Here is a 101,549-nt window from a genome sequence, read left to right as displayed (position 1 = left end):
GAAAACCACTGAACTTATGTCTCTCTCCTTCCAGTAGAATGTGAACTCTACTGGTTGTCCTCCAATGTCTACAAAAGAGCTTGGCACATACTAGGTCCTCCTTATATTTCTAAGGAATGAGTGAATTAATCCTATGAGTGCAGCGCAATGGAGCTGGATGTATTTTGCATGTGGGGTGGAAGTGAATCTTTGAGGGCCAGAGAGTAGGCTATGGTAGGCTGAATAATGGTTCCCACAGTCGTTCACATTCTAATCGCTAGAACCTGTGAATATGTTACTATGATGTGTGGGGTTTTTTCCCCCGACGTTGCCAAGTGATTTCTCCTACACCAGCTGGGTGTCCTACAATTCAACTCAGTGCTGACACCATCTACCTGATACTCTCGACCAGGAGACAGATCCCACAGGTTAAGGGTTCAGTCCTGCCAGACTGCTCCCCCCCGGCCCCGCCCACATCAGAAGCCACATTGCAAGTCCGTGTTGTCTGTCACCTGTGCTTCTGCCAGTCTGGCTACAGCTCGGAGTTCCCCATGACGCCCCTCCTTGTGTTTGATTAATTTGCTAGAGTGGCTCACAGAACTCAGAGAAACGTTTTGCTTACTAGCTTAACCAGTTTACTATAAAAGGTATAACTCAGGAACAGCCGGATGGAAGAGATGCACAGGGCAAGGTATGGGGAAAGGGTGTGGAGCTTCTGTGTTCCCTGAGTCCATCACTCTCCCTAAATATCCACATCTTCACCAACCTGAAAGCTCTCCAAATCCCGTCCTTTTGGGTTTTTACGGAGGCCTCATTCCATAGGAATGATTGATGAAGTCACTGGGCATTGGCGATCGATTCAACCTCCAGCCCCTCTCCCCTCCGAGGAGGTCAGGGGCATAGGACTGAAAGTTCCAACCCTCTAATCACCTGGTTGGTTCCGTTGGTAACCAGCCCCTTCCTCAGGTGCTTTCTAAAAGTCACTGCAGTAACATAAACTCAGGCGTGGCTGAAAGGGGTTTGTCAGTAACAAGACACCTTTGTCACTCTTATCACAGGAGATTCCAAGAATTTTAGGAGTTCTGTGCCAGAAATAGGACCAAGACCAAATATATCTTTCTTATTATAAACCACAATATCACAGGTATCTTACATGGCAAAAGGGACTTTGCAGATGTAATGACGTTAGAAATCTTGAGATGCAGAGATTATCCTCTACAATCTTGTGGGCTCAATGTAATCACAAGGGTCCTTATAAGAGGGAAACAGGAGAGTCAAAGTCAGAGAGAGGGGATGTGACGATGGATACAGAGGTTGGAGTGATGCTGGGCCATAAGCCAAGAAATGTGGGCAGCGTCTAAAAGCTGGAAAACATAAGGAAATGGATTCTTCCCTAGAGCAGTAGCAATAAGAAATCAATACAGACTAAATACAGATTTTACTTTTCTATTGCTGCCATAACAAATTACCACAACTTAGGGGCTTAAAACAACATAAATGTATGATCTTATGGCTCTGGATGTCAGAAGTCTCAAATGGGTCTTACGAGACTAAGATCAAGACATCAGGAGAGCTGTGTTCCTTCTGGAGGCCCTGGGTGAAAATCAGTTCTTGGCCTTTCCAAGCTTGTACAGGATATTTGAATTCCTTGGCTCATAGCAGCATGACTCCAACCTCTGCAGCAATAAAGCAGTAGGCCAGGGAGATTTTGTAACTGTTTGTTACTCAGCATTATTGTAGCAATAGGTTAACAGTTACAAAGAAGCAGGTAAAATGCACACACACACACACACACACACACACACAATTGCAAAGCAGTACCTCCATGATGCCAAGCGATTGGTACAGGCAGGAAGTATAGTTGGTGGGTAGACGAGGGCTTCCCTGAAAAGGCAGTGCTTGAGTCCAGCTCTAAGCAATAGAGGTGGGATCCGCAGAGGTGAGAGGGCAAAGGGGGCTTTCTAGGTAGGGGGTGTGCCAGAAGCAAAGGCCAGCCAGAAGGAAAATAAAAGCTGTGTTTAGACACCTTGGGGCGAATCAGTGAAGCTTTGCGTGGAGCAGTGGCCGAAACAGAAACCCAAAGGCTGCTTGTGGCCAGAGCGGGCACTGAGTGTTGGCCGGAGGGGTTGGTCTTCCCCCTCTGGTTCCTGGTGGCCCCGAATGCCTTTTTTTTTTTTTTTTTGCGGTATGCGGGCCTCTCACTGTTGTGGCCTCCCCCGTTGCGGAGCACAGGCTCCGGACGCGCAGGCTCAGCGGCCATGGCTCACGGGCCCAGCCGCTCCGCGGCATATGGGATCCTCCCAGACCGGGGCACGAACCCGTATCCCCTGCATCGGCAGGCGGACTCTCAACCACTTGCGCCACCAGGGAGGCCCCCCGAATGCCTTTGAGCGAAGGTGAGACGGGCTGAAAGAGTTGTTTCTGGAGAGGCAATCTGGGGGCAGTGTGTGCTTTTCAAGGAAGGCGATGCTATTAGCACCAGCTTGGAGGAACACGAAACAGGTGTCTCTCTTCCTGCAGATTTCGCTGGCGGCTTTTCTGCTAATAACTGCATTTCCATTAGAGACTCTTTTTAAAGCCTTCAAAATGAAAGTGATTCAATTACTCACTGCGTAATGTTTAATTAATGCCACAGATACTACACCTTGAGTTGATAGTATGTCTCAGAGGCTTTCTTGCATTTAATAGTTTCTTTTCCCCAACACATCCTTATGAGATGTGGGGTTCATCACCCTCGAAGATCTCAAAACTCTTGGAAACAGTAAATTAGTGAGGAGAGAGTGGGGCTCCCAATATCAACTTCCAACCTCGACTCTGAGTTCCAGCTGAGAAAACCAAGATGCCGAGAAGCCAGGAGACCACCCACCCCTGTCCTCCCACCCTGTTCCCAGGTCTAGTAATACAAAAGATTTGAGACTTAAAAAAAAATCACTTTACTAATTACTTTGGTTTTAATCTTCTGCTATTTGATTAACTTAATCTTATTTTCCTCAAGAGGCTATTGCTAAAGTGATTTCCTTTTCCTGATGTGGGTTAAGCTCTATTGATTGTAAATACTTTCCCTGTTTTTGCTTCCTTGGCGATTTTGCCAAGGGTACAATGAAAAAAATAAGAAGTACATTTTTACGATTTAACTGACTGCAAAGCCCATATTCTGTAATGATCTGCAGTGATTCAAAAATCCTTTTTCCCTCCTCCCCTACTTGTTTTCCATCCCCTTCTCCTTTTGATTTGTGGTTGGGAAGGTTCTGTTTTTGTGTAAACTTGGATTTTTCACCTGGTTGCCAGGCAACAGAAGCCACCCCATTCGGGATGCATATAAATGTTAAATTGTCCCCAGCCACCTTTGAGGCTGGGCCTCTCAAAACTCCAGTGTGTGTATGAATCACGTCGGGGAGCTAGTTAAAAACGTGGGCGGTGTCAGACCTTATCCCCAGCGAGCGCTAATGAGCAGGTGTGGGGAGAGGCCAGGACCTGGCTTTTATAACCAGTGGCCCCTGTGATGGCAGGTGGTCTGGGAAACGCAGTGCCTAAGTATCAAATGGCAAATGGCATCAAGATGGGGCTGTTTGAGCTTCAGGAAGAGAAAAGGGCTGAGAAAGTTGGAAGGAACCAGAGCTAGAACCTTAGTTTACTTGTGTATAGGACTCTTCGATTCTATCCTATTCTATTCCATTCCATTCCGTCATGTTATATGTGTGTTGCCTATATTAACCCATTTAATCCTATCGCAATGCAATGAAGTCAAAATGATCACAGCCTATTTTACAGTGAAGAAGTGAAGGTACAAAGAGGTTAGGCAACTTATCCGAAGTTGCACAGCTAGGACGTAGAGGAGCCAGGATTCGAATTGTGACGGTGTCTTAGCAGCAGCACTGTGTCGACTGGAGAAAAACGCACAACCTAAAAGTTGAGAATTATGTTTTATGTGGGACCTTACTGAGAACTCTAGCCCGGGAAGGCAGCCTCTCGGATAGCTCTGAGGAACTGTTCCAAGGAAGTAAGGGAGGAGCCAGGATATGTAGGCGTTTTTGCTGGAAAAAACCCAAACAAACATGTAGTCAAATATCAAAAGATTACTGCTAGTCACACACACACACAAACCCCCAGCTATCTCAAGTTAATGGTTTTAGTGCTTTTCTATGTATGGGAAGATGTAACAGTCTGGGCTTATTGAAATTATTCCTTGGATTTACATCTTAACTATCTAGGGCCAGCATCTTGTTTTTCTCCATCCGGACTCCCCTTCCAGGTACGCCGTGGGGGAGGGGTGGGCTGCAGAGGCCGATGGCTTGATGGCAGGCAACATTAGTTGTTTACCGGAATGGCAGGGAACGTTCTTTGTTTTCTGAAATGGCAGACGACTTTTTTTTTTTTTTTTTTGTCCACAACAAGGTGGTGTTTAAAAATTCAGATTCTAGAGCCAGACGGTCTGGACTCAAACTCCATATCTAACATTTCCTGGCTATGTTGACTGGCTGACCTGCTTTCGTCTTAGTTTCCCAGGTTTTAAATTGAGGAGAGCAATGGTAACGTGTCAAAGTATTTTTGTAAAGACTGGCATTTGATGACTGTTAGCCATTATTTTAATTCATTTTTGTAGGAGAGCGTGGATCCGGGTACTGAAGCATCCCCTGACTCCTGCTTCCTCTCTGATCTGCATCTCATGTTTGAACTTGGGCCTGAGGCTCAGGGGTGGGGCAGAAGTGTCCAGGAACCATGTGAAGCGAGTGTTTGCTGTTGGACAAATAACTCTGTAATTTAAAAGGTTGAATATCGAATGTTTTGTGCTTTATGACCAGGAAATAGATGTGAAGGTCAAAATGCCCCAGCGTCTAAATGGCCATGCCCAGAAGGGCATGATAAAGCCCACCGCCCCACTTGATCCTTTTACAGTAGCCACTCTGTCAGGGTATTTGGGGTCGGCTCCTCTTCATCTGTCCTTTTAGGGCTTTTGAGGTCTCTGCCTTTTGGAACTGGGTCTATAGCCAGTCAGGAACTAGGTTCAGGGTCTCAGGGTTGTCGTACAAGGAAGAAGCGCTGAGGGAGAAGGTGGTTCCGTCTCTTTGGGGGTCCTTTCTAGGGATGCAGCTGTGATGGGGGCAGAGGTGTCAGGGAGGAGGGTGGACAGGATGCTAAGAAGTGCCCTCCAGATCCATGTCAGGAGTCAACAGCTCTTCCTCTGGATGCTGGGAATGCCCTCATGCCCTTGGGGCTTGGCTTCTGCTGCAGAGAGCGAGGGCTTCTTGTCCCAAATCGGGACAGCTCTGGAAGGCCATTTTCAGAATTCCCTGCAGTGTTGGCTGAAGTTTCTGTTGAGACAACATTGCAGCTCAGGCTTCTCCTCCCGCCTTCCCAAGAGCGCCCCCCGCCCCCCATTCAGCCTCCTGCTGCCTTCTGTCTCAGACTGGGCTTCCTGGTACCCGGCCCGCTGCAGTGGGCAAAGACATGAGAAATTCCAAGCAAATCAAACAAAAGACCACGGTCAGTCAAGTCCACTTTTTAATATTTTGACCATGATGCAAACAGGCATAAATAGACTTTTGTTGAATTCCATCAAATGAGAAGATAAGAATTATACAGAGGAAGAGCATGCGGCGAGCACAGCCTGGACAACCTCGCAGAGAGCATGGGGCGGGCGTCAGTCCTTCGAAAAGGTGCTGGAGCGCACGGGACACTTGGCGGAGATTAGCAGCATTGAGAGCTCAGAGGTAGGGGGAGGTCCGAGCTTCTGGCAGCGCGTTCAGTGACAAGTGACACCGGCTTGGCCCACCTCCCCGGCTCCCCAGTCCCGGAAGGAACAGAAACCCACCACCACGGGCGCAGCAACGCAGGGCGACCCCCTCCCCGCACCCTGTGCCCCCCAGCTAACCACTGCTGAGCCCGGAGTGGGTCTTACGATCACAACGATGACACGACAACACGGAAAAACAGGGTGGAGACGGGGTGGGGGGCACGGGAGGGTGCTGGGCCTCCGTGGGTCTTCATCGGAACTGGATGCCAAGGGCACAGCAGCTTATGGAATCGGCGCTATCATCCTTCTGTCTTGGCAGGAGTTGGCGGAACCACACTTTTTAATTCCCTCTTGAAATCCTTCAAGTTCTTGGTGGCAGACAATGGAGTGAAAACCATCGGGCTGAGAAATGCTCTGCCTGTTCCAGAAGGTGGATGGTGAGAAGGCCTGGGCAACCGGTAGAGATTCTGTTGCCCCCAGGGGACATCTGGCAATGTCCGAAGACATAGTTGGTTGTCGCGACTTGGGAGGGTGGGGTGGGACTGCTACTGACATCTAGTAGCTGGAGGCCAGGGGTGCCACTCAACACCCTACAATGCCCAGGACAGCCCTCACCACAAAGAATTCCCCAGCCCCAAATGCCAACAGTGCTGGGGTTGACGGACCCTGGACCAGAGTCTCCTAGGAGCCGAGTCTGGGCACTTTGATGTCCTGGTGTCACTTTCTAGAAAACTATGGAAAGCTGCATCTTCAGGCAGATCTGTTCCTGCCTGTCAGGGCCACCTGCTTTAAGAACGGGCTCTGCTCTGGACCAGACACGCATGCCCCGCTTGCTCAGACCGTTCAGACGTTCTAGGACACCACAAACTCAGAAACGTACCAAGGCGTATTTACTCCTGATCACCTCCCTTGCATGCGGCTCTGACAAGTATTAATAGAGAACAGACCCCACCCACACCCCCAAACAGCCCCTGCTTTCCTGGCGTGAAAGTTTACAGGGGTCTTTGCATCTGAGACACATCACTGTGTCTGTGCCACCAGGTGGGGACCGGCAGGTGGACCAAAGTTGGGGTGGGTGTGGAAGAAAGAGGAGAGGCCAGGCTGGCGTTAGTCCCCAAAGGCCAAATTCAGGTGTGCGGGGACCATCTGTGTTGAGCCCCTGGGGGACACGGTCACTCCCTCAGCCTCTCAGATCCTTTATCCTCCACCCCAACTCTTGGCCTGTAATTCTTGAGCCGGATGGCACATTTGGACGCAGGAGAGGGCTGGCAGAAGACAGGGAGTGTGGGCAGGTCCCAAGGGAAGCCCAGATTAATATTTCTTTTTCCTTGTCACTGGCAGGGAGTCTCAGATTAATGTGCCGATTCAGACAGAAGACTTCGAGGGTAAGGCGGGCACAGTGCCATGCTGGAGATCGGGGGGCAGGAGCAATGGAAATATACAAGGAAACATGGCCGGCTTAAAATCTTAAGTCCATGCTTTTCCTAATGGCATGAATTAAAAGGGCTAGTGCTGTAGTGGTAAGGGGGTCCAGACATCAGCTTGCCCACTCTGGCAGGAACCGTTTGCACCATGATCTGGGTCAGAGAATCTCACCTGTGGCAAACCTGACTTAGGGCAAAACCTGACCTCCTTTTGGAAGCCCAAAGCAGGGGGCTGCTGAGAATGTGTTTGGCAAGAAAATCCCATGTTCTAAGGCCGATGTCTATTGGCCTGGGGTCAGTTCTCTTTCTGCCCACCTAGGCGTGGCTGGACCTTGGAAGGATCCACCCTGTTGACTCGGGGAGAAGCTGGCTATCATGTCAGTTCTGAAAACTCAGCTTTACTTGGAGCCTGTTTTTTCTCCTGAGACCCATTTCTCAGCCTGGAGGCAACACTCTTGACTCTCCCTTTGTTCTCATCCTTCACAACAGGTCGGAGTCCAGGTCCTGGTAATTCAACCCCCGGAATGTCTTTATCACTACATCTGCCGTTTCCCTCATTCAAGCCTTGGGTTTCTGCAATAACCAACCAACAGTTCAACAGGTCAGCCATCCGGGCTCTGTGCTGTAGCCAGAACATTCTTTTCCAAGCATAACCCAAATCACCTTATTTTCCCCTTTTAAAAGCACTCCTGAGGACGCTGTGCTGCCTACCAAATAAAGCCAAGATCCCTAGACAAAATTCTGTCTGTTCCCTGCCTACCTCCGCAGTGTACCCCTCCCTTCCGCAGCCTTTCAAAGTTGGGCCATGTCTGAAGCCAGCCCCAATTTACCCTACATGCTCCCTGTCTGTGTCTTTCCCCTCTCTTCCTACATCCTGGCAATCTCCTTTCCCCAAACCTGCTGGTGGAATTCCACCGATTGCTCAAACCCCGGACCTGCATGTAGATTCTAAGAACTGTGTCTCTGCAACCCAGATCCTAACCTGCTATAAGAGAGGAAATGTGTTCTGCTCTGTACACTCCACGGTGCCTTCTGCATACTGGAGAGGCAAGAAATGGTATAGATTAAGTGAAACAAAATTGATAGTTTATAATGGGCCAGGTACTGTAACTGGACATTTTATGGGCATTATCTCATTTAATCCACCTTGTGATACAGGTAGATGTGTAGGCTCAGAAAGGTTAGCTCACCAGCTCACAGCTGTCTACAGAAACAGGGGCAGAGTTAGCATTTGGACTCAGGTCTGCTTCTAAAACTCCATTTTGGTGGGTCTGAAACATTCCCCCAAAGCAAAGATACCTGGCTGTCTCAGTCCATAGAAACCAAGGGAAACCCTGTATCCTCTCAGGGAGTTTAACGACTTCTGCTTCTTTTGCAACACAAGGTACAGGAACAGAATTCACAGTGACAATAGGAGAACATGAGTGTTCCAGCTTTCCTGTGGCAGGGAAGGTCTCACCCCTCCTGGCCAAACTCACTTTTGTTAAGTGGAGTTGGAGCTACTGCTGACCAGTTCAAGAGAGTGCAAGAGAAATAAGAGGCCTGCAACTAAGGCGACCCCCAAATGCCCAGGCAACCCTATTTTTGTTCACCTACTCTTACACCAAAATTGGCAGGCTACTGGGACTGAACTACAAACCACCAGAAGAGAGCAGCATTTAGCCACCCTGGATCAGAGCCGAACCTGAAATCAGGGCTCCACTCCCTCTGCCTCTTGGTAGGTTCATTACAGCGAGGCTTTTGGTATCGGAGATTCTGGCAAATGAGAGAAACACATCAGACCAATCTCCTGTCCTCCAGCCAGGAGTTATGAAGCAGCTTCTGTTGAGGGTTGAAAGGTGTTTACTTAAAAAAGCACAAAATAATCATTCTCGGGAAGAAAGATGAATCCTGGTGATATAATCATTTCTTTAGACTCCCTGATAAAGCAAGATGATATTTTTCTCTGTCTGCCTGCTACTAGAAGGGCAGGGCTATAGGAAGAAGGTGCCTGGCATGGAATAAGTGCTCGTAAGTATTTATTTGGCGATGCAAAAGCATTCATGCATAAAGCTTGATTTGGAAAGGGGAGCACTGATTAATTCCTCTACGATGGAGGTTGGACACAGTGGTTCAGTCCCTGGGGAGCTAGTGACATCTTAGGAGTTATCTCCAAAAGGCTCAAAGGGTTGGAAAGGAAGCCTCTGGGAGGACAGCTACTGGCCAGAATCACGTTTGCAGGAAAGAAAGGGTTTAGAATGGGTTTCCCTCCTGGTCAGAGAGGGTCGGCCAAGCATGCCAAGGGCTTGGTCTCTGTGCCATGGAAGCCTGAGCAGGAGGAAACAGGATGAAAGGCAGGCAGGGAAATCATAACTGGCATGAAGGCAAACTCCGAGTGCCAGGGATGTGATACCAGCGGGGGCTGCTGGGAAGGGTGGAAAAAGGCGACCTAGAGTTTGCCCTTTGTCTTTAAGAGTCTCTAAGGTTGTCCCCTCCTGGGGACACCTCTTTGGCACCCCCTATCTAAGGCCCTTCCAGAGAGAGCCAGGGCTCTCTCCCTTTGGCAGGCCTCCAAACTGAGCATCAAGAAAGAAATGCCCGTGTGCTGTACAGAAAGAAAAAGCTGTCTTTCCATCAGACAAGACAAAAAGAAACAAGACGGAAGATCAGAACTGGCTGATTGCTTGCCTTTCAACACTGGGAAGGCAGTTCCTGGGGGGTCAGTGGAACTTCTTGGCTCTCTCTGGGTGCTGCTCACTGTTGATTTTTAGCACTTAAGTGCAGAAAGGGACCCTTCCACCCCGTTTCCTCTGAGAAGATGAACTCTCTCAGGTCTGCCTGGGAGAAACTGTACTTGCCCTGATTCCTACCAAAGACTTTCCTGCCTGTTTTTGATCTGAGTGGAGGATAATTTATTTGTCAAAATTATCTTATCAGGTTAAAAATTGGGGGGATCCCTTTTAGAAGACCAAAAGCATGAGGGAAGGTACTCCCCACTCTTGCTGGGGTCCTGTAGAGGAAGCCGTGAGATACCTCATGACGGAGTCCCTCTCCAACCTGATCTGCTTTCACTGGCTTCCATTATTTTATCCCCAGGGGTGAAACAGCAAGCCCCATTGGGGGGAATAAAAAAATAACAGTGATATTCTTCCTTGATACCGTTTTCAATCTCCACAACTTTAAGGTTTGATCCATTCATACTTTTTGGCTTCATAACATTACAGTTAGTGGAAACTAAGGACAAGTGAGGTTGTCCAAAGTTAGCCGGTGGCAAAGATGGGAAGATTCTTATTTCCAGCTCATTCCCTTGGACAACATTACTTCTGGTCTTGTGGGTGGAAATGCCAAATCAGGCAATCCTGATTTGATCCTGGGGTGCGTGGGGTTGGGGAGCAGGTTTGCCCAATCCATTAGATGGGTTAATTTCCCAGTAAGGGCTCCGCTAACTGGGGCCAGCATCTAGATGCATCTAATTCAGTGATTTCCCCTTTCATTGGAGATTTCCCCCTTGATCATCACACCCCACCTCCATGCCCTGACCCTATATAACCAGGACAATTAAGATGCTTCCAAGTGTTTCAGGCATGCTAGCACAGACCCTTAATTATGGATGTGTGAGGCCCCAGTATGGGCCGGGGCATATTTCTTGGCACTGAGGGTCTGCAGGCGACATGCCTGCACGCGCAAGAGGACGGAGGGAGACCCAGGCCCAACACACGCTCACACACACACAACCAGAACATCATCATAGAAGAGGACAGGGGGATTTGAACAGCTGAGGGACTAGCTCAACAAACTCTTCCATCTGGTCCCTGCAGCCTTTCCAGGGCAAACCCCAGAAAACACCCTAACACGAGCCACAGCCATGTTCCAGTGGTTTCATGCACCGGTGATTTGCCCTTGTCAGAAAGAGAGAGAGAGAGAAACAGTTTTGTAAGAGCCACTGCGGATTATGAAGGCATCGCACTGCAGCAGGAAAACTCAAGGAGAAAACCCAAGAGGGCCAGGAAACCACTGAGAGGTGAGAACCCAGGAGAGGAGGACCAGGACACGGCGACAGGACAAGAGGCAGAGCGGGGGCCATGTGCGGGCAGGAAGGAAAGGTTCAGCAGTGTCCGTGCTTACAAAACCTGCAGCCATCCTGGCCGAGGGCAGTGGGTGGTCACTCTGCCATCCACCTGGGCAAGAGGGTCCAGTTAGGAGCTGAAAACCCTGTAGGAGGAGAAGTGGGGAGGGAGTTAGTGCCAGAGGAGCAAAGGCTGCTCTGTTTTCCTTACACAGACCCTGAGCTCTGGGCTTTGTCTCTTTCACTTCCTCGTCAGCCCCAGTGCCTTGGACAGGACCTGGCACCTTGATGGGGCTCATCTTGAGTGAATGAATGAATGAATGAACAGATGAATGAATGCTTACTCGCCCACACAACAAACCAGGACAAGATGTGATCTTCAAGGCAATAATGTCAGCCTGCTGGACACCCAAGTATGTTTTCGAGACTGCTGTGTTGTCATAAGGGGAAAAAAAATGGGGATGCTTAAGAAATGGAGTGTGTGTGCCCTAGGCTACTGAAAACGAAGCAGCTGTATTCCCACTTAATTTAAAGGGCACACGGTGGTGGTTTCGAGGTGCCCTGTGGCAGAGAATGGGGGGAGTGAGATTACAATCAAGGGTGACATGTCATGGCATTAATGTAAGGTTAAAATAGTGAGACTCAGTCCCAGTTTTGTGGTACCTCAGACCATTTCCAGCAATTTCTAGAGGACAAGTGGCATTGTCAAATTCATATCAATGGAATTTGTGTCAGTGAGAATGCTAGCGGCGCTCTGTGGGTGAGGGAGGTGGTGTAAATGCTAGGAGCAGTGAATAGGAATACAGATTTTGCAGTGGTGAGAGCCATCACTGAACTGGGGGCGCCCCGGTGGAAGTGAACATCCAAAGCTGGGTCCCCACACTTGAGGGGAACTCAGAATCCCCTCCAGGGGTCATAAAAACACAAACCGTTCCGTGCCCTGACCCCAAAGCTTCAGATTCATCAGGGCTGGGGCAGTCTGGGAATCTGCATTTCTAACACGTTCCCAGGGAGTGCTTATGATGCTGGTCTGGGGACCCCACTGTGGGAAAGCCATGGTCAATGAAATCAGACATCCCTGCCTGTCAGGGCTCTGCCCACCCCGCCCATGGGATGGAGCCAGCTTACTCATCAGCGCCCTTTTTGCTCTCCTCAATGAAGGCAATGGATTCGGATCTAAGGCGGTTGGTCACTTCATATGTGCGCAGGGTGACCCCGAAAATGTCCTCATGGTACCGGCTGTCATCCTAGGGAACAGAAACAACCAGGAGACAGACCTCAGATGCCAGCCAAGGGCACGGAGAAGGGAAGACCCACTGATACCCTGGACTGGAATATTCCTAGAGAAGACGGTTCCTTAAGAAACGAAGTGGAGGGCTTCCCTGGTGGCGCAGTGGTTGGGAGTCCGCCTGCCGATGCAGGGGACGCGGGTTCGTGTCCCGGTCCGGGAAGATCCCACATGCCGCGGAGAGGCTAGGCCCGTGAGCCATGGCCACTGAGCCTGCGCATCCGGAGCCTGTGCTCCGCAATGGGAGAGGCCACAACAGTGAGAGGCCCGCGTACCGCAAAAAAAAAAAAAAAAGAAACGAGGTGTAGGGAATTCCCTGGTGGTCCAGTGGTTAGGACTCAGCGCTTTAACTGCCGTAGCCCTGGGTTCAATCCCTGGTTGGGGGACTAAGAGATCCTGCAAGCCCTGAGGCACGGCCAGAAAAAGAAAGAAAGAAAAAAGAAACGAGGTGTAACCCAGGGCTCCCAGAGACCCCTTTGGTCTCCAAGACTCTGTTTCAGCAAGACCCTCTGCCCTCTAGGGCACGGGGCCTCTAAGCCCAGTTGGCAAAGAACACTTTTGTTCCCATCCAGAAACATGCTGCTGCTTTGTGGATTCTGAGGATAGAAGAGCTGAGGGGGTCCGGTGGAAACTTCTCCATTTCCCCCTTTCCTCCCTCCTCCTTGTTCCTGCAAGTTCAGATCTGGGCATGGCTGGGTTTAGTGTAAACATCACAGCCTGTAGAGACCAGCAGAGATGGGAGAAAAGACAAAGTGTCCGCTTAGCACTCAGGGAATACCACGGTTGCCAAAGTGGAGACTTCTCTGAACATAGGAGTTTTTCTGACGGTGAGCATCTTAGCTCAGCCTTTCCCAGAAACAGACAAACAAAAAAGATAACTCAAGAAACAGCACGAGTGATGATGAACTTGTGGCATCTGGGAGTTTCTGGAGCCACTGGAGCTCCTGAGGCAGGACTGAGGGATGGGCATTAAGAATATCCCAGAGGGCGGTGTCGCTGAGCATTAAACAAGGGGAAAAGGCACCTCTCTGCTGAGGAGAGGCAGTGGTTGGGGAACACGCATGCAGCAGAGTTAAGTTCTGGCATCCTTGGTCCCAAAGGTTTTGAAGAAGGTTGCCCATCTGTAGAGTGGATTCATTCTAAGTTGGGGTGGTTTTCAACCTTATTCTGCAGAGTTTTGCAGAATCTATGAAAGTGTCTCCCAAGACTCATACCAAAGAGACAGAGTGGTCAGGGCTCTGTGGCTCTCCTTGGAGCTCTGGCATTTCTACCAGAAAGTTGTTGTTGTTGTTTTTAACCTAGTAGGGTTTATTATCAGAATTAGAGCAAGGGCTTCTTCTGCAAAGATGTTTGATTGCTGCTCATTTAGGGAAGCAGGGAGAAGAATGGGATCACCCCTGGAGCTTTGCGGAGGCCTGGGACTCAGTTTATTCTATTTGGAGCAGTTGGCCACATAGTTAGGACTTTGCTTACTGGGCTGCTACTAGCCTTTGTGCAAATTAGGAAAAGGCAACCCTCCTCCCAAGGTGCACTGCTTGGGAAGCCAAGCATGGAGTGGCTTTCATCCCCCACTTGCCCCCCTTGGACAAACCTTTTTGTGCAGTGCCCGACCTGCACAACTGCACAGAGCAGTGCTGCAGCTTGTTTCTGGGGACAGGAAAAGTTGAGTTAGGATGGTTTCCATCTAGCTACCCAGTGGTCCACCCACTTGTTATTTTCACACATCATAGCTCCCTACCATATTTTATTTTTATTTATTATTATTATTTTTTCTGCAGTACGCGGGCCTCTCACTGTTGTGGCCTCTCCCGTTGCGGAGCACAGGCTCCGGACGCGCAGGCTCGGCGGGCATGGCTCACGGGCCCAGCCGCTCTGCGGCATGTGGGATCTTCCCAGACCGGGGCACAAACCCGTGTCCCCTGCATCGGCAGGCGGACTCTCAACCACTGCGTCACCAGGGAAGCCCCTCCCTACCATATTTAATACACACACCTGCATGTCCCACCATCCTTCCTTCTCTCTCAACTATGGTTTGGGACCACGTGTATCCTCTACCCCCAGTCATAAATGGGAGCAGGGATGTCATCATGGGTCCCCTAGTCATCGAGACAGGAAGGGTGAGGAAGAGGAGACAGGAAGCTGGATGCCAGAAAAGGAATCCCAGGAGCTGGCCCATCACTCACCCTCAGCCTGCTGATGAACACGCCGGCGTCCTCCACCGAGAGCTTCCCCTGCTGGGTCATGATGCGCTGGATGGCTTTGAGGACATCGGCCGCCATGGTGACATCCCCGCAGACGTAAATGTGGCCCCCTTGCTCCTTCAGGGCTCGGTACACGGGTTCTGCCAGCTGCTCCTGTAGGATGTCCTGCACGTACTTCTGCAGGGAGGAGGAGGACCAGTGAGAAGGAGCCGGGCTGCAGGACAATCCTGTGTAGCTCCCTCCCGGGCCCCACTACCCTGGGAGCCGAGTCAGACACAGGGGCTTGTGGGCAGGTCTATGTTTTGTGCAGTGACGCAGGGCACTGGGAATAGTGAGGCAGGAGAGGAGGGAAAGCCGATCTGAGGGTGCGACGAGCTGCTCCCCACTCTGGAGCTGACCTCAGCTGAGAACCCTCTTTGGACTCATGCAGCACGCCCCCCAGAGCCAGCCCCTGGAGGGGCGCAGAGGGGGGCATCGTCTACCCGTTCCTCTCTTCGATGGCCTGTGGTCACCCAGGGGGTGTTAACTCCCATACACTTCTAGGTGCGGGGCTGGTACTGCAGGCGTCCTATGCCGGGGTGCCAGAGAAGCCCCAGGACAGATAGCAAGAAATGGGGGTCGGGGAAGGGGCTGTCAGGTTACACCTGGGCAAAGCCAGCTGCTGCAGGAATTGCTGGAATAACAGGGGGGCTAAGAGAATGTCAGGTGGACACAAGGGGTGTACAATGCAGCTTCCAGGGAATTTGTCTGGTTTGTCCAGGAAACATTCCCCCAGGCGAGCCTGACATTCAGCTGCTACATTCTGGAACAGCTGTACCTGCTACCGAAACATCGATGAACTTCCATGCCAGATGTCAAGTAGCTGCTGCCCAGACCCTCTGAATGCCCCCCTCCCTGCTATCCTGGCTCCTTTCCTGGGACGCCCCTGGGGGTCCAGTTGAGAACCCCAAGATCCAGCAGGGGCATGCTCCAGTTCTGCGGCCTGTGTCCATTCTGACTTGGAGTGCCTCTTATGGGCTGTTTAATTTTTTTTGTTTTTTTTTTGGCTGCTCTGCATGCCTTGTGGGATCTTAGTTCCCCGACCAGAGATTGAACCTGGGCCCTTGGCAATGGGAGTGCGGAGTCCTAACCACTGGACCCCCAGGGAATTCCTTAATTTTAAAAATTCTTTCTATTGTGATAAAACACACATAACATAAAATATATGCATGTTTTAAAGCGTATTAGTACAATGCAGTGGCACTAAGCACATTCACGGTGCTGTGCAACCATCCCCTCTACCTGGTTCCAGAACCTTTTCATCACCCCCAGAAGGAACCCTGTACCCTCCCCATTTCCCCTTCCCACAGCCCCTGGTAACCATGAATCAGCTTTCTGTCTCTATGGATTTGGCTGTTCTGGATATTTCATGTAAGTGGCATCATAGAATGGGGGCTGTTCAATATTTTAAGTCAAATGTTTATGCTCCATGCTTCCTGAAGTTCAGAGCAATGTCACAAAGGAGAATGCAGAAAGGGTGAAGGGTTTCTGGGAACGGGATTTGCATGAGTGGACAAGCGTGTGTGTGTGCTGGGCTGGGGTAGGGGGACCATGAACAGGCAGGCTGGGGGTTACCTTTGGTTTGTCTGGCTCCCGGGAGTAGGCTGTGTACAGTTCTCTGAAGACCCCCTTGCTCTTGGCCTGTAGAGTCTCCTCCTTGTAGATGTGGTCTATCTTGGACTGCCGGCACCCGAAGACCAAGACCATGGGGCAGGGACTCATTCCTGGGGACCGGGAAGATCTCCTGTCACCGACAGCTCTGATGCCTGATTTCGGGGGTGGCTGGTGGTGCCAGGGGTGCTCAGAACCTTAGCACGTGCTACAGGGGTAGAGGTGCACGGACCCTGGGGCAGGCGGTATATGTACTTGCATACACACACACGCACATGCACACACACTGAGGGAAGTAGGTGAAGTGTGTTCAGACTTCAGCAGACCTCTCTTCTCTGGGTCTCAGTCCTTCCTCTGGGAAAGCCCCCACTACTGGGTACTGCTAAACCCCCAGACTCTGCAACTAGACTGCCTGGATTCAAATTCCAGCTCTGTGTGATGCTGAGGAACTTACATAACTTTCTATGTCTCCGTGTCCCCAAGCACAAAATGGAAATAATAATAGCGTCTAACCTCATAGGGTTATTGTAAGAAGTAAATGTAAAACCTTAGACCTGTGCCTGGTACATGGTGAATACAGTTGTCCCTCGGTATCCTAGGGTATCAGTTCCAGGACCCACCCTGGATACCAAAATCCACTGATGCTCGAGTCCTATAGAGTTGGCCCCCTGTATCTGAGATTCCTCTGTATCCAAGGTTCCACATCCGTGGATTCTCAACCAGCCTCGGATCATGTAGCCCTATACATATGTATTTAATGAAAAAAGCTTGCGTATAAGTGGACCATGCAGTTCAAACCCATGTCGTTCAAGGGTCAACTGTATTTGGCATTCTGCATTTGACAAACTGCAAACATTTGGCAAACTGCATTTGACAGTATTTGGCATTCATGAGATGCTCAGGAAATCCCTGTTAAATGCATGTCAGAAACGTGGGTTTCTTTTTCTCTCTCCTCCCAAATCTGATCTGTTGTGTTTCTCACACAGCAAACCCTGCTCCTGAATGACAGGCTTTGGGACCATCCCGTGAACACACAGCCATTGGATAAGGCTTAACGCTTACCCCTTCTAGGGCTGCTTACATTTTAAGATGGGGGTCTTAAGAGTCCAAGGGGATGGAATTCGGGCCTTGGAACAAGGTGTGGACGATTTGTTTGGACAGGTCCTTTGAATTACACCGTAACCTTCACCCATGGGTCTGCTCACTACTATGCTCCCCCTCTGTCCCCAGGGAGTGACACAAAGCAGAGAAAACATCACCATGCCTCTGGGATGCTGGGACACAGGCGGGCCTCCCCAGGTCCAGGGGGTAGAAACCACGTGCCTGCTAGACCACGACTCACCTTTGTGTTGGATATCAAATTGCCGTTGCTGCCAGAAGCTTCGGAAAGGGGCAATGCCTGTGCCCGGGCCAACCAGGATACAGGGCACTTGGGGATTTCGGGGCAGGTGGAAGCTGGGCGCTCTGGACAAGGAAGAGAGAGTCAGAAGCCTTGCTGAGCTCACATCTGATCAAGAACTGTTGGGTCTTAGGCAAACCAGATGGCCGTCTTGGGCAGAACTACGATGGGGCTTAAAGCTCTTCCGCTGGGGTCAGGTGGCCCTTATCAGGGTGGGAGGTCCCATTAATTTGGGTCCTCAGGGTCTGGCTATCACTCCACTTCCCAACTCTCCCCATTGCTGAGCTAAGCCACAAAGGGAGTGGGGTTGATTTAACCCAGGGCTTCCCTGCCTCAGCACTCCTGACAGTGGGGAGAGCATACCCCTCGGTGACGAGGGCTGTCCTGTGCATTGCAGGATGCTGAGTAGTACCCAGGCCTCTATCTATTAGATGCCAGGAGCACCCTCCAGCTGTGACAACCAAAAATATCCCCAGACATGGCCAGGGGCCCCTGGGGGGCAAAATCACCCCAGGTTGAGAACCACTGAATTAACCATCCATGAGATCTTCCCAAATCAGGGAGGTGCAAACTTCAATGTACAAGAGAATCATGTGGGGACGTTCAAAGCGGGTGTAGATTCCTGGGCAGTGCAGTAAGTCTCGGCTCAGGACTCGGCATTTTTGAAGCACCCCACGGGATTCTGATGCTGATGGTATGTGGACCATATCATGACCATTCTACCCTTAACAACTGAGAAAAATGGCTGGCCAAGCCCACCGTTTAGGTAGGGAAGTTATCAGTTGATGAAGCAGGTAACTATAGTGGGCCTAAGCTCAGACATATCCCTTATTTTTTGTTTTTAAAGCTATATTATTTTATTTGATTGACTGATTGAGGTAGGAACACTTAACACATATTGACCAGGGGATTTTTTTTTTTTTGCAGTACGCAGGCCTCTCACTGCTGTGGCCTCTCCCGTTGCTGAGCACAGGCTCCGGACGTGCAGGCTCAGTGGCCATGGCTCACGGGCCCAGCCACTCTGCAGCATGTGGGACCTTCCCGGACCAGGGCACGAACCCGTGTCCCCTGCATCGGCAGGCGGACTCTCAACCACTGCGCCACCAGGGAGGCCCTGACCAGGGGATTTTTACACAAACTAACACCTCTGGCCGTAATACGTCTCCGATCAAAAATGTGTTTAATGTGAAACCTATCCTCTTAACACACTTTAAAGAGCACAATACAGTATTGTCAGCTATGGGCAGAAACATCCTTTAAAACTGAGTTTGGAGGGGAAGATGGTTGACGGGGAGGGGAATTAAATCTTCCCGGTCTCTAAGAAACTGGGAACACATGGGGTGGCCAGCAGACTGTGGATAGAAGTTTCACTAGTCTGCAAATTCCATGAAGGCTGAAACTGCATTTTGCCTGGTTGTCTACTGTAGCCCCATCTAGCACAGGACATGCACTTGATAAATATCTGATGCACTGACCTGAACTTGACTAGAGGACTTGCTTAGCTTCTGCTATGTTGCTCTGCCCTCATGGTCCTGTTTCCTTAACAGCTTGGAGCAACGCTCAACGTTGATCTCAATCCCATCGGACTCAGCCATCTCTCTAGAACCCTTCAGGCTGGTCCACCCGCCCCATCTCAGGACATGAGGATGCAGATCTGGGATGGCTGCTTCTTTTCATTTGCCACTCACCCTCTCACGAAACAGGGCACCACTTCGTCAGCCTGGATCTGGTTGAGCCAGGAGGAGCACACGCCGTGGTGAATTGGTCCTTCTCCATCTAACAGGATAACCGAGGTGATCTGGCTCATTTACTGTCCCTCAAGCTCCCCCGTCCCCGGCTTCCCCCATCCTCCAGTGCAGAAGGCTCACAGCCCCGACACCAAGCTTCTGCCTTGGAGTTCCCTGTGTAGACCCCTTCGTCTGACGGGGAAGAGGAAATGGTAAAGCTGGGGTGGGCTCATGGCTGTGAAACTGGTGGTTAGGGGTGGCTTGTATTCCAGTCGTGCCCACTGAAAGGGCGTTGATCGATGTGCTCTTGGTGGCCTGTCAGGAACCCGGTCTCAGAGCTCTCTCAGGCACCATGCTTTTTTTTTTTTTCAGTATGCGGGCCTCTCACTGTTGTGGCCTCTCCCGTTGCGGAGCACAGGCTCCGGACACACAGGCTCAGCGGCCATGGCTCACGGGCCTAGCCGTTCTGCGGCATGTGGGATCTTCCCAGACCGGGGCACGAACCTGTGTCCCCTGCATCAGCAGGCGGACTCTCAACCACTGCGCCACCAGGGAAGCCCACCATGCGTTTTTTGTTTGCTTGTTTGTTTGTGTATTTTTTGGCCACACTGCACAGCTTGCAGGATCTTAGTTCCCCAATCAGGTATCGAACCTGGGCCCCAGCAGTGAGAGCACCAAGTCCTAGCCACTGGACCACCTGGGAATTCCCAGGCACCATGCATTTTAATTGCTATAACCAAGGAAGAAAACATGGGTGCAGAGGTCAGGTTATCTGGCTGACCTACAGCCAGCTGGACGTCAGGCAGCAGAGAGCTCCCCCCTCGGAGGGAAGGGGTGGTGGTGGCTTGTTCTAGCTGCTGCCTTGCGGGTATGAGGGGAGGAAGGGAGTAAAAGGAGGTCTCAGGCTTTTGGAGAGGCCTCCAAATGCACGTCTCATTTCCTTCCTGGTCTTGGGGGTGGGTCACCTCCCCAGGATTTAGGACGTGGCAGAAGTTTAGGCAGATGTGCAGAGGCCCCTGGAGGGGGGGAAATGCAGACCCGGGGGCTCTCCCAGCGCCTCTGCCCACCTCGGGTGCGGTAGGAGACAATGGCCACGGTGAGGTGCACCTCGTCGGGGTACATGTCCGGGGAGGAGCTGATGGAATAGTAGCGAGGCTGCAACAGCGACAGCTGGGTCAGGAGCAGGGTGGCGGGCATCTGGATGGATGGGAACTCCTCCAGCACCTCCACGATGTTCGGGTTCCTGCCCCATTTCCATTCCTCGTACTCCTGCAAACCCTGCACCAAGGAGAGGGGCAGAAAAGAACTCGCAGCCAGACCCTGGAGCAAACTTCCAAGGGACGCTTGAGGAGGTCCAGGGAAGGAGGCAAATGAACAAATAATAATAGTTAACTCCTGCCTAGGAATTACTCTGGGCCAGGGTTTCATTTTTGCAAGGACCTTATAAGTCTGATTGTCATCCCCATTTTATGGATGGGGAAACTGAGGGATATAGAGGTCCCATGGCTACGAGGTGGTGGCAGACTTCAGCCCGAAAACCAGATCTGGCTCACCACCTGCTTGTATGGCCCGTGAGCTAAGAGTTGTTTTTACATGTTTAAATGGTTGGGGGTATGAGGGGGGAATCAAAAGAGCAATACTATTTCATGACCCTAGACTATGACATGAAATTCAAATTTTGGTGTCCACAAATAAAGTCTGATTGGAACCCAGCCACACCCACTCAGTTATGGATTGTCTATGCTGTTGTGCTACAATGGCAGAGTTGAATGGTTGCAACAGAGACACATAGAGCATGAATCTAAAATATTTACTACCTGGCCTTTTACAGAAAAAGTTTGCCAACCCCTGTTCTAGGCAGTCTGGCTCCAGAATCTGTGTTCCTAGTATTACACTCTCCTGCCTTTGCGAAGGTCAGGAGAAATGCACTGTGAAGGGAGTCATGACTTGCAGGCGTGTGATTTGTGGGTCTGCAAGGCTGGAGGTGTATCCTCCGAGCACATGGGTCACACTGAAGATGGTAAAAGACAGCCCCGAAGGAACAGGTTGGGGTGTGGAGGACCATGTTCAGGGGCATGTTGACAGCAAAGCCCAGGTGTTACTAGGGAACACAGGAACTCTCTGGGGCTCTGGAGTTATTTTTCCTACATCTTAGAAGCTGCCCTTAGCTTATAGGAGGCTCAGATTTTGAGGAGGGGTAAAGCCTATTACCAGTGCATTGTATAACCGAGCTTTTCCCCATGGTCCTAAAGCCCATCCTTGCTCTACTGATAGGGTATGGCATTCTGGAGAATGTGCTTTCCAGACCCCCAGCCTCATTGACTTCGAGCTGCTGGGGCTCAATTGGCCAAAAGCCCCAGCAGCTGCTCACTGAAACTGACATCCCCCTGAAAACTGACATGGATCTGATCCTGTGCTTCCATTCAAACTTTCTGCCCTCTCCTTCACTTGGGGTCAGGCTTGGTTTGAGGTCTGATGGTTCTCTCAGTCTTATCTGACTCTGTGTCCATGTTCTCTCCCTCAGGTGTTTCCCCTAATAAAAAAAAATCCTCGCTCTTTTAATGGAGTTTGCGCTTTTTGGAAGAAGCGGATTAATACATACAGTTACATCAAATTTTACTTTAAATAATCCTGTTCAAAGAGCGCAAGCTCTGTTCCCTCTTCTGATTATCCCCCTTCCGTTACTTAAAATTTTAAATCACAGTTATGCGTGTACAGAGTTTAAAAAGTTAAATAATTCTGCAAAACTTACGATTAAAGATAATGCTTTCCAACTCCCTAGAGGTAACCACATACAGTTCTTTTAGGTGTTTTTTTCCTGGCACTTATTTTCATATTTCTAAGTAAGATGCACTCCCTGAATTAAAAACAGAACTTCCTGTGCCACCATTTGATGCCCTCTCCTGCACAGCAGAAGAAAGCGACACCATCATTTTCTGGTGGCTTGCTTACTGGGGAGGAGCCCCACTGGGAGAAATCTGAGTGGTCCTCCCAGCTAGGATTTTTTGCAGCAGCTTGGTTTCTAAGCAAGGGCGGTAGAAGCTGTGCTTTTTGGTTCACCTTACCATCGGAGGCCTCTTATATCTTGAAGTCATACCTATAGCTCTTCAGCACTGAAAAAGCTGATTTTTAAAACAGGGCACTGGGGGATTCTCTCAAGTTCTTTTTCTTCTAAGCATGGGCTCTGATGGAACTAATGGAGGCTCAAGGGTTCCAAAGGCAGGAGGAAAAAGAGTTCGAACAGCAATTAAGACTGTAACCAGAGAACTCTGAGATTCAACAGGGTCGCTCTCTCGTTCCGTTAGACCTTAGTTAGAAGGAAGGGAGATGGTCAGGACTAGCCAAAATGGACTAGCCAGTATGGTGACCTGCAAACTAGACTATGGCAGCCCTCGCTCAAGACTGCCATCTGCTGGACAACTGTTGCAATAACTATACAATTCTCCAACGAGGAGGAGGTAAGGTTGTTTGTGGCCAGGGACCCACCTTGCTGAGGACCAGCAGACGCTGCTTCTCTTTCTCACTGGTGGCCAGAGAGGCAAACTGCTGCAGCTGCAGTGGCGTTGGAGGCGTGGTGATATCCAGGTAGTACCTGAAGGCCTGGAAGATGGTGCAGGGTGGGAGGCGATGCTCATCGGTCCAGTTACTGATAACCCCTGTGGAGGCACAGAGAAGGTGAGAGACGGGTCGGGGAGGAGAGTCTGGGCTCCGAGGGCTTAGGTCCAAGTTAGGGAGGCCAGACCTGCTTCTGGGACTGAGGATGGGGTCTGGAGAGCCGGACTGCCCCAGAGCCAAGTAACCCCTCGGCTATCCACCTCCCATGTCCCTCATCTATACCCAGGGTCCTGGGGACCCCGTGATCACCTCCTGTATGCAAGGAGCTTGTCCAAAATCAATCGATATTATTAACTCATTTAATCCTCATCACAATCCTACATGGTGGGTGCTATTATTATCTCCATTTTGCAGTTGAGAAAAATGGAAGCACAGAAAGGTTAAGGAATTTGCCCAAGGTCACACAGCACAAATGCATAAAGTCAGACAGTATTGCTCCAGACCATGTTTTAACTACTATGCAATACTGCTTCTATTTACTTTACTCCATTACAGCCCCTACACACAAGCCTCTACTTCAAGATAAAAAGTACTGTTCCAACATGGAGAAAGAAGTGTCTGGGTTGGATTTATTAAGAGAAGGTATGTCTCTCTCAGGTGGTACCTTCCTAAGGGATTTTCAGTAGGGCTTTGGCTACAAAGTGTTTTCACATTCTGCCCTGACTCTGTCCTAGCTCCTTTGTAGAGGGGATGTGTCACTGTAGCCCGGGCTACCAGGTATGGTCACTGTAGTTCCTTGTACCTGAGTTCTGAGCTCACCTGTGGCTACTGAGATGAAGCACGGAGACCCATTTACCTTGGAAAGTTATTTAATAGGAATGTCAAGGATGGTCCCTGAAACAGGTTGGGACTTGATCTAATTTGGTCAGAAATATGGTTCTATCCCAATGGACCACTGAGCTTCACAGGGTGCCTTTGGATTCTAAGAGGAGGCATGGGCGGACTCCAGCTGCTATTTACTTGGTGGCAGTGAGGCAGAGGTGATGGTTTAGACGAGTAGCCTCTGCTAAGATCAGTGTCTAGCTGATGAAGGAAGGGAGAAGCCCCTTTGGCTCGAAGACGAACCATCAGCGTCCTGGCTTCATGGACATTTATTTGCTTAGCCCGTTGGGCCAAGGTTATTCAACCATGAGAAAGGAGGAGTCTTCAATCTCATAAGCTGGGGGTGACAGAGACCCACTCTCCCACCTGGAATGGTGATTGTGAAGAAGAACAAGTCTCCTCTTCCCCAGATACCCACTGCCTTTCGGACCCCCTGGAGGAGGGAAGCACCCTTGGGTGTAGCCCGGCCATAGTTACCCAAAGCCGTGTTTCGCTCCTCTAGCAGCTCCACCTTCACCAGCTGGTTGACCGGGGGTGCGTCCTCCAGCCGCTCGATCAGGGCGTTCACGAGGTCCTCGTGGTTGCCGGGAAAGACGCCCAGGTGGTCCCCAGGCTGGTACTGCAGCTCCTGATTCCCGTTGGTGTGGAGACGCACGAAGATGGTTGATCGGCTGCAGGGAAGAGCAGGGCAACAGTGGGATGAGGGCCACCAGCTTCTGGCCACCTCCTTTGCTCCTTTATCTGTCCTTGTGGCTGCAACTCCCCTCCTTCCATTCTCTTTGGGGCTCAGGCCAATCAGACTTCTGGCCCCATCACTCCACGCTGCGGCTTTCAGCAAGGTCACCCACGGGCTCCTCATGGCAAATCCGACCGCCAGCTCCTAGCACTCACTGTGATCATCAGAGCAGCACTGGACGCAGCTGCCCACTTCCTCCTTCTCAGTACCCTTCTCTTGAGCATCCCAGGCTCTTCTGACCTTCTCTCTGGCTGCTCCTCTTCAGTCTCCTTTGCCACTTCCCTCTCATCAACCCTAACTGGACACTGGAGCACCCCAAGTTTCAGTTCCCAGACCTCTTTGCTCTCCTGGCTTCCTGCCCCTGCTTTTCTTTCCTCCGTAGCACTTACCATCAACTGACCCCCAGCAGAGTTTACTCCTTTATGTGGTCTGTCCCCCCTGCCTGCCCCCTGGCCCCCAGGACAATGTAAACTCTAGAGGGCAAGGAAATTGTCTGTTTTTTTCCACTGTTCTATTCTGGCACTTAGGACAGTGAATGGCACATAGTAGGCGTTCAAAAAATATCTGTTGGGCCTCCCTGGTGGCGCAAGTGGTTGGGAGTCCGCCTGCCGATGCAGGGGATACGGGTTCGTGCCCCGGTCTGGGAGGATCCCATGTGCCGTGGAGCGGCTGGGCCCGTGAGCCATGGCCGCTGAGCCTGCGCGTCCGGAGCCTGCGCGTCCGGAGCCTGTGCTCCGCAACGGGGGGAGGCCACAACAGTGAGAGGCCCGCATACCGCAAAAAAAAAAAAAAAAAAAAAAAAAAAAAAAAAATCTGTTGTTTGTAGGAACCTCAGACCCTCAGGATTAACCAGCTACTGGAATAGGCTCTGTTCTCTGTACCAAGCAGAGTGCTGCCAGGAACCACTAGCCCATTGGAGCCACAGGCAATGATGTCCCCATTCTGTGACATTCCATCTCTCCTAGAAATCCCAAGCTCCACCCGCTTTTGCAACCAGAGTCCTCATCTTGTCATGGAAAAGGGAAAGAACTTGGCCTTGAACTCAGGTTCTCGTTGTGCACAAATCCCATGATATTATAAAATTTACAGAACTAAGGAGAAAACCCAGAGAGAAACTCGTTGATGCCTGCCAGGTCAGGCCCTTTCTTTTGATTTTTGGATTTCAAGTGCAGGAGGTCTGTGCTAAGAATGAATTCTCAGACTAGGATTATTCTGGTCCTCTTTAAAGTTTTAGTACAGATATACCACATTTTTATACCTGAAAACTTTGGGATGGATGACTACACTTTGGTAAATCAAATCGTTTTTGTATTCTTTGAGTTACATTCGCATTTTCAGATCCGCTTTTTTCGTCCTTGCCAACTGGTTTTTGGTTGACAGAGACACTTGATATTCAACGTGAAGTTTCTACATTCTCCGCGGTATGTAAATCAGCACTTGAATAGACCAATGGGACTCGCTATTTAAAGGAGTTTTTGGCACAGCCAAGGGCCCTTTTGTGCTGCAAATAGCCGCCATTATTAAGAATAGTTGTGCTGGCATATTTTGCATGGCACCCCTGTCCTTAGTACGGGGGGTGGGGAACTTGGTAACTGAAATTGTGAATGATGGTGGTGGGGTGTGGGGTACCACTCTCCTTCCCTGGGCAGATTTTGTTCTCTCTGGGACACTGATCTTACCCATTAAATGCGCTTGCGCGACTGATTCTGCTCTGAGCTCATACCAATCTTTTGGTTCCTGGAGAGCAAGGCATCAATCATCACCCCCTGCCAGCTCCAGGAAGGGGACTGGCGGAGGCTGACAACCAGCAGAGGGCGCTGTGGGGTTGCTAATTTGGGAGCCTCCAGCGCCTACCACGGGAAGCCTTTGAAAGGCCCACAAATCAGTTCCCACTTTCTCCCAGATCATCATAATTTCTTTCAGAAGTATATTTGCCTCTGTTCCTTTGGCCAGTACAAAATAGAAATGCGGAGGACCCGAACTTGCTGAGCTGGCTCACACGCACAGCCATTTCCCCTAAGTCCTCTTGAACGTGGCCGAAGGTGGTCAGGCAGATAAGAGGCACGGATGGGAATGGAGCTGGCAGGTGGGCCACAAGGTGGGCCCCGGCTCTGCTGGGAATTTGACCACAGACACTTTGCAAGCCGCTGACCAGTCATGGCGTGCGGAGAATCCCGGCAGTGAATGGCTGCATGGCCCTAGGACACCTCAGTGGGTTGGTCCTTGAAGCTTTGCAGGAAGCTGACCCCCCAGTGGGTAGCACTAGCCTGGAGACTAACTGTCTGACATCTCAGTTCTGCTGGGGGTTTCTAAGTATAGGATTTTCTAAGCCTTTAAAAAAAAAAAAAGCTTGGGACACATTGAAAAGTTTTAGGGGAGGGAAAAAGGGCAACATTGGGAAGGCAGAGCCATTTGAGCCCTTTCCCCCAGAGTATCCCCTGCCTGTGATGTATTTATATTCACCTACAGGAGCATAACACACACACACACACACACACACACACACACACACACACTTGGCAATGGTTCAATGACAGGTTCGCAGATGAAAGAACAGTCTGCTAACATCCAGCATTAAACGGAAAAAAAAATTAGCTCATGTTCGTTCTTCAAGGAAAACAGTAAACAGTGTCTGTTGTGAGCAGTTTGAGTGAATAAACTTTATACCTTCAACAAATTTGTATTGAGTGTCAGGCACTGTTCTAGGCACTGGTGAGAAAATGATGGATAAAGAGAACAAAGGGCCTGATTCTCATTGAGAAGTACATTAAAAAGATCTCAGATGGGGCTGGTGAGGAGGATGGGTGGATGCTGATGGGTGGGGGCAGTGGGCTAAGTGACTGGCAGATAAGGATGGTCAAGGAGGCCTCTCTGGTGATTTCACATTTGAGCAGAGATCTGAAGAATGAGAAGGAACGGACATGCAAAGATCTGGGGGAAGAGTGTTGCTGAAAAAGGAAGCAGCATGTGCAAAGGCCCTGAGGTTGGAAAAAGTGTGGCACATTTGAGGAAGGGAAAGAAGACTGGAGTGTTTGGAAGAGGGGTCAACACAGGGGTGGGTGGTACAGAAGGAGATCAGAGAGCTAGGCAGAGGCCAGATCATGAGGGTCTTGTCATGACCTGTCATGGCAAAGGAGTTTGAAGGTTTCCTAAGTCCAGTGGGAAGCTATTGGAGGATGTGAAGCTGTGGATGGACAGGCTTCCGTTTATACTCTTAAAAGATTAGTCTGCCTGCTATTTGGAAAATGGATCTTTGAGAGAAATGTCAAGAAACAAGGAGACAAGTTAGGTATCTATGGCAGGCACTCAGACCACAGGCGATCGTGGCCTTGCTTAAGGTGGTGGATGTAGATCTGAGATGTAGTTGAAACAGAAGACCCACAGTACCAGCTGAGAGTTGGATGGATAGTGGGAGGGAAAGCGAGGAGGCAGGGAGGATGCTTAAGTCTTGGGCTTAAGCCAAATGTTGATGTCTTTTGTTGAGATGGTGAAGGCTGGAGAGAAGCAATTTTATCAGAGGGTAGCTGGGAATTAAGAGTTCTCCCATCGGGCCTCCCTGGTGGCGCAGTGGTTGAGAGTCCGCCTGCCGATGCAGGGGATACGGGTTCGTGCCCCGGTCTGGGAGGATCCCATATGCCGCGGAGCGGCTGGGCCCGTGAGCCATGGCCTCTGGGCCTGCGCATCCGGAGCCTGTGCTCCGCAACGGGAGAGGCCACAACAGTGAGAGGCCCGCATACCGCAAAAAAAAAAAAAAAAAAAAAAGAGTTCTCCCATCAAGAACTCTCCGTTATAACGTCCCATCTTTCTCTCAGATACCCCAGCGCTCAGGGCCCCTTCAGCATCTTTGCTCCTATTCTCTCTTCCTAGATGTCCCCCCTCTATTCACTAGCCTATCTAAAGCCTACCGGGCGTTTCCCCTCCTCCTTCTGACTTCTAGGACCTATGATCCACACCCCACCCATTAGCGCTCCATTATACTCTTTTCTGTATTGTTTGCTAATTGCCGTATGTAGAAAATTTCTTTCCTGGCCAGGCAGTAACTGCAGTCACTTTTCTCTTTAGAGTTGCAAGGATCACCTTCAAAAGGTGGCTTATTTCCTCTTAAGCACTTTGCTTGCAATTAAGGGTCTCTTGTTGGGGGTGGGAGTGGTGGGTGTGTGATACATGATATCTTGCTATGGTCTCCTGGCTCAAACAGCTCGACTTTGGCCTTGGGCAGGGGAAAACAGGAGAGAGAGTCATGCTTTTTTTACTCAGTTATTCTTTTTTTTTTTTTTTTTGCGGTATGCGGGCCTCTCACCGCTGTGGCCTCCCCCGTTGCGGAGCACAGGCTCCGGACGCGCAGGCTCCGGACGCGCAGGCTCAGCGGCCATGGCCCACGGGCCCAGCCACTCCGCGGCATATGGGATCCTCCCAGACCGGGGCACGAACCCGTATCCCCTGCATCGGCAGGCGGACTCCCAACCACTTGCGCCACCAGGGAGGCCCTACTCAGTTATTCTTAAGAAAAAAAACCCCACCACAACAACAACCGTATAAAGCTGGAAATGGTAGTAAGCCTGAAAGTAGGTAGTGCTATGGAGTGTGCTTTTTTTTTTTTTTTTTTGCCGTATGCGGGCCTCTCACTGCTGTGGCCTCTCCCGTTGCGGAGCACAGCCTCCGGATGCGCAGTCTCAGCGGCCATGGCTCACGGGCCCAGTCTCTCCTCGGCATGTGGGATCTTCCCAGACCGGGGCACGAACCCGTGTCCTCTGCATCGGCAGGCGGACTCTCAACCACTGCGCCACCAGGGAAGCCCTGGAGTGTGCTTTGAAAGAGTTAAACGCTAGATGCCATTTGATCCTTTTTGAGCTAATCCATAACTGATTTTAATACTGTCTTCTGGTTCCTAATCTTGTTGAAATATCTTCTTGTAAGTCACTCAGAGTTAACTGTCCTTTCCAGAGGTGGATTGGGGGTTATTCTGGGACTTCAGTCCAACTTAGCATCAAAACATTTGCAAATTACCTTGCTTTTTATGTACTATGGTTTGGGGAGTAATTTTTGTGATCTGGGCTTTCACAGTTTGTCACTGAAAGAAATTACCAGTAGATTCTTAGTCTCTTCTCGTCCAGTGCTACTGAAGTTGTACTTTTCCACAGGGTGGAAATGGGGAGTACAATGCCTATTTCAAATACAGAGTCCCTATCTATATCAGAGATCATTATGCTCTGAATATTGCATTTAACTAATTATTCAAATGGATTAATTTCCCAATCCATTTCTTTAGTGTTTGAGGATCTGGGAGAGAACATGAGAGCCCTGGGGCTCCATCCTGTTGACCACTTTATCAAAAGTTTTACATCCAAGCACAGAGAACAGACTTGTGGTTGCCAAGAGGAAGGGGGTTGGGGGTGGGATGGAGTGGGAGGTTGGGTTTGGCAGATGTAAGCTTTTATATATAGAATGGATAAACAATAAGGTCCTACTGTATAGCATAGGGAATTATATTCAATATCCTATGATAAACCACAATGGAAAAGAATATTTAAAAAAAAGAATGTATGTATATGTAAAACGGAATCACTTTGCTGTACAGCAGAAATTAACACAACCGTGTAAATCAACTATACTTCAATTAAAAAAAATGGTTTTAAGTCCACGTAGAAAGCACACATACTAAATTTGCAGGTGTATGAAGCTGGGATGGGTAAGGAATAGTAACGGGAATGAGGGATATGCTAGTTGCTTTGTGTATGTTGTTTCTAATACTCACAGCAGCCTTGTGATGCTGTTGAGGCCATAGGTATAGCCATTTGGCATTTTGACCTTGGAGCCAGAGAACTGAGCCTGTGTGGCCTTGAAAGGTCACTTGTATTTTCTAATTGTCATTTTTCATATTTAAAATGTGGATGATACTAGTACTTACTTCCTGGGCTGGTCAGAACTCTGGGAGATCCTGCACAGAGAGGACTCAAAATAGTGCTTGGAACACAGAAAGTACTAGATAAACACTGGCAATCTTTATAGCCATCGATCTCATTTTAGGTAAGGAGACAGGGGTTCAGAAGACCCAAGGGACTTGCCCAAGGTCCCACAGCTGACACGTGGCAGCACTGGGGTCAGAACCCATGGCTGTCCAGCTGGAGAGCCCACCCTTTGCACTATGCCAGGCAAAGAATCAAGATGTCAAAAGATCTTCATGGGCTATAACTGCAGAGTGAAAAAGATTCCTTTCAACAGGGATCAAAGCAAAGACTTTCTTTACTGCCAAAAAATTTACTTATATAAGTAGAGGGATGCAGAGACCTGGTCTGATCATTCGGAAAAGACTTCAAGTCCAAGAGCAGCAAGGACATAAGCTTAATGGGAGAGCAGCATGGCTGTCAGGACAACATGTGCAATCCTGGGCGGCATTAGAGCATCCTACCCAGGTCGGGGATGGTAAGAATAGCCTTAGTGCACTTGGTAGTGATCACAGGACCTCCGCTGCACTGTGGCCAGGGCTGGGAATCACATTTCCAGCAGGACAGAGTGTGTCTTTTTTTTTTTTTTTTTTGCGGTACGTGGGCCTCTCACTCTGCGGCCTCTCCCGTTGCGGAGCACAGGCTCCGGATGCACAGGCTCAGCAGCCACGGCTCACGGGCCCAGCCGCTCCACGGCATGTGGGATCTTTCCAGACCGGGGCACGAACCCGCGTCCCCTGCATCGGCAGGCGGACTCTCAACCACTGTGCCACCAGGGAAGCCCCAGAGTGTGTCTTTTTACTAAAGCAAAAGGTTTGGGAGACCAGGTCTCAGGAAGAACAGCTGGAAGGAATGAGGACCAGGGAGAGACTGGTCACTGTCCTTGGCTGTTGGCAGCTCTCTCCTTTGGAAGAACTGACTCTGTTTTGGGTGTCAGTGGAGGGTGTCACTTAGGATCAACATGAAGGGCCAGGAACATTTGCTTTGGTTACAAGGAATCGGAAGATCATTTCTAACAATTAGGACCTCAGAACACAGAGGGGGCTGTTTTATAGGTTAATAAACCTCCCGTCATCCCAGAGGAATTTAAACAGAGACTGAGCAGGCATTTCTCAGGACAGCAGAGAAGAATTATCCACAGGGAGATGTCTGGACTAAGTGATTTCTGACTAAGATGCACATTACAATGAACACTAGCAGTCTGAAAAGGGTGTGGTCTCTATTAAAAATTCCTCGAAACACCTTTCTCTTTCCCCTTTCCACAAGGACCGTCACCATTTACTTTTTTCATCCCTGCAGGTTGGAGCTTGGCAAAGGGAAAGCAGGAAACCAAGATGCTAGTGGCAAGGGGGTCTCGAGGACCCTTAGAATGGTAATAGGAAGCCAGTCTTCAGAGTCCTCCTTCCTTGTTGTGGGTGGCAACTGGGGCACAGGTGGGGAACCCAAAGGGGCCAAGGTGTTCCTACCTGGATTTAGAACTCTGAAGGTTTTGACGGCTGAGGAGTCGAGCGGCTGAGACCCGCTTTCTGTGGACACTGGATAGACCTGGGGGGAGAAGAACAACAGTCTTCCTGTGATGGAGTTAAACAGTTGTCAGTAAAAAGTCTCCAGCTTCTCCTGACCCTCTCTTTACCGGGAGGACTGAACTAAAGGGAGACCAAAGCAATGAAGCCCACCTTCTCTAAGGACCTTTCAGAGGTGAGAACTCCTGTCTTCCCTTCCCCCCACCGTCATGAACATCTCCCCAGGTGCGTGGTGGGAGGTACCTTGTGTGAGTTCTGGAGCTTCGGCCACGTAGGTGAGGCGGAACTTGTTCCTCTTCCAACTGCGGTCATTGCTGATGAGGGAGTTGTTTGCCTTCTCAATGTTGACGTCATCTCCCACGCAGAACACATCACAGGCTGCCTGTGGCACACACGGGGCTTTCAGTGACCTCTTTCAGCCAGCAGCGTGCCTCCCGACAGCTCCAAGTCATAGCATGTATCCATCCATCCATCCGTCCACCCATCAACCCATCCATCGACTCATCCACCCATCCTCTTCCTCCCTCCATTCCTTCCTTCCTTCCATTCATCTACCCATCCATCCATTCCTCCACCCATTCACCCATTCTCCCATCCACCCACCCATCAACCCATCCACCCATCCTCCTTCCCTCCACTGCATCCCTCCATTCATCCATCTATCCTCCTTTCCTCCCTTCCTCCCTCTCTCCCTTCCTCCTTTCCTTCCCTCCCTCCTTCCATCCATCCATCTATCCTCCTTTCCTCCCTTCCTCCCTCTCTCCCTTCCTCCTTTCCTTCCCTCCCTCCTTCCATCCATCCATCCTTCTATTCATCCACCCATCCATCCATTCCTCCATCCATCCACCCATCCTCCCTCCATCCTCTCTTCCTCCCTTCCTTCCCTCCCTCCTTCCTTCCTTCCTTCCATCCATCAATCCATCCATCCACCCATCCATCCTTCTCTCCATCCATTTATCCACTCATCCACTCATCAACGAATCCACCCTTACTTTTTGAGTGCCTTTGATGGGCTGGACATACCACATTTACTATTGTCTTTGGGACCTAACCTCTATTTAATAGGTAACTCTATTATGTCATTTATTTCTAAAACCAACTTTTGCAGAGGCTTAACGTTAAACAAGAAAGTAAAAACCTTAGAAATTTCCTATCTTCCTCTAAAGATTTAAAAATTATAGTGAAGGCAGAATATATTGCATGTTTGGAAACCTGCATATAAAATTTTTCTTTTTCTTTTTTTGCCAAGTTCATAAGTTCTCCAACTTTATTGATTCTATGAATTACTGTTCAGAATTCAGATTTTTGGAGGTTAAAAACCATGGATAATTCCAAAGGTTTTCAAAGGTAGGTTTTTTTAATACCATTTTTTTGGCCTCATGTTGATTTTAAAATAATCCACATGTCCATTTGCTGATGAGTGGAGAAATAAAATATGGTATATCTATAAAATGGAATATTATTTTGGCAGTAAAAAGGAATGAAGTACTGATATATACTATAATGTGGAGGCACCAGGAAAGCATTAAGCTAAGTGAAAGAAGTCAGTTATAACAGACCACATATTATGATTCCATTCATATGAAGTGTCCAGAATAGGCAAATTTATAGAGACACGACGTAGATTTAGTGGTTGGTAGGGCTGGGAGTTGGCTGGGAGGGTGAGGGATGTGATAGCTTAAAGGGTATGATAGCTTGTAACAGGCCCTGCTTCTGGGATGCTCAGTGTTGCCTGATTGAAGTCAAGAACCACACAATTATCTCCAGGTGTAAACAGAGCCAAGTTATCTTGGTTCTCTTTGCCTAGGAAGAAATGCTGGCACAAGTTTATCAACACAGCCTCCTCACTCACATATCCTTATAGCTCAGGGGCCTCAGTTTCCCCTTTACTCCTTTGTGAGGATAAAAAGTGTCAACTGACTGACAGAAGGTTGCACAGTCCCCTTTCTCCTGGGGCTGCTGATAACAATGCATTCCAGGGCCAAAGAAGGAGCAGGTAAAGGTGGGTCCACATTCATTGCTTTTTTGTTTTTCCCAGGATGGCCAATTGCACCACGCCCCACATGCCTATGGAAGCCATTGCTCATTTATTCTCTTGACCTCATATCTAGCATAACACTATCCAATAGGATGTCCTATCATGACGGAAACATTCTAATTGTCTAATATGGTAACCACTAGCCACTAGTGGCTATTGAGCACATGAAATGTGGCTTGTGCAGCTGAGGAGTGGAATTTTAAATTCTACTTAATTTACATCTAGTTGTATATATGTTACTTACAAGGTTGTACAATCACCACCACTAATCCAGTTTCAGAACATTTCCCTCAACCCAGAAGAAACCCTGTACCCATTAGTAGCCACACCCATTTTCCACTCCTGCCACCAAACCCCTGGCAACCACTAATCTACTTTCTGTCTCTATGGATTTGCCTATTCTGGACATTTCATGTAAATGGAATCATACAGTAAGTGTCCCTTGTGTCTGGCTTCTTTCACTTAGCACGTGTTTTCAAGGTTCATCCTTGTAGCATGCATCAGCACTTCATTCCTTGTTATGTCCAAATGATATTCCATTGTACGGACACACAACATTTAATTTATCCATGCATCATATTTAATGTTACTTAGTTTACATTTAAATTTAAATGATCACTTGTTGCTAGTGGCTACTGTATAGGTCACTGAAGATCTAGCACAAGAGGAATAAGATTGTCAAAGCAGACAAACTGGTGAGATCTGAGATCCAGCCTGAGGCATGGCCCCCTGGTTTGGTTAACCAACACTATGTATTTTTGTTTACTTGTCTACCAAATGTGAGTGAGGGATGGATTCCTCCCTGCCCTGAAATTCCAAGACTCTATAATTTTTTATAGACCAACTCTTCACCCTGAATGCAGAGGTTGGATTCTGGTTGGAAATTGTGTATCTTAAGACCACCCAAACTCATCTGAATTGTTTGAAGCGGTCTCCTGGTTGGATACATGAGGGAAGTACCAAGGATTTTCTCAAGTTTCTTCTATCTCTGATGGTTTAGCTACTCTGTCCTTGGGAGTCACTGGGGACATGACTTCTCCCCCTGGGTCTCTGAGATCTGGGCAGATGGTTACCTTGAAGACATTCTTGGCCCAGGTCCTGAAAGCCTCTTCCTGCCCACAGAGCTCATCCCCCTCTCTCATCTTCAGGATCCTCTCCCCACCCAGCTCTTCCAGGAGGGTGTCCACGGCGTGTCCAAAGGCGCAGAAGTGAGGGTACGCCCGCGAGCCAAGGCCGAACACAGAGAACCTGCCAAGAAGACAACAGAAGTTCCAGGCTAGGGGAGTGGGGAGGCGTTGGGGGGGTGTCTGGGGTTACGGACTGTTATGTCCCCCCAAATTCATATGTTGAAGCCCTCTCCCCCAATGTGACTATATTTGCAGATGGGGCCTTCAAGGAGGTAACTGAGGTCAAATGAGGTCATAAGGGTGGGGCCCTAATCCAACAGGACTGGTGTCCTTTAAGAAGAGGGAGAGCTACCAGAGAGCTCTCTCTCTTTCTCTCCTCCCACCACACGCTCACAGAGGAAAGGCCATGTGAGGACACAGCAAGAAGGTGGCTGTCTGCAAGCCAGGAAGAGACGCATCACCAGAAACCAATCCTACTGGTACCTTAATCTTGGACTTTTAGCCTCCAGAACAGTGAGAAAATAAATTTCTACTGTTGAAGTCCCCCAGTGCATGGTATTTTGTTATGGCTGCCCAAGCAGACAAAGACCTCTGGTATCTCCAGAGGATGGTGTTTAGCCCATGATGGTCAGACTACCCCAAGCCCATCTGGGGAAGGCCATCTTTAAGCCTGGGAACCCCCAGCCCTGCTCTCCCTTCCTTCTGGTCTCTGCTAGGTATTACTGTCCTCAGGAGCAAAGTCCCAGTTGGTCCTAAGGAGGATGAGTTGGGGATAGTGGTGACCCAGAACAACTGGCTGTTTCTTGGGTATCCATTTCTAAGCTGGACTAATTGGGGAAATGAGTCTACATTAGAGGAAGACTTGACTCTACTCATGATACAACCAGGTTAGTTTTAAGTACAAAGAGAATGAAAACCCTAGCATAGCAGTTCTAGGGGACCTGTGTTAACGAGGAGATCAGGACTTGTCATTAAAACATTCAGTGTTGGTGTGTAAACAGGTTCTTCTAAAAGGGATTGAAAGGTTTATAAATATGCTGGCTCACCCCTTGCAGTATCTGTGAAATTGATTTGCTTCACAAAGTCTCTTTGCATAGATACCACCAAGAAAGTGTCAGTGTTTGAATCAATGGGCGTCAAGTTAATGAGATTTTTCTGAAGTCTGGGAAGTGGAGGGCTGTGTCCCAGGTGGCCCCTCAGTCCTGCAGAGACTTGATGTCACATTTCCAGGACTTGGTCCTGGCTGTGGGTCTTGACCTCACTGGGACTGGATGAACAGGTTTATAAGTGGGATACGAACAACACCCCAACTTGCTTCTTTCCCATGTTGGAGGGTTCCGTGGTGACTGCCAATTCAGACAAGCCAAGGAGTGGGGCTATTTAGCCTACTCCTTACAGGGTCTGGCTCTGCTCTTGAGTCTCTTTTTTAGAATGATGGAGCCAGGGTGGTGAAAGATTGCGATGGAGGATGAGGGAAGGAGGTGGGGCAAGTCGGGAGGGACCTTCTGTTACTGGAGAATGAATTTGAGTTGGGGTCCAGGCGTCTCATAGATCCCATGAAGGTTAACACAGGTTAATATCTACTCCTTTTAAATCTACATGTATGCTTTTCATCTCATTCTCCTCTCCTCTCCTCTCCTGCCCTTCTTTCCCTGGGGTTCCAGACCCTTTCCAAGGGAAGGATGTGGGATTAGGTAGCATGTTTCCCCAGCACTCCTTCACCCACAATCCTCCTTTAGCTGGATTCCTCACCTTTTCCCCGCAGGGCAGTGGCCTGACAGGTGGAAAGAGCAGGTGGCCAGGAGAGGACTGGTTAAAGGATACAGGAAGCAGCACTTCTGCCTCCCAGCCATCCCCCTTAGCCTAACACAGATTTGGAGACTCTTCGCGCTAGTCATGCCTCGTGGTTAAGGCATTGTTCCCCGAACCTCCAATATTTATTATGTTCGAGACATCCGCCATACTTGACTACCACCCATTCTGTTATTTACTTAGTAGCGCCATTTACTTTGCCTTTAATTTGTACTCACTGGCGATTCAAGCCCACTGGTGTTCGCTAAGAGTTGGTCTGGGTTATTAATTCATTAACATGCTTCCTGATGCACCTGAAGGCCTGTGTCGCAGCCACTTCCTAGGCTCACATTTCATCACAGTCTTCATCTTATGGTTTCAAAATTCCTATTTTAAGCTTCCAAAACAGAACTTGGCAAACTTATTATACATGGGGGCAGACAGTAAATATTTTCAGGCTTGTAGGCCAAGAAGGAAAATCAAAGCTATTATGTAGATACCGATATGACAAAAAAGAAAATATATGCCTGCATACTTTTGGACAAAATTAAAAATACAATAATAATAATAATAATAGTTGCTGGGTACAATTTTTTAGTTATATATGTCTACTAATGAGAAGAATGGAATTCTTTTTTGGGGGGATAGCATTTTGCTTAATTGGGGTTCAAAGGTAATGTTTTCTATCATCAAATAAAATGTAATTGTTCTTCTGTAAAAACCATTCTGAGCTCATGGGCTGTACAACAGTATACAGTGGCCAGGCTGAATTTGGCCCATGGGCTGTAGTTTGCCAACCCCTGCTCTAAGCCATGATAGATTTAGTAAGGGAAAAATAGGTCTGACCGTCAAACCATGGATGTTTCAACGTCAAGCTAAAGAAAATGAACTGATGTCAAAACCCATCAGTTCAAGGGTGAACCCTAACGTAAACTATGGGCCCTGGGTAGCAATGGTGTGTCAGTGTAGTTTCATCAGTTGTGTAAATGCACCACCGTGGTGGGGGATGCTGACGGTAGAGGAGGCTGTGTGTGTGTGGGGGGGCAGGGAGTATATGGGAAATCTGTGCCTTCTCCTCAATTTTGCTGTGAAGCTAAAACTGCTTTAAATAAATAAAGTTTATTAACAAGCGTACTGATGGGCACTTTCCTGGCGGTCCAGTGGTTAGGACTCGGCACTTTCACTGCCATGGCCCCCAGTTCGATCCCTGGTCAGGGAACTAAGATCCTGAAAGCTGCGTGACTCAGCCAAAAAAAAAAAAAAAAAAAAAGGGTACTGATGAAAACAATACTTGAATATCTAGGAAGCCTGTGATCTCTATCATCTGCTAAGCACTGTCCTGAGCTGGTGTGGAGAGGGTTCAGCTGGTGAAGGTCTAAGAGATTCGTGGCCCGGCCTGAACACACTGCTGACATCAAGCCTCATCTTGACCAATGTCTGTCAAACCAAGGGCTTGACATCCAGTTTTCTTTCTTTCCAAATACCCATTAAACCAAATTCACAGCCACTGAAATATAAAACATCTGTCCGTGTACTATCCAAAATGCTCTCATGGGATGTGACTATGCTTTGGGTGACATGGGGTCAGGACAGTATTTTTTTGAATCTGACTGCACATTGGAGGCAATTAGGGAGATTTTAAAAAAAGAGAAAAAGCAATGCTTGGGCCCAATTTTAGACCAACTACCTCAGAATCTCTGGAAGTGGGGCTTGGTTACCTGTATACTGCAAACAACTCCAGGTGATTTTGATGAGCACCCAAGGGTGGGAACCACTGGGTCATGGCAGTGTGTCACCAGAAGAGAGGAGAATGAGATGAAAAGCATGAATGTAGATTTAAGATTTTTTTTTTTTTTTTTTTTTTTTTTTTTTGCTGTATGTGGGCCTCTCACTGCCGTGGCCTCTCCCGTTGCGGAGAACAGGCTCCGGATGCGCAGGCTCAGCAGCCATGGCTCACGGGCCCAGCCGCTCCGTGGCATGTGGGATCTTCCTGGACCAGGGCACGAACCCGCGTCCCCTGCATCAGCAGGCGGACTCTCAACCACTGCGCCACCAGGGAAGCCCAAAAGGAGTAGATATTAACCTATGTTAACGTTCACTTGATCTCTGAGACTCTTGGACCCCAACTCAAGTTCATTCTCAACTCAAGTTCATTCTCCAGTAACGGCACTTACAAAGGGAGCTCGCTGAGTGACGTGTGGGGAACTAACATCCTTCAGCACAAATGATGTGACATTTGTGTGATGGGGCGAAACTTGGGTGACAGGGGCTCTGAAGTAGTGTGATGGAAAGAGGTCACAGGAGGGGTCCAGGTAGTGTGCTTTAATGGGGGGAGGATGCCCCCAAAGAGCCAGAGTGCAGCTGGTTATTCGAGGGATAAACAGACATGGAAGGGAGACCCCCCCCGGCCCCTAAGAAAGAGCCCACTTTGTAACTCAGTCCAGCTCTGCGAGAGCCTTCGTCGTCCCTGACACCCTGGGCCCCTCCCCCTCGCTCACCTCACATTCGCCAGGGGTCCCGTGCTCTCAAAGTTGTCTCTGAGGTCTGGCCCATCGCCCGATGATTTGCGGGAGTCGGAGTAGGAGGAAACACTGTTGAAACGAACCTTGTAGCTCCTGCCAAGATGAAAGAGAGTCTGTGAGCTCTGGCTTGGAGCCCCCTCCTGGGGTCAACACCCGATGGCTCTCCAAATCACCAGTCCTGGTTCTAGGGCCTTCCTTTGGGTCTTGAGTGAGACCATAACACACCTATGGCTTTGTCTAGAATGTATCAACTCACCCTTGCCTGCCAAAAATGACACCTAGACATCATTTGATGCTACGTGTTGGTGGTTGCCCAGGGGAGGGGGTGGGGGGGAGGGATGGAGTGGGAGGTTGGGGGGAGCAGATGTAAGCTTTTATATATGGAATTGATAAACCACAAGGTCCTACTGTATCAGCACAGAGAGCTATATTCCATATCCTATGATAAACTATAATGGAAAAGAATATGAAAAATCATGTATATATATGTATAACTGAATCACTTTGCTGTATAGCAGAAATTAACACAACATTGTAAATCAACTAGACTTCGATAAAAAAATATTAAAACTGAAAAAAAATATTAAAACTGGAAAAAAAAAACGGACCACACTTGAAAGAAAGAATAGAAAGAACAGTCCATTCCTTAACCCATCAGACCACGTTTCCTTGCTTCCCAAATTTTTTTTTTTTGATAACATGATCAGTTTTTTTTTGAATACACATGCACACACAATGCAGTCTTTGAATTAAGCTTCTAGAATGTTCTTTTTTTTTTTTACATCTTTATTGGAGTATAATTGCTTTACAATGGTGTGTTAGTTTCTGCTTTATAACAAAGTGACTCAGTTATACATATACATATGTTCCCATATCTCTTCCCTCTTGTGTCTCCCTCCCTCCCCCCCTCCCTATCCCACCCCTCTAGGTGGTCACAACCAAATTTTAATGAGTACAGGAATCCTTCTGAGATCTTGTTAAGCAGCACATCCAAATTCACTAGGTCCAGGGTAGGGCCTCAGATTCTGCATTTCTAACAGGAGATGCTGCTGGTCTCCTCTCCTCACACTGAGTAGCCAAGAACGACACTCGTGCTGTCTACTACGGTAGCCATTGGCTGTGTGTGGCTAGTTAAAGTTAAATTCATTCAAATTCAATACAATGAACCATTCTGTTCCCCACATGCACTAGCCTCGTGTCAAGTGCTCAACAGCCATGCATGGCTAGCGGCTGCCGTACAGGACGGTACAGATATAGAACATTTATGTGCCCGTAGCAAGGTTTAGTGGATGGTGCAGGACTACCCCATTCAACATTCTCTTTCTTTTTAAAATTTCTTTTCCATTTTTAAAAATTGAAGTAGAGTTGACGTACGATATTAAGTTACAGGTGTGTAATATAGTGGTTCACAATTTTTAAATGTTATATATGCCATTTATAATTATTATAAAATATTGACTATATTCCCTGTGTTGTACAATATAACATTGTAGTTTATTTTATACATAATAGTTTGTACCTCTTAATCCCCTATCCCTATCTTCACCTCCCCCTTCCCTCTCCCCACTGGTAACCATTACAACATTCTCTTTCAATAAAGTTTTGGTCTTTAGACATTTCAAGGGTCTCTCACATTTCACATTTCAAGTAAACTGAAAAATGTTCAGCACTGACACAGCCTGAAAAGAGACTGGATTTCTTTTTTTTTTTTTTGCAGTACGCGGGCCTCTCACTGTTGTGGCCTCTCCCGTTGTGGAGCACAGGCTCCGAACGCACAGGCTCAGAGGCCATGGCTCACGGACCCAGTCACTCCGTGGCATGTGGGATCTTCCTGGACCGGGGCACGAACCTGTGTCCCCTGCATCAGCAGGCGGACTCTCAACCACTGAGCCACCAGGGAAGCCCAGAGATTGGATTTCTTATGAAGTTGTTTCAAAGGGGAAGAAAGATGTCATTGGGACCTCAGCATCAGAGGCTCAGGAGCCTCGAGATTTAAAAAAAACAAAACCATGAATGGTTTTCCAGTTTTCCTTTAAAAGTGGTAAGTCTTGTTCTCAGATAAGGCAAAAACCAAACCAAACCAAACCATTCCAAACCAAAAATGTCTCCAAGAGCAACAAAACAAAATAACCCCCCAAACTAAAAAACTCCATAAAACTCTCAAATCAAAACACAAAACACAAAAACTCAACACACAAATCTGAGTGCAAAGGATAAAAAAAGAAATTGCACATTCTGGCAGCAGGGTTTCTAAGCTGGATGTTCTTCAAAGTTTTCGCACCAGCATCAGGAAAGTTCTAAATATATGTAAGTGTATTTGCTGCCCTAAAATAGTCTCACATTGAGTCACTTCTCTAAATAAGTCCTGTAACATATCAGGGGGTGGCTGTGTTGTTAGTGTGGGAAGGATGGTTGACTGTTGTGGGGTAAAAATAACAGCACTTGTGTTTGTATGAGGCTTGAGGTTTTTCCAAATGCGTTCCTCTTTGTTATTATCCTTCGATCCTTGCAACGGCTCCCAGAGGTGGTTGGGGCAGAGGTAGTTTCTCCCCATTTGGCAGATGAGAAAGACGAGGCCCAGAGAGGTCAAGCAGCTTGCTCAAGGTTACTCAGCATGTTAGTGTCACAGCCTGGGTTAGAACTCAGGTCTCCTTGAGACCTGGGTGTGGCCTTGGATGCTGCAGCATTGGGCATGCGCACACATACCTACCAACATGCACACAAGCGCTCACACCACTCATGCACACACGTGAACGCAAGGCATACACGTGCACACGTTTGTGTGCACACACATGCACAGGCGCGTGCACGCACACACATGCTCTACCTGCGCTGGCTGTCAGGGGCTGCAGCCCCACCGTGGACTTCTGTGTCACCTCGGGGGAGGGGAGGCCCTTTACGGGGAAATAAACGCAAGGGTTCCGGGTACCTAGAGGGGAGAATGGATGGTGCCCTATCTCTCCCTGAAGGAGGGGTGAGGGGGACCTACTGGAGGCCACCAGGATAGGGTGGGAAGGAGAGAGGCAGGGAGACTGAGGACTAAGATGTTGGCCTTGAGCACAGAAGGCAGGCTGACCACCAGGGACTCAGCTGTCCCCTGGATATGGAATGTAGACAAGTTTGGCAATGTGTGCTTGGCTGAAAGAAAACCAAGAGGGATGTTGTGCAGAACACAGCCTCTAACCACCAGCCAGCCATGGCGTCCAATGCTCAACTGAAGACCTGTTCTGTGGTGGAGGAAACACTGAGATGTTCTCACAGAAAGGCAGCTCGGTATGCACATGCCATTATGTTCTCTACTTTGGGTGCATTTAAGGGTTTTTCAAGGGTAATTTTGGTTACAGGTGTTTGTCACCTTATGAAATTATCTTTAGAACCGAACCCCATGTTAGATGCCATTTTACCAGGAACATCTTTTGACCTCAGGCATTTTTCACCTTATGAGATATCCTTTTTTTTTTTTTTTTTTGCCTGCACTGCACAGCTTGTGGGATCCTATAGTTCCTGACCAGGGATTGAACCCAGGCCCTCAGCAGTGAAAATGCCAAGTCCTAACCACCAGACAGCCAGGGAATTCCCGAGATATCTTTTGAGGTCAGCCTCCACGTTAGTGGATGCAACTCCATCAGATGGAAAAGTTCTAGGGAAAGAAACTCACTGATTCTGAATGTAGGTTTCCAAAGGGCGGCCATAATAAGAACTGATATTTACATAGTGCTCAACTTTTCATAGGACGCTGACATCTGTTTTCTAATTTGATTCTTACAAATCAGAAAGTTCATGCAGGTGGAATAAACCCAATGTGATGGAAAAAGAAACTGAGGCACAGGGCTGTGAAGTGACCAAAGACCAAATAATCCGCCCCAGAGGACGATAGACACCCACCGGCTAAAATCAGTCACAAATGAACTTCAGGTCACAAAACTACCCAGAACTCAGATGTGAGCCCCAGAGGCCAAAAGACAATTTTCAGTTACCCTCACAGGGTGTCATGTGACACTGGCGGGTCTTTCACTTACTTCCTTTCCTCGTGCACAGAGTTGGGGTGCCTCATTTCCATCAAAGCGCAGCCAAATTTCTGGAGGCCGAAAGAGATAAGCAAAATGTGAGGCATGCATGATTAAGTCTGGAACGGGGTCGGGGAGAGGGTCTGGGGACCTAACTGGCAAAAGAGGAGCCTGATGCCTGGGGGCCAGGGAGTCAGGGGCTCAGGCTGGGCAGCAATGCTGCACGTGGAAGAGGGCTATTTATAAAGGGCTACAGGTGTGGACTCCCCTCACCACCCCCAGCACACAAATCCCCTTTGTGGCTTTCTACAAAAATATTGTCCCTGCTTCTCTCATCTGGAGCAGGGGACACCAAGCTCTTGATTGGAGCATCCATTCCAAAGAGGTAGCTCACTCAGGTGACAGCATTTTCACTAGGGGTCAGCTAGTCAGTGGACACCCATAGACTGAAGATGTGGAGCTGTCCAATCTTGGCAGAACTTGGATCCAAACTGAGGTCACTGGCTTTGAGGCTTTGGAGGATTTGCTACTGAATAGCAGGTGTAAACGATGCCCCTCTTTTCTGCTGATGGAAATACGTGCTAGAACAGGTAAAAGCTCATCTCACCTCCCCATTCTCAGGGGGGTCTCCATTTCCAAAGGTGCTGGTAACCACCAGGACCAGAGTTTCATGTTCCAGGTGTACAATGTCATATTCTTCCATGGACATCACCTACGTGGCAGAATGAGGGGTGGGGAGAGGAAGCAAGAAGGTGATGAGAAGAGAGAAGGGGTAGGAGAGAACAAAGTGATGGGGGAAGAGAAGAGAGAGAGGAAGACGATGAGTCATCCTGAGCCATCTCCTTCGGAAGGAGATCCAAAGGTTCTGGGTGCCACTATTTCAGCGGGCTCAAGTGGGTAGAACTAATAGCTTGTTGGCAGTGTGGGACCTTTCTGTGGTCACCTGTAGCCTGAAGGACTACAGAGAGTCTGGGGCAATGGGTTGGCTGTCAGTAAAGACAGATCTTGATTAAGACTCCTGGGCTTCTTACAACCAAAGGATGCTGGAATCTTCTTGATCACATTTAGGCTGGGAATGACCCAGCTGGATTTGACCAATTGTCTGCTCCGCTTCCTTTCTAATCCTCCGTCCAGCAGTGTGGAGGACCTGGGCCAAACAGGTCTGAGATACCCGCCTTAGGGAAAGATTGTTTTGCCCTATATCTTAGCATTACTTGAGCAACATTTCTCAAAGTAGGTTCTAGGGAAGCCTAGTCTCCTGAGATGCTCCTTAAAAGTAAGTGATCCATAAGCAAACATCTTTGGGAAACACTTATATTCTCTCCTCCCCTCTTTTGGGAATGATAACACGTACATGCAGATTAAAGGCTCTGAGAATTCCTGCAGCAAAGAAACCCACTGAATTGTATTAAAGGCAGAGCTTCCCAAACTGACTCCAGAATTGTCTTTCATAAACTTTCCAATATTTTGCACTTGGAATGGGGGTTATGATTCCTGGACTCCTGGAGGGTTCCCAGGGAGAGAAGCATCAGAGTACCCTGAAATATATGCAAATGTGCGTGAGTGAGTTGATGGGCATCTTCAGATGTGCTATCACCCATTCTCAAAGGATTCTTCTTTGCTGAATTCCTTCTCTCCCCTCCCCAACTTTACCATGAAGGGTCAGAGAGCTGGCACTGCCCCCTACCCACCTTGGCATCAAAGGCATGTTTGAAGATCTCACACAGGGTTTTGGCATAAGCCTGCGATTTGCCCGTCTCTGTGGCGTACAGGATGGTAGCCTTGACCCTCTTGGCCATGGCCTGTCCCATCAGCTTGGCTGAGAACTTGACGGCTCTGGAGGGGAGAGGATGGAGAGGAAAATGGGAAATGCAGAAAGGAGGGAGGATACCACGCTGGGACTCTGGGGCAAGAACCATGATCCATGAAATTTAATAGGAGGGAACTTTCTCTCCTAATCTTTGATGGCTTCAGGGATACTCAAAGTGCAAGTTTAGGTGCCATATTGATCCCTTTCTTAAGTCACTCCAGACCAACTGGTCATGAGCTAACATGGTTAGTTAGTTTCATTAGTTTGTTACTTGATTAATTGATCCCAGTCTTGAGAACGTTGGTTTGCCAAGCATTGCCCCAAAAGATGATCATTCATTCCTTCACTCATTTGTTCATTCATCAAGTGTTTGTTGAGTGCCTAGCTATGTGCCAGGCATTGTTATAGGAATGGAAACACAGAGAAATGGCTGTCATGGGGCTTACGTTCGTGTGTGTGTGCGTGTGTGTGTATGTGCGTGTTGGGGGGGGGGAGAGGGAGAGAGAGAGAGAGAGAGAGAGAGGGAGAGAACGAATCACTAATAAATCACCAGGTATTGAGCTAGAAGGGATTTTAGAGGTTCATAAATCCACAAAGGAAGGACCAAGTCTGGTTTAAGCAGCCACGCACATCCAGGGTCTTGCAGAGGCTGATACTTAACAGGCACTAAATATGTATCTATCAAAAGAAGGAATGGATTTTAAACATACCGCTACCACCAAAGCCCTGGGGAGTTTAAATGTCAAGTCGAGGCTCTTTCTAGTTAAATGGAGAATTCAGAACCAGTGTTTCTTCCTTCCCATCTATGAATGCCTGGGCTCACCTTCCGAGCAAGCATCCCTGTTCTAACTAGGAATCTCAGAGTAGACAAATTGCTAGTTACCCCAATCTGGGGATTATCGGTGGTAAATTCATCACTTTTTTAGAATCAGGGAAACCACCCATGCTGCCAGAGCACTGGGAGCTAAAGGGGGAGAAACAGAAGAGAATAAAAGATGCCTGGAGGGTTCCCTTTGAATGATCGGATCGTAAAAAAGCATCTATAATTAACTCCCATTGTTTCTACCCCAACTTAATAGTGCAATTAATTCTTTAGATTTTTCCCTCCCTTCCTCCCTCAGAGAGAGTTTGAACTGAACTGAAGCCAAAGGCTGCTGTCCCTGCGAATTTGTGATGCTCTTGATAGGGAAAGAATGGCTGCTGATGCATTCTTGCTTGGCTGCAAGATAAAGTTAGATGGAAGGAGAAAGGGGAGGGGGGGAGAGAAGGGAGAGATCCTGTGGACCATATTAGTGGATCCAGGATCTAGGTTTCAGTCCCTGCAAGACCTACCAGTCACCTGTTGAGAGCTGGACCCGAGGGGCTGAGGAAAGTGACTAAGTAGCTCGGTGCATACTAGCCCCTCTGCCAAAAAGTGAGCTCCCAACAGAGGGTCTCTGCTGAGTGGATCAGGGAGTTCTCTATCCTTAGACAGGAAGCTGGCATCCCCATTAAACCATCTGTCAACCCCACCCCACTTGTCAGCTGGTCCCCTGGCTGACCACGAGTTCTTCAGGACAATTACTCTTCAATAGCCTTGGTCCCTAACCCTCTTCCCTCCCTCCTTTTCTCAGTGAAGTCTTATTCATGTCATTCTTCAGCTCAATTGTCATCTCCTGCGGGAAGCCCCCTTTGACCTCCCAAACTGGCTGAAGTCTATTTTATGGCACCATGAATCGTTCCTTGATGGTAGCTGTGAGCTTCATGAGGGCAGGACCGCATCATCTGGCTCATCATGGCATCTCTGGAGCCCAGCACAGTGCCGGGCACCAAGTAGGCACTTAGTATCCATTTGTTGGCTGAATGAGTGAATGAGTGAGTGAAATGAGAGCCAGCCCTGGGCGAGAGGCCTCTCTAGGCAGTGGTGGGCTGCAGCCAGCTGGTCCTAGCTCCTCCCAGCTCTGGCTTCAGTGACTTCCTGTTGAGAGCTTGAAATGGGCCATAGTGGGAGTATTTACACCATGGAAATTGGCAACGGTTACAAATCTATTATCATTATTATGGCCAACTTTACTAATTGGAGAGCTGGTTTATCAATACAACACTGTCTCCAGGACAAGAATTTAGGAAAGTGGCGGGGAGGAAAGTGAGGTTGGGAAGAAGAAGAGTCATGGTGATGTTTGCATCCCAGACTCTGAGGCAAAGGAGGCACGAGGGGGTTGGAGAAAATGGAGAAATCATGTCACACAAGAGGGCAGAGGCGCAAGCATGTTTCCAGCCTTCTTTTCTGGGGCTCTCTGAATGCGGGGGCATATCCATCCCCCATCCCCACCTACTTTAGGAGACTTACTCTGCCAGCTTCTTGAAGCCAATGGCTCGCCGCTTTGTGGGGGTCCCATTGGTACCTTTCCAGATGTGGGTGTTCCAAGGGTCAGGCTGGGAAGAGAGGACTATGGTCACTGCAGTGAGGGGCCCTGGCTCCTCTTGGGAGATGCTCAGGGCTCCCTGGGGGCTTGTGGCTGTCCAGCCACGTCCAACCCTTAGCCCTTGAAGGGAACGATTCTGACAGTGGTGACCACAGGGGTCCTGGCACAGAGTGGCTGGTCCAGCCTCCCTGCACTGTCCTGCTAGACCTTCCCACTCATCCCTCTGAATCACTCTCAAACACCCTCCTCGTGACCCCGGACTACTCATTTCACCTCCATTCGTCTTTCAGCCTGAGCTGTGCTGTTCAATATGGTGGCCACACTTGAGCATCCGAAATGCACGTGTGAGCTGAGACGTGCTCTAATCATAACACACACACCAGATATTGAAGACTTAGCACGAGAGAGGCGGGGAGGGGCAGGACCTGGTATTCGAAGGAGGGGGTGAGTCGGTAGTTGAGCATCTCTTGGTGGAAGACGGGGGTGATGCTGCCAGACATGGGGGGCACGATCCACACCCAGTCAGCGGGGCAGCCTCCCCGGCAGCGGTATTCATTCTCCATGTGCTTAATGAAGGACTCGGTGGCAGAGTGGTGGTCAACGATGGTCACTTTGTCACTCTGTGGGAGGAGAGGGGACAAGGAGTCAGGAGGAAAGAGCAGCTGGGGTATCTCGGGACTCCCTTGCCCACAGAGCAGTGTTTCCCAAAGGCTGGTCCTGGAGATGCTTCTAGGCAGGTGATTCTCTGCATTGTTCTTTCAATCCTGATGAGACCCAGGAGAAACACCTCCAATCTTCCTCTGTCCTTCCTCCTCTCTTTTTTAAATTTTTTTTTAATGAGAGAGGAAGCTCAGGCAACTAGAATCCAACAACTTTGTGTTGTTTCCCTGTGTGTATTTGTTTATATATTTATTTAAATGTACAATTCTCTTCTATTTATGGCAAATGGTACTGGCTCTCCATTTAGGATGGTGAGACAAAATCCTCTTAAAATAAACAATTTTAAGTAATAAGGATGAGTTTATTAAAGTGAAAACAAGTCAATCACAGCAGAGCTGGGTGGACTGAATGTCCGCGTAACCCAGCCCCAGGGCCCGTTGTAGTCTGCTGGCTTGGATTCTTACCTTGCCCAGGCAGTGTCTTCCCTTTCTGCCCACAAAACTCTGTCCCTTTCCTGCACTTTTCTCTTCCAATCATTCATCTCACTCACATCTCTGCTGCCTCTGGCTCGCCAGTCTTCGTACCAGTCCACCAAAGCACCCTCCTTCATTTTCAACAATTCCTAAAACTTCACTCCCCCATGGTAGAGAGGGAAGGGAGGGGGATTCCTTCACTCTCATCCTATCTCAACTGGTCTCTTCCCTGGGATACACATTCCCCAGTATACCCAGTCTCCCTATTCCTGACATGGGGACCTATGGTTTATATTCATGTCTAGACATGATTTGGTATGTTCATTCTACTGCCTGTGGACGCCTCCCATGTATGTCTATGAGGGTCTAGCTTCCCAAACTATCACCCTCAGAGGACAGGGCTGGTCTCTACTACAGAGAGTGACCTCTATTCTGTGGGCCTCCTGGTTTGCCCGGGAGAATCCCAGCTTATGCCTTTGTACTGTTACAATTATTAGTGGTGTCCCCCATTCGCTCTCAAAAGTGTCATGGTTTAGCCGATAGTTTTTAAAGCTATCATACTGTATATAATAGCATTTATCACGGAGCCACATGCATTGGGGGACCTATGCTTCTGATCATGATGATGAGTATTTGTCTCTGTTAGGTGAAAGTCTGAATGCCTAAGAAGTGGCAAGACACAGATGATGCTCGCCATTTCTTTTTTTTTTTTGGCCATGCCACGCGTCCTGCAGGATTTTAGTTTCCCTATCAGGGATGGAACCCATGCCCCCTGCGGTGGAAGTGTGGGGTCTTAACCACTGGACCACCAGGGAAGTCCCAGATGTTTGTCATTTCAGTTCTAAAAAATCATAGGCAACAAGTCACAAAACCCTTATCTTTTTGTCTCTTTCTCAAATGGTCCCCACCCAAGATCCATCATGGGGAGGAAGGCATGCATGATGGGAAGTACACCTCACTGGTAGGCAGATCCCTGCAAGGACGGTTCCTGGGAGCTGGGCTCTTCACCTTTTGCCCTGAGACTCTGAAAGGTTTTAATTCCCCTTTGAGGCTTGGCAGCCAGGAGGTGTGCCCTGGCACTACCTGGAAGCTGTACAGCACCGCAATGTTGATCTCCACCAGTGCCTGGTCCTTCCACAGGGAGGATGTCTTCCTCATGTCCAAGTTCATCTTCTTGGCCACTTCCTGAAAGGGGAAGGAAACACAGACTCATAGGCTGGGGCACCTTTGGATTTCAGACTAAAGAGGGACAGGGCTAGTGTCACCAATGAAATTCTTAATTAATTCATCAACTCATATGCAGACTAATTCACTTACTCAATTTTTTTTTTTTTTAATTGAGGACACACTGGTAGCATCAAGAGACTAGAGGGACTTGGCTGGACCTTTTACTATTGAGCTTACCTTCTAGTGGGGGAGAGAAATAGTTAATACTGTGATGAGTGCTAATTCCTAGGAAGAAAATAAGGTGAGGAAATGGGATAAAGAGGGATATGGGGGCAGGATGAGTTGAACCAGGATAGTCAGGGAAGGACCACTGCAGAGGTGGCATACAGGTGAGTCCCAAATGATGAGAAGAAGCAAGACATTTGTAAATCTTGGGAGGGAATGTTCTATGCAGAGAGAACAGCATGCAAAGACCCTGGGGTGGGATCAGGCTTGCGCTGAGGTACAGAAAGAAGGCCAGTGTATTTGGAGGGTAGGGAGCCAGGGGGAGTTGGTGAGAGAGAGATGCAGGACTGGATTATGCTAGATGTGCTAAGGAGTGAGGATTTTATTCCAAATATGATGAGGAGGGTCTTTGGGGGACTTTAAGGAGAGATGTGGGTCTGGAAGTGACATGAGCTGCTTTCTAGTAGGAAAAGCTCTCCACCCATCCTGTTCCATCTCCAGTGTGGCCACTGCCTGGAATCTAGATCATGGGTATTTTGAGTTCATGGGGATGCCTGCCTACTCCACTTGACAGATGAGGAAACTGAGGCTCAGAGAGCTGCAGAGACTTGCTCACAGGCCACAGAGCCAGTTGGCCTCGGGGCTGGAGCCCAGGGAGATGCGTAATGCCCAAGACCTGGGAGCGGCTCCCCAGCTGGCAGATTCCTTTGGCAAAACTACTCGGAGAAAACAACTCCTGACATTTATCTTACAGCTCCAGCTAAGCTGATGTCAGGAGGAGGGAAGACCCAATAGCAAATCCATTCATTAGAGCCTGGCTTCTCACTTCCTCTGTCAATTCTAGTCACTTGTGGGAACCTAGGTCTCATTATGGGGTTAGAAAGTGACAATTTCTCAAGTTTGGGTAAATCGCTTCCCAGCCCCAGATGTCAACATTTGTACATAATGGCAGTTAGAACTGGAAGGCTGGGGTGGAAGCGTGTCTCATTTAAGTTACCCAGTGACTACTCTTTGCAATCGAAATGTAAGCAGGGATCACAATAGCAGACATTAATTTACTCTTTTGAGGCTGAGGTGTTAGGGTCTGTTTGGGGTCTTTTAGTGATGATACAAACACAGAGAGTAAGAAATTCGCTGCTGTACATAAATAAATATAAAACTTGAGTTATTTTATAAAAGAAGAGAGTGTGTACAGCCAGTCATGCTGCTATTGTTACTTCTACAGCATTATTTTGGTTAAAAGAATAGAAATTAGTTGCAAGAAAGTGCAAATATATATATATATATATATATATATATATATATGACTTTAAAAATTCCCAAATATGACTTGAGCCACATTTCTGGAAATTGCCTGGAAATGTTTTTTCCTTTCCTGCCAGGAGTTTGTATAAATCAGTGGCTTCCCAGTAGAATCTTCTGGGGAGCTTTGAAAAATACTGGTGCCTGGGCTCCACCCTGGAGCACTTTCATCCAAATTCTGAGGAGTGGGACCCCAGCATAATAAAACTCCCTAGATAATTCCAGTGTGTGGTGAGGCTGAGGACTCCTGGTTCTGTTTTCCAGGCCAGCACCCATGGAATTTTTTTAAATTGAGATAAAATTGACATATAACATTATGTGTATTTCAGGTGTGAGAGATATTGGTTTGATACATTTATATATTGCAATATGATTACCGCTGTAGGGTTAGTTAACACCTTTATCCAATCAAATAATTACCATTTCTTTTTTGTGGTGAGAACAATTAAGATCTAGTCTCTTAGCAACTCTGAAATTTACAACAGTATCATTGTTGAGTATAATCACTATGCTGTGCATTAAATCTCCAGGAATTATTTATCTGCTAGTTGCAGGTTTGTACACTTCCACCACACCTTCCCCAGTTCTCCTGCCCCGCCTCCCCAGCCCCTGGTAATCACCACTCTACTCTCTGTTTTGGGGAGTTTGGCTTTTTTAGATTCCACACATACGGGAGATCATGTAGTATTTGTCTTTCTCTGTCTGATTTATCTCACTTAGCATAATGCCCTTAAGGTCTACCCAGGTGAACACCCATGGATTTTAATAATATAAACCTAACGCTTGTTTCCGAGTTCGAATTTTGCCCTGTGCTTTATTTACTGCGTGATGTAGGCTCAGCACTTAACTTCTCTGTTTCTCAGTGTTCTCTTTTGAAACAAGGCCAATCACAGCAGACTGTGGTTACAAACAACATTTGCTGACAAAACCACAGCAATCCTGATGCTTTCACCAAAGTGGAGCTCCAGGGAGCAGTCCGCCCCAGCACTCTTTTGTAGATCAGGATGACTCAGCCCTGGAGAGAATCAGAACCTCCACCCAGAAATGTACATGGTGGGGAATCACTGTCAAGCCTTGTTTTTTAAATAAAAGAGACCAAAAATGTCCCATGTTCATGGGTCGTTCTCAAAACCTCTAACAAGGCTTGACACTGACAGGCAGTGCAGTAGAATGCTTATGAACTCGGATCATAAAGCCAGACTGCCGGGGTGAGGGGAAGAAACAAAAGCCAGACTGGGTTCACATCCCAGCTCTGCCACTCCCTAGCTGTATGATCTTGAGCTCATCGTCATTTTAACCCTCCCAAAGGCCTCAGTTTCCTCATCTGTGAAAGGGGAATTATCACACCTGGAGGTTGTGGTAAGGATTAAATGAGCACCTAATACATGCAAAGTGCTTGGAGTGGTGCCGAGCACACAGTACACGTACTCTTCTTTTTTTTTTTTGTAGTACACATACTCTTAATGCCACGGAAGGCTTCACAAAGGCCAGGGGGCATCCCCAGAATTGCAGATTCTGTTTTAACCTCTTCTAGTTTCCAAGCCCCAAAGCTCAGCTGTGGGAAAGGACAGTTGAGCCCATCCCCTTTGCCTCTGCTTCTGCATCATGATGACCAAGAAGGGACTTCACCTCCAGGATGTTGTATCGGGAGCTGTCACAGTAGTCGCGGACGCCAATCTCTGTGCCCATGTACCAGCCGCTGAAGGGACAGGCACTGAACTCCAGGCCGCCGATCTCCAGGAGCATGTTTGACACAGCGGGGAGGCCGTACCACTTCAGCCCAAGGTCCTTGAACCATTCAAACCTGCAGAGAGAAACACAGCCCAGCTCACCATGGGGCAGGAGCCTCATGGGAAGACACACAGGCGGGATATCCTTAGTCTGGGGATGCTGAAATGCCAGTGACTGACTGGGACTTACTATGCCAGAATCTAATTCCTGGGCTCGTATCAGACCTGTGGGATCACAGCTTCCACAGCTGGGGCCTGAGAATATGCACTTTACCATGTTTCCCAGGTGGATTTGGATGGACATCCAGGCCTGGGAACAATTGCCTTGGGCTGCTGTTTATCTACTAAACCCACCCTGAAGGTGAATCTAGGAGAAAGTGAGCATTGCTGAGTTCCTTCTGACCTCAGGACCTTTGCACGGCAGTTCCTTCCTTCTCTTTCCCTTCTGTGCCTGTTCAGCTCTTACCCTCCTTTCATTCTCAGCTAAAATGCTATTGACTCTGGGAAGCCTTCCCTTATGCCTGATCTGGGTTGGGTCAGGAAGCTTTATGCCTCTAGGTACCATAAAATTTATTTTGCAGCATTTTATTGGAATTAAGTGGTTATTTGGGTAACTGATCTCCTCCTTGAGACTGAAAGCACTGTGGAGGTGGGGACCAAGTCATCTACAAAACCCAGCACAATGCCTGGCCCAGACTGGGAATAATAAACAGTATCAAATGAATGAATGAATGAAGGTCAAGTTTCACCAGGGAGACTGGGTAAGTTCCCAGATATTGGGCAGTGTCAGGAGCCTCAGGACACTTGCTCCCTCTCCAGGGCCTGGACTAGGGTGAGGCAAGTAAAGCACTAGCCTTGGGTGCAAAATTTAAGGGGGCACCAACAAACCCAGGGATCAAGATCAATACTATTAACTTATTTACACAATATTCTAAATTAATTCCATGTTTTTTTAAAAAATCAAAATTAATGCAAAAAAAAGTCCATGACAAACAAAATATCAAAACTTTAAATAGGGCTTCCCTGGTGGCGCAGTGGTTGGGAGTCCACCTGCCGATGCAGGGGACACGGGTTTGTGCCCCGGTCCTGGAAGATCCCACATGCCGCGTAGCGGCTGGACCCGTGAGCCACAGCTGCTGAGCCTGCGCATCGGGAGCCTGTGCTCCGCAACAGGAGAGGCCACAACAGTGAGAGGCGGGAGTATCGCAAAAAAAAAAAAAAAAAAAACAACTTTAAATAAAGACAGGCTCCCACCTTGCCCTAACTCGCCTCACTTGCTTCCCCCTAATTTCAGCCCTGACCTGGTCTTTGTTTAAAGTTTTGATATATTTAAAAAGTTAATTTTTATTTTAAAAAATATTACATTAAAATACTATTTATCTTGATGATTGGGTTTTTTTTTTTTTTTTGGTGCTTCCCCCATCAATTTTGCCCCTGAGGCCAGGGTCTTACTGTGGAGTTTCTTTACTCTCGAAAAGTGTAAATTCTATTTGTGCTGCTGGCCACAGCCCTCATAGCCCCATCCCAGCCCCAAATTGCTTTTGACCTTGAGCTGCGTCAGGTCACATAGAGTTTTAAATGGCTCCCTCTATTTAAAATTTGTGCCCACAAAGACACGGGAGGTGCTTCTGCTCTTTCAGCCCTTAGGGTTGGAAAAAGGGCAGGTCCAGGTTGATGGCTTAGGAGTGGGGTAAGGAGGGAGATTTTTTTTTTAACTGAAGTATTGTTGATGTACAATATTATATAAGTTACAGGTGTACAATATAGTGATTCACAATTTTTAAAGGTTATACTCCATTTATAGTTATTATAAAACACTGGCTATCTTCCCTATGTTTTACTGTATCTCCTTGAGGTTTATTTATTTTATACATAATAGTTTGTACCTCTTAATCCCCTACCCCTATATTGCCCCTCTCCCCTCTGGTAACCACTAGTTTATTCTCTATATCTGTGAGTCTGCTTCTTTTTTGTTATATTCACTAGTTTGTTGTACTTTTTAGAGTCTACATAGAAGTGATATCATACAGTATTTGTCTTTCTCTATCTGACTTACAAGGAGGGAGATTTTGATTCAGAAAAGATGGTGGTCCTTGGGCTGGGGAAGGAGGAATTATTGATGTTGAGGGAGCTCACCTTGCCCTGGGCCCATGATGAGGGTAGGAACCAAGACCCCCTTTCAGCCTCTGTCTGGGCTGGAGAGAGAGCCAGGGGTGCAGGGTTGGGTAGAGAGGGGCACTGGGTAAATCCACCCACCCTCACCCACCCCATGCCAGTCCCTCTTACTTGGGGTGCCTGATGGGCACTTCCAGCACCAGCTCTGGAGGAATCTGGAAGAGCTCAGGGTCATTGCCGTTGGCCTGGAGCAGGAGTGGCAGGACATCGAAGCGGCTTCTTGGGGGTTTCCAGCCCTGCTGGATGCAGATCTGCAACCAGATCTGCCAGGTCAGGACACCATGCCCCAGACCCTCCAGACACAACAGCAATGGGGGGAGGGGCAGAGGTCCCAGTGCAAGCCCGCCAGCAGCCCCCCTGGAGGCTCTGGGTCACGGCCACCTTCTTTATGAAGTTCTCCCTGACATCATCAGGTAACTAGTATAACTTTCTGTGGTCCCACGGGACAGAAAGCAAACGTGTCCTCCAGCCCCTCACTAGGTTATGTTTTCCAGGTCTTCCCTGCCAACTGGGAACTCTGGGAGCAAGGGACTGAACTGACTCTTGCATCTGTGGTGCCCTGGCACAGTGCTGGGCACGCCTACGCACTTGCTCTGGAAGTGTTTGCATCCGGTGCCTAAGACATGAAGAAAATCTACCAGATTTGATGAGGGCAGATCTCTCAGAAGGACCACATAAAATGCATCTGTTAGAGCAGCTATCCTATCAAAATATAAAGCGAGCCACATAGTAATTTAAAATTTTCTACCAGCCACATTTTAAAAATTAAAAAAAAAAAAAACCCAGAGCAAAACCTGGTGAAAATAATATATCATTTAAAAAAGTTTTAATTTCAATAATATTTAATTAAATTAAATAATGATGGGGCTTCCCTGGTAGCACAGTGGTTGAGAGTCCGCCTGCTGATGCAGGGGACACGCGTTCGTGCCCCGATCCGGGAAAATCCCGCATGCCGCGGAGTGGCTGGGCCCGTGAGCCATGGCCGCTGAACCTGCGCGTCCGGAGCCTGTGCCCCGCAACGGGAGAGGCCACAATAGTGAGAGGCCCGCGTACCGCAAAAAAAAAAAAAAAAAAAAAAAAGAATTATAGCACGATATTAATTATAGTAACAGTAATTAATTATAGTAACAGCAATTTATTAATACTGTACTAAAAGCATTACTATATCAAATATTAATATCATTAGGTATTAATATATTATTATATATGGCATATATATAATATATATGGCATATATTAATAGTAATAATATATTAATAGTATATTTGACATTAAAATTAAATATGCAATTCATTTATTAATCCAATAAAATATAAAAATTTATAATATATAACATAATTAAACACCAACTGTTTAATAATAAATTATTAAATAAATTATTAATATTAATATATTTAAAGATGTTTAACATAAAATTAACTATACTTATTAATACAATAAAATGTATTAATTTATTAATAAATAGAAATAGATTAGCCCGATATTATCCACAATATTATTTTTCAATAGGTAATCAAGATACAAATTACTAATGAGATCTTTTCCACTCTTTTTTTGTTCCCTGTCTCTGAGACCGTGTTATTTACACTTAGGGCATGTCTCAGTTTGGACTCGCCACATTTCAAGTGGTCACTAGCTACATGCAGCCAGTGGCTGCCGTACTGGGTGAGGGGTTTTGAAAGTTACAATTCTGTGGTTATGTTTGGGGTGACTCTTTCTGCTGGGTTAGTAGACAGAGGAAGCACAGAAGCATGGGTTTAGAACATGTTGTGTCAGTGAGGTTCCTGGAGACAGAAGGAGAGGGAGAGGCCATGGTGTTTCTGTTCCGGCGGCCACAAGGACAAGGTCAGCCAAGTATACAGTTAGAGGTCAGCCAAGTGGAGCAGAGAGTCCGGCTGAGGCTAAAAGACACAGGTCTGACTCCTGGTCGCCCTGGTTATAGCCCCCTCCCCAGGATAGTAATATTTTAAAAAGAAAAGCCACTTGCAAATGAAGTCAGCAGTGATGAGGGTGTGGGCTGGCCCTTGGCCTAAGCAGCTCCCTCGTGGGGTGGAGTTTGAGGGGGGTTTGAGGAAAGAACGAAGATAAAGCAGCATGGCGGCTGAGTGGGTGACAAATAAAGGAGGTACCAGGTCTGTGTGCGTGAGATATTCCAGGCATGGGCTCTGCCTATTATGTCTCCTGTGGGCATAGCTTGTGGAAGCTTCCAGGCCTTACCTGTGCTATCCGCCCACATCGCCACCTAGAAGGAGCCCTGGATGGGGAGAAGGTGGTATTCATGTTCCTAGTGGCTTTTATGAACTGACTTGGGCTGCCAGCAACCGTGGTGGTACTGGAGAGTCCAGTCTGTCCAGAGGGGGGTTGGGTAGGGAGAAATGTTGTACAAGGAAATGAATGAATGAATGAAGGGTATGAGTCTGACATATTACCCAACTCAGAAAAGATGATGTCAGACATGGCTTCCACATGTCAGTTCCTCTCCTCCCAGGGGAAGGCAGGAGATTGGAACTGTACTTCTAGCTTTTCCTCTGCTCCTTTAGTAGCCTTGGATAATGTGTTTGGCCTTGGTGAGACTCAGTCTACTCATCTGTGAAATGGGGCAATAGTTCCCATCATGAGGGTCGGGCAAGGTAATGGCCTGAAAATGACCAAATGACCAGCTGTAGCAGAACCAGCAGGACTAGAGGCAGACAGAGCAGGAGCTCTGGAGATGAGTAAGCTGTACCACACCGACCACTCTCCCTACGATAATATTAAACTAAGAAAAGTCTGTGGATAAAGACAGTTTGGGAAGATGAGAGACCAGCTGGGGGAGGAGTGGGGGCACGCACCTCTGTGAACTGCACGCTGGCTGGATCCCCCAGGATGGAGCCGTCGGGCTGCTTGTAGCCAGCATAGCGGATGAGCTGGGAGTTCCAGACTCGAAAGTCATGCTTGCCATCGGTCCTCTGGGGAAATATGGTGATGGCAGATCTGTGGCGGAGAGAGGGGGACGTTTGGCACCAGGGCTGGGCTTGCACTTTGGGGACATAGTGGAAAAAGTGTCGTCCAGGCCAATGAGTGCATAAGGCTCAGGGCCCACGGTGCAGCTGTTGGAAGGGGAGGGACCTTGCCCTGTCTCTCCACTGGACCGCTGGGTGAGGAGGGGTGGAGGGTAGGAGGCCTGGTGCCAGCTCACTGAAGGAAAGAGAATGCGTCTCTAACTGGAGACTTCCAAACAATCTTGACTTGGGCCAGTTTTCCAGAAAGTTCTTTTGCAGCAGGTAATCCTCAGGGAAAAAAACATCAGATCCTGTTTCCTTTCGAGAGCTCACCACTGATTCCCAGTTTTAGTCTTTCTTTTACCACCATCACTATTTATTGTCCCATTTGCTCACCTCCTGTACCACAGCAAAGTCTACAGATTTACGATTAATAAGAAATCAACTTCCATTTGTACTCGTATTTATTTACTTTGAAAGAAAACTGAAGATCGCCCCTGGCCTTGCCCACCTAAATAGGCAACTGTGAGACCGTGTACTGTTATTAAATTGTAGAAAGATGTGGTTGCCTATGGAAGGCACCTCACTGGAGCCCTGCTCCCTTTTTGTTAAAAGGGAAATCAGCGTTTTGGAGAGCTGTTATAATGATGCCTTATCCTCTTTGGTACCATCAGAAGGACTGAAACAAATGGAAAGGACAGTAATTTTTTCACAAAGTGGTTTGATAGTGTCTCCTGCCAGGAGCTCCTGTTACCTGGACTCATCAGTTCCATCCACGGACCAAATCCTAGGCTATGGAAACCACATCCTGGCTTGTGTCAACATGGGGATGACATCATAGGTCCAACCCAAAGCTCACAGATCTGCTCCCATTCACATCCTGCCCCTGGGATCCTGCCCTGCTGCTCCCTTGCTTGGAGTCTGTTTCTGCTGTCATGTACCCAATTTCAAGGCCCGATTCAAATTTGCTTTCTCCACACAGCATCCCCTGTCTTATCTAGTTCCCAGGGCCTCCTTTTGAGCACATTTAGGTCATACTGTCTGCACAAGACAACATTGCATTTAATACTGCAGGGAGTGGAGTGTCACACCTCGGGGTGAGTCTAGGACCCAGGCTGAAGGCGGAAGTCATACAGAGCCAAAGATGCTCTTAAAAATCTCTTAGCAAAGGTGCCATATTGGAGATGAACACAGACTGAGTAAAATTGTGAGCATTTCCCTCCAGCATTAAACCACATGTCTGTTTCTTCGGTTGAGCAGCAGATAAAGCCTGTTTGTGTTTGTTTATATATATTTAAAAAGTGTGTTTAGAAACTCCAGAATCTCACACAGTGGGGTGGGATGCTTACTCTGTGTGTGGGAATGAGCCCAATGGAAGACGTGGAACAGGTTTACACCTCCCATCTCCCAAGCCTCCTAAGCATAATGTCGCATAATGGCAAGTCTAATGCCCTGTACTGTTTGAATTACATCTCTCTCCCTCCCTTCATCTCCCTTGTCCACCTTCCTCCTTTAGGCTTAGATAGTTTCTATACATGGTATACATTCTCTTATGGCCTCTCATCATGTCCAGATGTGTAGTTTCAAACTTGTAAAAAAAAAAAAAAATTAGCCAAACATTTCATCAATAGAATATCTCATTTAGACCCGCCCCCCCAACACAGAATTGAAAAAAGTAAAGGTGCACTGCCTGCCCTGTGGCGATCCCCGCCCCATATTACCCCATCACAGCACCATTTGAAAACTACCAAAATAACCCATAAACTCCTTGAGGCCAAGACCTTGACTGGGCCCTCCTTTAATGGTAGGATATGCAGGAGGGCTCTTTATTGTTTTCTGAGGGGTGAGGTCTTTTAGGAAAAAGATCTGAATACTAATTTCCCAAGCAGGCCCTGGGCTTACATTACAGGGTCTTTTCCTATTGGTGGGCTCGGCTGGCAAACACCATTTCCTTCTCAAGGAAGAGACTTGTCCAAGAAAGCCCATGCTTAATGCCAATAGGTCACTTTGGGGATGAGCTCAGTGTAGCCTGAGGGCTTGTGGGAATATCCCTGCAGTGGTCCTGCATGGCCCCAAGATGGGGCTGGTCCTCAGCTGCTGGGAACAGATGCAGGGGCAGGACTGAGGGAGTAGGATTAACAACTGTCACCGCCTGTCTGCGGGGCCCCGGCTGTTCCCTTCTAGCTGCTCCTCTCCCAGCTGAGGCTTGCCAGTGTGGAAGCCACCAGCTCACATTGGCGCCTTCCTGCCTTGGCCTGTATCCTGTGGCTCTATTCTTCGCGGGCGGCAAAAGGAGTCCCAGGTGTGGCTCAGCTCGGTGGAACCAGAAACGGTGGTCCCCACAGCAGCGGGAAGAGAAATTGCCTTTTAAACCCAGGGAGCCTCAGAGGCGGCTCCAGGCAACAGAGCAGGAGCTGGTAAAAGCAGGTCACCACTGGCAATGGGATTTTCCTATTCCTGGGAATCTGAAACATCCCTTCCTGTTTCCTCCGTGGGTGATACTGAACTGTAGGATAAACATGATTTTGGTTGCTGTAGTCTTGCACACCACACGGAGTCTGTTTCTCCCGGGAGAGAAGGCACATGCTGGTTAGAACGTGGATGCCAGGCTACCTCTCTCGGCTTGACACCTGTCCCCGGGAAAAGAGGGGGAGAATTTCCTTCACAGGGGAGTGAACGCCAGACCCAAGGGTCAACAATGGGGGGGACATCAGACTCCGCATCCCTAAGCGGGTCAGCTCACCTGAGGTTCCCTTTGTTGGTGGCATATTTGATATGGTTACAGATGTAGTTGAACATCCCGTGAGCCGTGGTACAGTCGCGGGCATCGAACACCTGCAAGGGGGTATATCGTGGGAGTGATCACCTCCTCCTTCCCCATTCACCACCCCCAGGGCAGCCCTCCCAATGGAGGAGCGCCCAGAGCCCACCCCGGCTGCTGCGCCCCTGGGGTAGCGAGCATCTCATTACCGAGCCCCAGGCTGGGTTTTATCTTTTTTTCTACCCTAATAACTATGGCCAGTCAAGCCAGGAAAAATCCCCTAAAAGTAGGCATGGAGTGCAAGTGAATGTAGGAAAGGGATGCTGAACAGAGGAGGGGCTTTAAATGGGCCGCCTGTATCTCCTATGAGGTTCCTAGAGATTAGGAACTTAAAAATAAAACAACAACAAAAAAACCAGACACCCCCCGCCCCGAGACTGATAACTAATCTACTTCCAAAATGAAACTATTCCCTAGAGGGAAAAAAAAATCACACCAGGGGACACAGAATCTAATGCTTTTAGGGAGTAGGCAGATAATGTAAATAAGGAAAGAGAGGAGGTATAAGACAAAAGGGGCAAGTGGGGTCTGTAGTAAACTGGAGAGTATAAGCCCTACCTAGAGACATCAAATTCAATTTTTTTTTTTTTTTTTTTTTTTTTTTTTTGTGGTACGCGGGCCTCTCACTGTTGTGGCCCCTCCCGTTGCGGAGCACAGGCTCCGGACGTGCAGGCCCAGCGGCCATGGCTCACGGGCCCAGCCGCTCCGCGGCATGTGGGATCCTCCCGGACCGGGGCACGAACCCATGTCCCGTGCATTGGCAGGTGGACTCTCAACCACTGTGCCACCAGGGAAGCCCCAAATTCAATTTTTAAAAAAGATTGTTTGGGCTAAATAAGATATAAGCCAGATTCAGTCATGATCTGAGAATTTGGGACCCCATGATCACCGTCTGAGAGTTCACCGTAGCCACCAAGTGCCCTTGCTAGGAGCTGACCCTTTTAAAAGCTCATTCCTCCCCCCCACAACCCCACCAAAGGGCTCTTCATAGTATCTGAACCTGACTGCCCACCTGCAGCTTGGACCACTGGATCCGGCCGACGCAGCGGGAGGCATTCCTCCAGGCGTGCTTGGCCCCATAGATGAGCTCTGTGTCCTTGAGCTGGTAGGTGCTGGTGGTTTCAATCTCTTTGCTCACCTCTTCCAGCCTCTCCATATGGGCTTTGGAGCCGAATCTGAGGGATGAGGGAAGAGAGAAGAGACATGGGAGCATCACCCTCTCTACTAAATTAGAGGTTGGTGGAAGGAGTGAGCCAGAAGCCACAGAGTCTGGATTGATATCTGGACACAACAGTTTCAGCATAAAGCAGAGACTGGCAAACTCAAATGCCTACAAAGGCCCGGCAGTGTACGTATGACTGAACTGGCTGGATGGGGACTGCAGCAAACAGGTGAGCCTACGCCTGGTCCAAAGGGGGCAGCCCCAACTCTGCTCTAGCCTGCTGTTGTCTATGGGGGCCTGGTACTGCCAGATCTTCTTTCAAGAGAAACTGGAAATCTGATTTTTAAAGGCAACTCTTCTAATTTTTAAATGGTGGCAATAAACTGAATTTTAGAAAGTTAAAAAATTCTTATGAAAAGGTTCAGGTTCACAAAAAGGTATAGAGAATAATGTAATGAATACCCATGTCCCAAGCCTAAGAAATGATAAATAAATAAGAAAATATATTATAGTTCCTTGGGGACTACTGTGCACTGTAGCCCACTTTCTTTCCAGGAGTGACTGCTGTTTTGAATGTGGCATCTAGCATTCTCACGCTTTTGTTTATATTTTGCCACTTGTGTATCTATCCCCTAAATCACGTATAGTATTTTTCTGCATGTTTAAAAAGTTTATGTAAATGAGGCTGTCCTGAATGTATCCTTCTACAGCCTGTCCTTTTCTTCCTTTGCTCAAAGTTATTTAGGAGCTTCATTTCCATGAACATGCAGAGTTTTAACCTGTTCATGTTCACAGCTGTATAGTATTCCATTACAGAAAATGCCACAGTTTACTTACACATTCTCCTATCAATGGAGTTGAGATTGTTTCCAGTTGGCTCTTTAATTTTTTTTTCCTATTCTAACAATGTTTCGGTGAACATTCTTATGCAGGCCTTCTTGTGAACAAGTGTGAGAGTTTCTTTAGGGAATATACATACCCAGGTGTGGAACTGCTTGAAAAGCTTCAAATTTAAGCAACACTTTGCAGGCTAAACAAAAACACTTCTAGGGGCCAGATTTGGCCCTTGGACCACCAGTTTTTGACCTCTGTGCATGGCAGGCAGAGGCCTTATGCTCAGGTCTTGGTTCACCTATCTGCACATTTGGACCTGGAGTCTTTGTACCCAGTACCCGGTCTTCCCAGTGTAGACATGAACTTGCCTTTTAATTGATGAGTAGTACTGATCAATAAACTCTTTGGCAAGAGGGAAGAGCTGTTCTTTTGTGCGGACGTCTTCAGGCCTTCGTATTTGCTGAGAAGGAAGCATGATGGACCCCATACAGATGTGCTCGGTGCACCCCGTTCCCTGGAAGGAAAAGAGATTTGGGCTATTACTTCGTTTCACCCAACTGTGGCACGTGTAGGGTTGTGGACCTGGATCTGACATTCGTGGTGGAGTTTCCCTGGTTTTAATTCCCAAAGCGGATTTCACACATACCAGCTTCTCGTCACTGTTGGACCTGGTTATCAGCCCAAGTAAGGAAAGGGCAAGCATCAGTTTAAGGTCCTGGATGTGTTTGCTCTACTTAACCGGGGGGAGGGGGGCTCTGTGACTGTCATCCCCTGGGAAGCAGACCCATTGGTGCTGAATCCCCCAATATGTTTTGATCCCCTGTTGGTCAAGAAGGAGCTCGTAGAGTAATTATAGGAACTTGTTAGAATGTGTCTGTGGGATGTTGATTGCAGAACACAGCCCTAATTCTCCCCTCCCTGTATTCACACCCTTTGCTATGTGGCTTTACAGCAATTCTCATCACGAGGTAAAGCCTCTTCCCTCTCCTTTTGAATCTGGGCTGGTTTGGGCCAACAGAATATGGCAGAAGTGACACTGTGCCCATTCTGCGTCTAGACCCCAAGAGATCTTACACATTTCTGCTCATTCTCTCGGGACGCCGCAACCAGCATGTGAAGGAGACCAAGCTAGCTTGCTGGAGGACGAGAGGCCGCATGGTGCAGAGCTGAGTTACCCCAGCCAGGGCCACCCTAGACCAGCCTGCCGAGAGCTGACCCCTCAGATGATCGCAGAAGCAGGAGATCAGCAGAACCACACAGCCCATCTGCAGGCTTTTGGAGAATAATAAGTGGTGGTTGTTTTAGGTCACTAATTTTGGGGGAAGGTTGTTACACTCCAATAGCTAACTGATACAACATTCCTCCAGGAGGTCCATTTTCCAGAACGATGTAAAACAACAGATTGGTGGATTGACTTAAAAATATATAAAATTTAGAGGACAGACTGAAAACCAAGAAGGGTTTGTGCAAAACTCCATCAGTGGTCGGATTGTGTGAGAGAAAAAGAACGTACTTAGAACCAGCAACTCCCCTTTTGAGTACAAGGGACACAAATAAAAAGTATTTGCACAAGTAAGTATCCACCAGTGGTTCTCAAATGGGGATGAATTTCCCACCCAGGGGACATCTGGTAATGTCTGAAGACATATTTGGTTGTCACAACTTGGTGGGGGGGGTACTGGCATCTGGCTGGCACAGGTCAGGGGTGATGCTCAACATCCTATAATGCACAGGTTGGTCCCCACGATAATGCACAGGTTGGTCCCCACGATAAGAATTACTCAGTCCCATGTGTGGATATTGCTGGGGTTGAGAAACCCTGGTCTCCCCCTTGCTGGGTTACTCACCAACGTGCTCTTAAGGTGGAGGGTGTCAGAGAGAACCACACTGGTCTCCCAGTTCTTGACCTTGAGGAAGCGAGGGCACTTGGAGGGGCTGCCATTCTTTGTGGGAGACTGTTTTCCCGAGGCAGGGGGCTGGAGGAGAGAATAAAGATGAGATATTATGCATTTGAGGGCACTGGAAGATTGTTTCCATTGGGATGGGGAGAGGTGATGCTCTTCCTGGAATCTGTCGCCAGTCACCAACTGTCTTGTATGTGTATGGACACATACAAGGTAGCTGGGAACTTGGTCCCTCTACCTGAGGCACCATGGAAGAATGTTTCAGGTTCTGTTCTGGGGAGAGGGGTCAGGAACTCAAAGGTGGTCTCTCTGGCATCTAGCACAGGGTCTGGCACATAGCAGGGACTTAATGAACGTTTGTGGAATGAATAAGTGACTGAAAGAACACTGTCAGTGATAACAGCCCTCAGGGCGGAGGAATCAAACCTGAGGCTGGGTCAAGTTACTTGGATTTCTGGGCCTTCCTGCCATAGCCCGAACTCACCATTTCGGGCAAGTACTGGGAAAACAAAAAGTTTATGTGAGAAAAGTTTAAAGCATAGAATACTTTCCCCCGATTTCAGGTTTCTGCTTTTCAAAAAGGCCAAACACGTCCCTGCCTCCGGCCTTCGCACTTACTGTTCTCTCCATCTTGAATGTCTTCAGTGATCCATTTGTCTTCACCTCTGTAAGCAAACTGTCCAGTAGGTGAGCGGGGATAAGCTTGGGCTGACAAATGTCAGCCCGTATCCATTTTGAACTTCATCGATAAGGATCACATTCTGTCTTGGCTGTTTCTGAGTGGTTGTCTATCTGCCTGGGCAGAGGTGTGCTCGTGCATCAGACAAGCATCAGCAACTCTAAGGGACAGGCAGCAGGCACACCCTGATGCAACAACCGAGCAAGGGAGGGGAGAAGATGAGACAATGTTGTGTCACTCAGGCCAAAGAGTAGAGCAGTGGGCAGTGACCTTGAGGCTGGGCATTCACACATCCAAATTGTATTTATTGAGCACCTACTATGTGCTAGACACTGTTAGGCATTGGGGACACTGAGGTGGACAAGGCAGTCAGGATCCTTGTCCTTCTGGAGCATCGTTTTGGGAGAAGCAGAGACAAATAATAAGTAAACTAATCTGTGGATGATATAATTTCAGGTGGTGATAAGAATATAATATAGAGGGAGGTAATGGTGACAAAGTAGAGGGGAAAGAGGCAAGTGCAAAGACCCTGAGGTAGGGATGGGTTTGCTCAGTTCAAAGCACCAGCAAGGAGGCCAGTGTGGCTGGAGTGGATGAGTGAGGGTGAGTACAAGGAGATGAAGTCAGAAAGGAGGCAGGGTCCACGTCTCATCAGCTTGGAGGTGCTCAGGCTGGCAGGGAGCTGTGAATTAGGATTAAATCAGGTTAAGCCTAGGACAGAAATCCCAGGGAACTCTGAAGGCCAACTACTGAAAACTAGCACTCAATGAGCACTTGCTATGTTCCAAGCAACATCATCCCCATTTTACAGATGAGGAAACTGAGGCACAGAGAGGTTAACTAAGTTGTCTAAGACCACAGAGCTAGTAAGCTGGAGCCAGGAGTCCAAGCCTGGCAGTCTGGCCTTTGAAACCATGCCTTTAACTGTTTGACTATCCTGCCTCTTGACGATCATGCACAATTTACTCACTCATTCATTCATTCATTCATTCATTCAACACATGTTTATTGAATATCTCCTATGTGCCAGGCAAGTCAGTAAAGGCCAGGGCTACAAACATACAGATGTGATCTGTGCCCTCACGGAGTTCACAGTCCAATGGGGATGGTGATTTAATGAACCATTGTAATTGAATGAAGTGGGTACCATAACTTGGGACGTTGGCAGTGTGTAGGGGGCTGTGGAAGCACACAGAAGAGGCGCCTGACCCAGAGTATTTGACTTCTAAGTCAAGACCTGAAGGATAAGTAGGTGCTAACCAGGCAAAGAAGTGGAAGCACAGTCTTGCTGGCAGAGAAGTGAGAGGCATAGCCACCTTTCCAGCCGAGGAAGAGGAGCTCTGTGCTAAAGCATCCATGATGCCATGTTGGAGTCTGGGGAACAGGAGGCAGGTGACAGCATGCCACTGTTAAAGATCATGCCAGAACCGTGCAGGGAGCAATGGCAGAGAACAAAAGGAAGGTACTATATGACTCATGATCTTCCACACCCCCCTGCTCTGGCCAGACCCAGTCATCCCCAGTGGCTCCCGTCTCAGTGTTGGGTACCGCCATCCATCCACCACCTGTGCATATGCCACAGGGAGGAGCTTCCTGGACATCCTCCTCTTTATCTCCCACCCCCAATCCATCCCTGACTCCCAACCATTTTAGCCTTCTAAATAACTCTAGAATCCATTTGGTCCCCTTTCTCTCCATCTACTGGCCAGCACCCTGTCCAAGCCTCCATCATCTTTCATTGGGGTGATTGCAACAGCCTCCTAAATGTTAGCCATTCTTCATCACTATTGGTGTCGTTATTCTGCTACTAGTAAAACTTGTAGTCCTCGTACAACGACTACTGCTATCAGCGTTACTGCTATACTGCCACCCCGGGAGCAGGAGAACGAGATGGATGAATTCCCTAATAGGGAATAGGCAAACTCCCTATTTGCCTTTCTATCCTGCTAAACTCTTAAGTTATTTTACTCATGTCCCCACGTGAAGCCACGTCCAAACTCCACTTCCTTGGAAGGCCTGTCCAGACAACCTAAACTTCTTTATTTCGGATTCTATTTCCACTCCTGTGTCTTCCATCAGATGTCCAGGTGATGGAGGGCACCTCTGGGCAGGCCTTCGTGGTGACAAATTCCTCTGATGGTGCCGACGACCTGCATCCTTGAGAAAATAAAATCCTACCTTTCCTGCATGGGAGGCACCCCAGCCGTCCTCCCTAGGCAGGCCGTCACTTAGCCCGTTTAGAAACTCTGTCTCTTAACACCCTGGAGGTTGAGGGGCAGCTGGAATCCCACAGTGGGGATAACAGACGAGGTGTTGGTGCTGGGGTCGGGCCCAGGACCCGTGGAGGTGACAGGAGGGCAGGAGGGCAGGGAGCCTGACAAGGAGGGAGGAAGAGAGGAGTGGGGCGTGGCCGGTGGGCAGGCAGCCGGCAGCAATCATTGGCAGGGCGGAGGGAGTGAGATAACAGGCAGTAAAAGAGACCATGTGCTGAGGGTCCGGATGTGCGAGGGGTGGTCATTACGAGACAAGTGATTGGGGGCCCAGGTGTGAGGTGTGCCATTCTGCACCCCAGGCTGTGTGAACTGCCCACTTGAAACCAGGCATTAGGGGGCCTCTGGCAGTGCTGTTGTACTTGGGCTTTGATGTTTTAATTAGCCAGCAGTAATATTAGATGACTCAGGAGGGGACAAATGGGGAGATTAATATAGCACTCAGGGGCCTGCATGGGGGATGCAAATGACTTTTCTGAGTGGGGACCTAAGCTAAAGATTCAGATTAGTGGCCCTTGTGGGTTGTTAAGCTGGGGATGGAGCACAAGTGGACTCTGGGCTGCAGCTGTGTGCGTTTGATTTGTGTCTGGGGTAGACAATGGAAGCTTTTCAGGTCGCGGGGGACACGGACTTGATTTCAGTGGGTTCTATGGGAGGGCTCCTCGATGCCTGTTCCTCAATTTGCAGAGGAGGCTCTGAGCTCCTGGGCATTTCAAAGGCTTTGTCCACACCTCTTTGCTTGGGGAGCCTGCAGAGAGGCCCTGAGGAAATGGAAGGAAAAGATCTCGCAACCCAAGAGGAGACAGCAGGGGAGGTCATGTCAGCCTGGGGCCCTGAGCCAGGAATTCAGCTTGCAGGAGCCCCGGGACCCTCATTCCTTCCCCCTTTCCCTCCCTCCCTGCTTTCTCTCTTTCAACAAATACACACTGAATACGTACTGTGTGTCAGGGACTTGTGTTCTAGGCCCTACAGTGATCCCCATTCTCTTGGGAGAAGCATCTTGTAGCTGCATGCTCTGAAGCAAGGGTTTGCAACCTGTGGCCCCGTGGGCCAAATTTGGTCTACCATCTATTTTGGTACAGCCCATGGACTAAGAATGGTTTTCCCATTTTAAACTTGTTGAATAAAAAAGTCAAAAGAAGGATAATGTCCCATGACAGGTGAAAGTTACATGAAGTTTGAATTTCAGTGTCCGTGAATAAAGTTTTATTGGCACACAGCCAACCTTGTTTGTTTCCATGTTGTCTGTGGCTGCCTTTGCAATACAAGGGCAGAGTGGGGAAGTTGTGATGGAGACTAAGATGGGATGGCCCACAAAGCCAAAAATATTTCCTATCCTCTCCCTTACAGAAAAAGTTTGCAGACTCCTGATGTGAAGCATTAAATTCCAGTGGCTGAAAGCTAACTTACTTATGTCTCCATCCACTTAAACATTGCTGAGTCAGAGATCACTCCTGATCATTCTTTAAAGCAGCGCCCCATCCTTGTTACTCTCTGCCCCTTTATCATGCTTTATTTTTATTTTTATTTATTTTTATTTATTTTTTGTGGTATGCAGGCCTCTCACTGTTGTGGCCTCTCCCGTTGCGGAGCACAGGCTCCGGACGCGCAGGCTCAGCGGCCATGGCTGACAGGCCCAGCCGCTCCACGGCATGTGGGATCCTCCCGGACCGGGGCACGAACCCGCGTCCCCTGCATTGGCAGGCAGACTCTCAACCACTGCGCCACCAGGGAAGCCCCCATGCTTTATTTTCATTCATAGCACTTATCACTGCCTGTAGTTTGTGAGTGCATATGTATTTGCACATGAATGTACGTAGTTATATCTCTTTATCTTATGTAGATTTACATATATCTTTATAGATGTTTAGATATAGATACAGTTTTTTGCCTACTCACCATCTACTTTGCTCTTTTGCCAGTCTCTAGACCGGTGCCCAGCACACACTACGTGTTCAACAACATCTTCATTTGAGGTCTGCTATGGACTGAATTGTATCCTCTCGAATTCATATGTTGAAGCTCTAATTCCCATTGTGACATATTTGGAGATAGGGCTTTTAGAAGGTACTTAAGGTTAAATGAGGTTATAAGGGCAGGACCCTAATCTGATAGGAGTAGTGGTCTCGTAAGAAGAGGAAGAGAGATCACTCTCTCTCTCTTTCCCTGTGTGCAAAGGCTGTGTAAGGTGGCTGTCTGAAAGCCAGGAAGAGAGCCCTCACCAAACGCGGCCATGCTGGTACCACCCTCCAGAACTGTGAGAAATAACTTTCTGTTGTTTAAGCTGCTGAGTCTGTGGTTGCTGTTTTGGCAGCTTGAGCTATTTAATATAAGGTCTAAATGCATTTCAAATTGTAAAGCAATTATACTCCAATAAAGATGTTTAAATAATGGGGCCTCCCTGGTGGCGCAAGTGGTTGAGAGTCCGCCTGCCGATGCAGGGGATACGGGTTCGTGCCCCGGTCTGGGAGGATCCCATATGCCGCGGAGCGGCTGGGCCCGTGAGCCATGGCCGCTGAGCCTGCGCGTCCGGAGCCTGCGCGTCCGGAGCCTGTGCTCCGCAACGGGGGAGGCCACAACAGTGAGAGGCCCGCATACCGCAAAAAAAAAAAAAAAAAGATGTTTAAATAAATAAACAAATGCAGTTCAAAATTGTGGAGTTCCTTAAATGCTAAGCCAAAGACTTTGGCCTTGATTTAGTAGACAGTGGAGAAGCTGCCTTATGGAGGGGGTGGCATTATCGAAGCTGAATTTTAGGAAATATGTGACTGCTGGGACTACAGGAGGGAGAGGGTGAAGGCTCAGAGACCCAGGAGGGGGCCGCTGCACCAGTGCAGGGGAGGGGCCAGGAGGGTGGAAAATACAGCTGCAGGAGCAGACGACAGGAAGGGAGGAGATGGGAGCTGGGGTGCCAGAAGCAGGACAAGAGCCTTGTAGCATGAGAGGATGGGAGGGAAAAGAACAAAGTCAACAATGACTTGGAGGCTTCCAGTCTAGGTAAGTGGGAGGATGTGAGCCTCTTAGCAGACGTTGGGAAGTAAGGAGTGGGAGCGGGGGGAACGTGGAGGGAGGATTTTAAGGCAGGAAGATAGATGCTAGACATCAGAATCTGGCAGATCTAGAAACAGAGAGGCCGGGCACCCTGCCCTCCTCCGATCGTGGGCTGTCACAGCCAGGATTCTCACAGTGAGACCGGGACAAGAGCTTGACAGCAGGGAGGGGGGTGCCTGCCAGACACAGAACATATTAGGAGCCGTTAGGAGTTGAACTGTGTTCTCCCAATTCATACCTTGATGCCCTAATCCCAGGACCTCAAAATGTGACCTTATTTGGAGTCTTTAAAGAGGTAATTAAGTTCAAATGAGGTCATTAAGGTGGCCTTAATCCAATATGACTGGTGACCTTACAAAAAGGGGAAATTAGGAGGCAGACACGTATACAGGGAGAACGCCATGTGAACACGAAGACCGTCATCTGCAAGCCAAGGACAGGGGCCTGGAGCAGCTCCTTCCCTCACAGCCCTCAGAAGGAACTAACTCCGTAGCCACCTTGATCTCAGACTTTTGGTTTCCAGATTCTGAGATAATAAATTCCTGTTGTTTAAGCCACCCAGTCTGTGGTGCTTCCTCCTGAAAACAGCTCTAGGAAGCGAATCTAGGAGCTGAGGCCCAAACCTGTACAAAGCAAGTCAGTTCTCGTTCTTTCACTGCTGGTGTCAGCACCAGCCCCTCCCTCATAGGCCTTCAGCAACTTGCCCTGCTTGGCTTGCTCTAAAATGAGGGCAGCACGCTGGGGCTGAGCCGGGCAGCGGGCCATCCAAACCAGGGCCTGGATGCCACACACCATGCTGCAGTCCCTTAGCTGCAGCCCCAGGCGTCACTGTTCCAATCTGTGGGTACCACCACTCAGAGCAGCAAGTTTAACCCGGTTGGGAGCTGTGGCAGCTCCGTTTCTAGAACCACGGGCCCTCAAACCAGCAGGTACGCACCCATCTGTGCAATTAAAATATTGCTACTTATAAAACTTAACCAACAGTGTTAAGTACCTTGGAGTATAATTTCCTTGTAGTGTATTCAAAGCATGATTTCTAAAGTGATTCATTCTTTATAATAACTCCACGGAGGCCTGAAATGGCTTATGCTTCCCCCACTCTCTCTCTTTCCCCCCGATTCAATGGTCCGTGTTCTATCGTCTGTGGAGGATGATTACGGAAGGGGGTGCTTGGGAGTCAGACTCATCACAGTTTGGGTTCACAGACAAGGGCCTCTGGAGGTGAGGTTTTGTTTTTGTTTTTGACCCTGCAGGGCTGCATGTGGGATCTTAGTTCCCCGACCAGGGACTGAACCCGCACCTCCTGCAGTGGAATCAGGGAGCCCTAACCACTAGACGGCCAGGGAAGTCCCAAGGGGTTTTGAAGTTAGCTTGTTGTTGCTTTCTCCAAATGAGGTGATGCTTGTAGTCACAATGATCTCACAAGATGATCAGAATATTAGACAACTTTAAACTTGGTCCCATTGCCAGACCAGAATGTATATGTGCACTATGAATTAATTTTGAGAAACCCTGTAATTATCTTGTGGCCCATCCCTATTATATTGCATTGTACTGTGTGTGTTTATTAAAAGCATTAACTTGCTAAATGTAAATATTTAAAATGCACAGCAAGCTTGGTGATCATGTTTTGGACTTTTTACCTTTTAAACATTCTGGGACCCTCAGAAAATAGAAGTGTGGTGGGGCTCTGTGGACTTCCGAGAATCTCCATGTGAAGATGGCTTTGGCTGCTGATACCCATTTGCAAATAGAGGAGGAAACAATGACTTTGACCCAACTCGGCCTATCTGAGGAAAGAATCTGAATACGGTTTGATGCAATAAATGAGCATACAGAGCGGAGTCACTGGTTCCTGAGCTAGAATGTCATTGTCCTACATGGACAACACTCAAACAGCTTGCACAGAATATATTCACTATTAAAACAAACAGTTAACAGAATACATGCAGGGCTTCCCTGGTGGCGCAGTGGTTGGGAATCCACCTGCCGACGTAGGGGACACGGGTTCGAGCCCTGGTCCAGGAAGATCCCACATGCTGTGGAGCAAGTAAGTCCAGGCGCCACAACTACGGAGCCTGCACTCTAGAGCTTGCAAGTCACAACTACTGAAGCCCGCGTGCCTAGAGCCTGTGCTCCACAACAAGAGAAGCCACTGCAAGGAGAAGCCCACGCACCGCAATGAAGAGTAGCCCCCATTAGGCACAACTAGGGAAAGCCCGTGTGCAGCAACGAAGACCCAACACAGCCAAAAATAAATAAATAAATAAATAAATTTATTTTTTTAAAAAATGTGGAAATTCCAGCAGGGCTGAACCCGAACACCTGTCAATATAGGCCCCACTTCCTGGTTCCACCCTGGCTCAGACCACCTACAGCAGCAGGTCACAGAAGGCTGGTCTCTTGACTAAGTGACCTAGGAAGACCCTGGAGGTCACTGAGCAGGTGATGGTCTGGGTGGAGGGATGTGAAACATCAGCAAGATTTGGATTCTGCTGCCACTGGGAACTCTGAGGGACTCTGTTCAATACAAATTCCTGGAGAGCATCCTTTGCGCCCTGTTTGAGGGCAATCCAGGAACCCCAGGTAACTTGAGGAAGTGGGAAGGGGGTATTGAAAATGCTCTGGGGAAAATCCAACCTGAGTGTCTCACTTTGATCATGAGCCAGATCAAGGCAAAGGATACCTGGCCCTTGGGGCCAGAGTTGGGGGCAGAAGTGGGTTTAATTGCAACTTATATTATATTAGGGATTTGGGGGCACTTTCCCACAGAGAGAAACTAACCTCAAAACGTAAGAGGTTTCTCAAGTGCTTAGAGACAGGCTTAGGGAAGGGAGTAGTCAACAGGCCCCCCCCCACCAAGGAAGGTACCCTGAATGCAGCCAGTGGAATCTGCTAGAGCCAGCCAGGTGGGCTCTGCGGGGAACATCTGCTCATGAGTCTACGAAACCGCAACTATCACAGTGGGATAACTGCTGTGTGTGTCTGTGTCTGGAGCTTGTCTTGAGACTGGTTGTTTCTGGAGGTTGAGGCAAATACTCGAGGAAAAGATGACGTCTAGGCTCTGAACTCAAGGGCTGTGATCATTTCACTTTCATTTCGAGTGACATTCAGTAAATGCCTATTCTGTGCCTCACCCAGGCTAGGCCACTGCATATCCACTGGTACATGGACTCCTCATGGTAACCCATTTTTCAGAGGAGGAAATGGAGGCTCTGAGAAGTAAACTGACTATCCCCAAATTAACAACTGATAGGCCACAGAGCTGGGCCTGGAATCCAGGCCTTCAAAGTTTCCTTTTTTTCCATCTAGGTCTTACTGCTCCCTGCTCTGTGTATTCCTAGAGCTTGGCCCCAGGAGGTAAATGCCATACACAACATTAATTTGAACGATTGACAAGGATGATGATGTCATCATAAAGGGAAAGAGACGTGGCTTTGTCACCAAGACTCAGTGGGTGGTTGCGTTCCCTTTCTGGGCCACAAGGGTGTCATCTACAAAATGGGGACAGGGCTTCTTGCCCTATCTGCCTCACATTAGCAATATAATCATTAGCAATACATCTTTACCTAAATTAGCAATATGATGCCTAGATCAGCAATATAATAATTAGCCAAATCACAACAACAACATAATAATGACGCTAACGAACTTTTTTGGAGCGTTTATTCTGTGCCAGGCCTTGTAGAGTTAAGAGTGGCTCTAGGGCTCCATGGCCTGGGTTCAAGTCCCATCTTGCCCACTTACTAGTCAAGTGACCTTCTTCAAGCTATTCAACCCTTGGGGCCTCAGTTTATTCATCTGTAAAATGGGAACGATAACAGTACTCCATTCGGTTGGGCTGGGGATTAAATGAGACTGTGGATCTAAAGTGCTTGGCACAGTGCCTGCCTCCGCTCAACAAATGTCAGCTTTGATCGTGACAGCAGATGCTATCATTTCATACAGTATCTCATTTCTTCCTCCCTACTACTCCACCAGCCCATAAGCCACTATGAACCTCAGCACAGATGCTGATCAGCTGTCTGACCACGGTCACCAGGAGGAGGAAGCCAAACCTAGGCTGACCCCATAGCTGAGCTCTTGACCCCAGTGCTGTTCATGAGTCCAGGGATTAGAATGACCACACCCCCTGCAGGGTGGTATTGTTATCAGCGTTACTGTTATTTTTATCCCGACATCATTACATGCAGTGAGTCAGGGCTGACTTAGAAGACTTCCCTGCAGCATGCTGGGCTGTCGCTGAGAGGCAGAGGGCTGTGCTGGTTTGCCTTCATCCAGACACGGCCTGGCTGGGTCTGGCTGGCCCCTTCTGGTCATCAGCAAAGCCAGCAGCAGCTGGCCGGTTGGGGTGTTTACTCCCAGAGGGGCCCGGGACACCTCTGAAGATTGAGGGCCCATAAGCACTCCCCTTGTGTCTTATAATTTGGAGCTGTGCAGAGAGGTTGGTGTGATGCTGACACTTACCTGGAAATAGGGAAAAGCTTCTCAGCAGATTCTGACATTTTGAAAGCCAGAAAGCCCTATGTCCCCAGGGGTGAAGCAATGCCAGGTTCTTGATGAAGTGGGGGGGATGGGGTGGGAAGGGAGATTTCAAAATAAGAACCATCTCTCTGACTACCTTGTTGCCTTTGTCAGTAAGAGGCTGGATAGAGGGGCAGCGGGCTGAATAAGGAGGAAGAAACCCAAATGGAAACGCCACTTCCCCCAGGCCCAGGAGCCCCCTTGCACCCACTAAGGATTGGATGGATGCTTAATTAGTATCTGAAAATAGACGTTCTGCTCCCAAGCAGGGCACGGTTCTATCCCTACCCCTTAGGAAAGCAAATCAGGCAGGCAAGAAAAATAGATGCTTAATAAGAAGGGAAGCAGAGAAGGGCTTGTTTCAAGTCCTAAGGTTTTGCGGGGAGAATGGACAAACAGCACTCTTTCATGTCCTTATTCTAGGGTAGCATTTCCACTTAGGAGGGTTATTATGTAAGGGGCTTTTAGAAAGTGTCAAAACTCAATATGTGTCTCAGGTGGTATTAGCATCAAAGACAACCTCAGCAATCAAATAATAATCCTTAGCAAGAAAAAGAAACATAGTGTATCAGCCATCGCTGTTCCTTTTAAAACTGTAATGCTTTCCCCCACTTTCTTCTAGGCAAACTCCTACATGATCGTCAAAACCCAGATCAAATGTCACCTCTTCCAGTAAACCTTTCCTGATACCGCCTGAGGTATTTATGTTCCCACAGTGTCTTGTGTCCCTCTCTATTTTAGGATTAATTGCACTGTCCATGTGTCTGTCTCCCCAATTCACCCGTGCAGTTCTCAGGGGAAGGGAGGGCGATGCTTGTTCACCTTTGCTTCCACCCAAAGCTGCGCAGGTGGCAGGTATTGGGTGACTATTTTTTGTGTGATGGGTGAACCGATTCATTCCATCCACCAGCCCAGGCCAGATACAATTTGCAAGGGGATGTTAAAGATAAGCATCACAGAGTCATTCACACACTGTGCTCTAGTGACCAGGGACTTGAGTCTCACTGGCTCTACCCATTGCTGACCCAAACTATTAGCAAGAGAAATAACCACTAGGTGAAGATTAACATCTCATCCTTCTGAGGCTAATTTAAGAGAAGTTGCCTCTATGGCTCGATTTTCCTTGAGTCTGGACAAACAAGAGTATCAAAGAGGATAGGACAGACCACACTATTCCTTCAGGGGCCTAACAGTCGTCTGAGTCAGGAAGTTCTTTCTCATGTCTAGCCTGCATCTGCCCTGCTTCACCTGGGCTCTGTTGCCTTTTGCCCAGTCCTTGGGGAAAAGGCAGACTAGCTGCTCCTCCACCAGCTCCTGTCTCTTTGTGACTCAGGAAGGCAGGTAGTGGCTGGGTCTCTCTTTGTGTTATTAACAATGCTACCCCCTCCACCAATGCCTAAAAAGGCAGCAAATGTAGATTACAACTGGGAGGAAGGAAGCTGATTCCAGGAGCTCCAGGTAAAGTGGCTTTGAGCAGGTAGAGAAGAGGCTAAGCATAGGAGCTGGTCTTTCAGGCCAGAAAGAAACACATTGGGTTTTCTGTTAATTTGCTCAGCCTGGGAAACATTTCTGAGCCCTGTGGCTTTGAGGGTGTCTAGCAGGAGGTAGCTGGGCTGTTTCTTTAGCACTGGGACTCTAATATAACTGAGCGCTTGGGTCTCCAGCTCTTTTCAGCTCTATTTCTGAGAGGCATTTGGAAAATTGAGTCTTAGACAGCAGAGCCCAGATAATCTCACAGGCCAGTGATTTTGAACCTTTTTTGGGTCACGGACTACAGTGAGGACTTGATAATGATAAAGGAGTGAGTGCAAATCCAAGCACTGCTGGTCTGTATGTCATGCTTCCAGAAGCTCCCATGTCTAAAACTGTTTGGCCATGTTAACCTCAGGGAGACGGTCTTTTCCCCTTTCTCCAGCACCCTTTCTCCTCCAAGGAAATGGAATTTCCATTTTAGAGGAGGCCTTAAGGCAGGTTCTCAGCACCTCCCCCTGATTGCTATAGACTGAATGTTCATGTCCCCTGCAAATTCATCTGTTGAAACCCAACCTCTATGTGATGGTTTTGGAGGCGGGGCCTTTGGGAGGTGATGAGGTCATGAGGGTGGAGCCCTCATTAATGGAATTAGTGTCCTTATGAAAGAAACCCCAGAGAGGTCCCTTGTCCCTTCTACCATGTGAGGACACAGCCATAGATGGCTGTCTATCAAGCAAGAAGCAGGCCTGCACTAACGTTGAATCTGCCAGTGCCTTGATCTTTTATTTCTCAGCCTCCAAAACTGTGGGAAATAAATTTCTGTTGTTTATAAGCCACCCAGTCTACAGTATTCTGTTATAGCAGCCCAAATGGACTAAGATACTGATCATTTCATCATGATGCCTTGCAAAGAAGGTCTCTGATCCTATTTTTTTAAATTAGTTAATTAATTTTTGGCTGTGTTGGGTCTTCGTTTCTGTGTAAGGGCTTTCTCTAGTTGCGGCAAGCAGGGGCCACTCTTCATCACGGTGCGTGGGCCTCTCACTATCGTGGCTTCTCTCGTTGGAAGCACAGGCTCCAGACGTGCAGGCTTAGTAGTTGTGGCTCACGGACCTAGTTGCTCCGCGGCATGTGGGATCTTCCCAGACCAGGACTCGAACCCGTGTCCCCTGCATTGGCAGGAAGACTCCCAACCACTGAGCCACCAGGGAAGCCCCTCTCTGGTCCTATTAATCTCCGTGTCCTGTCCCCAGTATTGAACCCTACTCCTCTGGCTTGAAGTTCAAGTTTATGTTTTTCAAGCTGTCACTGTCTAACCTATATGGACCTTCTGAAAGGAAATAGCCATAATCGTGCTATCACTCAGATTTCAGCAGGACTTTAAGGGTTTTTCTGGTGGGGTCAAGGCCTCCTCTGCTTCTTCCCTCTACCCCAGATCTCAGGGGTTACTGCAGACCAGCAATCCCAAACTCTGATACATAGAGGGGGCAGGTAGGCAAGGCAAATCGGTAAAGCCAGCTGGGTAAGCTCAAGACAAAACATGTGGTTGCATATTAAACACATAAGAATATTCTTCATTCTCACAAACATGAAATCGTTCGCATCTTTCCTGAAATGTGTAAACCTCTTGGTCAATCCCTACCTGCCACTTGTAATAAAGACATGGATACGAAAAGATTTAACTTTCATCCTATTACAAGAAAACCAACAGCACTAATGTTATGATAAATGACAATGAACAGCTGGCAGTAATGACAGGAGCACAGAAGAGAGTGGTGGGCATTGTGACAAACTGGAGAGCGCACACCCTGTGTAGTGGGAACAGCTGTTAACGCAGTCCAGGCAGATTACTGCCCCATAATATAGGGTCAATGTAGCCAGACTGTCCACATTTGTAAGAGAAGTTGTAAACGTGATAATTACATGAAAATGTGAAACATTGGCAATAAACTCAAAGTACAAACATAAATTGTCAATGAGGACAATATAGTACAAACTTAACAAATCATGTCTACAGCCTGGATCTGGCCTGAGGCTACCTCTTTCTGTCCTTTGTCTTGGGAGGGGGTTTGCATTATGGCAACACCCTTTCCCTTCAGTTAAGAAAGAAAATGTAAAGAAAATGTAAGCTCTATTTGTTCATTTAATCATTAATGGATAATAATAGTCCTTACACTCACAGTATGGCCTGGATTTTTGAGGACAGCATAAAAGAAGGCTACAGTTGTGCTTGTCCACCAAACATTCCCAGGTGTCCCTGCAAGAGGGGGCGTGCTTGGCCGGTGGCATCATGGATCTGACCTACTGTGAAATCCTGATGTCTTTATCTTCCCGGCCAACCATCAGCAGCTAAAGAAAGCAATTCCCACTGAGGCTCTGGAATGTCTCATCCTCCCCTGTGAAGTTACTTAGAGAGGCTATGAGTCATTGCTCATGTGGGCTAGTGATGAAAGGTGTTGTCCATAGATTAAACATTGAAAGAAAGAGCTTGGCAACCTGGCCTGTGCCATCCAGGGCTTGGGACAGGTGGAGCGAAGGAAGAAGATGATCTGCTGAGTGGCCATTCCACCCATACTTTGCTCTGGTGCAGGGAGGGGTGGGAAATTCACATGCCAGGGTTGCTCTGGTCTGGTCTGTTAGGTGAGGAAAAGGCTCTGCTAATCTCTAGCCAGATCTAGCCACTCTCACCATATTGACTCAGCTGATAAAACATTTCTCAGAAAATTGGCAGAGACTGAAGAGCTTGATAACACACCAAGCTGGTGAGGCTGTGGGGAAACAGTCATTCGCCTGCTTAGCAGGTGGGAATGGTGCAATTCCTGTGGTGAGCCGTTTGGCCATTTCTGCCCAAGTCACAAATGTATATGACCTTTGAGTCAACAATTCTGCTACTAGGAATTTATTCTTTTGATAAGCCCACCCATCTGTCAATGAGGTATCTGCACAATGTCATGCATTATAGCAATGTCATGGCAAAATATTGGCAATGGACCTCGTGTCCACTTTGGAGGACTGGCTCAATAAACATGGCAGAGCAATATAATGGAATATTATGCAGCCATGAAAAAGAACCGGGACTCTTTACCTACTAATGAGGACTAATCTCTAAGATACGTTGATAAGTGAAAGAACAAGGCACAAAACAATACAGCCATATGTTGGAGATATTGTGGGTTCATTTCCAGACCAATAATAATACAGCAAATACCACAATAAAGTACGTGACACTAAATTTTTGGTTTCCCAGTGCATACAAATGCTATATGTACTATACTACTATACTGTAGCCAACTAAGTGTGCAATAACCTTGTGTCTTAAAAAATGTACATAATTTAAATTAAAAATAATGCTACTGGAAAAATGGCACCAATAGACTTGCTCAGTGCAGGGTTGCCACAAACCTTCAATTTGTAAAAACAAACAAAAAAAGCAATGAAACAAGGTCTGCCTGTATGATGTGCTCTCATTTGCATAAAAACATGTGAAAATAGCTCTCTGCACATGGCCCTGGGCTGCCATCTTGGATTGCAGTGTCGTTCGACCACTTCTACACACGGCCTGCCTGAGCTGAGGTGCTGGCGGAAGCCATTCCGCACTAGGAACTCTGGTCGGAAGAGCTGGGTGTGAGGCCTCTGCACGTGGCCCCCTGTGAGCAAGTGAAACCCAACTAAGCACAAAGGAAAAAAAAAAACCATCTCAGAGCTGTGACTATTTTCAAGGCTACTGTATTTCTCTGTGGAACACTGCCTTTGGGGCAAAACAAGGGAGAAGCAAGTGATTCTAATGTGCAGCACAGAAGGAGAGCCACTGCAGACCAGCTTCTCCAACTCTGAAGGCACTCCAAGCGTGTGGCTGACAGGGTCTTGGTGCTCCGGCCGGGCGTCAAGCCTGAGCCTCTGAGGTCGTAGAGCTGAGTTCAGGACATTGGTCCACCAGAGACCTCCCGGCCCCACGTAATATCAAACAGCAAAAGCTCTCCCAGAGATCTCCATCTCAACGCTAAGACCCAGCTCCACTCAACGACCAGCAAGCTCCAGTGCTGGGCACCCCATGCCAAACAACTAGCAAGACAGGAACACAGCCCCACCCATTAGCAGAGAGGCTGCCTAAAATCAGAATAAAGTCACAGACACCCCAAAACACACCACCAGACGTGGTCCTGCCCACCAGAAAGACAAGATCCAGCCTCATCCACCAAAACACAGGCACTAGTCCCCTCTACCAGGAGGCCTACACAACCCACTGAACCAACTTTAGCCACTGGGGACAGACACTAAAAACAACGGGAACTACGAACCTGCAGCCTGTAAAAAGGAGACCCAAAACACAGTAAGTTAAGCAAAATGAGAAGACAGAGAAATACCCAGCAGATGAACGAGCAAGGTAAAAACCCACCAGACCAAACAAATGAAGAGGAAATAGGCAGCCTACCTGAAAAAGAATTCAGAGTAATGATAGTAAAGATGATCCAAAATCTTGGAAATAGAATGGAGAAAATACAAGAAACATTTAACAAGGATCTAGAAGAACTAAAGAGCAAACGAACAATGATGAACAGCACAATAAATGAAATTAAAAATTCTCTAGAAGGAATCAATAGGAGAATAACTGAGGCAGAAGCACAGATAAATGACCTGGAAGATAAAATAGTGAAAATAACTACCACAGAGCAGAATAAAGAAAAAAGAATGAAAAGACTTGAGGATGGTCTCAGAGACCTCTGGGACAACATTAAATGTACCAACATTCGAATTATAGGGGTCCCAGAAGAAGAAGAGAAAAAGAAACGGACTGAGAAAATATTTGAAGAGATTATAGTGGAAAACTTCCCTAATATGGGAAAGGAAATAGTCAATCAAGTCCAGGAAGTGCAGAGAGTCCCATACAGGATAAAATCAAGGAGAAACATGCCAAGACACATATTAATCAAATTATCAAAAATTAAATACAAAGAAGAATATTAAAAGCAGCAAGGGGAGGGCTTCTCTGGTGGCGCAGTGGTTGAGAGTCCACCTGCCAATGCAGCGGACATGGGTTTGTGCCCCAGTCTGGGAAGATCCCACATGCCGCGGAGCGGCTAGGCCCGTGAGCCACGGCCACTGAGCCTGCACGTCCGGAGCCTGTGCTCCGCAACAGGAGATGCCACAACAGTGAGAGGCCCGTGTACCGCAAAAAAAAAAAAAAAAAAAGCAGCAAGGGGAAAGCAACAAATAACATACAAGGGAAACCCCATAACGTTAACAGCTGATCTTTCAGCAGAAACTCTGCAAGCCAGAAGGGAGTGGCAGGACATATTTAAAGTGATGAAAGGGAAAAACCTACAACCAAGATTACTCTACCCAGCAAGGATCTCATTCAGATTCGACAGAGAAATTAAAATCTTTACAGACAAGCAAAAGCTAAAAGAATTCAGCACCACCAAACCAGCTTTACAACAAATGCTAAAGGAACTTCTCTAGGCAGGAAACACAAGAGGAGGAAAAGACCTACAATAACAAACCCAAAACAATTAAGAAAATGTTAATCGGAACATACATATCGATAACTACCTTAAATGTAAATGGATTAAATGCTCCCACCAAAAGACACAGACTGGCTGAACGGATACAAAAACAAGACCTTCCATATATATTCTGTCTACAAGAGACCCACTTAAGACCTAGGGACACATACAGACTGAAAGTGAGGGGATGGAAAAAGATATTCCATGCAAATGGAAATTGAAAGAAAGCTGGAGTAGCAATTCTCATATCACACAAAATAGACTTTAAAATAAAGACTATTACAAGAGACAGAGAAGGACACTACATAATGATCAAGGGATCAATTCAAGAAGAAGACATGACAACTGTAAATATTTATGCACCCAACATAGGAGCATCTCAATACATAAGGCAAATGCTAACAGCCATAAAAGGGGAAATCGACAGTAACACAATCATAGTAGGGGACTTTAACACCCCACTTTCAACAAAGTTGGACTGATCAACTAAAATGAAAATAAATAAGGAAACACAAGCTTTAAATGATACATTAAACAAGATGGACTTAATTGATATTTATAGGACAGTCCATCCAAAAACAACAGAATACACTTTCTTCTCAAGTGCTCATGGAACATTCTCCAGGATACATCATATCTTGGGTCACAAATCAAGCCTTGGTAAATTTAGGAAAATTGAAATCATATCAAGTATCTTTTCTGACCACAACGCTATGAGACTAGATATCAATTACAGGAAAAAAACTGTAAAAAATGCAAACACATGGAGGCTAAACAATATGCTACTAAATAACCAAGAGATCACTGAAGAAATCAAAGAGGAAATAAAAAAAAACTAGAAACAAATGACAATGAAAACATGACGGCCCAAAACCTATGGGATGCAGCAAAAGCAGTTCTAACAGGGAACTTTATAGCAATACAATCCTACCTCAAGAAACAAGAAAAATCTCAAATAAACAACCTAAGCTTACACCTAAAGCAATTAGATGGAGAAAAGGGAACCCTCTTGCACTGTTGGTGGGAATGTAAATTGATACAGCCACCATGGAGAACAGTATGGAGGTTCCTTAAAAAACTACCATGGGGCTTCCCTGGTGGCGCAGTCGTTGAGAGTCCGCCTGCCGATGCAGGGGACACGGGTTCTCGCCCCGGTCCGGGAAGATCCCACATGCCGCGGAGCAGCTGGGCCCGTGGGCCATGGCCGCTGAGCCTGCGCGTCCGGAGCCTGTGCTCCGCAACGGGAGAGGCCACGGCAGTGAGAGGCCCGCGTACCGCAAAAAAAAAAAAAACCTACCATGACACAGCAATCCCACTACTGGGCATATACCCTGAGAAAACCATAATTCAGAATGAGTCATGTACCACAATGTTCATTGCAGCTCTATTTACAATAGGCAGGACATGGAAGCAACCTAAGTGTCCATCGACAGATGAATGGATAAAGAAGATGTGGCACATATATACAATGGAATATTACTCAGCCATAAAAAGAAACGAAATTGAGTTATTTGTAGTGAGGTGGATGGACCTAGAGACTGTCATACAGAGTGAAGAAAGTCAGAAAGAGAAAAACAAATACTGTATGCTAACACATACATATAGAATCTAAAAAAAAAAAAAAAAAAAAAAAGGTCCTGAAGAACCTAGGGGCAGGACAGGAATAGACTCAGACGTAGAGAGTGGACATGAAGACACGGGGAAGGGGAAGCTGGGACAAAGTGAGAGAGTGGCAAGGACATATATACACTACCAAACGTAAAATAGATAGCTAGTGGGAAGCAGCCACATAGCATAGGGAGATCAGCTCGGTGCTTTGTGACCACATAGAGGTGTAGGATAGGGAGGGTGGGAGGGAGGGAGACGCAAGAGGGAAGAGATATGGGGATATTTGTATACATATAGCTGATTCACTTTGTTATACAGCAGAGACTAACACACCATTGTAAAGCAATTATACTCCAATAAAGATGTTAAAAAATGTGAAAATAATTTTTGTGTATTTGTTTGTCTATGCATAAAATATTGCTAAAAGGACCCCTAAAATGATGATTGATGAATACTGCTCGCCTCTGGGGAGGGAAACTGTGTGGCTGGGATGACGGGAGAGAGAAAAAGTTTTTACCATGTATCTTTTATATCTTTTAAATTTAAAACCACGTGAATGTCTTTCCTGGTAGAAACAGAAGGAAAATTTGAAAACTAGCAAGCTCGCAAAGTAAACTCAACCATATCAAAGCCAAAATCCATAGCCCAGGATAAGCACTCCCGGACTCAGCTCCCCACCCCAGTTCTCCAGCTACACTGGCTGGTTTCCTCCCCCACGTGGTTTGGGATTTGTCTCCCCAAGAGGATTCAGGGAGCCATGGAGTGTGGGTGCCAGGCTGGCACCACCACTTACCTGCTCCTTCTCTGAATACGGGTTGTTGAGGACGACTGGCATGTTGCCCTTCCCCCATAGGTCATTGAAGACTCGGTCGTTCTCCACACCAAGGGGCAGCGGCCTGTGTGATTTGCCATCCAGATCTCTGAAAGGCAAGGCAGGGGACGTGAGGGAGACTCGACGTCTGGAGTGACGGGCTGGTCACCCTGCTCTGAAAGTCCTGAGTCAGTGCAGAGCCTGCAGGGCTCACCCACCTGACTCTACACGGAGACGGGGAGCTTTGGACCTGCAGCCTGTCCCTTTGTAGGATCAAGCATGAAGGTGAGCTCATCCAACTTGGCATGGATGGCTGGCACACACCCATTTTGTGGACATCGTTTTAGGATGACCACGACATAGATTTTGTTCTTCCCTCCCTCTTCCCTCATCTAGGAACACAGGGGGCCCCTCTCCTAGCAGAATCCTATGCAGAACCCCTGGGCAGCTTAACATCCCTGAAACTTAACGATAGAAGACACAGGAAGCAAGAGGGATAGGGCTGGAAACCAGTCCTGCGGGCCAAGGTGATGAGTCATACAAACGCCATCTAGGGCACTGATCACAAGACTAGTGATACCAGCCCAGGATCAACAGGAATGATTCTGAAAATAAGGGGAACATAGCAACAGAAATAATACTACTATCAATAACGACAGCATTTATTAAGTACTTACTATGTGTCAAGCACTTTTCATATGTTTTAGTGAATTTAGTCCTTGGGACAACCGTATGAGGTAGGTATGAACGTTAATCACTATTTTTTTTAAAAAACTTTAAAAAATTATTTATCTATCTATTTATTTATTTATTTTTGGCTGAGTTGGGTCTTTTGTTGCTGTGTGCGGGCTTTTCTCTAGTTGCGGCGAGTGGGGGCTACTCTTCGTTGCGGTGCGCGGGCTTCTCACTGCGGTGGCTTCTCTTGTTGCAGAGCATGGGCTCTAGGCACGTGGGCTTCAGTAGTTGTGGCACATGGGCTCAGTAGCTGTGGCTCGCGGGCTCTAGAGCGCAGGCTCAGTAGTTGTGGCGCACGCGCTTTGTTGCTCCACGGCATGTGGGATCTTCCCAGAGCTGGGCTCGAACTCGTGTCCCCTGCATTGGCAGGAGGATTCTTAACCACTGTGCCACCAGGGAAGCCCAATCACTATTTTAAAGATGGCATAAGTGAGACAGAAGTTAAGTCGCTCGAGGTCACAGTATTCCAGCCTACTCTCCACATTTATTCTGAAGTAGAGGCTCTTACTAATACCATCACTTATCACCGTCACCATCACCACCATCAGCTTTATGGTTGTCATCATCAGCACCATCGTAATCATCACCATCCAACTTCTCCCTATCAGCATAACCCTCACTATCACCATAGCCATCAGCACCATCCCCGTCAGCACCAGTACCATTAGCCTCATTATCACCAACGCTATTGCCAAGATCATTCTCATCCTTCTCATCATCATCACCTTCATCAAATCAGAATCTTCATCATCATCCTCCTCTTACATCATCACCATCATCATCATCTTCATTACCACCATCATCTTCCTTACCGTCATTATCAGATGAGGAAACTGAGGCTCAGAGAGTTTAAATCACTAGCCTAAGTCTCACAGCTAGGGATGAGGGAGTTGGGATTCAAACCCAGGCTTGTTCCTGACTCTGGAGGTTGACTTTTTTTTTTTTTTTTTTTTTTTGCGGTACGCGGGGCCTCTCACTGTTGTGGCCTCTCCCGTTGCGGAGCACAGGCTCCGGACGCGCAGCCTCAGCGGCCATGGCTCACGGGCCCAGCCGCTCCGCGGCATGTGGGACCTTCCTGGACCGGGGCACGAACCCGTGTCCCCTGCATCGGCAGGCGGACTCTCAACCACTGCGCCACCAGGGAAGCCCTGGAAGTTGACTTCTTAACAATGAAGCTTTCCTGGCTCTCTGCCCTTGAACTCTGATAGGTTCAAGAAGAGGCTATCTTGGCTAGATTCCACAGGCTGACCATCCTCAGAGACGGAGAGAAGTCATGGCTGAAATGGGACTGACTTTGCATCAAAACCCAGACCTCCCAATCAGTCTGACTCATCTCTGTTCTCCTGCCCTCTGAGCACTGCCCTCCTGCTTCCTAACGATCTGCCTCTTTTTAACCCTCCCATCCAGTTTCACTCTACGGTATCTGTCTGTTCCCCAACTTTGGGTGATGTGGCTTGCTCTGTGGTCCATCTCAGTTTTGGTCCCAGGTGTCAAGGCTGGCCGTATCCAGCCTTCTGTTCTACATTCCCAGTTTTGGGGACTCCTGGTCCTGGCTCCAAAATCTCCTCCAAACCCCAATCTGGCGCTGACAGTCACTTGGGATGAATCAGAAGCCAGGGCCCAAGCTCTGAGTACAAGGCCGTAAGTGGTCCCTCTGGCTGCTCACAAGGAGGGGTGCTAACCAGAACCCCCTCCTTGCTTTGTTTCACAGCATTCTGGTGGCCCATGTCAAAGCCACTTCTGCTCACCTTGCTTGGAGAGGTCTGCAATTGTCAGAGGGAACATTCTGTTTTACCCTCTTTAAAATGTCACCAAAACACACCAGGAGTGGTTCTTGATTACAGACATTTCCCAAGTCAATGGTTTACCTACATGGTGATAAACAGAGGAATTGTCTGCTGAGATGGCTGCTGTAAATGTCACTCCAGTCCCTCTCAGCTCTAAAACTCCTGATCCTAGGATATCACATGACCATAAATGGGGATTCAGCAGAGAAGAGAGGAGGTTAGTACTGTTTGAGTGTCCGTAATGTACCAGGTGCCAGCACAGAAGTTATTTCATTTAATCTCAACAGATACTAAAAGCCCTATTTTGCAGATGTAAAAACTGAGCTCAGAGAGGTTATGTAAATTTCCCAAGGTCCAGCAGTAAGCACACAGCAGAGCTGGGATTTGAAACTAGGTCTAACTGATGCTCGGTTCAGATCCTTCTTTTTTTTTTTTTTTTTAAACAGAGACAGGGAAAAAGAGTCAGGATGCTTATGCTAAGCCAGAGGCTAAAGAGGAAGTAATCCAACATCTCTCACTGAATGAGGTCAGTTTGCAAAAATTACAGGGTTAAAATTACCTGGGCAACTCTGAAACCGCTCATATGGCTTGTCTTGTGTGAATCTGCAGGGAGAATTCCTTTTATCAACCTTTTTTTTTTTTTTTAAAGCCTTTAACACCTTTGTTGAAATAATGCATTTGAAGTGTTCTGTCAACACACACTTATTTGACAGTCCTGTGATGATCAGGGGAAGAATATTTTTAATATGGGACCATAGGGAACACCCATTAGCGTCTGACTTGGAGCTATTTTGCTTCCTGCACCCGGGGACAAAATCAGAAGTAGATTTAGGTACGTTCTCAGCTCCCACCCCCACCCCAAGTCTGTCCGTGATAAACAGGTCTGAGGGGAATATGTGGTTTATGGCCATGAATTTGCTCAGCCTGAGAGGTATCCGCTTGCTGGGTTCGTATGGGCCGGTCAGCCTACTGGTTAAGACATGGGCTGTGGATTGGGTGGAGCTGGGTTCAACTCTTAGCTTTGCTGGTCATAAGCTGTGTGACTTTGGATATTTCTGATACTTAACCTTTCTAATTCTCAGTATACTCATCTCCAAAATAGGGTTAATAATAATACCCAGTTCACGGGGTGACTGCAGTGGTTAAATGAGGTAAAGCTTACGGCGCCTAGCCTGTGGCATCTGCTATTGCTTTGACTACTAATTTGCTTACAGGCTGATCAGACAGAAACAGAGAAAAGAAAATGCTCGTTCTTTATAAACAGTCAAGGTTCTTCTAAGCCAGCATGGTCTAGGAGAACTTCCTGAGTCACTGGAAACATTCCGTGTCTGCCTGTGTTGTCGGTATTTTAGCCTCGGCCCACATGAGGCAACTGAATACTTGAAATGTGCCCATTGTCACTGAGGAATTGCATTTTTAATTCTATTTCACTTTATAGCTAGCGGCATAGCACTGGGCAGTGCCGGCCGAAGGCTTAATGTCTCTAAAGACTGAAGGTATATAAGGCTTCCCCCTGAGAAAGGGGCGTCTTCCCTGGGGGCTTATGGGGGCCCAGGCAGGATGCTGTACTCAGACCTTTCTTTTTTGTTAAATTGAAGTACAGTTAATTTACAATGTTGTGTTAGTTTCAAGTGTACAGCAAAGGGATTCAGTTATACATACATATATTCTTTTTCGGATTCCTTTCCATTATAGGTTGTTACAAGATATTGAGTATAGTCTCCTGTGCTCTATAGCAGGACCTTGTTTTTTACCTATTTTATATATAGTAGTGTGTATATGTTAATCCCAAACTCTTAATTTATCTCCCCTCTCCCACTGTCCCCTTTGGTAGTCATAAGTTTTTTTCTATGTCTGTGAGTCTATTTCTGGTTTGTAAATAAGTTCATTTGTATCATTTTTTTAGATTCCACATATAAGTGATATCATAGGATATGTATTTTTCTCTGACTTAACGTCACTTAGTATGATAATCTCTAGGTCCGTCCATGTTGCTGCAAACGGCACTATTTCATTCCTTTTTTATGGCTGAGTAATATTCCATTGAAGCATATCATGTCTTGTTCACAGAGCCCAGAAATTTGGGGATTCTCTGCTTCCTTTCTAGACTCACACCTCCCATCACTCTTAGCCCTGATCTCCACTCTCCTCTCTTCCCAACGAGCACACTATGTCCACCCCTACGTTTATCCTTGCCCTCCCCAGGATGCCCTTTCATTTCCCTCTGCTGAGAGCCAACTCCTATTCGCCCTTCAAGGGCCATTTCACATGCCACCTCTCCTAGGGGTTACACAAGGGCATGCTTGTAAAATGCCTAGTACATAGTCAGCACTAACCAAACATGAACTAAATTTATCTTTATTTACAGCTAAGGAAGTTGAAGCCCAGAGAGATTAAGTCACTTGTAGAGATCACACCACCAGTGAGAAGTGGAGGAAGCTTGGAAAACAAATGTCTCCTTCTCGCTGTCCTCCCAGCTGAGACTCGCTGTGAACAGGGCTTATGGGGAAAGGGAGCCATTTGATGGGACCTCACACTCGTGAAGACCCTCAAGTCTAGATAGCAAATATCCCCCCCAAAGGAGGCGGAGATGGTGAACGTATTTATCAGCTAAATGCAATTTTGGTAACTCCAATGTATCATTGCTTCATTTAAGTAAACACCCTGGGAGCCCGCAGACAGAAGTGGATGGGGCCTGGCTTGACTTCTGAGAAGCCTGGATGATGACTCTCCTTGGCCAGTACTCTTGAGGCTCTGTCCTGCCCAGCTGCCTGAGGGGTCTTGATTTAGATCAGGGTTTCTCAGCCTGGAGCTCTGGATATTTGGGGTCTGATAATTCTTTGTGGTGAGGGCTGTCCTGTGCCTTGTAGGATGTTTAGCAGCATCCCTGGTCTCTCCCCACTAGATACCAGTAACATCCCCCATCACCCCACCACCCATTGTGACAACCCAAAATGTCTAGACATTGCCCAGTGTCCCCGTGGACAGGGGGAGAAATACACTCCTCCCTGTGGAGAAGCACAGCTTAGCTGCAGCCGAGGACCCCAACCCCATGCTTCCCAGTTCCTTCCAGCCTTGCTCCATGCCCACCCAAGGGTCTATGAGGATTTATTTACTAGTTGTCCCTTGTTTCCAGATGGGACAGAGGAACCTGCCTTCACTACGTGGCTGCCATGTACTCTCAGTGTCCTTATCCCCCTGGAGAGGCCACCCTCCAGTGGACTTGGCATTCTGGTAGACCAGCGAGGCCAGAGCCATCATGTGGGCATGTCTGGTGGTTCTCAAACTTCAGGGTGCATCAGAATCCATTGAAGGGCTTGTTAAAATTCCCGAGTCCACCCCCTAGAGAGTCTGAAATAGCGGGAAGCCTGAAATCTGCACTGTCAAAAGCACCCCACGGGCTAACCTGGTGGCGCAGTGGTTGAGAATCCGCCTGCCGATGCAGGGGACACGGGTTCGTGCCCCAGTCCAGGAGGATCCCACATGCCGCAGAGTGGCTAGGCCTGTGAGCCATGGCCACTGAGCCTGTGTGTCCGGAGTCTGTGCTCCACAACGGGAGAGGCCACAACAGTGAGAGGCCCGCGTACCGCAAAAATAAATAAATAAATAAATAAATAAAGCACCCCACATCGGCCAAGGATACACTTGAAGACCCGTTTCTCTTGGAGAGCTCTGAGCTAGACTCCTGTAGTGAGCAGCAAGGTCCCCTCCTGGTTAGAAATGTCACCCTCCCCCCAGCTCCTCTCTTCCCCCCCTGCTTACCCTCCCCCCATAGGATCAGGTAGTTTGCTCTCCCTCCTACCTGGTGAGCATTTTCTGTGTTTTTTGGCAAGGACTAAACTAAAGCCCTTTTCTTCCACTTGACTACCTGGATCATCATACTCAAGCCAAGAGTTGGTCTAGCATCTCTAAACCTTCTGAGGACCTTTGCCAGATCCTTCCAACCGAGGCTTCCCTGATCTCTCATGCAGGGGGAATGGGGGTCCTGGGCCTGACTCCACAGGGAGTTTGCACATATGCCGGTCAGCCCAGTGCTGACCACTAACCCACCCCGAGGACCCAGGATGGGGAGCAGGTGGGCCCGGACTGTGTGCAGGGCGCAGCCTGGAGGTGGGGACGGCCTGCTCCGGCCCAAGCAGGCGAGGAGGCCGCCGAGGAGCAGCTGGCCCTGGCAGGAAGCCCTGCCTGCATCTCCCGGCAGACACCACACTCTCCCCCAGCCCCCTTCTCGCCCTCCACACTCCAGCGGCCTTTGGCTTCTGCCTCTACCTGGTTGCGGATGATGGGAGCTGAGCTGAAGCTGGAAGACTTGGGGGCGGTGGAAGTGGGTGTGGGGTCGCTGTGCAGCTTTCCTGCCAGATTTCATCCCGCTGGAGTGGGGTGAAGTTCTTGATAAAGAGAAAAGTATGCTCTTCAGAGCAGGAATTCCATGGCAAGTGCTGTAGCTGAGAAGTGAGGCGAGGGCCTCTGAGCTCAGGAACAACCATGACTCTCATTCCTAATGTCACCAAAGCTGGGCAGGGACTTCCCCAGTGGCGCAGTGGTTAAGAATATGCCTGCCAATGCAGGGGACACGGGTTCGAACCCTGGTCAGGGAAGATCCCACATGCCGCAGAGCAACTAAACCCGAGCACCACAACTACTGAGCCTGCGCTCTAGAGCCCGCGAGCCACAACTACTGAGCCCACATGCCACAACTACTGAAGCCCGCGCACCTAGAGCCCGTGCTCTGCAACAAGAGAAGCCACCGCAATGAAGAGTAGCCCCCACTCGCTGCAACTAGAGAAAGCCCGCGCACAACCACGAAAACCTAAGACAGCCAAAAATAAATAAATAAATAGATTTATTTAAATTAAAAAAAAAAGCGGGGCATGATTCTCCAGCTCGTGTTTATAGGCTCCAGGCTGGGGGGTTGGGGCTGAGTTTGGATCCCAGCTCCATGGCTGATTGCCTCGCCAGGATGTGGGCTTCTTGCTAACAGCTCTTTTGATCTATTTTTTGAGAGGCTCGAAATCGGTTTTAATGTAAAATCTCTTGATTTATCTATTTTGCCACAAATTCACTTTTTCAGTAAACTCTGCGGGCCAGATAAAACTCATGGGAGATCTACTCATGACCTTCAACCCCCAGTATGTGACCTCTGACCTAAAGGGATGTCGCAGTTCCTCCTCCTGGAGTGGTATTCCAGAGAGGTCGAAGGCAGCAGTGAACCTTCCGGGTATGGCTGTACAGGAGGTGGACCGGTCGGGTACTTGGCCTACAATAAGCATGGCTACCGTTGACCTTCAGGAAGAACCTGACGGTTGTTCTGGAAGGAATCTTAGGGCTCATCTTGTGCATGTACCATTTTTACCGATGGAGGAACTAAGTTAGGCCCAGAGAGGTCAAGGGGTTTTCCTAAAATATGTAGCGGTGAGTGGCAAAGGGGGCAGGGTGGGGGGGGGTGGCGGCAGGTGGATCTAGAAGCAAGGCCACTGAACCCAGTCCAGTGAGACGTGATGGTGATAGTGACTGGGACAGCTGTCGGCCAGTCCAGGGCCTGGTCACAGCACTGCTCGGGGAGGGGACTTGGTGGATGCACATGGTAGGCTGAATAACAGCCTCCAAAGATATCCAGTCCTAGTCCCTGGAACCCATATATGTTACCTTGCATGGACAAAGCATCTTTGCAGCTGTGCTTAAATTAAGGATCTTGAAAATAGGAAGATTATCCTGGATTATCTGGTTGGGCCCTAAAAGTTGTTACAACTATCTTTATAAGAAGGAAGCAGAGGGAGATTTGACCACAGAAAAGGAAGGCCGTGTGACCATGGAGCAAAATGGTAGGTGTGCTGCTGGTTTTGAAGATGGTGGAAGGGGCCATAAGCCAAGGGATGCAAGGGATACAGCTCTAGAACCTGGGAAAGGCCAGGAAATAGCATCTCCTCTAGAGCCTCCAGACTTAAGACCCCCAGAATGTAAGAGAATAAAGATGTGGGTTTTTTTGTTTGTTTGTTTTTGCAGTATGCAGGCCTCTCACTGTTGTGGCCTCTCCCGTTGCGGAGCACAGGCTCCGGATGCGCAGGCTCAGCGGCCATGGCTCATGGGCCCAGCCGCTCTGGGGCATGTGGGATCTTCCCAGACCGGGGCACAAACCCGCATCCCCTGCATGGGCAGGCGGACTCCCAACCACTGTACCACCAGGGAAGCCCAAGATACGTTGTTTTAAGGCACCAGGTTTGCGGTCATTTGTTACAGTAGCCACAGGAAGGATGGCTGATACAATGAGTGGGTGGTGACAGGGACAGGGATGGCACGGTGGTGGGATGGTTGATGGCCCCTGCCCATGTGTCCGACCTCACCGCCTAACACTCTCCTCCTATTGGCTGAACTCAAGCCCCACAGGCCTCCTCCTTTCAGTTCCTTGAACATATCAACCTCATCCCTGCCTCAGGACCTTTGCTCCTGCTGTACCCTCTGCCAGGAACACACTTCCCTAGATTTCACATGGTTCACAACTTGTGGCCTCGGTATAAATGCCTTCAGAGAAGCCTTCCCTGACCTTCTGATCTAAAGCGCTACCCAACCCCAAGCCACTTCTCTTGAAGTCAATGTATTACTTCCTTCACATCATGTATCACTATCTAAAATGATTGCATGTGTCTGTTTATTATTCATTTCTTGCCTATGATATGACTCTATAATGGATCATCAGTGGATCCCCAGCTCTTAGGACAGTATCTGAGGCAGAATAGATGCTCCATAAATATCCAGCAACTGAAAGATGGAGAGAAGCCCTCTGGTTACATGCGATTTGAGGTGGGTGGGCTTGTTTCCATAGCTCTGCCCCAGAATGAGGGTCTGGGTGCCCACTGGGCCAGGTGGCAGGGATACAGATGGGAGGAGGGAACAGAGCAAGAGCAGTAACTGCTATAAATAGGACCCCTGTCCCCCACCCGGGAAAGGTTGGACTGGGGAAGCCACTCACACTCGAATGTTCAGGGTGAGAATGAAAAGTTGAACCCAGATTCAGCGTGATGACAAAGTTACCAGAGTCAATTCCTTAGTTGAAAAATGCCACCAGAGTGATTCAAAGCCATGAGGCATGTCAAGTGCAGCCTAGGAGGAGATTCTCTAGTGCAGACAGTCCTGGAATCAATGCTGTCATTGGTTGGTCTGAGATCAGTTCTCCAGGGGGGCTGTCTTTAGTAGATGACAACCTCAGGGCCTCGGTTTCCCCTTCAGACTGAGAAAATATTCTGATGTCCACAGAAATTTGATGGCTAGTGGTCAAGGGCACTGTGGCCAACAGTGCAATCTACAAAGTTAGTAGAGGTCAAGAGTATGGGTTTAGGGTCGAGTTCTGGCTTTGCCATGGGCTGGCTGTGTGACCTGGCACAAGTGACTGCACCTCTCTGAGCCTTGGTTTCCTTATCAGGAAAATGGGGTGCTATGCAGAGAAAGTGAATTACTTGATGTGAAGACCGTAGCTTGGGGCCAGCCCCACCTGGAGTGCTCAGCAGAGGCTGACCAACATGATGATGATAAAACTCAGGCTTGTCATAGAAGGCCACCTCCCCCAATTAAGCTGATTCTATAGGGTTGAAATTGACTTCCGTTCCTCCAGCCACATTCTCTTGTCTGGTTTCTCTTTAACTGCAGACACTCACTGTGAGACGTCTAAGTAGAACCTGGATAGAACCCTGTGGCCAGTGCTGTGTGACCCTGGGCAAGCTACTTCACCTCTCTTGAGCTTTAGTTCCTTCTTATATAAACGGGGGCTAAAACTACAGCTGCTACTTAGGGAGCTGCATTCATGCAAGCTCTGAAGAGTTGACTGTTGTGAAGGTACTCTTGTAAGTAACCAAGGGCCCTGTGAGTGGATGAGAAGTTATCAGAGCACAGGACGAGGCTGACCAGCTAGTCCAGATGGATGCTGGACCGGAGACCTTGGCCTCTTTAGAACCCTCCCTCAGGGCAGCAAGCTGAGCAACCTGGATATCCTCTGACAGGCAGCATTTTAAAGTGACCGCTCCCAAGTATAGAAGGTCCCGAAATCACCACCTTCCTTCCTGACCATCCCTCACCAGCTGCCACTGCCTGCCAGGGCCACCCCCCCCCCCCGCCCCGGGATGAAGGGATGAGACTGTGTCTAAAGTAAATATCACTTCTCTCCATAAATAAGGGCCAGCACGCCGAACAACAGGAGTAGGGGTGCCCCATGAGGGAAAGGGATTAGACAGAGCAGGGGAATAAGTCCACAGCCAAGAGAAAAGAAGGACGGAGGAAGAAAATGAGGCCAAGAGGGCAGAAGAGTCAAGGTCGCTGCTGAGAACCAGTGATGGCCCAGCCTCTGCTCGGACCCAGAAGCCGCGGACACCGAGTGAGACCTGGATGTGGGGCTCTGGGCCTGGCAGGCAGCTGGCTTCATTGTCATCTAACATCTGGGATGCCAGTCTGACCCCACCCCAAAAAGCAGCCTGGATGGAGAGGCCCCTGGGAGGATGAGTCATTTCCAGGCAGCCCTGTGCTCCAAGGGGCTCGAATCCTCCCAGGCCAGCAGCCCCAAGAGGGGCCCTGAAGAACATGCTGCCTCTGAATTGCATTTCCTGACTTGGGACACTGATGCGTAACGAGACACTTACTTCAGCCGTGAGCAGACAGTTTGGGGAGCGCTTTTGTGGTTGTTACGGTGATGGCAAATGCTCTTGGCATCACAGCAGGAGGGAGGTGGCATGGGGGGGTGAGGGGCCTCCTGCAATACCAGCGACAAACCCACTCAAGGAAGAAGGATCCAGACTGCCACACAAACTTTGGACACCCACTAAGATAAAAAAGCGTGCTTACATTTCTCAGCCAAGATCTCAATTTGGGCTTATGTATAAATTTGGCTTTAAATTACACTGAACTTCCCATGCATGCAACTGTTGGGTAAATCAAAGAAAGACAGGATATCGCTTTATCAGGAATCATTCACCATTTTGGAAAATCACATCACCAAGGTGACGCTGCAGGTGGCATTTGAGTTGCCAACACAACACACCTGTGTCAATCTGCATTTGACGCCGTCGTGTTTGCAGCAAGTCTATCTTTAGGTGCAAACATGTGACATTCTGGTGGAGCCATGCCTGTGCACTGATATATTAAATTAGAGGCTCTTTTATTATAAATGACTTTTATGCTCTATCTCCTTTATTTTATAGTTAGGGCGTTATAATATTGATTTACAAAATGTAAAGTGTGGGTAGGTATTATGCTCCATGAATGAGCTTCTGGTTAGTGAAGGGGACATTTAAAAATATTCATTAAAAAAAGGTGGGGGGGGGCTTCCCTGGTGGCGCAGTGGTTGAGGGTCCGCCTACCAATGCAGGGGATGTGGGTTCGTGCCCCAGCCCGGGAAGATCCCACATGCCGCGGAGCGGCTGGGCCCGTGAGCCATGGCCGCTGAGCCTGCGCGTCCGGAGCCTGTGCTCTGCAACGGGAGAGGCCACAACAGTGAGAGGCCCACACACCGCAAAACAACAACAACAACAACAACAAAAAACGGGGGGGGGAGCTTCACATCTAGCCATTGAGCTGGGGGAACACATGCTATTACACAGTATTACTCAACCTTAGAACCATTCATCTTAGTGGGTTTCGTGGAGGCATATGCTTGCCCTGGGTCACTTTCTCCCAAATCATACCTCTACCAAAGCAGTTTTTTCGGCTACTTTTGGTCAATCACACTGCACGTGAGACTGATGTGGGCTCCCTGGATGGAGGACCCTGAATGGACGAGGGCAGCTGAGAGCTCAGATGTAACCTCCTGAGGTGGTAAAATAGGGCTGCGAGAGCAGGGCCCCACAGCAGACCGCTGTGTCCCTCCCTCATTCTTGCGGACACAAGGCTGCTTCCCTGAGATGGTGTTTGGAGAAGCCCCTTGGGGCTTGGCTACAAAGAGGGGCTCCCATTAAAGTTCGTTACACTCGACGATCTCATCTTAGTCTGGTGTCCAGACTGGCTCCTTGGATGGAGGGCCCAGCTCCCAGGGATAGGAGGGACTTCTCCACATCATACCTGGTGATTCAGGCTCCCGGGGCCAGGGTGGGACTGAAATAGAGCCCCCGGAGTTTCTGAGGCTCACACCTCACGCCCACCCTGTGCCCAGCTGAGAATCAGAACCAAGTACATGGGACATTAGTACAGGGGCTCAGCTGCCCCACACAGTGAGATGGCCCCATTCACTGCCTTGCTGCTCCTCCTGGGAGAGGTGGTGCTGAGGATGGGGGGCATGTATAGGATTAGGGGGGGAAGGCCGTGCCCAGGAGCCTCTGAGAACACTTCCAAGGCCTCCTGGGAAACAAGGCCAGTGATTGATTCTGGACTCTACAGCTGCCTTAGAATTTAAGTCCACGGAGCGAGACTCGGGGGGCCTGCCGGCTGCCCAGAAGCTATCTCAAGGCTCAACACGTCATCTCCACTGGGTGTGTTGCTGTAGGGACCCCTGGGAGGTGGCTGCTCTGAGGGCTGGATTCTAGCCTGGGGGACCTCCCCAGTTGAGGGAGAATCAGGCACCAGGTCCCTGCCACCAGGAGAACCTCGAGGACTGATCCTGGCCCCCAGCTCTGGAAATGGACAGCAGGGCACTGGGGGCTCCCACCTCTGCCCACACCGTGGCCTGTGTTTTGGGCCCAAGACTCGCTGTCTCTTGTGGAGACAGGACCCAAGGTGTGGGAAAGGCTCCAGGGTGTGTGCAGGGGACTCACAGGAGTGAGAAGGGGTGGTTGGGAGGGCAGGGGCTGGACGGGCAGCAGGTGCCCTTTGTCTCCCCTCTGCCCAAGCCTTCTGACAGAGCCTCCACCTGCCTACTTGGGGTCTTGCTGGCACTGGTTCAGTTTTCGCCCTGGTGTCAGATGCTGGAAAAGCCCCAGGATGCAGTGGTGGCCGGGGTGGGCTCCACGGACTGAGGGGCTCACCAGTGGGTAGTTTGGGGGCCGCCCCACCAGGAAGGAGGACTGGATCCCATGCAGTTCCTCAAATGTGTCAGGCACACCTGACCCCAGGACCTTGGCACCTGCCGCTCCCTCTGCCTGGAACACCCCTCCCCCATGAAGCTGCAAGCCTTCCTCTCCCCCTTCCTCTGGGTCCTCCCATGTTGCCTTCCTAGTGAGACCCACCAGCTTCCGATCTGAAATGTCACCCTCCCCAACACTTCCTAACGCCTTCCCCGCTCTATTTATCTACTTAGCACGTATGACAAACGGTCTACGTAGCTTACATCTTCCTCTTCCCCACTGTACTGCAAGCTTCCAAAGGTCAGGGGGGTTGTCAATTTCCTTCACTCTCAAGGTCAGAGGACTTGTCTATTCATTGCTCTATCCCAGTGCCAGAACAGTGTGGCACACAGTAGGTCCTCAACAAACATTTGTTAAACGAATACATTCAGGGGCTTGGGGAGCTACTTTAATCCAGTCCCCCAAGGGACGTCCTGGTGACCTCTAAATGCTCTTGGGACACTCAGGGGTCCTTGAGGAGGGAGCTGGGAAATCTCAGCCTGGATTTCTGGGGGGCTCAGACCTGAGCCTCACTCTGCAAATAAGAAGCGTCTGCCTAGGAACACTGTGGGCTGTAGGGTCAGTGCTAGACCTTAGATGGGAGTGGAAGGAGGTGGAGAGAAACTTTTCTCTCTCTCCTGACTAGTTCCCGACCACCTGGTCCAGCTGCTGACTCCTTGCCAGAGAAGGAGCTAGAATCACCCACTGAGTTGCCAGCTCTCCTCCCCCAGAGATTCAGAAAATGCCAATCTGGCACATACAGAGGGGCTGGTCCCCAGCTCTTCAAGTGCTAGCCTTGGCTCCCATAAAACCTGAGCAATTCCAGTGTTTTGGGGGCGTCAGGGCCAATTCTCTACTTTGCCTCCATTTCCTCCTTTTCAAAGCTTCCTTGTCCTGGACCGGCCATCACCAGGAGAGAGCTAGTTTGGGCTGAGGGTAACCCCGCTCTCAGCTCTCAGCGCTTCCTCCCTCTCCCCAGAGCCTCAGCATCTACCCACGCCCAAGCCTGCCACGTACATGTGCCTGTCATCACTGGGTGACCTCGGGAAAGGCCCCTCCTCTCTGACCCTCTGTCTTCCCACTCGTGAAATGTGGATTGCAAAAATCCCCACCTTGTGGGGTTGCTGGAAGACAGGACCTCAGCTACCAGGATTAAGAACTCTGGGTTTCATGGCAAGAGATACGTGCTAGACGTTACGCCCACTGCATTCCTGCAACAGCAATTTTCAGGGCAAGAGGCAAGTCTGGCTGAGTGGCTGTACGTGTGCAGAAGACTGAGACGCTCAGGTTAGCTTCCGGGCTGCGAGACAGTCGCAATACATGCTCGCGTACAACACACGTACACACACATGCACCTGTGCAGCTTACCTGTCCACCTGGATTTCTGCATCCTTTGTCTCCGCTTTGGCAGGTCCCCCTCCGTTGATCCCTTTGCCCCCACTGGTGAGAAGATTCAGCACAGGCTCTATCTCTTTGAGCAGTTTATTGTTCTCCCCAGAACTTTTCTTGGCAGGGTCCTGGCTTGGGGGCCTGGGACCCAGGCCATTGGTGTGGGAGAGCAAGCCAGCTTCCTGCCCCTGGTCTGGCACGTGCTGCGGCCCATTGCCAGGACCCGTGGCCCCGTCCACTGCCAGGGTGTGCTCTTTGCTGGCTGATGACTGGTGGGACAGATTGGCAGCTGTGGTTGGCGGACCCAGGGGCCGTGTCACCCGGATGGTCTTGGGGGTCCCGTCCCCAGTGAAAGTGGTCTCCAGGTGCGTGGTGAAGCCCTCGGGACCCCTCAGAATGAGGACCACATGGGTCTCGGAGGCAATACCTCTGAGCACCTCCAGGGCGCTGTCATAGCTCAGGTCCACCAAGGGCTGGCCGTTGACGGCGAGAATGATGTCCCCAGCCTGGATGAGGCCACTCTGCTCCGCGGCGCCCCCTCGAATCAGGTCGGAGATGATCACAGGTGGCTTGCTCACCCTCTCCTTCACCAGGAACCCCAGGCCCCCCACTTTGCGCTTGAAGAGGCGGACAGAAATGACATTAGGTTGGATCTGCTTAACGCTGAACATGTGATTCTCCATGGTGTCTAGTGTCCAAGGGTCGGAAGACCTCAAGATGTGTCAAGCCGAGACGATGTCGCCGGGAGCAGCCAGGCTTCTGGCTGTGACAAGAGGAGCAGCGGGGGGCTGGCACTGCAGGGGCCAAGGGGAGTCTGGAGAGCGAGCTGCTCTTGGTCTTGGTCTTCTCTGCCTTTGACGTCAACTCGGCGTCACTCACTCATTGTCATTGGGCCGTCGGTGGCATGATTTCCTGTGTCTGCCTCCTTCCTTATTCTCTAAGGAAGCGATGGTTGATCAGGCAGACGTCAGGGGAAGCAGCGGGACGTGTCCCTAAGCAACAGGTCAGGCAAACCGGGGAGCAAACGTGTCTGGTGTTTGTGTCTAGAGGTGACGCATGCTAGCGGGGACTATCCTCTGGGTATCGCCATCCCGTTAGATGCAGATCCAATCTGGGGCCTCCTGAGGTCAAGAGAAGGAAAAAGGGAGGGGAAGAAAAGAATTAAAAAAGAGAGACGGATGTGGGGTGTCCAACACCACCTTCAAAACTAACATGGGCAACGCAGCCAACTGAGAAGTCTAGCCATAAGATGCTCTGGAGTTCTGAAGCCAACCTAGAAATGAAATCCTTCTTCCTCGAGGGGCATACCTTTGCAGGCAGCTGCATATTGCCTGGTTTCACCCTCAGGATCAAAGCCCTATGAGACCGAGGGGCTCCTTGGGGGGAACCACTGACAGTCAGCCCCAGAAATCAAAAGGCAAGGACCAGAAGACCTCCCTTATCTCTTTCCCAAGGCAAGAAGTCACCACTCCAACCTGACA

At 48.5% G+C, this 101,549-nt stretch overlaps 1 protein-coding gene across 1 annotated transcript; it reads right to left on the bottom strand.

Annotated features, from left to right (window-relative positions):
• Nucleotides 1-12,306: 12,306 nt before the first annotated feature.
• NOS1 (nitric oxide synthase 1) lies at nt 12,307-100,751 on the bottom strand. Its single transcript, XM_060118327.1, has 28 exons — nt 100,048-100,751; nt 85,125-85,251; nt 65,166-65,294; nt 63,687-63,832; nt 62,335-62,497; nt 61,245-61,336; nt 58,352-58,493; nt 55,632-55,771; nt 53,245-53,419; nt 50,005-50,106; nt 48,214-48,408; nt 47,713-47,798; nt 45,265-45,409; nt 44,181-44,285; nt 43,586-43,644; nt 42,394-42,495; nt 39,543-39,659; nt 35,200-35,374; nt 32,332-32,470; nt 32,032-32,110; nt 24,362-24,555; nt 22,934-23,103; nt 20,515-20,725; nt 19,409-19,496; nt 17,664-17,785; nt 16,286-16,434; nt 14,654-14,848; nt 12,307-12,429 (listed from the first exon to the last, which is right to left on the bottom strand). Exons 1-28 carry the CDS (start codon nt 100,749-100,751, stop codon nt 12,307-12,309), a joined length of 4,374 nt encoding a protein of 1,457 aa, XP_059974310.1.
• Between the last annotated feature and the right edge of the window lie 798 nt (nt 100,752-101,549).

Source organism: Mesoplodon densirostris, chromosome 15, assembly GCF_025265405.1.
Source record: "Mesoplodon densirostris isolate mMesDen1 chromosome 15, mMesDen1 primary haplotype, whole genome shotgun sequence".
In the NCBI taxonomy this organism is placed as follows: domain Eukaryota; kingdom Metazoa; phylum Chordata; class Mammalia; order Artiodactyla; family Ziphiidae; genus Mesoplodon; species Mesoplodon densirostris.
Note: the sequence above shows the minus strand (reverse complement) of the source record. Positions and strands in the feature narration are given on the sequence as shown.

Excerpts from the sequence above, each read along its gene's own strand:
- NOS1 (XM_060118327.1), bottom strand. The coding sequence starts at position 100,751 with ATGGAGAATCACATGTTCAGCGTTAAGCAGATCCAACCTAATGTCATT. Across the intron at positions 85,252-100,047 it reads GCAGAAATCCAGGTGGACAG|AGATCTGGATGGCAAATCAC; the intron begins GTAAGCTGCACA and ends CTTGCCTTTCAG. Across the intron at positions 58,494-61,244 it reads ACCAACAAAGGGAACCTCAG|ATCTGCCATCACCATATTTC; the intron begins GTGAGCTGACCC and ends TCTCCGCCACAG.